At 36.9% G+C, this 122,218-nt stretch overlaps 7 protein-coding genes across 10 annotated transcripts; 5 read left to right on the top strand and 2 right to left on the bottom strand.

The window, feature by feature from the left end:
- The first annotated feature begins 4,281 nt into the window (after nt 1–4,281).
- Nucleotides 4,282–12,890, top strand: utp15 (UTP15 small subunit processome component). The gene is made up of 13 exons (XM_039654491.2): nt 4,282–4,443; nt 4,848–4,975; nt 5,108–5,200; nt 5,820–6,004; nt 6,139–6,317; nt 8,119–8,244; nt 8,432–8,567; nt 8,649–8,730; nt 8,838–8,993; nt 9,194–9,295; nt 9,391–9,524; nt 12,276–12,334; nt 12,450–12,890. Exons 2-13 carry the CDS (start codon nt 4,886–4,888, stop codon nt 12,662–12,664), a joined length of 1,557 nt encoding a protein of 518 aa, XP_039510425.2. The 5' UTR covers nt 4,282–4,443; nt 4,848–4,885; the 3' UTR covers nt 12,665–12,890.
- Nucleotides 12,891–14,559: 1,669 nt separating this feature from the next.
- On the top strand, nt 14,560–20,959 carry calub (calumenin b). 2 transcript variants are annotated; one of them, XM_039654481.2, is made up of 7 exons: nt 14,560–14,706; nt 15,244–15,487; nt 15,574–15,767; nt 16,054–16,220; nt 17,695–17,755; nt 17,845–18,044; nt 19,777–20,959. In XM_039654481.2, exons 2-7 carry the CDS (start codon nt 15,267–15,269, stop codon nt 19,879–19,881), a joined length of 948 nt encoding a protein of 315 aa, XP_039510415.2. In that variant the 5' UTR covers nt 14,560–14,706; nt 15,244–15,266; the 3' UTR covers nt 19,882–20,959. The 2 variants fall into 2 exon arrangements, with proteins under 2 accessions (XP_039510415.2, XP_039510416.2); XM_039654482.2 differs by having other exon boundaries at nt 14,620–14,710.
- A 240-nt stretch (nt 20,960–21,199) lies between these two features.
- On the bottom strand, nt 21,200–33,753 carry LOC120464785 (uncharacterized). The gene is made up of 15 exons (XM_089135474.1): nt 33,534–33,753; nt 28,595–28,694; nt 27,457–27,665; nt 27,315–27,371; nt 27,123–27,215; nt 26,931–27,017; nt 26,679–26,789; nt 26,421–26,591; nt 25,266–25,356; nt 25,037–25,143; nt 24,671–24,871; nt 24,351–24,482; nt 24,176–24,254; nt 23,796–23,989; nt 21,200–22,477 (listed from the first exon to the last, which is right to left on the bottom strand). Exons 2-15 carry the CDS (start codon nt 28,686–28,688, stop codon nt 21,380–21,382), a joined length of 2,724 nt encoding a protein of 907 aa, XP_088991600.1. The 5' UTR covers nt 28,689–28,694; nt 33,534–33,753; the 3' UTR covers nt 21,200–21,379.
- A 1,850-nt stretch (nt 33,754–35,603) lies between these two features.
- Nucleotides 35,604–78,412, top strand: kcp (kielin cysteine rich BMP regulator). The gene is made up of 45 exons (XM_039654370.2): nt 35,604–36,102; nt 39,433–39,974; nt 42,773–42,845; nt 43,219–43,418; nt 43,843–44,017; nt 47,341–47,417; nt 47,521–47,617; nt 47,827–47,909; nt 49,453–49,546; nt 49,654–49,727; nt 49,834–50,013; nt 50,852–50,948; nt 51,053–51,135; nt 51,297–51,390; nt 52,354–52,436; nt 52,634–52,719; nt 52,816–52,906; nt 53,009–53,108; nt 53,229–53,314; nt 53,948–54,044; nt 54,412–54,552; nt 57,200–57,376; nt 57,885–57,967; nt 58,651–58,744; nt 58,943–59,125; nt 59,340–59,516; nt 59,777–59,859; nt 60,259–60,432; nt 60,581–60,760; nt 61,797–62,061; nt 62,978–63,060; nt 63,176–63,269; nt 64,260–64,433; nt 64,520–64,602; nt 64,679–64,799; nt 66,043–66,125; nt 66,200–66,299; nt 66,380–66,465; nt 67,118–67,390; nt 69,672–69,844; nt 70,410–70,521; nt 71,136–71,237; nt 71,374–71,538; nt 71,794–72,091; nt 76,899–78,412. Exons 1-45 carry the CDS (start codon nt 36,006–36,008, stop codon nt 77,114–77,116), a joined length of 6,231 nt encoding a protein of 2,076 aa, XP_039510304.2. The 5' UTR covers nt 35,604–36,005; the 3' UTR covers nt 77,117–78,412.
- A 102-nt stretch (nt 78,413–78,514) lies between these two features.
- On the top strand, nt 78,515–94,817 carry LOC120464827 (uncharacterized). Of its 2 annotated transcripts, none has more exons than XM_089135473.1 (20): nt 78,515–79,001; nt 79,155–79,299; nt 79,423–79,515; nt 82,887–82,985; nt 83,149–83,213; nt 83,296–83,468; nt 83,552–83,690; nt 84,896–85,063; nt 85,983–86,102; nt 86,210–86,324; nt 87,174–87,291; nt 87,509–87,723; nt 87,954–88,094; nt 88,661–88,727; nt 88,860–89,086; nt 89,173–89,406; nt 90,852–91,154; nt 92,204–92,308; nt 92,387–92,478; nt 93,902–94,817. In XM_089135473.1, exons 1-20 carry the CDS (start codon nt 78,937–78,939, stop codon nt 93,972–93,974), a joined length of 2,757 nt encoding a protein of 918 aa, XP_088991599.1. In that variant the 5' UTR covers nt 78,515–78,936; the 3' UTR covers nt 93,975–94,817. The 2 variants fall into 2 exon arrangements, with proteins under 2 accessions (XP_088991599.1, XP_039510305.2); XM_039654371.2 differs by having other exon boundaries at nt 90,843–91,154.
- Nucleotides 94,020–102,714, bottom strand: dnaja2b (DnaJ heat shock protein family (Hsp40) member A2b). The gene is made up of 9 exons (XM_039654373.2): nt 102,558–102,714; nt 100,289–100,348; nt 99,978–100,207; nt 99,619–99,699; nt 97,009–97,142; nt 96,720–96,916; nt 95,831–95,975; nt 95,622–95,749; nt 94,020–95,040 (listed from the first exon to the last, which is right to left on the bottom strand). The coding sequence occupies exons 1-9, from the start codon at nt 102,633–102,635 to the stop codon at nt 94,852–94,854; spliced, it is 1,242 nt and encodes a 413-aa protein (XP_039510307.1). The 5' UTR covers nt 102,636–102,714; the 3' UTR covers nt 94,020–94,851.
- A 1,026-nt stretch (nt 102,715–103,740) lies between these two features.
- Nucleotides 103,741–121,130, top strand: ppp6r2b (protein phosphatase 6, regulatory subunit 2b). 2 transcript variants are annotated; one of them, XM_039654456.2, is made up of 23 exons: nt 103,741–104,004; nt 105,561–105,694; nt 107,702–107,959; nt 109,457–109,643; nt 109,746–109,883; nt 110,492–110,557; nt 111,049–111,161; nt 111,272–111,385; nt 111,672–111,798; nt 111,900–112,052; nt 113,038–113,220; nt 113,802–113,866; nt 113,965–114,080; nt 115,675–115,760; nt 115,848–115,945; nt 116,176–116,227; nt 116,373–116,500; nt 116,585–116,739; nt 116,828–116,990; nt 117,061–117,134; nt 118,320–118,491; nt 118,791–118,877; nt 118,958–121,130. In XM_039654456.2, the coding sequence occupies exons 3-23, from the start codon at nt 107,733–107,735 to the stop codon at nt 118,986–118,988; spliced, it is 2,535 nt and encodes an 844-aa protein (XP_039510390.2). In that variant the 5' UTR covers nt 103,741–104,004; nt 105,561–105,694; nt 107,702–107,732; the 3' UTR covers nt 118,989–121,130. The 2 variants fall into 2 exon arrangements, with proteins under 2 accessions (XP_039510390.2, XP_039510388.2); XM_039654454.2 differs by having other exon boundaries at nt 116,825–116,990.
- Nucleotides 121,131–122,218: the final 1,088 nt, after the last annotated feature.

Here is a 122,218-nt window from a genome sequence, read left to right as displayed (position 1 = left end):
GTATTCAACCTGCTACTGTGATAGCTCTCCCACTGGTCACTTAAGCACCTGCATTAAATGTTCCTCAGTATCCAAGCATTCAGCCTTTAACGGTGCCCTCTCAGACCTCTTATGCACTTGTTTCTCAGTAATATCAACATCAAGCATTTCCTGCAGCCCCTTCAGCCTCAGTCCCAGACATCATCATGAGAGATTCATAGAAGGTCCATCTTTTCCCTACAAGGGAGGATGAAAACCAGTATATGATGTTGAAAATGGACTCATCTAATTTGCTTGATCTGCATGAGACTGGAAAAGTACACTTGTGTTTTGTTGGGCCATTTGAAAGTAGATCAGGCTAAGAGAATCGTAGTGAGATCAGCGTTGCCTTATGTCCACACCCCTGAACCTTACAATCAAGCAATTAGAGCTCTTGTTGAACTTAATGGACAGCCAAGACAGCTTTCCCTTGTTACAGAAACTGTAGGATACAATTGCAAATAACGCTTTTAATGAGTAGTTTGGTCAAGCACACAACACAGGGGAACAACACAGAATGGTACACAGGTCGATGGTCGGACAGACTCCAGCACAGCTTGTGGGTGAGACAGGGATCTCGGTGGACAACCAATGAAGTGCTCCCAGTCCAGTGTAGAATCTCCAGTGAAGGTGTTCAGTGAATCCGTGGAAGTGTGAAGAAACTCGAAGAAACACAATGACAAAAACAGAGGGAAATCACAGGAGGACGCACAGCTCAGGAACAAGAACACACTGGTAAACCACAATGATACGATATGACAACATGAGACATCAGTTACTGAACATATAAAGGGACAAACAAATTGAAACCAGCTGGCACTGCTGATCATCAATGATCAGTGACCACACCCACAGACACACACACACACACACACACACACACACACACACACACACACACACACACACACACGTGAGATGAGAGAGAGAGAGAGAGGCCGTGAATTCTCTCTAGACCCGTTTCCCTTGCATGTTCAAGCACATGTAAGACTACAACCCATGAGCTGTGATGATCTTTCTGAGCTCACTTGTGGCTCTCATGTAGAGAGACTCTTAGAAAAACTACCCAGTGATCAGTTCTGTGAATTCAAGAGGTCCACGAAAGAGCCAACCAAGGTCCGTTCTCTTGCTATCTTCTAGATTTTTTCCAATTGGCTACAAGTTAAATCTAGCTGCCAGCCAAAGGGAATTTGTCTACCTCCAGGCAGGCATCTCATTCAGTAAAAGCTACAACAGTTCTTCATGGCATTAAGGATTCTCAGAAAGGAAAGGAGATTTTCTTAAAGCTTGAGTAAAGTCTTCTGAGTAGCATGAGCCCTTAACTAATTTCAGAGGGCCTTCCTGTTTGTGCATACTGCAGTACCACTGAGCATAACATCAGCAAATGTGGTGATTTCCTAATCTGACCGCAGAGAAAACCATGAAATATGTGAGATGTATGGTTTATATTAACTGCACATGTAAGGTATAAATTTAAATGATTGTGACCGATGTGAAAGGGGAGGAGCGTCATTCGTGCATCAGGTTTAGTTGATAAAACTCTTCCGCAAAAGGATACACCTGCGTATCCCTCGCTCCAATAAAAAGACATAATATATAATGAATTTAACTTAGTTTTACATCTCATGATGGCATGTGATTTCCCAAACCTAATGCATGGTGGGATGAACCAGGCTATGGTGGGATACGCTTTGCCTGAAATATCGCACCGATGCGGTATTCAAGGTAGTGTGCATTCAGGGAACTTTTGGCTTTTTTTTTTTTCATGGGAAAGTCTTGCAGACTTACTTCCTGTCACATGCACGCACTCTTAAGTGGCCAAGACCGCATGTATTAAGGCCCTGTGAGTGAGGGAGTGCCGCACTGAGGGATTGGTGCATTACACTCACACTTACACTCACAAACATAAACATACATACATACACACAGACATTATATAGCGAGAATGGGGACAGTTGCAACAAGGGCCAGTTACATCATGGCTTATTCCTCCAATCAGAAATAAGATACACGGATGATATTTATACTGGAAGAAAGCAGGCACATGTGACCATTCCTTCTGCAAAAAATACTTTGTTAAATCTTTTTTTTTTTTGGATTATTATCAGAGTTTTTGTTTTATTAACTAAACTGTTTGCGTGAAGTATTTGTAAAGTCATATAATTTTATTCAGTGTTTTCTTAGCCCATAACAGGAATAGCTAGCATGTGTCAAAACTAATGGCTGCGTCCGAAATTGCATACTCTCTTCTTGAGTAGGTACTTATTTTGAATAAGTAATTGCGGTCACTAAAATAGCATGAGTGTGTGTAGAGTGAATGTAATACATTCACCAAGTTGTCAGTATCATGTGACCTACCAGTGTCAGTTGTGTAACTTCACTGCCATTCACAAATCATCTCCTGACGTCTCATGGGATAGTGTCAAGTGGGTAATCCATCAGCCGGAATCCGAAGCTTCCCTGGGGACCGCCATTGTAGCAGAACTTCACCTGCTGTTAGCATTCCATTGACTCCCATACATTAACTTTACATCTGAGCCGTCCAAAGACTCAATTTGTCCATTATTTATTTGTATAGAAACCTGACAAAAGGCTCCATTACTTTGTATCTTATGGCCTCGTAGAAGCAGTTTTTGTAAAAATAGGCTAACAATTGTGTCATAACCACACGACTCTGTTGCACAGTTGAGAAATTACCGTATAGACAGGAGGTAAAGCTCACAGGCAATCGGGGGATGTGGAGGCATAAAGTCAAGAAAGAAGCCCATAGAGAGTCATAAAGTTGCTCCTGCTGCTAGCTCATGGACAGCTCTTACTTATGCTCTCCGTCTCTGCAAGATTTGGAAGGGAATGATTCAGATTCCTCTTGGCAGCTACTAGAAGACTTACAACTGTCAGACAGGTTGCTCACGTCACATCTACGTCGTCAAGCTCAGTTTGAGCCTGTGCAATGCGCTCAGGCATCAGGAAGTGAGTGCTTCTAATTGACTTCACTATTCTCTGTTGAAGTCTATGGGTTCGCTCCGTCCATTTTTTATTTTTTTTACTATGGATAGTGTCCATATGGACACTTCAGAATCTAGGCAGAAGAAGTAGATCATCCGGGTACCTTTTGCCTACTCTTTTATGAGAATGAATGAATTCAGACATTCTTCTTTTGTCACATACTTTTTTTCACCTACTATAGGGAAGTATACGATTTCAGATGCAGATATTGGATCAAGCTAGCATAACAAGTCTTAGCATGGCTGTCACTTTATCATACATTGATACTTTTTATGGATTAATAAAGAACACCTTTCTACGGTGGCCGAGAGAGCTCAACGCGCTGCAACTGAAGAAAACAAATTAAAAAGACATATTCATCAGTTTCACAACATGTGTGCTCCAAATATTCACAACACAACCAAATACAGAAGCGCGCTGCAAAAGTTCACAACCAAATACAGAAACGCGCTGCAAATAGCTCAGACCACAAGGTCTTTTAATATGGGGTCAGTTGCAACATTTGACATTGTCTATTCAATTATAAATTTAATTTTATGTATATTGTCATATTTGTGTCATATCATATTACAGTGTGGTGGGTAGATGACAGATGTGGGTTAAATGTATTACAATTTTGGCCTACCAATACTCAAACATCCCTGAGAACCGGCACTACCCCCTATATAATAAGATTTAAGTTTATTGTAGCTCCTGACACTTCCTGCAAATCATGGAGATAATGTAACTTGAAGATAGGTTGAATTAATGATTTTCATTCCCTTCATTAGTGAAATTTGAGATTCTCCAGCACAATTAATTTACCAAAAAGGTTTTAATGAACCATTTAATGCAATTATGGGGGTTGAGACTTTTTAACAGAGAACTATAGCCTATATTTTGATTTACATAAGCTATTGACAATGTAGAGAACAGCAGTCAATTGTACATAGCTAATTAATTGCATACCAAAGCATGTGTAATTTGTTTAAAATCATCACTAGGTGATGTGGAGGTTGAACCATACGGCTTGAACATGTAGTGTAGCCTAGTTTTGAGGGTTTAAAATGTGATCTGAGAAGGAATGGAATTATTTCATATTCCAAGCTCCACATCATAGCCGCTATCCTTCAGGAAATCAAGTTGTGTTTGTAAATGGCATTGATAAGAAATCAAAGAAAACTTATATGATCAATCAATGTATTTGTGTTTTGACAGTCCGTGTCTGGCTGTTGCATGTACATGTTCACGAAGACGACGTGATAGTGGTCGGGTTCAATGTAACTCAATAAAGTTTGTTCAACACCGGAAGTATGAGGTCACGCAATGGCGGTCTCCATGTGGATGTAGAATCAACGTGATTTTGCGCATGTTTTGCGTCTGTAACGTACAGAAAAGCCAGCAAAAATTTGTTTACATTTTTTTGGAGGCCACAATAAGGTAAGAAACACATTATAATATTTAGATTATTTGATGCTGTTTATCGAATAAACTTACAAGAGTTAAGCTCGTGTTATCATAGAAGTGTATGGTTGATGGAAGTAACGTTAAGTTAGTTATTATAGTTGTAGATAGATTTAAAAGGGACTACTTATTTAAACCAATAATGATATATTTATATACAGATGTACTATTCAACATTTACATTTGTATATTTGCAAATTATATTCGAGGGAGTTGTTCTGGTTGCGTTTTTGTTTTCTGTTAATTGCCAAATCAAGTTAACGTTAACATTATATGTAAGGCTGAAACGAAATAAAGCTGCAGTCCAAGCTTGCAATACAAAATACTTGCAACGTGCTGGTATTTATTGTGATGTCCGTATGAATGTTGTGATATTGCAGGTCCCCAGAGTGAAGCTGCTGTCAGCTGCATATCTGAGATGGCTTCGTTTAAACCCACCAGAATTCAGACCTATCCAAAACTTGGAGAGAAAGTGACAGAGGACACGCTCTACTGGAAAAATTACAAAGTATGAGAACTTTTTTTTGTATCATTTATATGTCTAGGGGTGTATCTTAGCAAAATAAATTGGTCAACATTTCGTAGTTTTTCGCCATTTATTCACACTGGTTTTCACGACAGTCTGTGTTTTTTCTTTCAGCCTGCTTTGCAGATTAAAGAGTTTGGTGCTATAACAAATATCGAATTCTCCCCTGTCCCACCTCACAATTATGCCGTCACAGCCTCCACCAGAGTGAGTCCATTTATTGTTATTTTTCTGTCATTACATATTCCTACTACTCTCATATTAAAATATTCATGTATTTATTTGTTCTAATATACAAAGTGAGTTACTGAATTGTTTCTGAATGTCTGTCAGTTCTCAATATTTTGATCTAAAATTCTATATTATTTAATTGTTGAAGAAAACTAAACACACATAACTTTAACAAATATGTTTCTGTGTTTAATTAAATTCAATTATAATTGATTTTCTAAAATTATTCCAAATTATTCAATTCAGTGCACTGGTCTATAAAAAATATATTTTTAGATATTATAGTCCACATAAAAAAAAAAAACAAGAAAAAGAAAAATTCAGCCAGGTTTTGCATTATCTTCTAAATCTAATTATAAAGTAAAGTGGCTTTCCTGTGTGTATATATATATATATATATATATATATATAGATATAGAGACTTAGAGAGTGTTTCATTGTGTGGATCATTTGTTCATAATTGCTGTAAAAATAATGTCGCAATCAAAAAGAACCTTGACCTGTTTTTTTGAGCTTTTCTTGTGTGTTTTATTCCCTAAGAATTGAAACCATCACAGTATTATTGGTAGCATAATTTTATAATGTTCTGCATTAGATTCACGTATATGGACCTCACTCTCAAGAGCCCACACGGAGCTTCACTCGTTTTCGGGACACAGCGTATGGAGGGAGCTTCAGAGGTGATGGGAAGCTGTTAGTGGCAGGAAGTGAAGATGGAATCATCCGATTGTTCGACATCAAAAGCCTAGGGGCTCTCAGACAGTTCAAAGGGCACTCCAAGTATGACCTGGCATGAAATAATGACTTTTGAATAATATAATAACTCATTTCATTTCTTTAAAACCAGTAATGTAGCTGTGTCAGCAGTTCTCTTGTCATAAAACTGTCTTTCCTGCTCTCTCTTTTGTGCACAGGGCGGTACACGCAACCACTTTCCTGTCTGATGGGTTTCGTGTGGTGTCGGGGTCAGATGACCTGTCGTGTCGTGTGTGGGATGTTGCCAGTTCTGTTGAGCTCAGCTCATTCACTGAACATACAGACTATATCAGATCTGCTGCCCCCAGCAAACTCAACCCAGATCTGTTTGTCACAGGTTATTATTTTTAATTCACCCTCAGACTTCATCCCCTTCCATCTAAATCTGGCTTAGCCAGATCCATACATTTGAATATTGACAGAAATAAAATCAATATGCACATAAATATACAGCAATTAGAAAGTTTTTTTTTGTTTCATAATGCCAACAAGTCAGTGAGGTTAAAACTGCATATTTTTTGGACCAATGGTGGAGGGAAGGGGACATAATTTTTTATGGGAAATAAAAATTCAGCAAGGATGCATTAAATTGATCAAAAATGTCAGTAAAAAATGTGGGTATAAAAAAGTTAAAGTTAATACGTTCTTTTGAACGTATTAATTAAAGAATATTAAGCAGCAGACATTTTTCAACAATAAAGTTAATAATAAGAAGTTGATTAACTCCAGCTGATTAAAGTTAATAATAATCAGCTGGAGTAATGATGGTGAATTTTGTTACCACAGGAATAAATTATAATAAATTGTTGTAATATTAAACTATATATGAAGAGTTCAGATGCAAAAGCCTCTAAATGCCATTTGAAATTTTCTTCTAGAATGATCATTTTAATCAAGCTTGTATATTTAAGTTCAGTAATTTCACTTAAATGGCAATTAATAGGTAATCTTCAATGCCATTTAAGTGAAATCACTGAAATTAAATATACAAGCTTGATAAAAATGATCATTTTAGAAGAAATTTTCAAATGGCACTTAGAGGCTTTTGCATCTGAACTCTTCATATATATATATATATATATATATATGTTATCAAATAAATGCTGCCTTGGTGAACATAAGACTTCTTTCAAAAAAATATACAAAAATCGACAGCAGTGTGTGTATATTGTTGTAGTAGCTATGATAGTCCTTTCTTCCATCATGAAGCGGTCAAGTTCTTTAAGTTCATGAATAAAACACAAAATCTCAGATAAAATCCATGTAGGCTCAAACACAGCTGCGTACCATTCACTCCTGTCAGCTACTGTTAAAATGTTCATCTTCCCTTGTGCAAAACTACTGTGCCACCAAAGGGACAAATTTTAATATTAAAGGTGCACCGAATTTCTGGACAGTCACATACAAATAACATTAAAGCACATACAAAATATAAAAATATTTGAGTAAGTTACAAATATTTTAACAATAACTCAACCCATACTTCATTTAATCAACAGCATACATTAACTCCAAAGTGCTCCTTTACAATTATGTATATCATCTTGATTAGTTCATCCAAAAATTCTTTAATTAACTACTATAGATGAAGATCTTTTTAATGAAGCTTTCTTTTCCTCCATTGACAGCTACGCAACTACCAATTTGACACTTCAAAAAGTTCATAAACAGATTGTAAAACTAATACATGATTTGAGTGGCTTAGAATGATCTCTTTATATGTTGAACAGATTGTATTTAGTCTTTTGTTCACATATAAACATTCATCAACTCACATCAGTTGTGGTAAACAGAAGCTTAACCAAACCTGCTTAAACCTCATTGGTTCTCGCATGTCAAGCGAACATGCTTTAAGGATCGTTTTACCACAATTGTTCTTTGAGTTGATGAATGTTTAAATGTGAATAAAAGACTAAATTCAAACTTGCGTAGCTGTCAATAGAGGGTCCATCAAAAAGATCTTCATGTGTGTACAGATGAACGAGTCTTACGGGTTTAGAACGACATAAGGATGAGTAATTAATGACAACATTTTTATTTTTAAGGTGAACTATCCTATCCCTTTAAATATGCTCATAAATGTTACAGTTTGTACAGTAGTTAATGTTTGCCCTGAATAATGGTTGTCTCTGTTGCAGGTTCATACGACCACACCGTAAAAGTGTTTGACGTGCGGACAGGCAGCAGTGTGATGACCATGGAACATGGCCACCCTGTGGAGTGTGTACTGTTGTACCCATCAGATGCCCTGCTGGTGTCCACAGGTACACAACACTCATCAGTCGTTACTAATGCTTAGTACCATTTATTCTCATAGGTCATAATGCATATTAGACTTGGTGCATACAGCAGTTTTAAATGTGGCTCTTCCAGTCAAGATTTCAACTCTATTTGTTTTATAATAAAATATCGGAGTCATGTTGAAAATAATTTTGTGTGTATGCATTACAGGAGGGCGCTATGTGAAAATCTGGGACCTGTTGAAAGGCGGACAGCAGCTTGTTTCTCTTAAGAATCATCACAAAACAGTTACGTGTGCATGTCTGAGTTCTACAGGCAACAAACTGCTCACAGGATCACTGGACAGGTATGTTTGCATGTGTGAGACAGTAAAGAAATGTACTTATTTGAACTGGTATTTATTGCTTCTGGTTGCTTTCCATGTTAGGCATGTCAAAGTGTACAACTCCTCCTATAAGGTTGTGCATAATTTCGACTGTGCGGCATCCATCCTCAGTCTGGCTATTGCGGTACGTTTAGTTCATTGCACAGGAAGAAATCTATAAATATAAATGTATAAAAGGGGTTTTTCACTTGCACTTCATTTAAGGTGTTACTCATTGTGGTTCTCCTTTAGCCTAATGATAACACAGTTGCCGTTGGGATGACCAATGGCGTGTTGAGCGTCAGGCACAGGAAGCAAAAAGAAGAAAAAGAGACGTTAGCTGATCGAAGGCGACGGGGACCAGTGTACCGGGTCAATTTCAAGGGAAAGAACTTTGTACCCAAACAGGTGACATTTTATTTTCTCAATGAATGATTTGTTCACATCTCAGCTAAAATTGGTCTGTAATATTGCTATACAACAGCTGAAATATTCATATCATAATATAATTCAATGAAATAAGGATTTACTTTAAGTGCCGTTTACTCTTGTTTTTCTGCTTTTTTTTGTTTTTGCTTCAGTTGTCTTACTGTCTTCATGTCTTTTAGTTTGATTTCTTGGTCAATAAACCAGCGAAGCAGCATCTACAGAAACATGACAAACAGCTAAAAAACTTTGAGGTGTCCAAAGCCCTAGACTCAGCTCTGGAGGTAAACACACACACACGTGTGGATAGAAGACATTTCATGTTTGAAATGACTGTTCAGATGATGACACTAGTATATGTTTGTGCGTGTTTACACAGGCATGGAAACGCAGCAGCAAACCAGAGGTTGCAGTGGTCGTTATGATGGAGCTAAACCGCAGAGGAACTCTGAAAAACGCTCTCGCAGGAAGAGATGAAGCGAGCTTAGCTAGGATACTCGACTTCCTTCTAAAGTGAGTAACACACAGTATTATGACTTCAGACTCTCTTATAAAACGTGTTATGATGGCTCATGTACAGTTTATGAACAGTTAAAAATGGGAAAAAAAAAAAATATATATATAGAGGGGTGTAACGAGACACGTATTCGTATTGAACCGTTCGGTACGAGGCTTTCGGTTCGGTTTTCGGTAAGCATTTTTGAACCGTACGGTTCGTTCGGTTCATTTTTCCTGCCGACCAACATTTCATTATTTCAAGTGTATGCGCGTTCATAATGTAAGAAACGCTGGCGTGACCACAACATTGCCCAACATCAAATGGCAAATGTAATGTAAGCGGAACGAACCTGAGCTACTCGTTATTGTGTGGTTGTCTGGATCACGGACCGTTTATCAGTTCGGACCAATGCAGCGCGAGCCGATCTTGATCAGCACTGTTACTACACAGCCAAATCCAGTAAAGAAAACATTTGAATTCGTCACTGAAGTAATAATATCGGTGCGAGATCTAGTGAGAAACATTCACATTTCACGTTCGTTCACGAAACATTCACGTTATCAACGGATCAAACAGCACTGACGTGGAAACCAGGAAGAAAAATTGCCATGAATGAACTATCCAGTGTCCACAGATCAGCAACATTCACCATGGATTTACTGTATAACACTACTATCTGTAAGTTTGGCAGTAATAGTAGGCCATAATGCTTTCAAGTAACATCACGTCTGTTTTATTTTAACATTATCAATACAATTGCTGCCCTCAAAGGTTAATCTAAACTAAAATAAACCTTTGTTTATAACTACTACAATATTACATTTAATTTTGTCCAAGGAGCTGTTTTGTTTTATATGCTCCTAAGAAAAGTCAAGTAGAGCTCCATCATTGCTCAAAGTTAAAAATTATCATACTTCATGATGTTAGTTTTAATAAAAATATAATTAAAAAAATTAAATCAAGGAAATTTCTCTGCCATTTCTTTCTTTTTGCTGTATTTGAAACGTACCGAACCATACCGAACTGAACCGTGACACAAATGTATCGTATGGAACCGAACCGCGAATTTTGTGAACCGTTACACCCCTAATATATATATATATATATATATATATATATATATACATACATACTGATGTAGTACAGTCTCATCTGGGGACTTGTTGAAACTTGACTTCTATCTTCTACCGATTTTCATTGATTCACAAATTTCAAAAACAAATGTTATAATGTGTAACAGTTCTTAAACAGTACTACTTAAAGTTATTGAGTTTAATCACAATAAGCCACGAACAAGGGCTCAATGCGGTACTCGTGCAGACGGACACACAGCTGAAATACGTGCGAAGATGCCGCTTCTCGCATGCATGCAATCTCGAATTCCGTTCTCTTTCAGAGCTACGCACACAATTATGTCAAAATGCACAGCGTGTGAACTGTGGAGTATTCAATTTAAACAGTCTGTTATGCGAACAAAAACAAATGGGAGAAAATCTGATGTGTAACTATATTCGTGCATCTGTTCTTAAAGGGACAGCCGCTTCATAAACTGTAGACATCATTAATGTTAATTAAAAAAAAAAAATCAAATAGATCGATAACCGATATTTTGAACCTATATATATATATATTATAGCCTATGCCTGGTGTAAAACTGTATTTTTTTTAAACTGTTTTTACAAATACTTTCTTGAAATGATTTTAAACATATCTTTGAATCTGAGAACTGTTAATAATAATAATAATAATAACTTGTAAAAAGTGCAGGGAGCACCCAGCAGCATTCTGTAAACATTTTGTAAAACTTAAAGACTCTATTTAAATGTTTAAATGAAATTTTAGTAATCAAAAAGCATTTCTAATTAATTAAAATCATCAAACTTATTCAATGTATTTACAGTTTAACAAAAATGAAATTTTTAGGGCTTTGTGAAAAAACGAATGTTTATTTTGACCGGTCTTTGAGTTTCCGTTTGTCTATGATATGACGTTAACTTTTGTCAGTTGAAGCATTAAAAAGCTGATGAAGTGACTAAGCGACTCTGGAGATGATGTTTATGCAATCATGTCCTCATATAATGATGCAGCTGAGGCTAAAAACAGGCAAGCGTCACGCGTGCTCCAGTGTGTGTGACAAATGAAATCACGCGTCTGTGCCATTCATTTAGAGACACGCAGGATTCATATGTAAGTAGTCTTTTTGTGGTTTGATTTTATTTTATCAGCAAATCGGTTTTGAAAATGACCGATACCGATAACCATGAAAATGCTTAATATCGGCGCCGATAATCGGTCGACCCCTAATGCTAAGCTATGCTAAAAGTGGTACCGCCAGAACCGGAGATCGGCTGAATGTATTCAATAACAGTAAAACTCAACGGTTTAACTTCTGGGGGAGTTGTAAAATGAGCCTATTTCCAAAAAAAGTGGAGTATCCCTTTAAGAGTTTCTGCACTGTTAATATTCTGTGAAATGCATGCCAATACATTCTTGTGACAAAACCATTCTTCTTAGAATATTAAATGCACTGGGAAATTCTTTGGCAGGTTCTCAGGGTGTGGTGACTGAGAATTTGGGTCACACAAAAACAAAAGTGACCCAGAACAGAAGGTCAAAAACTGAAGCATAGACAAGCCAAAATAGTCTAGATCCCATTTTCTTGATTTAAGGTTGATTTAATGCCATGATACATGTACTTAATGACTTGAAAGTCATGAAATGATTCATAAATCAGGTTAAAGGATGTTCTTGGCTATTTTTTTCAGGTACATCACTGACCCACGCTTCTCTCGCCCTCTGCTCACGGTCGGGGATATTGTGCTTGGTAAGTTTCACATCATATCACGTGCACGTGAGCAAGTGAGAATGAAGAAGTGTGCTGGTTGCGAAATAGAATTGTTTTTCTATGTTTTTCTTCATAAGAAATTGTGCGTGTGTAGATCTATATCAGCAGGTTATTCCCCAGTCACCTGTAGTCGAGAGGTTGCTGCAACGTCTTTTAGAGCTGTTGGGTCGGGAAGCAGAACTTCAGCAGGAGTTTTTACAGGTCTTGGGAATCCTGGACACGCTTTTCGCATCCTTGAACCTCAGAAAAGATGTTGCCACCTTTGCTGCCCCACCAGTAGCGCAGGGGTCACAGCTACAAGCCGCCTGACACTCATTACAAAACTCAGTGGGATCTTGTGACGTAACCGAAACAGGCTAGACTTTGAAAGGCGTGGTGGAAACGAAAGGGATATTGAAAGGAAACAAACATGAGAGACGTGGGGAAGATGTTGCTTAATGGCAGTGAATAATCACTGTGTCAGCCATTTTCTGCTGATGTTTGCAGAATTTGAAAATGTATTTTGTATATTCCTATCATAAAATATTTGAATCTGTGTTTTGGTTCATTCTTTCCTCCATTCACATTTAGTCATTTAGCAGACGCTTTTATCCAAAGCGACTTGCATATTAGGACTAAATTAAAGCGAGTCATCGTAAAGAGGCAAAATTGAATTGAATTAGTTTTCATTGATAATCAAAAATCGTCATATTATAAAATGGGCCTATACTGTACAATAATGATTGGTGGTTTAATTTAGTGACTGACAGAAGTTTACAGAGTATTCTATAAAATATAACTTAAAATGTATGGTAACATGTAACTCAAGGGCCAAATGTAACCTAATGTTCAGAATCGTGGTGGTTTAATAGTAATGTAAGAACCAGTCATTGGGGAAATCCAGATTTTTTCAAGGACTAATCTGACTATACGACCTTGAGTGTAAGATGTCTGTCTTCAATTTTTGAAGAATGCCTGTAGATGGGCCCCACTGAGTTTCATAGAAGGGGAAAATACAATGAAAGTCATTGGTGCCCGTCAACTGTTTGGTTACTGAGATTCTTCAAAATGTCTTATTTTTTGTTCAGGAGAAGGAAGTATCTGATACAGGTTTGGAACAACTTGAAGGTGAGAAAATGATGACAATTTTAATTTTTTGGGTGAACTAATACTGTAGACAGCTAAAAAAAAAAAAAAAACATTCTCAAAATACATTGTATTATATGTGTTTTTGTATATAACATGTTTTAATATCTTATAACGTGTAATGGTGCTTAGTAAAAGTTCAAATCTAAAATGCACAACTGGGTGCAATGTCACTGATAAAATGACTGACTATTTGAAACATTTAAATACTGTTCAGAAACAGAAAGAAGCCAGCTTGCTTTTTCTACGGGGTTATTGACATAGAGGTTATTGAGCATTTCTGATATTCCATGCGCCATCTACTGCCATGTGACTGTATACACAGTAGTCAACATTTGAGATGGATCAAAACCTGTCATCAAAGTTAAATTAATTTTGAACAATACCCGTTCTTGTTTTACGACAGCTTTGTTTACTTTTTTTATCCGCTTCAAACGTTGACTACTCTATATATTGTAAGTTAATGCATTATTCAATTCCATAATGCATTTAAGTGTGGATTAGGTTTTAATTTACCTTTAGGACCCATTTTATTATCTTTACAATATCGTCAAGAATAAAACAGAATATTATTTGAAATTTATAAGATGTGCGGCCTTAATAAAAAAAATACTAATTCTAAGAAGAATACATAAGAGATTTTTAAAAACAAATTAATAACTTAATAAAATTTAAGGTGGCTAATCAGTGATTTACAGAGTTGTAAGCATGGTTTTAACTTATGCTTTCTTTAAATATTGAAATCAGGTCATTTTTAAACGTCACAAAACTTGGAGTTAAAAAAAACCTACAAAAAAACATGCAGTGGATACCTTTTCTTTTTTTTTTTTTTCCCACCCATTTTTATTAATATGAACGAGACAATTGACTACAGACATATTAGAAAATATTACTTCAAAAGGAGAAACATTAACATACAAGATAGCATTCTGAAAAAGGAGAGGGGTAATAATAAAATAAATAAGTACATAAAATAACGTGCCTTGAGGACGTGGCAGTTCTAAACCAATGGCATAATTACGTTTGGACTGAACTGGACCAATCGCGAAGCGACGCGAAGCGTCCTGAGGGCAATCTACAATCTGATTGGTGCGTTAAGGGAAGTCTGTGCGTTTTGTCCAATCTGATTGGTCAGTTGAATGGGCTATCCAGGGGAAGCGTCTCAACTAGTTTGACATCCGGAGTTACTGAGAACAGCCGGGCGGCGTGAAAGACTACAATAATTGGTAGGTAAAGTTGTATCAAATCATTAAACAGTTTAGCGAATATGACCCTTTATGCTTCGCTGTTTCATTTTTCTCGTTCTAAAGTGATTTGTATTTGCATGAAGCTTAATGTGAGGAATTTAAAATATACTTGCATGTCTAAATATCTGGAACATTAATTGAATGTTACAATAAAATGTTATTAAGAAAAAAATAGATAATTTAGATAATTTTTTGATAACACTTTGGAACAGCATTCATTGCACTGGCAAAAAGTGTATTACCCTGATTGTTTGTTTAAATGTATTATGGGAGTTCCATGTAAATAACAGGCAAGATGAATATGGTGCCATGGTGATACATTAATGCATATGTCCCGAGTATAAATATGTAGTGAACTTACTCAATGCTTCTAGGAGCTTCCTGTCACATAAAATAATTAACTATCAATGTATATGGAGTTAGCATGATTGGAAATTATTATTTGTAACAAACTGCATGTGTTCTGTTTGCATTTATATTCACTTGCTCTCCACTTTGCTTTTTGACCCTGTTAAGAAAAAATAAAATAGGACGTGAAAATGGACCTGTTGCCGCTCTTGCTGTTCGTCGCCCTCTGCGTTCTTCAGTCCTCCAGCAAACCCATGGAAAAGAAGGACCGTGTCCATCATGACGCCCCCCTCAGCAACAAGGAGCACGATGATGAGGAGAACTTCGAGTACGACCACGAGGCTTTTCTCGGACAAGAGGAGGCAAAGACTTTTGAACAGCTCACTCCAGAGGAGAGCAAAGAGAGACTGGGGTAAAAACAGACGCACCACATATAGATATGAGCTCTTCTGAGAAAGTCCTCCTAATCATTCTCTCTCTCTTTCTTTCTCTCTACAGTAAAATCGTAGAAAAGATTGATGAGGATCACGACGGCTTTGTGACCGTTGATGAGATGAAGCGGAGGATCAAACATGCGCAGAAGCGATGGTTCTATGAAGATGTGGACCGGCAGTGGCAGGCTCATGATCTCGACTCAGATGCCTATGTCTCCTGGGAGGAATACAAGAACGCTACTTATGGTTACATCCTTGGTGTGTATAATATGTTAATTGGTGAATTATATTTCTAAGGTTTTGCTCATGCTGCAAATGAATCTGATTTGGTTTTCCAATCTGATCTTATGGAACAAGCAGCTATACCCTCATTTTACAAGTGATGCAATCAAATCCATTTGTTGTGACTGTACAGTCTGAGTTCAAAACAACTAAAGGAATTTGAGTCAGGCCAAAAAATAAATACTGTTTACCATGTAAATTTACCGTTTTAACCAGGAATTGCTTGAAATCCCAACTAATATGATTGTCAATGTGTGCTTAGATGAAGCAGATCCCGAGGATGGTTTTAACTACAGACAAATGATGGCCAGAGATGAGCGCCGTTTCAAGATGGCTGACCATGATGGTGACATGAGGGCAAATAAAGAAGAGTTTACAGCGTTCCTTCACCCAGAGGAGTTTGACTTCATGATGGATATTATAGTGCTGGTACGTCTGGACAGTCTTCCACACCATTGCTGTTATCTTATTTTTAGGGCTGTCAAATAATGCATTCAAATTATAAACACATTTAACGCACCTGTCCCAGACTTACATAGGTCATCATTTCATACAGTTGGTTGGAGAACAATTCAATGGAGCCTTTAGAATGCAGTTAGAATGCCCCTAAAATTGAATAAATTGGGGCAAAAATGCCCCCGTATGTGTTTTTGTCTGATGACTAGACGTTTGCCTACACAGCTGAAGCAGACGTGCCTGTATGCACTCAAACTAATACTCACAGATTTGTTTATTGAGGTGTAAACTTTGTATATAGGCTAGAAATTGCGCACACACAGAAAAATTCAGAAGCATAGTAACAGTTTTTCAACCTCTATGCCATGATTTTTAAAATAAAACAGCTTTGCTACTGTTACACATAGTATAGCGCTCCTCAACAGAATCATTTTGGGAGAGGATTTATGTAAACACAGATATTGGATACCAGTCGTGTCTACTAAACAGGCGGGACAAAAAATCCGTTTTTGATCCAAAAGATCAGATCTGTGCATTAAGCCTGAATGGCTCAATGATTTACTCATTTAGACATTTACTGCCACCTAATGGCAGTTAAAGTTTCTTATTTAGAGTATCAGTTCATTAAAAATACAATTTTTATATTTCTACATTAATTAAAGGCCAATAAGCCCAGGTTCCCACGGGTCCTTGAAATCTTTAAAAGTTTGTGAATCTGAAAAAAAAAAAAAATTCAAGGCCCTAGAAAGTTTTTGAAAATGAACATATGTAGATAAATGGCCTTGAAAGTACTTGAATTTATTTTGTGCAAAATATTTTCAGGAAAAAAATCCATTTTATTCCCTCCGGTCTGCTAATGTGTTATGTCACCAACACTTTGTGGCCTATGCATACTAGCTTTCTTCATTTACATTAGTTACGCACATTAACGCGTTACGTTGTGTTTCCTGCGTGAGGTACTTTGTGTTGTACGTTGCCATGACGTTCACGCATGCACAAAACTACTACGATGGTATCCCAACGTTTGTTATTGGACACAACACATGTGTCCCACATTAAGTTCTTGAATTTGAGAGTATTGGGCCTGGAAAGTCCTTGAAAGGTCTTTGAATTTGAAGCTAACCAAAGTGTGGGAACCCAATAATAATAAGCCAATTAAAGGGATAGATGACTTTCTTTCTTTTGCGGAACATAAAATAAGATATTTAGAAAAATGGTGGTAACCAAATTGTTTCGGTTACTAGTGACTTCCATTGTATAAACCAAAAAATACGGCCGTTGTAGCCTAAAAGTTTGTGTAATAAATTATATGTTGAGTCAGATAAAATATTGCTCTCTCAAGCTACTTTTAATAAAACTACTTTTAGTACAATTTAATACAATAATGACTTTAAATGATGTTTTGGGGGTAATTTGACTTTTTTTTTGTCTATGGTTTGATCTACAGGAGACCATGGAGGACATTGATAAAAATGGAGATGGTTTCATCGACTTTGATGAATATATTAGTAAGTCGTCGTAAGTGTTTTTTTTTTTTTAAAGTGTGTATTTAAGTTTCCTGTTCCATGTATTGATTTGTCGCCCTTGTGTATTTCAGGTGATATGTACAGCCAGAATGGAGACCCAGCTGAACCAGAATGGGTGAAAACCGAAAGACAACAGTTTACAGAGTTCAGGGATAAAAACAAAGATGGCCGTATGGATAAAGATGAGACCCGTGACTGGATCATACCCTCCGATTATGACCATGCAGAGGCTGAGGCCAAACACCTTCTCTATGAGGCTGACGCAGATCAGGTAAAAACATGGCGATTCTCTGAAGGGACCCTTTGCAAAAAAGTCATAGCCATTACTTATTTAGCTATCTGAAAGTTGTAGTTATGATTATGATGTTTATTTCAAACCTGCATTCTAGTTTTCTCACAAATCAACATAACAGGCTACATAACAAACAATTTATACAAGTGTATATATAGGGCGTAGAGTTTGCTCTACGAAACTCGGTCATGGAGGGCCACTGTCCTTGCAGAGTTTAGCTTCAACCCTGATCAAACACACCTGAGCAAGCTAATCAAGGTCTTCATGATCAGTAGAAACAGTAGAATCAGTGATCCAATAAATGCATAAATAGTTTTTGCAAAACGGAACATTCCAGCATCATTTAATCACCCTCTTGTCATTGAAAACCTATGTAATGTAAAGTTTAGCACAACATCTACATGTTCTTTTCCATGCGCTGTAGATGGAAAAAACTGTTTCTGGGTCAACCTGCTAAACATCTCCTTTTGTGATCCATGGAAAACATTTGGCAGATGCTTTTGTTCAAAGCTACTTGCATTGCGTTTAACGGGATAGTTCACTTTGAAATTAATTTTTTATATGTTTTAGCTTACCTCAAGGGCATCCAAGATGTAGGTGTCTTTGTTTCCACAGTATTTTCAATTTTGACATTTTTCGGTCAAACCGTTGTTGTCTGTCAGTCATATAATGCAGGTTTAGGGGTCCACCTCGAAGAGCATGAACAGAGAAGTCAAAATTAAACTTGATTTAATGACTCGTGAATGTAAGTACACACTGATGGCCCAAGACATGAAACGAGCGGTTTGTGTGAGAAAACGAACAGTATTTATATCGTTTTTACCTCTTGTTAAAAGTTATGTCGAACTGATCTGAATCAGATGTCAAACTGAACCGAACTGAAACATCTCCAGACGTTACGCCGGAAGTGATCTCTCGCGCGTTTACGTCACGCATTGTTTACACAGAGATTTCGGAAGTTTTACCTTTCACTAAACATATTTAGATATACGGGAAATCGCAATGGACGACAATTTTGATATATCTAAATATGTTTAGTGTAATCTGTGTAAACAATGCGTGACAGATCACTTCCGGCGTAACGTTGGACACGGTTCAGTTTGGTTCAGTTGGACATCTGATTCAGATCAGTTGGACATGGCTGTGGATACACGAGGTAAAAAACATATAAATACTGTTCGTTTTCTCACACAAACCGCTCGTTTCGTGTCATCAGTGTGTACTTGCATTTACGAGTCATTAAATGATGTTTAATTTTGACTTCTCTGTGCATACTCTTTGAGGTGGACCCCCTATACCTGCATTATATGACTGACAGACAAGAACAGTTTGACCTAAAAATGTCAAAATTGAAAATACTGTGGAAACAAAGACACCTACATCTTGGATACCCTTGGGATAAGCTAAAACATATCAAAAATGAATTTCAAAGTGAACTATCCATTTAAGGCACCACCATGCTCTACTACTGTTTGAGCTCCAGAAATTATGCATTTTTATATGAATTAATTTGATTTCATTAATAAGCCCTAATTCTATTGTTCAGGGTGGATAAAAGCAAATAAAAATAAATTTGGAGATGTGATAACTGCTGAAAATTATAGATGATGATACGATTGTCTAGCCTTTATATATATATAAATTCGTAATAACGTATATCGTAATCGTTTCAGTTATTCTTCAATAACAGCTTTTTTTTCTCCCATGATAGGATGGACATCTCACAAAGCAGGAAATTGTGGATAAGTATGACCTATTTGTCGGGAGCCAAGTTACAGATTTTGGAGATGCTCTGGTTCGACACGATGAATTTTAATTTAGAAAAATTTACACTTGTGATTGTGAAATGCAAAAAGAACAATAATTTATTTTATGATTTCATTACTGTGTTTACAAAACTTTTCTTCTTTTTTTACGCCGACTCGATCAAATCCAATTTTTTGCCTTTTTTCGTGAACATGTCCTTCGTAGCTTAACACTCATCGGCGTTGGATTCTGATGCGATTTAAAATGCTCTGATGAAGTAATATTCAGGTCAGCTTGTGAAGCTTGTCAAAGTGATGTGTTGAGGTTTGCCTAATGGTTTATAATGCACTAAAATTACCCATATAATGCAGCTTAATGGCATTTGTGTAACCCAACACAGCATAGAGCACTTGTTTCAAGTGGATACATTGCACATAATATGAATCTTTTTTTAAATAAAAACAACCAATACCATTATGTAAACCACTTCTCTAAATAAGACCAAATGTCTTACAACCACTGCATGTACATATTCTTCATTTAGCTAGAGAATGTATAATATTAAAAATCAAGCATAGTAATAGATCATAGTTAGACTGTTGTGTTTGGATCAAAACAGACCTAAACTAGAGTTCAGGATTCCTTTATTTCTCGAGCCTGCAGGAACATGGGATGTCGTGGCTCGATGTGCTGATCTATGATCAGTTTTATTGTTCTTTCATACTCAAAGGACAGTGAGTGCAAGGACAGAAACTATCAACTACTCGGGTGCACTTTTATGAATAAAATTCCTGCTCCAAGGACCATTGAACACCATTCGACCCTCTATGACCTGTCAGTAAGACCTTTATTAATGGACTGTACCAACAAACGCTGTTTTTTCCTCAAGTGCCTTTTTTTGTCTCCCTTAGCCTTAAAACTGCTTCGTTATTGTTTTCTTACCTTTTTCCCTCGTGCAATTTATACATGACTGAAAATGACCTCCTCACTTAATGTTAGTATATAGTTTGTGTGTATATATATATATATATATATATATATATATATATATGTCTGTAATTGAATGTGAACAATATGCTGTAATCAGGTATTGTAAATACTGTCTTAAAGCTTAAGAGTGTTTTCTCAATAAAATTGACTAAAACGAATCATTTTTAATTTTGTTTCCATTTGATGAATTGCTAGTTTACTAATAGAGATACTAATCTTATCCACCTGGTCATTTGTACTTAATTGACTTCTTTTGAGCCCATAATGCACAAAAATAATTTTAGGCCTATTCCCATGTCTTTCCATTACTTTGATGTTATGCAATACTACTATAATGAACAAGGTCCACGTCATTTTAATTTTAGCTGATGAACCATCTACCACAGATTTTCTTATTGTTTGTCATGAGTAGATTTTATTTGAATTCGTACATTGCAATTTCAATACAAAAAAAAGCATGTCATTGCAATGTTATACATTCTGTAGGGAGGACACAGGATGTTCCCATTTTACAAAGGCTTATTTGGTGCTCAAGCTCAATATTGTAATTTCAAACAAGTGTTGTAGAGCATTTTTCATCATCTCTCATCATTACTTTCATCCGTGTCGAGTTGCATGTCATGAGGATCATCTAGGCTACTGTCATCTAAATTTGTTGCAATGTCCTCGTTAACATAATACATGTTTGAGCTTGCTGTGCTGTTCGTCTCTGCTGCCAGACATTGTTCTGATCCATTGTATTGACTTAAATCGAATGTTAATGTGCTTAGATGTGTTTGTAAGTCAGTGTTTAAGACTTTTTGTGTAGCAGTGTCCTGGTTACTTACATCCTGAAACTTTTGTAGAGAACTTTCAACAACTGAAACCTGAGGATCTATGTTAAGATCACCAGATTTTCTGATTCCATCTGATTGAAACTTTTCTGAATATTTGACGGAGGGTTTGTTGCCCTCTAAAACCAAGACTTTAGGGTTTGTGATATACGGTTCTCCTTTATAAATGGAGAATTCTGCTTCAGGTGCTGAGTTTTGTGTACAATCTCTTTCTTGACTTTCAGTTGATTTTGTTTGTATTCTGTCCAGGTCAGACTTGAATCTGTGCTTCCCAGAAATCTTTTCATGCCTCAATTCCAGTGGATTTGCATGAACTATTGCTTCGAAGTCAGTTTTTACATCTGTATGGCCAGTATAAGGTATTTCGTAGTCTCGGTTGACTTCTTTGAGGAGCATTTCTGACTCATTTATGTCTTCGCAATATGAAGTGGTTCCTTTTGGTTCTTCTGTGATATAGATGTCATCTAATTCCCAATCCATGTTCATTTCTTCTAAATCAGTACAGACTTCCGCCTCTGTTCTGAACGTAGTCTCCATATATCCTTCACCCACTTCATCACATTCCCGAACCACAACGTAGTCGCGAAATGTCACTGTTTTATTGTTAAACCTATTCACAGGCCTTCCGTTGGGCCGCAGTGCCAGATAATTGCGTCTTTGTTCCCTGTTAAAGGTGATTGATGGCAAGTTCACAGATGATGATGATGGTGGTGGTTCCTCTATTTTGGTGTAGATGCCCTGTTTGCCGTAGAAAGGTGAAGACGAGTAGTCGTACTCGCTGAATGCCTCGTTGTGATGTGAGCACGTTTCCTCCACTAAGGGCATTGGGCGGCTGTGTTTCACCTGTCACAGAAAAACTGAATTTAAAATTGCTTCTCTCAAAACACATTTCTAATGTTTAAAAGCACAAATGCACTAGAGTTACTATGGGAAATTTGAAGGTGCACTGAGTAATATTGTCCTTATTTATATTAAAATAGTTTAAAATGATCTACACTACACTAGTGTACACTAATCTACACTTTGATTTTATAACTCTGACTCATAGAACTGCTTTATCACACCAGTTTAGTAACAAAACAGCTTGTCAATATACTTTTTAAAGGGATACTCCACTTTTTTTTGGAAATAGGCTCATTTTACAACTCCCCCAGAGTTAAACAGTTGAGTTTTACCGTTTTCGAATCCATTCAGCCGATTTTCTGATATTTAGAAGAATATCAGTAACCAGACAGTTTCTGGTCCCATGGTCTTCCATAGTAGGAAAAATTATACTATAATAATAATATATAAGTAAGAAAATCGGTTGAATGGATTTTGAAAACGGTAAAACCCAACTGTTTAACTCTGAGGGAGTTGTAAAATGAGCCTATTTTCCAAAAAATTGGAGTATCCCTTTAAAAAAAAACATTGTATTTTCACTTTCATTTCTTTATGAATGAGGTTCACTAAGGGGGAATAAAGTGACATTAACTCACCATCTTGAACCATCTCAGTCTCTAGACATGAAATATTAGGAAATGCAAAAAGAGTCACTTTGAGATTTGTTTAAAAATGTACAAAAAAAAATCTTGAAATATTCCATTTGTTTATTATCAAGGTGTGCCATTCAAAAGTTTGGGGTAAGCAAGACTTAAATTTTTTTTTAATAGTTTTAAATGACAAAAGTATGCAGTGAACAGTGAAGACATAATGTTACATGTTTATAAAAAAAATAAAAAATAAAATCCAGAAAAAAATAGATCATGTTTTCCACAAAAATATTAAGCAGCGCAACTGTTTTCAACATAATAACTGCATAAAAAACATGTTTCTTTAGCACTAAATCAGCATATTAGAATGATTTCTGAAGGAACATGTGACACTGAAGTAATGATGCCAAAAATTCAGGTTTAAATTAAATTTTGAATTTGCAGACATTTAATGTTTTAATAATATTTTGCAATAATTCTATAGTTTTTCTCTTTCTTTTAAAAGTTCACTGACCCCAGATTTGTGAATGATAATGTAAGAATTTGGAAGTTAAAATTGTTACACTGCTGTTGCTGTTTCTTAAGTTTTGGGTATAATATGTTTGGAACAAATGGACATTTTTAGCACATATGGAAAGTTTTAACATTTGTCCATGTTGTACAAGTTGCAAGAATAGATTTTGTCTTACCACATTAGGGTCACTAATGTCAGCCACATTGGTCCGGATGGCATCATCCCGCTTCTCTCTGCTCATCCGAATGCAGCGTACCAGTGTAAATAAGGTGATGGCCAGCAGGATCAAACACACCCCTGCCACGCCCTCTGCCCTGCCCACTGTCTTACTGCTATACACGTGCCCCGCCCCCAAAGGACCCTGTGGAACTTATATAATGCATTTAATGTTTATTATTTATTATTTTATGTTGTTGCAATATTTGCACAGACAAACCACACCCACTTTTATTTTGCTCACAATGTATGTATGACTAAGGATATTTATTTCATATATATATGTGTATATTCCCGTTAAGATAGGAATCCAGAGTTTTCTAGAAGATTTTCAAGTACCTGGTTGGCCTTTCTGAAGAACTTCCACATGTAATGCAGCTTTAACAGAGTCTCCTGATTCCAGGTCAGTGGCTAGGACCTGCAACACAGTTGGCAATTGTCATTTTCTAGAACAATAGTAGTAGAATACTGTTCAGATTTTGCTTATGAATGTAGTCTACCGTAGATGTCATACCTCTAGGAAGTATTTGTGGCTGGGGTGTAGTCGGTTGGTTTTAGCAATGAGCAGTCCCTCTTGTGTAATGTAAAAAAGCCGAGAACTGTTGTTTTGAGAGATTAGAGAATAGTGCAGTCTGGGATTGAAGCCCTTTAACCCACAAACATAAAGCAAACTCAGTTTCTTAGGCTTAAACAGGAACATGAACACATATTTCATGCAATGAATGTCAAACCAGGGCCTTTGTGATGTTGAAATTGGATGTTGACTTTGGGGTGTTACATCTGTGTGGATTGTATGTGGTCTTGTGAGTGTTGCGATCTTGTTGAGTCACTTACATCGGAGAAGTCTTGATCCGTGGCCTCCAGCATAAGTAATTTGTTGCCGTACGTCATGACAAGCGAGGCGGGACTTGTGCTCTCACTGACAAAGCCACGGTACGCTGAACGGTTGAACTGGGGTGGAAACTTGTTTCCTGCAAGAACCCTCACCAGAACCGTGGCTACTGCGTACTTCAGAGGGTCATCCGTCTGAGCTGCCTGAGCAGAAACATCGCAATGCTTTCAAAATGCAATAAGGAACACAACACTTCTTAAAAAAATAAATATATATATATATTTAAAGATAAATCATATATTATTTTAAAATATACTAAAACAATTTATTTCACTTTTTAAACTTTTATTCTTTACTCTCAGACGCACCATAACACGCAGTCTCAGTGTCGGGATCAGCAGTCTGTTCTCCACGCGTCTGGTTAACTTCACTTCTCCAGAACTACTGTCAATGACAAATCTGCCATTATCTGCCCCTGTATTAAAGCACACACACACACACACAGATGTATATATATATATATATATATATATATATATGAAATAAAAAATATATTTTAGTTTAGTTTAGATAGGCTCAATGGCAGAGGATAATCACCTGACAGGATGAAGTACTTTACTGGCGTTCTGAGACCCTTATCACCATCCAAAGCTTGAATCGGACCAGGATAGAAATCCAAGACAATGTCCTGAGTGACAAATAATCAGATGATAGAAGGAATCACATACATGTACACTTTTTTTTTTTAGGTTTAAACTGATGAAAACAGTGAAAGTAAAGACCTTTACATTAACAAACAAATTGTTTGCAATATAAATGCTGTTCTTTTAAACTTTATACTCATCGAAGAATCCTGAAATAATGTATCAGGTTTTCATAAAAAGATTAGGTAGCACAACTGTTGTCAACATTGATCATAATAAGAAATGTTTCTTGAACATGCAGCAAATCAGCATATTAGAATGATTTCTGAAGAATCATGTGACACAGAAGACAGTGACACAGGATTAATGACTGGAGGGTCGAGAACACAACAGTAACTGTTCTGTCTCCTTCACTGTAAATATGTTCTGTATCATTCTCTATCCAATCATTTGGCCAGATCCCATGATTTCCTCAGATTTAATAACCACAAATGGTGGTTGAGGAGAGATTCTCTGATATGATTGTAAAGCGCTTTGAGTGTAGGCCTAGTAGACATATGAAATCGCCATATAAATGCCTCATTCATTCATCCATTCATTCATAAAGCTGGATTTCTCCATCCAGTCTGAAAAGTGTTTTCCGGGTTGGTTTTCCTATTGGCTAAAGTCTATTCCGGTGCAGTATATTTTATTATGTCCTATAATGCTGGTAGATTGGCACACGTTGAATTTCCTTTTGTTGAAACAAAACACACACAGTGTGAAACACTCGCTATGCACCATTATGAATGCCTGTGTGCAGTGAAACAATGGCAAGCACACCCGAAACTTCTACGGAAGAATATTCTTGTACTCTCGAAATGTTTCTACTTTAATCTTGAAATATTTCGACTTTAATCTTGAAATGCTAGATTTTCTTATTTTTTACAGATTATTTTTTTCTTTATGTTTTGGTTCAGGGCTTCCGTACATAGACTAAAAAAAAAAAACCTCAGACATTTGAATAGTAATAGGTTTCAGTTCAGACTTTGAGATTTTTTAGTATTGCAGCTAAAAGTTAAGTCAAATTAATATGCCTCATGTTTATAGAAAAAATTTTTTTTATTACCTGCTCGTTCTCTGTGATATTGGCGGTGTACAGGGGGTTGGCACATATGCGTTTGCTGTGATTGGCTGAGAGAAGAGTGCAAGGCTGGAATTGTGGGTATTGGTCGTCCCCATCTGTCACATTGATGATTACTGTTGCTGTTGTGTTGTAGTGCTCATTTGTGTTAGTCTCCTAAAGCCACATGAACATATGAGTACATTTTTTTTCCTCATATTTTTTTTATCATTACCAAACAAGTATTTTCTGTGTGTACTTTACCACTGCAGAAATAGTCAGTCGGAGCTGAGTTTTGATCTCGTAATCCAATGACTTGTTGAGAATCACTTTACCACTGTTGGGCAAGTCCACTCGAAAATACTGGGCATCTGGCTGGAAAAAATATAATCAAATGTCCACATATGATTATCAGGTAACCAATTTGAGTCAGATGAGACTTAAGTATAGGAGTCGGACTAGCAGAAGATTTCTACTGTGGGTTTGTAGATCTGAAGAGGTGTTTGGTTCACCTACTGATGTTTCATCAATGATGTATGTGAGCGTGTCTCCATCAGCATCTCTAGCCTGGACTGTAAACGCTACAGAGTTCACCGCTGTCAACTGAACATACACACATCAAACAAGAAGCGCAAAATTTTGAGCGGTAGTGTATGTCAACGCATGAAAGAAAACATTTGTTGTTTTGGTTATTTTTGTGTCTTTTACCTCGCTGAGCTGCAGAGTTTGTATGGAGCTTTGCAGGAATTCAGGTTTGTTGTCGTTCTCGTTCAGAACCTCTACCATGATCCTGTGTTCAGCCTGATAACAACATTTGACTTTTATTTGACGTGTAAATTATATAGCTACATCCAATTTTCGAAGAGGATGCTGCTGTATGTTACATATAATTGAACTTACCTGTAGGATTTTATGTTTGTAACACCTTACAGTTGCTGTTAAAATGGAGCCATGTATCTGTAATATCATCATAGTCAGATGATGTTATTTAAACAAGACAGAAGATAATTGCATGAATTGATTGATCTTTTTTTTATGTTACCTCACGGTCAATAATTCTAGTTGATGTCGAGTTCAGTCTGACAGTTCTTCCCTCCAGATAAAACCAACCAGCATCTTTTCCAGAAACCTTCAAGTGCATGTGATTGGCTGATGGGTGTGCAGTAAATCCAAGATTGGCAATAAATGTTCCCATCAGGCTGTTCTCTTTGACTGTGGCAAACACGTCATGGCCACCGTCGCATTCACTGGCTGACAAAAAAAAAAAAAAACACATAATTCTGCAGTCTGCTCTAATGTAAAATATGTAATGTAATGTAAAATATCTAATGTAATGTTGTTTTTCATGTCTGGGTGATAGTAAATTAGTAAAAAAGTAAATTAGTTTGTCAACTTCTAGTCAGGTTAAGTAGCCTTTGATTATAGCACTTTCTAAAATACAGATTGTTTCAAAGCAGCTTTACAGTGATAAACAGGAAAATAATGATCAATTATGCAAACAGAATTCAATTCCGCTGTAAATTAGCCTAAAAAAGACAACCGTGTCATTATTCAGAAGAAGTCAGTTCAGTGTTGATTAAATTCAGTTTAATAACTCTGTCGAAATTCATAAATTATGAGGTCGAATCAGCTATATCGCAGGTACAGAAAACAGCGATGTAATCATCCAACTCAATTCAGTTCAAGGTTTGTTCTCATCCAATTGTGCCAGAGCAGTCAGCTCAATAATATTACAAAATACAAAGTTAAAACTTCTGACAATTCTTAGAATAGTTTGATGGATTACAACAAGCCTGTTGTTCAGCACTGATGGATTATCCTGACTGGATTGTTGCCAGTAAATTGTTCTTAATTTTTCATGGCACACAAAATCCCATTCTATTTCTCTGCTCAAACAGTCACAGTCCTTGTGTTCGCCTGCTGTAGTCAATATTTAGCATGTTGTTGTATGTGAAGTCGTTTGAGGTTGTATGGATACAGTACATGCATGTCGTGTGTGCGTGCGTGTGTGTGTGAGAGAGAGAGAGAGAGAGAGAGAGAGAGAGAGAGAGAGAGAGAGAGAGAGAGAGAGAGAGAGAGAGAGAGAGAGAGAGAGAGAGAGAGAGAGAGAGAGAGAGAGAGAGAGAGAGAGAGAGAGTGTGTGTTTATTCCATGTGATTTGTCTCTGTTTGTGTTTATACCAATTACAGAATGCCGGCTGACCACAGAATAAAGGTAGCAGAATATTAGAATCTTCCACAGTGTCTGTTGACTGAAGATCAACCTCAAAAACATTTCTCACTGCGGGGATTAAAAAAACAATGATGTTAAAAATGTCTGTTATAACATCACTGAAAGCTCAACAATTCATTGTCATGTAATTGTTTGTATTAGGGGTGTAACGATACACAAAACTGATGGTTCGGCACGGTTTTGACATCTCGGTTCGATTCGTTTCTGTTTAGAAATCTAATTTTTTTTTTAAACAGTGGTTTAATTAAAAATGTTTGTCTTTGTCTTTAAATTAATTCAATTACAATTAAACATTTAGCAAGGATTAAAAAAAAATCTGCCAATGCTGTAAACTATATAAAAGCTGCACATTACTATAATATTAAAGGTTACCATTACATTACATTACATTACCAGAACATTAGTAAACAACAACAGAGCCTAGACTTTTAGCCTAAATTTAGATGCTATTTATTTTTTAGATATAATAAATCAACACCCAACACATTGTATGAAAACATGTAAACTGAACATAAGGCAGTTTTTGCATTAACTTATGTTCTCTTTCATAGGTTCACTCAACGCTGCATACCTTAAGATGCAGTGGGAATGCCCTCTGGTTGTGCCAATTGCCTGAAGCCCTTAAAGACACAGCAATTCATTGGCTGATGGCGCGGGTGCCACCTGACGCTCTTGCGTCATCATTATATTAGCGCGCGCGCCCCATCTACTTCTCAGATTTCTCTGCCTTCACAAAGTGGCCATCTTAAGCCCTTCATTCTCCTTTATTTTCTCGAAATAATTTGAATTTATCATCAGTATTCTTCATCTGCACTTCAGCGACTGCGAATAGTGGAACTCAGTTCTCCTTGCGGTGAAGTGCCATGGAGTTTCCTCATTGCCCGCCGCCATGCCTTCGCTTTTAAAAAAAATGCTGGTTCCTCTTATGAAACGCCCCCATTGGGAGATTCCGGTCAGGGAGGATCTGCTGTCCCAGCTTCATGGCAGGATATGGCATCCTCGTGGCGAAATTTGGAACCTATGCCTATGGCCAATCAGGAACCGCTAGCGTTAAGCTTGGGTCTTCCCGCTGTCATCCAGGAGACCATTGCAAGCGTGAGAGCCTCTTCCACAAGTTTTTTTTTTTGATTCGTGGTGTTTGACACATGCTAGGGACCCAGTCAGCTGCCCAGTCGGTTCAGTGCTGGAATTCCTACGGGAGAAGTTTGCTTCTGAAGCGGCCACTACAACTCTGAGTGTGTATGTTGCTGATATTGCCGCTCATAGAGATTCGGATGAGACCCCCCTAGGTAAATTGAGGTTAGTCTCAGCACTTATGCCTGGGGTTAGGCGCTCCCCTGGAATTCCTTCTTGGGACTTGTCGGTCGTCCTGGAGGGCTTAACGGAGGCTCTCTGTCAGCCATTAGAGTCAGCTCCAGAGCGCATTCTGACTCTCAAGGTTACTCTTTTGTTAGCCTTGGCTTATTTGAAGTGGGAGATTTGCGAGCTCTTTCTGTTAGCAAGACATCTATAGACTTCGCTCCTGGTCTGGTCAGGGTGACTTTGAGATTGAAACCCGGATAAGTATTGTCCACAGCATTCCGGTCCCAGGTTATTAACCTTCACTCCTCCGCCTTCACTCCTCCTTCACTCCTATTAACCTTCACTCCTTATTAACTTTCCATCCTCCTCCTTTTGTCTCTGAGGACGACAAGAAGCTTAATTCGCTCTGCCCTGTCCGAGCATTAAAGAGCCCCTATCATAGCTTTTGAAACGTTCCTATTTTTGTTTTAGGAGTTCCCAAAAACAGTTTAACGTGCATGCAAGGATAAAAAAACACTTTAGTTGTCTTATAATATGCATTTATTTTTAACTGATTTGCTCAACGACTCCCAAATGATTCGTTCGACGATTCATTTTCCCAAACACCTCCTTTGAGTGACGCGAATCTGCGGCGATTGGTCAAATGACCCAGTCAGTTGTTTTTGGTAAACCGTAGGCAGAGACTGTCGGCAACGGAACGCCCATCACCATTAATGGATTATAGCTTGTCAAGTGTTGAAAATTGTATACAGTGTATGAACAACAGTGTACAGTGTATTGTGATTTGGACGAACCTGGACGAACCTGATCCATACACTGGATACTGAGCCCTCCTTCAGGAACAACCGGCTTGCAAATCCACATTTGAATTAATTTAGGTTTTTGAATTTTGAATGATTCGTCATTAAAATGATGAGAACACAAGGTTCGGGATACTGTTGTGGTATCGTTGCAAATATGAACTCTGACCACTGATTCTTCACATGCTCATCCCTGGACAATGGAAACAAGTGGCTGAACTGTCTTTGCAATGTAGAACACAGCGTCTTCTCGACATGATGCGATTCAGCTGAAGTATTTGAATGTGTTCTGGACGTCACTTCAAGTCTGCGCCCGCAGTTGTTGGGAGCGGCCAATGACCTTTCTACGTCACGATGTAACAGCTAATGACTCGTTTCAAAAACAATTCATTTCATAGACTCAGAGTCGACTCTCACTTTTGAAAGACAATAACTTTATATACAGTGCACTTTTAGATAAATCTTTGCAGGATGTTTTCATTCCCTTAGAGCTATGTTCCACACCACATGAACAGACATTTTCAAAAATCCATGATAGGTGCTCTTTAAAGCTAAACGTGGATTGCTCTGGCGATTGGAGAAAATCCAACCAGCTCTTGGTATGTTTTGGTGCTGGCCGCCGCGTGCTTGTCGCATCAAAGTGGAGAATTTCCCACTGGGTTACAGAGGCTATTTCATTGGCATATGAGGTGCGCGGTCTGCCTTTACCTTTTAGCATCAGGGCACATTCCACCAGAGGCCTGGCTTCCTCTCAAGCACTTTATAAGCCCGGAACACACCAAGCCGACGCCCATAGACATATACACTAGACTTCATCTGAGGGTTCTAAGCATGCGTCAAAACCGCCGCCATCTTGGAACAGGGGTCTTGTCATAGGAAGTAGCTATAGGTAACGCTGCTATCTCTGCCTTTACTTCGAATTCATTGATGGTGGCGGACTTTTGTGCAGCGTATGAAGTTCACGGATGAAACCTGAACTAGGAAGAATGTTTTACAAAAATAAATAAATAAATTCTTTCTGGAATCAATGATAAATACACGTCTGACCGTTGGAACAAACCAAAAAAACAAGAAAATCGCATTCATGATGATTTGTGGTGATTTTATTTGCGTTAGACCTGTGTCTACTACATTGACGCTGATGCATTAAAGTGGAGGGGCTCCCCTGTTTCAAGATGGCGGCTCTATTGACGCATTCGTTCCAATGAACTGCCGTATCCAAGGTAAGGTCTAGTGTATATGTCTATGGCCGACGCCAACGAACTAGCGCTGATGAAAGCCGACTGTGTTGTCGCCTCTCGTCCGCTCTCGTCGAGGTAAAAAGCTGCACTTGAACACACCGAGAGAACTGCAGCCGACTGTCAGCTAGAATGTGCGTTCTGTGCCTGCGTTTAATGAGCCAACTGTCTATTTGGTCATTCCAAAAGGAAAACTGACGCTGCCGGCTGCAGATACACATAACGTAAACAAAGCAGCGCGTGCTTACCGTTTTGAATATCAATCCTGCTAAACACTTTCTTTATTCCACTACTCCACTCATGTTAATATTGAAATATTCGCCAAAGAACACTCAGGTAAGAAGACGTAACATAAGAACAGCCTTCTATCTTTACCGTTTTGACTTATTTGCTTGCTGTTTTGCTTTTATTCTCATGCACTGAATCTTTCACTAAGCTGAACAGCCAATCAGAGTTCTCTCTTTCCCCAACGGCCCGAATGTCGAATCGGGCGAAACAAAAGCCGACGAGGACTAGTTGCAGCCAACGGCACGGAACCGTGCGTATCACACCGAGGAAACTTAGTTGGCCGACTGTCGGCTGGGTGTGTTCCGGGCTTTAGAGGTGCCCTTCTGGAGGACATTTGTGTTGCGACAGGCTGGTCCTCTTCGCCCACTTTTGACAGATTCTACAGTTTGGATCTTGACATAACCAGGTTCCCAAGTTTTATAGGCTTGAACCAGTCGTGTGAGCTATCTGGTCTTTGTACAAGTTACAGCAGCACTTAGCTTGGTGAGTTTGGTATTTCGTTTCCACTTTCGTTCTCACTGCGTCTGCATGGGGCCGGGCCGGGGAAGCAGGGGGCGGGCAGTGTTTGGTACGCCATGAGAGTATCGTGGGTTCTGTATCACGGTTTTTCGGTTCGTTTCAAATATCGTTACACCCCTAGTTTGTATTCTACATTACTATGCCACCATAATCCAGCTCATTATAAATTGGCTAATTTAGCTCAAGGGAAACAGATGCTGGTTGAATGTAGCTAAAAAGGCTGGAAATGTATTATTGCATTCACGTTTAGGAAATCCAGGGTGGTGTAACATGACCTGTAAATGTATGGCCTAAGAAAGACTTTCAGCAAACAGCCCTGCTCTTGTTTAAGACTTATAAATCTCCTAAGGAGGTTTTCAGCAGACAGTTAAGCCTTCTTACGTACAAACACACTCTTGTTTACACACGTATTCAAGCTGTGTTAAACAATTATTCTTAGTAATCAAGAACACATTTAATTATGCTGTACATTGGTCAATACAATGTTTCAAACCAGTGCTTACATTTTAAAATGTCGCACAATAGGCCATAATATAATTAAGCAATAATATGAAAGGGTGTTGCATTGGTTTATAAAAACAAAAACACAATAATCTGTAACACAATACTTCTGTAATACAGAAGTTGTAATTCTCTCTCTCTCTCTCTCTTACAGAAGAAAACACAAGCCAAAAATAGACTTCAGGGCTGTTTGAGTATTATAGTATTAGAGAATAAAAAAAGATAGCATGTTAACCTACCTGTCCCATCTAACCGTTCTTTAGGTCAAGATGTCCAGATATTCTCTCCAAAGTTACGTTATTACCATCCTTTATTTGGATTTGATTGTATAAAAGAGAGTTCGAGGATTGTTTGTGTGTGACTTGCAGGTAAAAGACCACCTCATGTCTGTGTTTGGAGCTGTCGGAGAACAGTGGATAAGTCTGAGGTTTAGTGTTCAAACTCACTGGATCAGTGCCATCGCCAAGGTAAGAGGTCAAGTCAAATGCCAGCTAGGTCGTTAGACCATCATCATAGGTCTAACCAATAGCAACGGTTCTCTCCTGGCCAATGAAACAACAGTATTCTAAGATGGAAAATGACCTCTGAGCAAAACCGCATCATAACCAATATAGATAGTGTATAATCATATAAATACAGTGGGCTACAAAAGTCTAAGATCACACTGAAATTTTTGGATAAAAAATCAGAAAATTAACAGAAACCAAGAAGATGGTTCTTATTTTTAATGCCATTTTTTTGCTGCACTATTTTTTTTTTAAATAATCAATCGAAATTTGAAATTCATCTTCATTTTTCAATTAAACTTTTCCTCAATTTCTTATGCTTATAATTTGGAAAACAAAACTCCTCTGACTTTTAATTGTTTATCTATGTAGGTAAGTAGGTAGGTGGATGGGTACACTCTTAGAAAAAGGGGTTCATTGGGGTTCTATATAAGAAACCTTTGCTAAAAAAAGGTTCTTTAATGACAAGAAAGTACCCTTTTGGCACACAGGTTCTTTATAGGCTTTTATTCGTTCATATATTGCATTATTCTGCAATATTTTGTAGTTCATGCTGATTTTTTTGGAGGAGAAAAACTGAATTGACTCTCTTTGAGTGATATTGATTAACTACATATAATGATATAAATATATACATTTTCTAACTCCCATGTCTTGCATTTTGTGATCATTCACATGCATTCATAAATACATTTTAGGGTCTTGATGTTTGTCAATAATATGAAATATTTAATCCGGAGAGGACAAAACAAATGATAATGAATGAACCCAAAAGGTTCCACATATACTGTAGAACCTTTTTCCTGGTTACCTTGTTCTCCTAAAGAACCTTTTAGGGGTTCCAAATATACTTAGCGCTGATAGAACCATTTCTTAGATAGATAGATAGATAGATAGATAGATAGATAGATAGATAGATAGATAGATAGATAGATAGATAGATAGATAGATAGATAGATAGATAGATAGATTGATTGATTGATTGATTGATTGATTGATTGATTGATTGATTTATTTTAGTTTCTGTATGTCACATTCAAAGCAAAAATGTGATGAGATGTTTTCTCCTGATGATCCTGATGGTAAAGTAACAGCATGTGTCTTGTGTGGTAATCTGGGCTATTCTCGTCCTAGTGTCTTTATATGCTTTAACAAACCCTGACAGAGGAGCACACACACATACACACTAATAGTTGATTAGGAAGCACACTGTAATTAAGACAGAGATTAGGAGGCTGAAATAGTGTCCTCGCTTTAACCAATAAGAAACCAGAAACAAAGGTCATCTGAGTGTTCTTTTACATGATGAAACTAAAGATACTCGACTTTTAAAATCTGAGTCGTGCAATGCATCCCAGCCTTAATTCAGATGTACACACACAAACACAAGTCTCTATGTTTTTTTTTTTTAACTGGGGGTTAAATTGAGGATGGGAAAGATAAAAAAGGTGTAAGTAACGGACCAATAAACTCATATACATTCAAGATTTCACTAGGAAAAAAAAATGGGTTAGTTTAGGCTATATAAATTCTTATGTACTATAATAACTACACTATACAGCCAGTGTTAGGGTAGCCCATAGAGTCTTCATAAAACCCCATATATTTATTTATTATTGCCTTTATGATTTATTTACATTATTCATATTTACTAGGCTAATTTTTAAATGCACGCCATTTGTTGGGTATAATGTTTATTATAATGTATTATTGTGCAGTGTTAATGAAACTGTTTTGTGAGGACTTCAAGCGCTCGAGTCCGGAAATCCGGAAATGTTCAAATGAAAGCGTGCAGATTTTGTGTTCATTGGCTGCAGAGGAGGAGGATCAGGGTTGTCCAGCGGCTGTCAATTTACAGCCTTTATTTCAATCGCGGAGGAGGAAAAACAACGAAGTTTTGCATTGTTTTGCTTGGAAGCGACAGGAAGGCAGCTAAACCCCCCCAGCTAAATAGCCGAAAACAAGTCCAGATGTTTCAAATCTGAGGGTCTCTGTCACACGAGACTATACCAGAGGACTATTCAAGCTCTTCATCCGACATCTCGCCTCATATATAGATATAGAGATAGCCTATATATTTTTTTGGGGGAAATGTGTAATATATTTAGATAGTTATGTTTTTTTCCTACTCTTGAGTAAGGAAAACAGTATTTTTTTTTTCTTCCTGTCGACTTTGTGAGAACTAAACTGATCTGACTGGTGAGAATGGGGCTGAAGTCTGTAGTTGGAGATCTTGTATGGACTTTGTTTTTTCTCTGGAATGTTTGTGACTGTGTTAAAACTCATCAGGACGCAAATACCGGTGAGAGCAGCTGTCAAGCAAACACATGATACATTGTTTCATCGATCTGTGCCGCCGCTGTATTGAATCACTGATTCGCTGTAGTTGAGGAACCAGTGATGGATGAGTGAGTTGTGTCTTTCTATTGATATGTCCACGCTTTAATCTAGTGCAGGACATGCCTACAGACAGACAGTATAATAATTATTATATCTGCAGCAGTTTTATGACCTTTGTGAGTTTCATCTAGACTTAAAATAAACTACCTGTCACCACAAGACTGTTTAAGTGAACTGCAGAAAAGTTTAATAAAAGTTATAATAAAAAATTATGATGGTGAAAAACAGGAAACTGAATATGATGCATTAACAGGTGTTGGATCACCAATATAAACATTTTATAAAATGACTGTTAAAGATAGCCTATGCATAAATTCATAACTAAAACATCCATGTTGAATAAGTGAATAAAGATATTATTTTGTTACTTTTTGAAAATGTGGGAATATCTCCAAACTGACTGTTTTTCCCTACTATACTATTGGCTGCTAATGAACATATATATATATATACATATATATATGTAAAAATATTTAGAACAATAACTTTAAAAGTTGCAAAAATTCTTAATTGTTAACTTTATGTTTTTTTACAGACTAACCCTACACAGAATAAAACAATAAGTAAAATTTACTTAATTTTTCTTTGGCAAGTTTTTTTGACAAATATTTTTTAAGTAAAATTCACATGCATATTTTAAAGTTAATGTCACATATGAACTTAAGTAACATTAACTCTTAAGATCTCAATACTTAGAAAATACACAATGATGAAAAACATTTGATGGATCGTTTTTGTGTTTGAATGTGTCATTTTGAGTGGATAATGAACAATGAAATCCAAATGTCAGAAAATGGCAAGTTACAAACCCTAAAAATAAAAGCAGTGGATACAGCAGGAAAACAGTGAAAAATCAACTGTATTAATTATTAAAGGCCCAGTGCATGATGGGAACACCAGTATCAGAAAATTTGAGTAATTTTACTTAATTTAATAACTTGTTTTTTTTAAGTTGTTTTTTACCCTTTCATTTCTACACACTTGCTTTGAGTACTAATATAGAATTTACTTAGTTCTTGTCTGAACTTACTTTTTCATGTAAATTGCATTGTTTTTTCTGTAGTATTTACTTCACCACAAAATCATTTTTTATCAGTGTAGACCTAAATGAAAACATTTTGCAAAAGGATAAAAGGTATTTCAAGAATGTTCCCAAATGGAATTTGATTCGGATTTTAGATTTAGCTATCTTCAGCAGACAAACCATTCTAAAAACAAACTCAAGCACTCCCCACTGTGGTGACTGTTATCTGACGGTTTATGATTTCTGCCCAGGTCTGATGCCTTCTGAGAACTTTTTTTTATTATTTTTTTAATTTTCAAAAGACCCTCACCACTTCACATAATCTCCCTTCGTCCTTGTCTCTGTCTGGCTTTTTAAGTTCATGTCTCTTATCTTTTCAGTCTGATTTCATACAGAAATATTGAGATACAGATTGAGATTGTGCGTGTGTGTGTGTGAATGTGTGTATGTAGAGCTGCTTTGTCCTCAGGGAATTTGGAACAGTAAAGATCTGACGAGGTGAAGGAAGTCATTAAGAGCATTTTCCTCACTTGCCATCATTGCTCCACAGGGTTTTTTCCCCTGCAACTGACTATTTTTTAATGGTTTATTCATCATTTTTATGATGCATTCAGGGTGCAAAGAAAATAAGTTAATAAACAAATAAATAAATAAACAGGTATACACAGGTAACAATAATGATAACACAAAACAACAGCACCACAAAAAATGTAATAAAATAAAAGACATGACAAAAAGTAAAAATGCAAGTAGTAAATACATAAATACATTCCTATCAGCAGCTTAAACCAGTAGAGCACTTAAAACTGAATTCTAATATCAATGTAAAACGAAAAATACTATTGAATGAAAACGGTAATCAGACAAATTAAGAGATTGAAGAGTTTGTATGTTTACTAAAAAGGGCTTCCAAATTTTAGAGAATGATGTACTGGGTCGGTGAAGAGAAAATCAGATTTTTCAAGTTTGATAAAATACAAGGCGTCTTTAATCCACCTGTGATAGGGGATGGGAGTTTTTCCCAGTTAAGCAAAATTTGTCATCTGGCCAGCAACGTGAGAAAAGCAATAAAATCAGCAAAATACATCTCACTATTTATTTACATACTTATAAACTGTTAAAAATCTTTCTTCTGCATGATGCCGATACAGTACGATTTAAAAATGTGGAATAGTTTAGATTTTTCTCTGCTCATCAAGGCCGCATTTGTTTTACTTTTAAAAACAGTAATTATATTTTCTAAACATTATAAAAATCTCAGTAAAATGTTTTCTTTTTTAATAAGTCTTTTATGCTTACCAAGGCTGCATTTGTTTGATTAAAAATAGAGTAAAAACAGTGATATTGTAAAATATTATTTAAATTAAAAAATAATTTAAATTGTTTAAACTGTTTTCCATTTTAATATATTTTAAAATGTAATTCTTTTCCATGATGACACAGATGCATTTTTAGCAGTCTTCAGGGTCACATGATCCTTCTGAAATTATTCTTGTATGCTAATAAATATTATAAAATACAGTAAAATCATTGTTTTTACTGTATTTTTAAAGGTGCTCTAAGCGAGGTCACAGGTTTTTTAGGCCCAAACATTTTTTGTCACATACAGCAAACATCTCCTCACTATCCGCTAGCTGCCTGTCCCCTAAACACACTGTAAAAAAACGCGGTCTATGCAGACAAGCCAGGCTCCACAAACGGCAACAAAAACAAACTGCGGCAACCCGCTCCACGAAACATAACAAATAACTGACAAGAAGGCCCTGGGGGTGGGGTTTGGGGGGTCAGTGCAGATGAGGAGGAGGGAGGGTCTATCTAGTCTCCGTTTTCTTTGAAAATACTTTAAACGTCAACAAGAAGTCACGTCACCCGACATCGCTTAGAGCACCTTTAATCAAACAAATGCAGCTTTGGTAAGCATTAAAAACGAAAACATTAAACAAATTTTAATTATCTTAAACAAATATTCAAAATTTTTGACTGGTAGTAAATTAAACAAATTAGATATTTTAATCTGTCAGGACTGTGCGAACAAGAACACCCTTACGAAAAAGGAACTATGTAGGTAACATGGTGGTACTATCATATACTGTAGTAATACCATGGTACCTTGATATTCTATGATTCTGAATGATTACTAGTCATGGAGCTTTTTAATGTCATCATAATGCTGATGCCATTCTTCATGTCATTATTTTCCTCTATTAGTAATCAACCTCTTGAAGGCTCTAAACGTCACTCACTCTCAACGGGCCAAAGGTCGTGACTCAGAGATGCCAGCCTGGCGTTTTCGTTCCCACACGCCTCATCTCACGTTACCCCAGAACTTTTCCGACTACCTCTTTAGCACTTCCCAGGGCGTCCTGGGTTTCCACCTGGTGGGCCGGCAAAAAAGAGGCTCGGAGGCCACTCTAATCTCCCTCACATCCCCTGCCCAGCAGAAGCATGACGGACGCCCCCTGCTGGAGCTGGTCTCCAACACCCGAGCAGACTGGCTGCAGCTGGAGGTCAGGTCAGTGGACGTCTCACGGAGAGAGGTGATCAAGCTGCCAGGCGGGAGTCCCTTCACAGATGGTTGGGTGAGGATGGCGCTGAGTGTGGAGCCCAGACAGGTGGTGCTGTTTGTGGAATGCAAGGAGGCCGTGGTGCTCAAAAAGAAAGAAGGTGGACCAATCCTGACTCTAGACTTCCCACGCGATCTGAAGGTCACGTTCTCCAGCACTGCAGGAAATAAAGCCAGCAAGTTCAATGTGAGTTTATTGACACAAACACTTACAGTATGTTGCCTACATGGTAGTGTCCCTAAAAATGTGGTTGGTCTGTCAAATGTTTGCAAATATATATACTGACTGTATTGTGTAATACACACACACACACACACACACACATATATATATATAAATGCAGTGCTAAACACATTTATTAGACTAGCTGTCATAATAAAGAGAAAACAAATATTTTAGGAATGCGTCCAAAAACTAAACAATTTATTGTCATTTGTTTGGCAAATAACAAACTGAAACAACTAAATAGTCTTTATTCAGACATACTAAATAAAAACTGTAATATTTTGAATGCTGTTCTTTTGCTGTACTTTTCCATAGTCTCTGTTGTTATTGACTTCCAAATAGTTTCTTGTTGTTCCCAGAGACTTGCTTTTGTACAATCTATCTTTGAATCCACTAAATCACAAATTTGTTAAATAGGATTCAAGTCTTGACTGTGACTTAAGAGCTTACACATACTGGTGGATTAACCATTATAGAAACATCAAAACTAATTTTGGTAATCACCAATAGTTAGTTTAGGGCAGCTGTGTGGCACAAACTTCACATTGAGTGGTGGTCTGATAAATTTGTGTATATATACATATTTACAAACTTTTATGTTAAAAGTGATTAATCACGGTCAACTGATTTGACAGCACTAGTTTGGAGACTTATGTGAAGCTAAAAATATTAATCTTTTGTACTTTTTGGACTTCTAACTGGTCCCAATGTGAATTTTGGTGAACGTATGATGTCAGTTCTCATCAGATTCACACAGGTGTTTTAGCAGAATAACCATTGATGTAGTTCAGGACATGTTACAATGACATTTCACAACCACAATGTGTCCAAATTCTTTTTGTCTAAATTATATCAATATATGTTTTATCATTTCATATTTCACAATCTACTTTTTGTACATTTCTCTTCAGATGTCTGCTATTCGCCACTAATGCCCTACATGTCCAAATATTTTGGGGGCTATCATACATATTTTTCAAAATTGATAATAAGAGGATTTATTAATAATTGAGAGGCAAATCTAGCCTGGGTTTCCCCATGCTGCCTTGCCGCAGTGCGATTTTATTCACACTGCTAGGCAGCCTGGACACCGTGAACCAAATTTTCCCCTGAGATAGGGAACTAATCACAGAACAGAGAGGGAGCGGCAAGATGTTGACGACGTCTATGCGACACCGACTGAAGCAGTTTGTTTATATCTGTGGATTCATCTTAGCAGCGGACTCGAAGTTACCTTTTGATACAGCTTTTGTGTATACATACCATAAAACTTCAAATAATAGCCCGGGTTTTTATTTTCCAAAATCGTTGAACTGCACCGGCTTGTATTTGAGACAGGTGTCTAAATGAAACTAGCCTTTATAATTTAGTATTGCGATTCATATAATCACTAAAAATTTCCTTATGCTTCACGTGAAACTGCGGTTTTCCAACCTTTTACTATCGTGTCAATTGATTTGATTAATATGCACGAGCGAGAGAGAGCAAGGCTTGTGTTGTTTGAAGACGTGAGAATGTGCGCGAGCAAAAAGCGAATGATCTTTTAGAAGATGATAACCCAAAACTAAAAAATAGACCCGGCCTCTATTTGAGACCGGCTTTTATTTACCCAAATCTGCAGTCACACCAGGTGTGTAAAAGAGACAGGCGTCCATTTGGGACTGGGCTATTATTTGAAGTTTTACGTTAAATCTCCCATCATATTTTTCCTCATCTAATTTTCTGTTGCTCTACATACGTCATCTGGTATCACCCGATTGACCCGATTGGCTATGAGCTACGTACAGGCACATTTGATAGACATTCGTAGCACCCAATAATACGACTCCGGGCATTCGTAAACCACGCCTCAAATACAAGAAAATGAACATGTGGTTTCCAGACCACGTTTCATTCTCAATGATATGTGGTCTGGCGTTAGCATATTATTAGCACAAATCAGCATATTAGATGTGTTTCTTTAAGGATTATGTGACCCTGAAGACTTGAATTCAGCTTTGCATCACAGGAATAAATTACATTTTTTTTTTTTAAATTAAGTTGAAATCAGCTATTTTAAATTGAAATAATTTTTCACATTATTTCTGGTTTTGCTGTATTTTTCTGTCAAATAAACACAGTTTTTCTTCAAAAAAATAATTTAAAAAACATTATTCAATTGTTATTATTCCAAATTTTTGCTTTAAAAACATGCTGCTCTAACATGAAACTTTTAGCATTTAACATTTAGTCTGTGTGGGCAGTAATACTTTTCCACAGTAACAAATATTTCAGGTTTTCCTCAATTTTCGGGATCTTTGTCAAGTATCAGCCGACACCAAGTATATCTATATGACCTGGAGAAAGCAATCCATTTGCATTCCCATTCTTCTCAATAAAATTGGTGCAAGACTATTGACATTTAGAAGCCCTCAAAAAAAAGAATAGGCCACTGGCAAAACATCTGCTATAATATAGTTGGCCTATTTATATTTGATCGGATCAAGATATATGGCTACTTTTTAATGTAAAATGCGTTTAACCAGCCGAACACTGACCCTTTGGCTTAAACATTAGAATCTACAGTTTGATAATGGCTAATGCTACAGTAACTGTGCTTTCATAGTATTAATGTTAAATGATTTTCATCGCTGTGATAAAGCATTCTTTAGAGGTCATTGTTCATGTGTTTTACAATGTTACTATCATGACTTTGCAATGGGTTGCTACTGTGTTAATGTTGACAGAACTGACAGAATGTGTTTTTCTTATCGTTTCAGGGTATTTGGCAGACCGCTGAACTCTCCACAAGGGCATATGAGAGGCGTCCGTGGTTCTGTGACAAAGTAACAGGCATGAAATTACTAATAAAACATTTAAACATCTGAACTACATATGCACATTCAAAAAACACTCACAACAGGAAACTTTCATAGCTGCAAATAAAGGTCATACAGGTCCATAACGATAACAAGATTTTATTCAGGTTTAGATTTTATAGGATTATATCAGGGGTCCTTTTTGAGTGTTTCTGTGATTCTGATGAATACTCAGGGTTAATTCATGCTTCTGCATTATAGAACACTGACTCACACATATTCAAATATGTCTAAACTATCTAGGGGAAAAAAACATGGGCTCTTGTTTTATTTATTAAAGCCCAGCACTATATAATCTTCTTTTATAATGTGTGTTTGCGGTTGTTATGTGTGTGTGATTATTACAGACTCCCTTCCTGACACAGTCCAACCCACCAGTCCCACCGTATCAGCAATCTCAGACCTGGATATGATGAATGACCAGGCAAACCGTGGAGATGAAATAGCATTAGATACAAGATACCACAGTGAATCAGACTTGCGTTTAGGCCAACTGGAGAACAAACTGCATAGCATCAAGACCATGCTGGACATGCTAAAGAAACAGGTACATTGAGAAATTGTCTCTGCAATTAGAAGATGTACAGGTACATATTAGAAGATGTGTGTTACAAGTATCATAGTACTATCATTGTTATTTTGTCCCTGTACTATGACCATGACCATACCATGGAAGAAGTAGCTGAAATAAGTACTTAAATTAACTGAAAAAAATAAATGAATAAAAACAATGTTGAGAAACTAAAACCAATAAAAATGATAAAAGCACATGACAAAATGGCTAAAAAGTTTACTAAAATTATGAAAATTGAAAACATAAAAATAAAAGCGAATTAAAAGATTCTTAACAGAACTATAATATATATATATATATATATATATATATATACAAACTCATTTTACCATGACACAACACAACCAAGTGATATTATACACACATTTTCATTTCAATCAATTTTTTGTGCATATAGAACACTGACCTGCAGACGAAGGTTGAATACTTGGAAACGTGTGAATGTACAAAAAAACTCACACGAAAGTGCGTTTATGAAGGACGCCAGGTGGATGAGGGACATCGCTGGTCTCCTGACAGCCGCACTGACTGTTCCTGCTCCAATGGCCAAGTTCAGTGTAATCGTTTAAGTGGTGAGTAATCTAACATCCATTAAATCAAAATTAAAATGGTAAATGGACTGCATTTATATAGCGCTTTCATAGACCTAATGGCCACCAAAGTGCTTTACATATTGCCTCAGATTCACCCATTCACACACACATTCATACACCGACGGCGGTGTCAGCCATGCAAGGCGCCAGCCAGCTCGTCGGGAGCAGCTGGGGTTAGGTGTCTTGCTCATGGACACCTCGACATTTGGTTAGGTGGAACCGAGGATTGAACCACCAACCTTTCGGTTTGTAGACAATCCACATGAACCACTGAGCCACTGCCGCCCCAAAACGCCATTATGAATCAAAACACAAAATAATTCATTATGTCATATGCATTAACCATCTAATCTGCTTTAATCAGCAAGCCAATAATCAAACCGTAGATCAGAGAAATTGACATGCAAACCAGAAATAATGACTTCCTTCTCAGTTTGTTTACACCTCAAGTAGAGTGGTTATCCCTAAAGTCCTGTAATCACTTAGAAAGTGAGGTGTGGGTGTTTATGTGTGTTTGTAGCAGTATTAAAAGTATCTGCAGATCTTTAATCTGTCTGCATCAACAGTATTTGTAATGACCGTGGTTCAACTTTCACTTTTGGACCCTTGTAAAACTAATATACAGTACAAATATCAAATCAACATTATTCTGTTTTGCTTTTATGGTATGTTGTTGGACAGTTTTTGACATTTTCGTTTTTGACACAGACAGGTGTGATAATTTAGTGTATTTGTGTAAGTCAGTTTACTTATCACACATGCTATGTGCAGATTTGTTTCCCCTCTATCTTTATTTCTTTCCTGTTCTCGCTCTGTAAAATGGGATATGAATGTTCAGACGGTTACAAAGTGTGATCAGCCTTAAAGTTAATGGTAATTAAAAAAAAATGTAACACACATATTTATAAATACATTGTAAACTGCTGTGACTAATAGGCCTAATAATAATGGTAATGATAATAATTTACATATATTTGATATACGTATATCATTAATATTGTCAAGATCACCAGTTGGAGTGCCTTGCATATCCACCTAAGGGCTCCCCATACCATTGTACTCATCATGCCTGATTGATTTCAACTGTTGATCATTAACTTGTTAAAGGGTTAGTTCACCCAAAAATGAAAATTCTGACAGTATTTACTCACCCTCATGTTATTCCAACCCCGTAAGACCTTCGTTCATCTTCGGAACACAAATAAAGATATTTTTGATGACATCTTAGAGCTGGATCACACCTGCATAGTAGTCCATAGGCTTCTTGAGGAATTGAAACTTGACGGCCTCGAAAAGTTATTAAAGACATCGTTAAAATAGTCCAAGTGACTACAGTGGCTCAATCTTAACTTTATCAAGCGACGAGAATACTTTTTGTGTGCAAAAACAAAACAAAAAAAACGACTTTATTTCAACTATTCACTTCCTTCTCTATGAGCCTGTAGTCAGTTAACGTAGTGTGATAGTGTAGAGCTACGTCACACGTAGGCTCACTATTGGCCGACGCTGGTCATGTGTGTGATGCGTGTGACGTACAATAACAGATCATACGCTGTTAACCTAGTAACCTGACTCGAGGCAGAGAGAGAAGGAAGTGAATAGTTGAAATAAAGTCGTTATTTTTGTTTGTTTTTGGGCACAAAACGTATTCTCGTCGCTTGATAATGTTAAGATTGAGCCACTGTAGTCACTTGGACTATTTTAACGATGTCTTTAATAACTTTCCGAGGTCAGCAAGTTTCAATCTGGGTGATCTTGACAAGTAAGATATTAAAAACATTAATAACATGCAATACAATAAATTGTGATAATGATGATGCATTAATGGTAATGATATTAAAGCATATTTTGCTTTAATCAAAAGAAGAACATCTCACCATCTGTACAAAGGCATTGCATAATCAATGTCACTAATATACTTATTTGATTAAGATGATATAACATTTTTCTTTTCACTTTACATCAATAAAGTCATGTCTGCAAATGAGTCACTAGGAGTGCTACTTGGGTGTTGAGAAATGTGTTCCTTTGGTACTCTTGAGTTTGGAGATCCAAAATGATTCTCAAATAAACAGGAAGTCTGAGTCTATGGACTGCCAGTTTGAATTTGCCCCGAGGAAGGCCAAAAAGGCCGAAACATGTTTTTTTTAAAGCAGCATTATGTTACTTTTTAAATTTTGCTCTCAGGGTCCCCCTACAGTTGGGAAACAGTATTGTCTTCTACTACTGTCATAAAATCTGTCATGGTTACACCAGGGAATACACACAAGCATTTGTTGACAAGCGATACCCCCGAACTCTGCAGAAGGAAGGAGTTCTCACATCTTTGGCAGACTCCAGAATTGCGTGTGAAATGTCTTCATCCCAGGCACATTGGCATATATTTCAGCATGTCATATGAATATAGTTTCATGGGCTTTATTTTTTTTCAAACTTCAAAAGATCACGTAGCTCACGTTTACAAGCCAGCGTCTTTATAGTAACGATAGCCTGTTGGCTACTGTTTTACATAATGGATATGATAAATTAATTCAATTAATTGAATATCTATGAATATTTAATTGTGTAGTAGATAATAGCCATATTGTCAATATTATAGCCATGACAACATACAGAGGTAAAAAAAAATGCTTGATGGGCTCTCGCGTCGGAATTTGAGGAAGTGAGGGAAGTGACGTATGCCGTAAAGCAGTCAAATTTTGTAGTTCTTTTTATGCTTGGGTTCTTACCCGCACCTCGAAGTTACATAGTGCCAGTAAAAGCGATACAGACACTGCCAGGCTGTATATGGCAGACCTGTAAGTCGATGTACCATCTCAGGGGTTTTGGAAAAATATTATAAAGGTTGAAAAAGTTACATAGTGCTGCTTTAATGGATAGCCAAGTTTAAATAAAGGCTTTTTAAACTTATATTCATTTTCAGTGCCCCAGACTTCCTGTTTATTTGAACGTCATGTCTGTGTTTTTAATTTTTCAGAATCCTTAATTCTGCGTATATACATTTGGAAATTAGAATTTTGAATTAAGGAAGTTTGAGTTTAGTCTCAAACTTTTCAACCCCACTTTATATATCATTGAACTCAACTGAACTGCCGTTAAAACTCTTTTTCAGACATCAGATGTCTGGAGCAGTCTATCATGAATACTTATAGACATCTTTTAGAGTTCATATTGTTGAAAAGATTTGATCTTATGTGGGCAGGAAAAATGTGGTTTATCTCACATGATTATCTCAGAAGGTTTCATAGGGGTTTCCTTCCACCACAATAAACTGTGTGTATGTCTCTGATTGGTTATTGCAGAATGCAGCTTTCATGGAAATATCTATAATGATGGCGATGCATTCAGCACAGACGACTGCAACCGGTGTACTTGTAAGGTATGCATATCTAAAATATTTAGTCTTTGATCTTCTTTTAGCCTTTTCGATATATTCCTTTGCTTCTCTCATACTGGCATCTCTTGTGTGTGTGTGTGTGTAGAATGGAAGAGTAGAATGCGAAATGATTCCATGTCCACCACAGACCTGTGAGGAGCCGTCTGATCCTCAGAGACCATGCTGCCCTGCCTACCAAACAAGTACCTACATTGCATCTCTACATATAATACCCACACTGTACTTTCATATGTATGAATGAGTATGAATCAATTAATTAGTGCTATATTCATATATGTATGAATCATTGAATGATTGCTATATTCATAAAATATGATATTAACATGGTTTTCCAAAAAGTACTTACAACTTGCATTTGCTTCATACATCATTTCTTCGTGTTAATCTTTAGAATGTAGACATGAAGGTGAAATCCATGAGAACGGTGATGTGTTTGTATCGAGATCCAACCCTTGCCACAAATGCATCTGCTCTGTGAGTCTACTGTGTGTGTGTGTGTGTGTGTGTGTCTGTGTGTGTGTGTGTGTGTGTGTGTGTGTGTGTGTGTGTGTGTGTTTGTTCATATAATGTGCAAATACTTTGCATGAGTGTAAATGTTAAAAAAGGTTCAATGGTAAAACTGAAATGGCAAAAGACATGATTAAGTGAGTTTGAGTGAATGTGTTTATTTACTCATTTTTATTGGTGCTAACTGGTTTCTTGACATTTTATTGTATTTACTGTCATTTTTTTTTATTCCTTTGTTTTTCTTGATTGTTAATAGCCCTTCTAGGGACAGGTGTTGCAAATTAGCCTTGGCTATAAACACTATGATACAGGCATCGGATTGTTCTTTATGTAATAATCTATGTTTTTTTTTTGTATCTGTCCCTATTTAAAAAATTAAAAAATTAAAAAATAAATAAAATACGTTTTGGAGATGCTCCTATAAAAATGGTCAATGTATGTTAAGTTTTTCAGTGAAATATTTTGATGCAATGGTAGCAGTTCAACATTTAATAAAATTATTCAAATTAAAGTAAAGAATATCAATGCTTATTTAAAATTATTTACAACATCTGATAAAATATCAAAATTGAGTTCGCTGTAAATGTTCGTCAGCTAAATGAATAAATGTAAATGCAAAAGAAATAAAAACACATTTTTTACCTCAAAGAAAAATAAATGCCAGCTGCCTAGGCAACACTCATTTTTGTTTTGTTTAATTGGAAGTACTAAAATAAAAATGAAATAAACTAAAACTAATACGTAAAAATTAATAAAAACTACAGTGATGTGAATAAGTTTGGACACCCATGCTAAAGTTGCCTAAAAAGAGGAATAAAAAATCATCTTTTGGATATTGCTCTTAATGCCTTAATTAAAAAAATTAGGAAAAATCAAACCTTTGAAGGACACCAATTTTCTTTGTGAATGAATAAATTCTCTTTAAAATTAAAATATCCCCACATCATTCACCATGCCTAGAGATTGGCATGGTTTTACTTCAGTTAGCCTAATAGCTGGTTTGATTTGCATTGAAAGATGATCTTATGGAAAGTACCCCATGCCAATCTCTAGGTGTGGTGGAAGGTGTGTGATGATGTAGGGATATTTTAATTTCAAAGGCCAAGGGAACTTTATCAGGATGCATACTATCCTGGATCCATGAAATAACAACTGGCTTTTAAAAATAAAAATCTGCCTGACTCTATGGGAATTTAACATTGGGGTGTCCTGACTTATGCACCTTGTATTTTAAGGAAAAAAAAACATTTATTTATTTATGATACATTATTCATTCACAAAGAAGATTTGTGTCCTTAAAGGTTGTAGTTTTCCTCATTTTTTAAAATAAGGCTTTAAGATCAATATCCAAAAGATGATTTTTTTATTCCTCTTTTTAGGCAACTTTAGCATGGGTGTCCAAACTTATTCACATCACTGTATATGTCAGTTGTGGGTGTTGTAGAGAATGCAGAACAGAATTAAGACGAAGAATTCATGTGTAATGCATTATGCATGTGTTTATTTGCAGAACAGTGAGGTGTCATGTAATCCCATTGAGTGTCCGCCCACCCCGTGTCCAAACCCCTACATGAGACAGGGGGAGTGTTGCCCTACCTGCTCTGGTACACGCTCACAAGCACTATTGAGCTATTTATTTGACATTTCTTTGTGACTAATGGTTCTGGGACCACTTACACAGAAATTTGCGTGCCTATTATGTCCTTTGCAGCATGTGATGTGGGCGGTCGGCCATACAACGACCCTTTCAGCACCATTGATGGGTGCCAGACCTGTACATGTCAGGTGCTTCTCTCTCACGTGTTACACTAATAAAGTAATACATGTTAGTGGATGAAATGACCGTATTGTTTGCGTCAAACTGTGCTGTGTTTTATATTTTGCTCATCAGGGTGGGAATGAGGCGTGTGTTGATGTGCAACAGTGTCCTCAGACGTGTCTAGATGGTGTGAAGCCACCGTTTGGCTCCTGCTGCAGAGATTGTTCCCGCTGTAACTATGAGGGGCAAGTTGTCCTAGATGGCGTCTCTTTTCAACCCAACCGTGACCCCTGCAAACACTGTGTGTGCAATGTAAGCCTTTTTGGTATTCATCAATCACATAGTTACAATTAGACATTAACATTAGGATATTGTAATTATTATTTAAAAGAAATGATATTTTATATTATTATATTAAGAGCTTGTATTTGTGAACTATTTATTTAGAATTTAGTAGACATAACTTTTGGACTGTCTTTACACTTTTTCTCTCTCACAGACTACTTTAAAAGTAATGTGCTTATCGATTTACATTATATATTCTTATTTATTATGTAAAGTAGTTTTATAGTTGTATCCCACCACTTAATTAGTGTGACTTAAAAGGTTTTCTGTAAAATGTAGGCCTTTATGTAGGTTCGCAAATATAAGTTTAGCATTTTTCGCAAAATTAATGTAAAAATTGAAAACAAACAAATTGAAACAAGCATTATGTCGTAAATCCAAAAAAGTAATGGTACTTTACTCATTAGTTCAGCTAATTTTGTTATTTAATGAAATTTGATTACATTACAAGTGTTTATTATTTCTTCTAGTTTTTTTACTTTGTTTTTCGTGTAATATTTTTATTTTATTTCAATCTTTTCAGCTCAAAATATTTCATATATTTTGTTTTAGTTACCAATAATAGGCTAGCACTGTACATAATACACATTGCTTGCTATGCATTACTCTTAATGTTGGCCAAAAATATTACGTAATTCACTTCTAAACACATCTTGCATTGAGTATATTCTAAAATGAATTCACTACATATGTCCTCTACAATGGTGCTTTTGGCCATTTGCTGTGTATTTGTGAAATCAGCATTAATTAGGTTGTGTGTGTGTTTTGTGTGTGTATGTGTTTTTTTTTTTTCTTTTTCTTGTAGGCAGGGAATATACAATGTGAAACTCAGTCGTGTCCTACTCTACTTCCTTGTCGTTTGGTGGAGACTGTAGGTGGGCAGTGCTGTCCTAGGTGTCGAAGTAAGTGTGATGTGAGTTTTTTGTACATTTTTGTACATTTTAATAACATGCAACTTGCTCAGACATGCTCATACTCAATAAAAAGTATTTTGTTTGATATGAAGGTTGTGTCCAGAACAATGTGTGGCACCTGCACGATTCTCAGTGGACCTATCCTGATGACCCCTGCACAACCTGTAGATGCATGGTGGGGTATATTATATCTCATGGGCTATCAGTGTTTAAGTATTTCAGTATCAGTGTTTTAGTCTTTAAATGTAATCTCCCTTCCTCTCTCTCTCTCTCTCTCTCTCTCTCTCTCTTTCTCTCTTTCTCTCTCTCTCTCTCTCTTTCTCTCTCTCTATGTAGGAGGGTAGGGTTCAGTGTGAGCGTGCACTCTGTCATGTCCCCTGTAGAAACCCAGCCTCTGCTCCCCCCGGATCCTGCTGCCCTGTCTGTGACGGTGTGTCCAAACTTTTAAAAATAACTTGTTACCATACTTTTAAAACACTCTAAATCAGAACATTTGAGAGCATGCAATCAAATTGATACACATATTGCTTGTATTATTGTGACTGATTAATTTGTTGACATTTTTCGTTTGTTAGAATTGAACAATACCATGATAGGTCTATTAACTACAAACATTTATTGACAGGCTATGGCTATATCGCTTCAGATAGAAGTGGCTATTAAAGGAGTAGTTCACTTTAAAAAAAAACTTTTGCTGATAATTTACTCACCCCCATGTCATCCAAGATATCCATGTCTTTCTTTCTTTAGTCGAAAAGAAATTAAGGTTTTTGATGTAAACATTACTGGAATTTTCTCCATATAATGCACTTTACTGGTATCCAAACGGTTCAAGGTCCAAAAGACAGTTTCAGTTTGTGACTCTCCTGTTCGAACGCGTTCATGAAAATGAACAAATCTTTTCCCAAGTCAATTCGTTCATTTCGTTCGTTGAATGAACCAAATGACTCGAAAAAAGATTTGTTCATTTTGATAAACGAGTTTGAACAGGAGATCACGAACGCGCATCACAGAACAGAGCAAAGCAACCATTTGAACTTATAAAACTTAAACTTTGTTATTTGTTTTTGAAATGACCGATCGTTTCACTTGATAAGACCCTTATTCATCGTCTGGAATCGTTTAAAGCCCTTTGAACAGTTTGCAGTTTGCACTGAAACTGTCTTTTGGACTTTGAACCGTTTGGTTCCCATTGAAGTGCATTATATGGAGAAAAATTCTGGAATGTTTTCATCAAAAACCTTAATTTCTTTTAGACTGAAAAAAGAAAGACATGGATATCTTGGATAAAAGTTTTTTTTTAAAGTGAACAACTCCTTTAAGTGGCTACTTATACTTCACATGAGTTTGATATATTTACATATATTTCTATACATACATATTTTTCTCACAGGTTGTAATGTGAATGGAAGGGACATCCCAAATGGGATGGAATTGCCGCCAGGACCCCAGTGTGAGGGCAGATGTACATGTGTGGTAAGTTGCATAAGAACTGAGTTGAATAAGAGATTTTATTTTATTATTTTATTTTATTTTAAAATGTATACCTTAAATGCAGTGCAAATTACTTTTAATAAAAGTGCAAAATGTTGTAAATTGGTTTGGATGAAATGGTTTTCCAAAAAAATAAATAAAATAGCATTCTAGCAGAAGCTATTTTTTTTTTTTTTCAGAATGGAAATATTAATTGCGTTCAGTACCCCTGCCCACCAACTCCCTGTTATAATCCAGTGAAGAGACCAGGAGAATGTTGTGAACGGTATTAATATCGTTTTTTCATAACAATTTTGCCTAAAGTAGTAAACAAGATGAGCATCTTGAAGTAAACACTTCATCTTAATCAATTTGTGTTCAGATGTGAGCAGTGTATATATGAGGATATTGTATACACAGACGGTCAAACCTTCGTATCCAGAGAGGATCCGTGCTTGAAATGTCAATGCTTGGTGAGTTGAGTGTGTGAGTGTGTAACCTTAGATAAAAGTGTTTACTAAATGTGTGAACATTTGAATGTATTTGTATGTGAATGTGTCCATCTTATGATACAGGGTGGGCAAGTGTCATGTGAATCTTCAATATCTTCATGTCCGCCTCCCAGTTGCACTCACCCAACAAATTCACATGGCCAGTGCTGCCCTACTTGTCACAGTAAAGAAGACAAACACAAACATCTCTTTCCTCCTCTCCTTCTCTAACATGCAACATAATATCAAAGTGGTCCTGGCTTCCAAACACATAAGTGAAAAATGTGTTTTTACTGCGTTTCAGTGTGTAAATATGAAGGAAGGATTTATGAAGATGGACAAGAGTTCAGGCCTCCCGGTGGTGGTCCATGCCTTCAGTGTACATGCAAGGTGAAATATACACACACACACACACACACACTTAGAGTGAAAAGTGCTATTGTGAATCCACCCTACACCGATGTTTATCTCTTTAATGAAATTATTGATGAAAAATGTTTGATTTTGACAATGGATTTTTCAAAGTACTGTAATTAAAGACAGCATACTGTTTATAAAATGGTGTTTTTGTTAAATGTTGATACATGCTAAAATTATTATATAAAAAGTATTTGGTTTACTGTAATCTTTTTATATTTGGCTAAATATGATGAGACAGTAGAGTAAATTTAAAGAATATTTGTCAAAAGACAACAACTATGACTTAAACAAAAACCCATGTTAAAACGTAAAAAAGAACACACAAACATACACAAAGTATCATAAATGTACCATAGAAGTTGCCCATGTGACTCATGCACTTTATTTCAAAATCATCTGAAGCCATAAGATAGTTTTATGTGAGGAACAGGGCACAATTTACTAAATTTAGGTTGTTATCTGCTTTGAATATCATTTGCAAATGTGCATATTCAAACAGCACACACATCAAATGTAAAAAAAACATCAGATATCATGCTAGGTTTGAAGGCATTGAAGCCATTGATTCTTGTGTGAGTTTTTTTTTTTTTTTTTTTGTTAAAGGGGGGTAACGTGAGATGTCACCAGGAAAGATGCCCATCTTTGAATTGTGCAGTTCCCACTTCCGTTTCTCCTAACATCTGCTGCCCAGTGTGCAGAGGTACGACACTGACACAGACACGTAGTGCTGCTATTGACTCACTGCTTGAGTTCTAACATTCTAACATACACTACTACTCAAAGGTTTAGGGTCAGAATTATATTATTTTTCAGCAAATCAGCATATTAGAATGATTTTAGAAGGATCATCTGACACTGAAAACTGGAGTAATGATGCTGAAAAATTACGCTTTGCATCACAGGAATAAATTATATTTGAAAATATATTCAAATTGAAAAGTTTTTTAACTGTTTTTTGTCAAATAAATGCTGCCATGAAGAGCATCAGTTACTTCCTTTAAAAGATTAAAAAATCTTACCAACTCCAAACTTTTTAAGGGTTACGTGTGTTCATTCTGTGTTTGTAGGATGTTTGTGGAATGGCGTTCAGTATGAGGAAGGAGACACGTGGACTTACGCTGACCAAAGCTGTTCTTGTGTGGGGGGGCAGGCTACATGTAGTCAAAATTGTGCCCCCGGGCCCTACCTAGAGCCCACCATACTGCCAGGTAAGAGAGAGAAGAAAAGACAAGACAAAGAAAGGAAGAAAAGTGACATATTTAAAAGCCTGCATAGTTGTCTACATAGGCCGCTGCATTTTAAAGCAGCATACAAAGTAAAAGATAGAAAGTAAATGATTTGAAAACAAATCTGACCCAAATATAGTTAAAATAAATTCTGAATATATTTTGTAAACAGGGTGGCTTAAGGAATATATTTTTTCAATCTTCAAATATTAAAATATACTACAACTAAAAAGAGAAAAATATTATAATCTAATATACAGTATATATTTCTAAATATATTTTCATTGTCTTAGTCATCCTTGTGCCCTTTTCATTCATCAAAAATTGGAACATTTGAATTTTTTAAAATATACATATATATTATATTAGCAATTTTTTGGACTAATTTAGTATAATTTGAAATCTATTTAAAAATAAATCTGAAAATATATATGCATATTAAAATATATTTAGCATTAATTCAACATATTAAAATTAGAAATTGAGATATCTCTAGTAAAGACCATGCGAACAGGAGAACTGTTCTCATAGAATTTGCAGTTGCACCAGAGATAAGGCCCGAGAGGATAAAGAGGGGTGCAAGGACATTTTCCTTAGCTCCCTCAGGAACCTGATGATCAGGATGTGCTTTCCATGCTTCTGCATCCCGATGTGCACCAAGACAGCGGCAACATCATGTTGAGGGTGGAGTAACAGCCTACTCCACCCATCTTGCAGGAAAGAGAGCACTGAAATAATCGAAAGCTTTCAGGATCTCCTCACGGAGAGAAGACTCACTCAACGAATAGGTTCCACTTCTAATGTGTAAGCACACTACCTCTTCTCACAGAAGTGATGGTAACTGCCACATGTTCCTGCGATAGCCACCCCAAACCTCCGCATCCAGTGTAGGACCGGCCCGGGATCTCCAGGGGTCAGAACGCGGGTGCCATCATCCCCCGTCCCTGAAAATGTATTCAGGGGAAGTCAGGAAGGCTGTCGAGGGGAGCAAGGTCTGTTTGGGCCAAAAAGGGGCAACTATCAAGATCTGACCTGGCACAGTAGGCACAAGCGAAAGGCGCACAAAACACAGGAGCACTGCTCAACAATACATATGAAGATCACTGAGCTTTAGGAGCATTTTTGCTCAACACCCGAGTGCGATGAACTTCAATGAGTTTCAGGAGCATTTCTGCTCAACATGTGAGTGTGATGAAATCACTGAACTTGAGCAGGCGCCACGCGACAATGAATCACAGACTTTTTAGGAGGCTCACCGGGGAACGCATTTTTATGGAGCCCTGAGGCCAGCTGAGAGCCAGTGTCTGTCCAAGGGTTGTCCGCTCAGGTAGAATAACAACTGCCAGAAGGAGGACCCCGGAGAGGCAAACAGATGTTTCTGTGCGGCCAGAGAAAGTCCCTGCCCAGCTGGACCGCCAGGGGATGGAGTCTCTACTCTCCCTGGCCAAAGCTGTCGTGAGGCTCGTTGGCGACACGATTAAGCAGGCCGGAAGAATAGTGGAATGAAGCGTCCTCACCTCAGAAGCTTCTGACCCCAAAGAGGAGGTGACGGGTGAGTTGTGAGATGCGAGGGAAGTATAGCGCAACGGTCGCAATCAGACCAGTATCAGCTCGCTGAGCAACAATGGCTCAAAGCGAGGAGAACTGCAACAACTCGAGGCATGGATGCCAATGCAGATAAAGCAGGGTTCCTCAAACTCGGTCCTGGAGGGCCAGCTCCAACCCTGATCAAACACACCTGAGCAAGCTAATCAAGGTCTTCAGAATCACTAGAAACTCACAGGTAGGTGTGTTTGATCAGAGTTGGAGCTAAACTCTGCAGGACCGCGTTTGAGGAACCCTGAGATAAAGCATGCCCTTTATACATGGCCCCTCAGACGGTCTAAGTAGACCTCGTGCTGGGAGCAGATTGGCCTGGAGAAACAAAAGGTCTGATCACGGACTGAGGGTTTGGCAGCAGGCCGGGGTGAACTGTTGTCACACAGGGCATGCCGCTCCGCCACAGTCACCTCAGGACTCGATCATGAAGCTAGTGCTGAAGCGGACTTTATGGTGGAAGCCAAGCTGCTGCATCTGCCATATGCCCCAGGAGCCTCTGAAAGTTCTTTCAGTGGGACCCTTTTTCACTTCTAAATAGCACCAACTGAACACACTCTTTCGTGTTGCCGTGTTGGACCGAATCCTTCTCCAAACTGAAAAAGAGATACTCAGCCTGAGGGCGAGATTACTCTCTTACAGGCGACTTGAAGTCCCAACTGGCTTTGGAGCATTCGAAGGGTAGGACCTTGTACTGATGTTTCGCACCTTCGAACGCAAGAACACAGAATGATCTGTGGAGCAGAGGGATCGAGATCTGAAGTACTTTCCTTCAGGTCGAACGCTGCTGGCCATCGAGGGGACAGAGCATTTGGAAATGCATCTGAGTTAGCAACTGAATGGAGGCTTTCGAAAGAGGGCTCATTTGAGTTGAAAAACTGTAGGTCCTAGATGGCCCTAACGGTTACCCACCACTCTAAGGTACTATGAAATAGAAACCGGTTTTCATATCGGCTGGAGGAAAAGGCTTGATCATAGTGTGCACACTGACAGTTATTGTCTCCTCTTGCCATTTGACATTTTCTTCCCTTAGATGTCTGTGAATATGATAACCGCATCATTACTAATGGAGGTACAGTTCCAAATCCTGAGAATCCATGTGAGGATTGTGTTTGCACTGATGGGCGTGTGGACTGTGGGAATCGCGAGTGTCCAAGGCCGAACTGCAACTATCCTCGGCCGGGGACGTGCTGCCAAAACAACTGCAATGGTGAGAGGCGAGCCTTAAATATCAATTGCTTTAGAACAAATTTGGTTCATTTTTAACTTTAACTTTTTTTTACCTTAATGCTTGCGCATTTAGGTAACTTGTGTATTGCCAATCAAATTAATCCACAATAAACTAAAATGTATGTTATAATATGTATAATTTAACCTAGAATTGTATATTAATTAATTAGGGGCAGATTTGTCCCCTATATTTAGATTTTTTGGAGGGCATTTTTTAAAAAAAAATGCCTCTTAATTTCTAACCTTAAATAGACACAAATTAGAGTATACAGCTAAAAGAATGTGGAAAGCTTAGATTGTTTGGTCTTGAAAGAATTTGATGAGACATAAGACATAAATTGAGACATAAATAATGGAATTTTCTGTGTTTGCATAAAATTTTCGAATTTCTTTTCATTCAATGACATTTCTGTTTAGGAGAAACAAAACTCTTTCCTGTAAGTATATGTAAACCAGTCACTCATAAAGCTCCTCACCCTTTCCTTCAGGATGTAGTCATGCAGGTAGAGAGTATCCAAATGGAATGGAATTTCCACATCCAGAAGACAAATGCAGGACGTGCCGTTGCACCGTAAGTGTCTCTGTCTCCAACGCGACCATTCAAATGTTTGGGGTTGTGAGAAAGAAATCTCTTTCAAGGGTGCATTAATTAATTTTATGAAATATTATAACATTATTTAAGGTTGGGTATGTGATTTTTTTTTTTTTTTTTTGACCAAAATCACTTGAAATCCTATTTCTAACCCACTTACAGCCACTGAGTTAGTGAAATGAAAATTAAGCAATTTAATAATCTGTGGAACAGGCAGGAAAATTATCTAGCCAATCATTTCCAAGACCACCTAGAATTATTGGACAGAAAATGCGTCAATCAAACGGTCATACTGTACTATACCCCCCTCCCTTTATATTTTCAAATGGAATTTATTCCTGTGATGCAAAGCTGAATTTTCAGCATCATTACTTCAGTCTTCAGTGTCACATGATCCTGATTTGCTGCTCAATGTATATTTTAAAAAAATGAGTTGTGCTGCTCAAGATTTTTGTGGAAAATATTCAGGGTCTTTCAAGAATAGAATGTTCAAATCTTTTGTGAAATTCTTTTTGTTTTTACAGTGATTTTTGATAATTATAATAAATCCTTGCTTAATAAAAATATTATAAAACTTTTGAATGGTAGTGCCAATACATCCACCACACATATCACAGACTTGCTGTGGATCTGTGAGTGTATCTGTGTGTGTTTGTCTGTAGAATGGTAACATCCAGTGTCTGATGAAGCGATGTCCAGCGGTGCATTGTGCTGATTCGTTTGTTCTGCCAGGAGAGTGCTGCCGCCAGTGTCCAGGTCACACTGCTGCTCTTACACCACAATCACGTCATGTCTGAATCACCTTAATTACAAGATGACAATTTCAAGATTATACTCTACGCTGTTCACATGCTATTTACTATTCAGCAACTCAAAATTACCCTAATTCCAACATTGATGTGACATCATTACACCCCTATGTAGATGTAAATGTGTTTATCTCACTCCTTACAGCACCCCTTGCTGACTGCAATGTTGAAAGACAGCTTTACAGACACGGGCAGCAGTTCCACCATCCCACTGACAGCTGTCAATTATGCATCTGCACCAATGGGACAATTTCATGCCGGCACAGGCCTTGCCCCTCTGCGTCCTGCTCTAACCCCATAACTCAAGAGTGCTGTCGCACATGTGATGGTGAGACGTTTTATAAAAACCCCATGAAGTGCATGTGAGAGCTTTAATGATATTTTTTATATATGTGCATAGTTCCGTACAAAAGTTTGGGGTCAGAAAAATATACAAGGCAAGTGCTTCCAACAATGTGATGGTATGTGTTTGAGAATTTATTTGATATTGTTGTTATCATTATTATTATTATTATGAGTTGTATTTTTTCCTTCTTCTTCAGGCTGCAAGTATGCTGGCGTGGAGTACCTGAACGGTCAGGAGTTTGCAGACCCTTCTGATCACTGCGCTCGTTGCAGGTGCATGAATGGTCACGTGACCTGCAATGGGAGACCCTGTCACAATCCAGGATGTGGTTACCCCACCAAAAGGGCGGACCAGTGTTGTCCTGTGTGTGAAGGTACCGCATCACACAGTGTCTAAAGACAAAGTGCACTTTCAGCAGAATTGAAATTTTACAGTAATTCTCTTCTGATAAAAATGAGAACAAAGTATTGATGACTCATCCTGCGCTACAATGATTTTTGTCCAATCAGATCCTCTTTAGAATGAGAATACCCCTCCCCATCATAACACCTGCAACTGCCTTGCAAGTTACAAAATAGGGTTCGTGGCTGTGGCATAAGCGTGTTTGTGTGTGTGTGTTTGTTTATTGTACAGGCTGTCAGTTTGAGGGAAGAGTTTATGCAGATGGTGAGTCATTCAAATCACCCACAGCATCATGTGAGGAGTGCAGATGTTCTGTAAGTATCTATCTATCTATCTATCTATCTATCTATCTATCTATCTATCTATCTATCTATCTATCTATCTATCTATCTATCTATCTATCTATCTATCTATCTATCTATCTATCTATCTATCTATCTATCTATCTATCTATCTATCTATCTATCTATCTATCTATCTATCTATCTATCTATCTGGCTAGCTTGGAATATATGCAACATTTTGTTTTTACATAATTCAAATAAACAGTGTTTATCTATCATTCGTTCTATCTATCATTCTATCGTTTATCTATCATTCGTTCTATCTATCATTCTTTCTATCGTTATATTTGTATAAAATTTATCAAAGTAATTCGATTTTATGTGAGTGTATGTGAATTAATGGTGGGGCTGGATGTTTTTGTTTATCAGAAAGGTGAGGTTCAGTGTTCTCCTAAAAGCTGTCCCACGATCTCCTGCCCTCACCCTCAGCGGGACCCCTGCGCATGTCAAATGTGTGAGGGCTGTCATTACCGCAGTCGGGATTGTGAAAATGGAGAACGCTTCCCTGATCCCAACGACCACTGCCGGGGCTGTATTTGCCTGGTACACAAATAAACCTCACTTTGTTACCAAAGTTCATCTTCATTTTAAACCATATATCAATATAGATTTTTTGTGTAATGTATTTTTACTGTTGCTGCCACTGTGTTGTGGTTTCACTTAATACATACTGTGTTGTGTATATGTGTAGAATGGAAGTGTATCATGCACACCCGTGTCTTGTCCAGAAGTGTCTTGCAAGCACCCTGTGCGCCCTCCAGGTGAGTGCTGTCCTGTGTGCATAGGGATATGTGAACACCTGGGACAGGTGTACGAGAACAGTGCCACATTCACCCCACCCAACGACCACTGCTCTACCTGCACATGCGTGGTAAGACCACCGGTGTATATGTCTACATTTACCATAGTGAAGAATAATATAGTTATCGCCAAAATACACTAGCGACAACGCATTGACAAAAAATATTGAAATATACCATAGACCTTATTCAGAGCAGCGCCATGACAGGTATGAAAGTGAGGCTGTGAGGGATAGACTTACTGTGTTTCCAATGGCATCCGCTGTAAAAAGCTGAATAAAGCTCCTAGATAACTTACAATTTTCCACAGCTTACAATGTTGGGATTTTTTTGTCAACTGAAATTTCTTGGAAAGATATTTTTTCAGTGTTTCATGAGCAGAACAATCCGAAAACACATTAAATAGTAGTCCAGCCCATAGAAGAGATGCATGTCTATCCCTCACCGCCTCGCTTTCATTCTCATTAAAAATCAAAGATGGCGCTGCCGTGAATAAGGCGTATTGAAATACCAAGTTTTTTCAACAATAAAATAAATGAATGGAATATAAAAGAAAAAATTATTTCAAATTTATGAAATGTAAAATAAAATAATAAAATAAAAGAATTATTTAAATAATTCCTTTGTATTAACATGTTTTTTGGGCATGTAGTGTGTACTATCATTCCCTCTCGCATACCATGCAAATACCATAGTACTGCACATATGGTAATTAAGCAGTAACATTGTCAAGTCGTCACCTTTATTTACAAAGCCTTTATTACAAAGTTTGTTTCTGCTGTACAGCAAATCTAGAAGAAAATAGCATCATAGTCCAGCTTACATAAGTTCAGTGATGTTTCATTTTTGTTGTAAAAAAGTTATTAATTTTTATATACTGTATATTGCCAAAACAGTGATGACATCATATATATTGGTGTCAATGCAGACAGTAATATTCTTAAATATTAAGTGTCCCGAACTAAGCAAGCCAAAAGCCAAAGGCAACAGTGGCAAGGATGCTGTCATTTTGGCAAATGCATCCTGTATATCAATATATCAAGGTATTACCATTTGACACCATCACCATAACATAGAACCAAACATATTTTTGCATTTGTTTTCCAGAGCGGAGTCGTGTCCTGTGAGAAAAAGCCGTGTTCTCAGCAGTGCACACATCCGGTACACATTAGGCACTGCTGTCCGGTGTGTGACGAATGTCTGTTTGAAGGGCGGAGGTATGCAAACACGCAGACGTTCAACGCCCCCTCGGACCCCTGCAGGCGCTGTGGGTGTCAGAGCGGCTCTGTCACGTGCACCAGGGTCGCCTGTCCTGTGGTTTCCTGCCGGAACCCTGTCACCCCACCAGGACAGTGCTGCTCACAGTGCAGAGGTCAGTAGCAAACACTAGGTAGCATCATTACTGTATATTATCTAGGATATCATGTCTGGGGGAAAAGCAACAATACATTAACAAGTGGCACAATAATGCCATGTTTTGTTCACTGTCAACAATAAAATCCATAGTAATATAAAATTATATGTATATATATATATATATATATATATTAGGGCTGTGCAAAAATTAATTGCGATTAATCACATCCAAAATAAAAGTCTGTGTCTACATAAAATATTTGTGTGTGCTGTATATAATTATTTTGTATATATAAATACACACACATGCATGTATATATTTAAGAAAATGTGTTATTCATATATAAAATATTTATATTTATATAATATAGATTATGTATTTATAAATGTATACAGAATTTAAGCGCAAATAATTCTTAAATATATACATGCATGCATAGGTATTTATATATACAAAATAATTATATACAGCACACACAAATATATTATGTAAACACAGACTTTTATTTTGGATGCGATTAATCGCAATTAATTTTTGCACAGCCCTAATATATATATATATATATATATATATATATATATATAACTTGTTTAAATAAAACTTCTACCCTGTTGTCTCAGGTTAATTTGTTATGATTTTACACTAGCAACAATACATGAAAAAAAAAAGTGCCATTGTAATACCATGTTTTTTTTTTTTTGGACATGTACCATGATAGGGTCATGTGTACCTTACAAATGTCATAATACATAAATATGGTATTTAAACAGTATATTGTTATGTAAACTGTACATTAAAAAAAAAAATAACTTTCAAGCTCTATTGAGATCAATTCAACTTACTTGGCTCTGAAAATCATGTTTGTCTGTTTTTGTGATGGTTGTGTCTGTATCTGATCTGAGTTTGACCTGTGATCTCTTTGGCCTCACAGTATGTGTTCAACAAGGTCAGGAGTATGAAGAAGGACAGAGCTTGACCCTCCCCACTGATCCCTGCTTGAACTGCACCTGTGTGGTAAGACACACAACACACAAATTCAGCCGTTAGCATCTCATCCTCAGCATCCTGCCGACTCAAGCATGAGATTTGACTGACAGAAAGGTTCATTCTTTACAAATGTGTGTTTCAGGATGGTGAGATGAGGTGTGTAGGTCCTCCTTGTGCTAAATTGACCTGCATGCATCAGGTCACGGATCCCAGCTCCTGCTGTCCCCGCTGCAGAGGTACTGACAAATAAATTAGGACATTAGGACATAGAATTTTTTCTTCCTGACATGTACTTATAGTGTTAGTCAAATTTCTTTGGATCAGTTTAGTTTTTCATGATATTTTACCAGCCTTTCTGTGGCCCTTAGACTTAAACAAAAACAATTTGCCTTTGCTGCTGTACCTTTAAAACTTCTGTATACAAATGACCTCTGTTAAGATATGCTAAACTCATGGTGGTCATATGTAATGTGCTTATGGTTGTGAATACAATACCTTTGATTAATAAATTACCCTTTTATGTTTTGAATGAGTACTTTATAAATTATTATTATTATTTATTTTGTTTTAAAATTACAATTTAATTAAATAAAATGTATTCATAAAAATATTATTATACTATTTTATTTATACAATTTATTTATTAAATTTAGTTTTGTTATTTATACATATTAAAAAACACACACTATTAAACATCAACTCAAATCGAATATGATATTAAATAAGACTTAAAGCATTGGTTCACACAAAAATGAAAATTTACTCACCCTAGTGTCGTTCCAAACCCATAAGACTTTCGTTCATCTGTGTAATTCAAACGAAAATAGTTTTAATTAAATCTGAGAGATTTCTGTCCCTCCATTGAAAGTCTATTCACCCAAAACTCAAAACATTCATAAATAGATGGTAAAATAAATCCATATGAATCGAGGGGTTTAATCCAAGTCTTCTGAAGAATCAAAATCGCTTTAAACGGATAAACAGAAACAATATAAACAGATAAACAGAAGCTCAGCCACACTTGCTTGAAAAGAACAAACCTCATTTCATAGACTTTTCAATGGAAGGACAGAAATATCTCAGATTTCATTAAAAGTGTCTTCATTTGTGTTCCCGAAGATGGATTTGGATTTACTTTGGAGAGAATTTTCTTTTTTGGATAAACTATCCCTTAAATAAGATCACTCTAAAATAAGCTCTACTAAACCGAGCTGTCTCTCTTTCAGGCTGTTTTTATGACGGTGTCGAGCACATTGAAGGCAGCACCTGGTTTCCATCCAGTGGTCCCTGCATGTCCTGTATGTGTGTGGATGGAGTGACCACCTGCTCGAAGGTCCACTGTCTCTCCACCTGTCTAAACCAGATCAGCGTGCCAGGAGAATGTTGCCCAGTGTGTGCAGGTACAACTACAATCCCTACAAACAGTTTTGTGCATGCATATTGTTGTTTTGGAAGTTTAATGTTTTAAATGTGTTTCTTCTGTCAGACTGCGTGTTTGAAGGCCGTGTGTACGGCCCTGGAGAGAGTTTCCACCCTTCTGGTGACCACTGTGAGATCTGCACCTGTGAGGTATGACTCATCACAACATTTTGTGCGCATACTGTATGTTGGTTTGTTTGCTTTACGGTGTGTGTATGTGTTGTAGGTGATGTCAGATGGGGAACAGCACTTGAGCTGCTATAGGAAGCAGTGCCCGAGTCTGGTGGACTGTCCTAAACACAATATCCTATACAGCGGCTCTGACTCCTGCTGCCCTGTCTGTGCACGTTAGTATGAACACTGCTGTGAACAGTTTTTCTACATTGCTGTGCTAGTTTCGTGTTTCTCGTATAACTCTGTCTCTTTCTTCTCACATATTAAATTAATTGGTAACACTTTACAAAAACAAAGAAAAAAAGAGCAAAAGTATATTTATAAATGTTGTTTGTTCATTATACTTTAACATTTATTGTATTTTATTGTTAGTTAGTGATACAGTACTTAATGTTAACAAATTGAGCCTTATTGTAAAGTTTTGCCCAGATAATTACAAGTCAAATCTCTATCAGTATTGTTATCATGTTAACTAAAACTGTTAGTTTTTAGTAATTTAAATAAATCTGAAATAATTGCCAATTAACTTAAATAAATAACTGTAAGTTACAGTAATAAAATACCTGAAACTAAAACTGAAATAAAAAGCTAAATAGAAATATAAAATTAAATTAAAAAAGGACAAAAGCACATTAAAAAAATACTAAACCTTAGTTAGAGTAACTTAAAGTTAGAACTAAAGAAAAAAAAGATAATTAAAAATATTAATAAATATTATTAGTATACAAATTTGTATTTCATGTCCATATGAAGAGTTCAGATGCAAAAGCCTCTTCTAGAATGATCATTTTTATCAAGCTTGTATATTTAAGTTCAGTGATTTCACTTAAATGGCAATGAAGATTACCTATTAATTGTTATTTAAGTGAAATTACTGAACTTAAATATACAAGTTTGATAAAAAATCATCATTAAAGAAGAAAATTTCAAATGGCATTTAGAGGCTTTTGCATCTGAACTCTTCATATGTCCATTTATTTGTTTGTTTGTGAGTGGGATATTGTACATTCAATATAAGAATCAAGTATTCCTTAAAGCTGTGGGATAATAACCCTGTTTATTTTGCTATAATGTGCTGTAGATTCTTTTGAAAATAGTTTGTATTATATGCCAAATTTCATTTGAGATGAGCAAAAATTAATTTTAAGGGATTTAAGTAATGTAAATTTTCTAATTAAAACCAGTTTCTAATTTTTTAGGTCATAATTTCAGTATTTTTTAGCTAAATTATAAAGACTCAGCTTCAAAAATGCAACATTTTGAACAAACTGTATTTATGACAGACTTTAATGACATCAAAATATGGTGTTTATTCTGACTAAGATCTATAACATTGGTTAACATAACTTATATGAGACTCTTTGAAGAAGTCTTTTCAAATCTTTGATAGTTTAATTCTTGTGATTTGTGTTTCAGAGCCCCTCAGCAACTGCACAGCTACACTGATTGGTAATGAAGTCTTAGCCACTGATGATCCGTGTTTCACCTGTCAGTGCAAGGTATCTAAACGCACTGCTATTTTGTAAAGCCATGTGCATTGATAAGGAATGACGACGTTTATGTGTGTGTTTAGGATTTGACATGGACGTGTATTCATCAAAACTGCCCTCCTCTCAGCTGCCCTCCGGATTATCAGCGCACACACCCTGATTCCTGCTGCCCCGTCTGTGACGGTACAGTCTCGCTATCAGAAATAATGCAACGTCGCTTCTTCCAGTGTATGTGTGCTCACTTGTATATATGTTTGTCTCAGAGTGTGTATTAGAGGGCGAAAACCACGTGCTAAGCGGACAGAGATGGACAGACCAGGAGAATGAGTGTATCACCTGCATCTGCAATGTGAGGGAACTAAAACTATTGCAGGAGAAACACAGACACAATTTTAAGCAAAAAAACAAACAAAACATTTGTTGTTATGATGTCAATTCAAGTTTATTTCTGTAGCACTTTTCACAATAGGCCTACAAATAGTTTCAAAGCACATGCATGTTTGATTTTAGAAAGTTACAATTTAGAAAGTATTCTGCTATCAGTCAGAGATGAGCATGTCTAATGTTCATATGGCTTCACAATTGTCTACGCCAACTAAAATCATTGCAAAGGCTGATTCCAAACTAAAGCGGACGCAATCTATTGTTACCTCAGGATGGGCATCCCAATTTAGAAACAGGGAATTAGCATAGTTAGCATTAGCATCATGTGATGATTGTACTATTTCATCAGATATAATTGTAACAAGTTTATTAGAAGCAATATGTGAATGATTGGCTAAAACATGCTAGGCTAAACAAATCTCACATCAAGCAAACGAACCAAAGTCTGATGTCCAACAGAATCGCATCTTTACCAAAAGTTCTAGAGTGACATTTATTGATTGTTTAATGCAGTAGTAAGCACATTTTAAAGTAACTCATGTGTGTGTGTGTGTGTGTGTGTGTGTGTGTGTGTGTGTGTGTGTGTGTGTGTGTGTGTGTGTGTGTGTGTGTGTTAGCAAGGGCACATCGAGTGTGATCTGCAGGAGTGTCCTCCTCTTGATTGTCCGGATGGATCAGTCAAAGTGAAGAACCCTGGGAAGTGCTGTCTAGAGTGCAAAGGCATCACAACCGTAGTCCACTCCATAGACACTGGTGCACAATGTGTGTACGAGGGACAGATGTACAGCCCCAATGACCACTGGGAGGTGGACGAGTGTACGACCTGCACCTGTGTGTCCGGAGACGTGCACTGCCAAACCCAGAGATGCCCAACGCTCACGTGTGCCTCGGTAAGATGACGATATGCACCTTTGAGGTTATATTAGTGTGGACTTCACATAGTTTGAAACTTGTCGACAGGCTTTTAAATGTTGGTCCCTGTGAGTCCTTAAAAAGTCATACTTTTCGTTTTTTATCAATTTTAAGGTCATGAAAAGTCTTACATATCTTAAATGGGTGAAGAAAGGACTTAATTATCATTTCAACAGGTCTTAAAGGTCCCGTATTATGCCCCTTTTCACAAGATGTAAAATAAGTCTCTGATGTCCCCAGAATGTTTATGTGAAGTTTCAGCTCAAAATACCCAACAGATCATTTTTTACAGCATGTTTAAATTGTCATTTTTTGGGGCTCAGAAAAACGCGCTGTTTTAGTGTGTGCCCTTTTTTAATGTAAATGAGCTGCTGCTGCCGGCCCAGGGGGCGGAGCTTCATGAGCTCGCAGTCTCTCAGGACAATTTCGTCTCATAGAATGATGATAATATCAGAAACTCTCAGTAACGGTGTTCATTTCGAGTCGAACAATAATGCCTAAAAAATCAGAGTGCTGTATAGAGATGGAACAGGTATAGTTTAGTAGTTTAATTACGGTTATTATAATGTATTTGTCATCTGCCTGTATGTATCCATTATTTATTAATAGCCTTCAAGTCTGCTGTTTCGGACCAGGTGCGAATGATGATCAAACATATACTAATGAGTTTAAAAGATGAAGCGTCATTTTTACTTCAGAAAATCACCGTAAGAGCTGAGTAAACACAGTAAGTTATATTGAGGGAGTTGAGGGAGCATTCCTGTGGGCGGACGTTAGCCAAAAAACTGTTCTACTGACATCTTAAAAGAAGGAAGTAGAGGGATGTAGTCCAAACGGGCCGTTCGATGTAGGCTACTTCTGTTAAATAAAATATCTCGCTTGGCATTGAACTTTGAGCTTTATAATTTTACAGATATTATTTATACTCTAACAACAACATTACACACTAACTTAAGTTTGAAATATGGGATCACGAAGAACGGGACTTTTAAAATTTGGGGCTGGAAAAACCTGGAATTGCAATGTGACTTATTGTGATAACTAATGAAAAAACAGATGTGCATTCAAAATGTAGAATAATACGGTTCTAGAATATTATATATAATCATATTTTATGCACCCCTTTTCTTAAAAGTAAGATTTATAAAATTATAAACTTTACATTTTAGACTTTAAAGGGGACCTATTATGCAAAATTCACTTTAAAAAGGTTATTAAACACAGTTGTGTGTCCACAGTGTGTGTAAACAACCAGCCTATAATGGTAAAATTAACCCACTCCTTTTTTCATAATATCCATAAATCACAAATAAGCATTTCCAGAAGCCCCGCCCATGACTGGTGAAGTTTTTCAATGTTAGCATAGACCCTGCCCCTAGAAAGAGCCGGAGAAGTCCTCCATTTCCGTTTCCTCGCTGTAGCAGCTGGATATATACTGTACAATGTCTGCACCAAAAAAATATTACAAATATTCTATCCCAACAATGTTCTGTACCGACAAACATAAGAGTCTCCATAGAATAGAAATCTTCCAAAGAAAGTCTTTAAAGTGTCATATATTTGCGCAAATCATTTTACGTCGGACTGCTTCACACGAGGGTCAGTTCAATGCTGGATTTGCACAAAAGTTGTTTCTGAATGATTTTTAAATTAACATGAAAGAACAAGCTAGTCGGTGAGTTCACTCCATTACAACTATGGTACACAAATGTATTTACTAAGCATTCATAAACGTCCAGTTGCATTCTAAAAGTTGTAACTTCTTCCTAAATTCGAACATGCAAGGCTGAACACTGTTAGTGACAATTTCTGGATTATGGCTGCGTGACAATCTCCAGTTTTGTTGTTGCTGGAGTATCTGAAGCATGAGCTGTAAAGGTTTCGCTTTTAAAGGAACCCACAAATATGGCAAAAAGGTGCAAACTTTTCAACTTCACAAGCTATAATAAATTATTTGTGGGGTATTAAACTTCACAGACACATTCTGGGGAGACCAGAGACTTTAATTACATCTTGTGAAAAGGGTCCCCTTTAAGCCCGTTTTATCAAAATTTGTACGGCAAAGTTGTTTTGATAGTCATTTTATGGTTCTTACAGTCATTTTAGGATGTTTACCATACACATGTGCTGGTCTTAAAAAGCCTTTAATTTAATTTGAAAAATCATGCAGACTCATAAGTCAGTGTACTATATTAAGGACAAGGACATAGTGGGCCCCTCTCAGGTATAATCTGTTTTTTGTGGCATTTGTGTTTGTAGGATGAAAGTCCGGCCCTGGTTCCTGGAGTGTGTTGTCCTCACTGCATTCCCCACCCCGCCACCTGCATTGTGTTTGGAGACCCTCACTATCGAACGTTTGATGGAAAGATGGTGAACTTCCAGGGGACGTGCACATATGTTCTGGCTCAGGACTGTGAGGGCGGTGACTTCAGGTGCTTAGAATATTCTCTCACTCACATCTACACTACTGTTCAAAAATTCAGGGCTAGTAAGATTTTCTTTTTGTAATGTAATATATTCAGAAAGGATGTAGTAAATTGATCAAATGCTTTTGTTTTGGACTTTCTGTCCATCAAAGAATCATTACAAAAGTATCACAGGGTCAACAGAAATATTAAACAGCACAGCTGTTCTTTTTTTTTTTTTTTACATTGGTAATTTTAAAGCAAATCAGAATCTTAGAATGATTTCTGAAGACTGTAATGATGCTGAAAATTCAGCTTTACCATCACAGAAATAAGTTGCATTTGAAAATATATTACAAAACAGAAAGCAGTTGTTTAAATTGTAATAATATTTCACAATATAACTGTTTTTACTGTATTTTTTTTATAAAAAAAAAAATGCACTCTTGGTGACCATAAGAGACCTTATATAAACCGTAAAAAAACACACCTACCCCAACTTTGGAAAAGCAGTGTATACTGTGCATTAGAGGGATAGTTCACACAATAGTAATCTAAACAGACGTGTGTGTACTATATGTGTGTGTGTCAGTGTTCATGTGTCTAATGAGGACCGGGGACGTAGGGGAGTGTCTTGGACTAAAGAAGTGACCGTGTTTATTGGAGATGTTGTGGTGCAGCTGTTTCAGGACTGGATTGTCAAGGTAATATGCGTTTAGGCCTGTTCACACTAAGAATGATAACTATAGCGATAAATATATTAGCATCCACTAACGGGCCTTTATGGTGCGATTTTTCACCACACACCATACAAATGTTATTTTTCCTATATGTTCTTTTTATAGTGTAAAACTATTTTTGTTTTTGTATAGTATTTTTATAGTTTTTTAAATATTTATATTTTTACTTATGATGGAATATTCAATAGTCGATGCCATTGTCGCAGTTCCATCTTCTTTCTTACACATACAGACATGATTTTAGCTGATATAATTAGCTAACTCAGGGATTCTCAAACTTTTATGTCAACCAAACTCGCTTTGAAGTAAAATATTTACTTGAAGTACCCCGAGAGATTTTAATTTAATATTTCAATAATTTAAAAACATGACATGCAGGTTTATTTTTTTTTGTAAGTGTTTTATTTTGATTGTTTTTATTTTTTAATAATTTCGTTAATTATCATGTTTTCATTCTTTGTAAAACCCAAATTTAAGAAAACCATGAGCTAAATTATCAATTTACCTTCAGCTTTTCTTTATACACTTTTATCAGTGTATAATATTAACAGATCCGCTTGTTTTCTTTGATACGTCAGGTTGATTATCAACCCGTCTCCCTGCCGTTTCTTAAAGAGCCGTATGTTTACCTGGAGCGCAAGACCAACACCATCCTCCTAAACACCAATGTTGGGCTGAAGGTACATTAAAATCCCTATTTTTCTTTCCAGGTAGCATTATCCCTATGCATTGCCCACATTTATTTTTATTATTTTGAAATAATTGAAATAATTTGATAGCACTTTTTATTTGTTTATTTGATGATTGTGATTTAAGGTGTTATGGAATGGCCGGTCTCATGTGGAAGTTAGCGTTCCTGGTACCTACAAGAAGCACATGTGCGGTTTATGTGGAAACTTCAATAACTACCCTCACGATGACATGAAACTTCGCAATGGACAAATCGCCAATTCTGAAGCAGCTTTCGGAAACAACTGGAAGGTTAAAACACTAAAACATCTTCTTCATGCTGTATGTATTGAATGATATGTGGGTTTGTAGTTGACCGGCAAAACTAGAAATGTGACAGTAGAGAATGCAGGAAGGGGATTGGGATATGGTCATTTTCAAACCTAGTTTTCCCATTTTAACACCAAGGCTCAACATGTCTGAAGAACGCATTCAAGTCACACAATCTTGTATTGTAATTATTTAATATATTTCAAATATGAATGTGAAATGTTATTTTCCTTGCAGGTGGGCAGTGTAAATTCAAATGTTCAGTGTTCTGATGTGAAAAACATTAATCCGTGTAAGGAGGCTGGATACTCTGCCCATAAGACCGCAAATACTCGGTGCACAGTGCTGAAGTTGCCCGTGTTTGAACGTTGTCATAAAGTGGTGCCACCCGAGATGTTCTTTGCATCATGTGTGTATGATCTGTGCGCCTGCGGGTCCAATATGGATGAGTGTTTGTGTGACGTGTTGGAGGCTTACGCGTCCGAGTGCCGTGAAGCCGGTGTTATCCTGCAGTGGAGGTCGCCGACACTCTGTGGTGAGTGAGATATACTAATGCAGTTAAATGTCACCCCCTTTTTTAGCAAAGACGTGAAATTGCACTATACAAACTTAAAGGGATACTCCACTTTTTTTTGGATATTGGCTCATTTTACAACTCCCCTAGAGTTAAACAGTTGAGTTTTACCATTTTTGAATCCATTAAGCCGATTTTCTGATATTTAGAGGAATATCAGTAACCAGACAGTTTCTGGTCTCATTGACTACCATAGTAGGAAAAAGAAATATACTATGGAAGTCAATGAGACCAAAAACTGTCTGGTTACTGATATTCTTCTAAATATCAGAAAATCCGCTGAATACTTACCGAAAACGGTATTTATAAAACGAGCTTATTTCCGAAAAAAAGTGGAGTATCCCTTTAAATGGTTGTAATTCATTAATGCTTGGGAATGTTATGGCTGGTCTCTTTTTATAGAAGACACTCTGCAGATTATAACTGAAGTGAAAGCACAAAAAAAGTTAAAGAAGTTTAAAGTCATATAGAGTACTTTTATAGAAGTTTGATACTTTTTTTAAGGAGTCCACTAAAAGGTTTGAATGTACTGTTTGCAATGCAATTTGCAATTTGGTAATGCAATGTCCGATTTCAAAACGTTTTTCACAGGATGAATTTTGAGTTTTTAAGCTTTCGAATGATACCTAATTTATGTTGATTACTAAAATGTAATGGGAGCGCCAATCATCCCGCTTCATAATTGATGAACTTTGTAACTTTGACACTGTCGTTGAATTGAATCTAATTAAATCAACACCGAACTGTTCGCTGAGCTAAATAATGATATTGCCTTCTGTATAGCTGCTTTATAGCTAAATATAATTTTTTTCTTATTTGATGAACATTGAAACAATTACTATGTTTACAAGCAACCTCCTAGTGAGATTTAGGCAATTTTGAGATTAAGTCTGAGATTAAGTTTGAGATTGAGTCTGAATACGACGAACAAGTAAACAAATCCAAGTAAGTTGGAAGAACTTGGCCAGTAACACCTCCTGTATGTGAGTTAGGTATATAAAATTAATAAAATATAAAAAACCTTAAACTTATTTTATTTCCATTAAAAATGTAAACTGATTCTGAAAGAATGATTAAAAACTACAATCGTATCTTAATATGAAAATAATACGTTCATAGTGGCAGTAAAATGGTGTCCTAGTTACTGATGTAACCCTCATTCCCTGAATGGAGATGATATGTCAACTGACAAATGGGGTCTCTCTTGGGATCGCCCAATTTAGAAAAAACAGCTAGTGGAATTGTCATGTGGAATTTGCATGCGGAACCACTCCCCCGTACATACTGGTATATAAGATGAAGGTATGCATCCACTCATGTTTATGCTGAGCAGCCGAGATGAGGGCCCAGGCCGTTCAGGGTTGTGGCAGGGGAGACATAACATTCAGAGCTTTCCATATGAAGAGCTTTCATATGGAAAGCTCTGAATCATTTTCTGCCTCACCTGCAGGGACATCATGTTCTCATACACTGCAACAATACCACAGCAGTGGCTTATATCAACCATCAGGCGGCGTGCTCTAGCTTACAAGCTTTTGGTGTGGAGCAGACAGGTGTTCCTGTTGTTACGCACAACTCATGTTCCAGGCATCTTTTATCGATGGGAAACCCAATCTATGGGGATTGGCGTCTGCACCCGCACATAGACAAACTACCATAGTCTATGTTCTTCTTGCTAAAGGACGTGGACGCACCCCTCAGGGAGGATGCACTGGCCCACCCATGGCCCAGAGTGCTGCTGCATGCTTTTCCACCTCTGTGCTTGATAATTCCCACACTGACCAGGGTGAGAGAGCAGGGCCAGTCTCTCATTCTGATAGCACCCAGATGGCCCAAAGCACCGTGGCTGGCGGAGATAATCCCTCTGTTATATGCCGAGCCATGACAGGAAATTTATCACCCACACCCAGACAGGGTGGCTCTCTGAGAGGACGAACCTAAGCGCACTGGGGCTTTTGCACGTGTGATTGCTACTATACAGAATGCCAGGGCCGTTTCTACACGGCCCTTAAATGGCTGTAAGTGGCAAGTGTTCAAAGGGTGGTGCTATGGGCATGGTCTCACATCTTATCAGTGTTCAGTTCCTGATATTTTGTGTTTCCTTCAAGACCTCATGGAAAAAGTGAGGTCTTTTTCCACAATGAAGGTCTACCTGGCTGCGATTTTGGTCTGTCATGTGGGTTTTGAGGTCTCAACAGCAGGAAGCATCCTCTAATCTGCAGATTTATGAAGGGTGTCCCTCGCTCTTTGCCAGTCATCAGGAGAACTGTTCCTGGTGCTGCAGGCTTTGGGCCAATCCCAATTCTACCCCTTACCCCTTCACTTTCCCCTTCCCCTCCGTTTTGCGCGTCCACGTGAAGGGGTAGGGCTGTCCCAATTCTCTTTTGGTTGGAGGGGGAGGGCTAGGGTGAAGGGCCAGATAGCCCTTCAAACGAAGATTTTTCGGGAGCACACTTCAAACGAAGGGGTATGAGAAGTGTCACTGCTAACCCAGCCTGGCTGCCCAAGCGACAAAGGAGACCCATAAATTTAAGTATTTGTGGCTTTAATAAGTATTATAACGACAAATAATGATTTGCTTTATGTTACATTCAATATTGTGTTCATATTTACGGTCAGTTTCTTCCCAGAAACGTTTGTAAAAAAATCGCTAAAATTACTGTAGTTTGCTAACGATAGTCCCGCAACATATTTTCGTCGTCTCCGTTGTTTCCTGCGAACTTCACAAGATGCAAGAAAATAGCTGTAACCCACGCGACAGAGATAACTGCAGCTGTCGACGGCATCTTGGAAGTTGTGATAAACATCGGCGCATATCCTGTGACGTAGGCGCTAGCGACGACTTATAATGACGTTTAACGGAGGCGTAGTGGTGTCCCATTTCTTAGGGGAATATTTTCACCCCTACGCATTGCCACTCTGTTTGAAGGGTCAAGGGGAAGGCGAAGGGGTAGGGCTAGGGGAAAGGAAAGGGGTAATGGGTAGAATTGGGATTGGCCCTTTGTCTCAATATCCTTTTTGAGCCTCTGGGAAGTATTTCCCTTAAGCTGTTGTCCTTTAAGACAGCTTTGCTCTTGGCTTTGGCATCAGCCAAACGTGTCAGTGAGCTACATGCACTCTTGGTTCATTTCTAGTGCACTTAATTTTCTCTTAGTGGAGATAAGGTAATCTGGCCTTCATGCCTAAATGCTTCCCTGCGTTCACTTCGGAGGTGTTGGAGCTGTTTGCTTTTCACCCTCCTCCTTTTTCCTTCCTGGAGGATCAGAGGCTAAATGCTCTTTGTCCCGTTCGTGCTTTACAGACATATATGACCAGGACCAGTGCTTTCAGTAGGATCGACCAGCTTTATTTCATGGGTGCCCCCTCATAGAGGGAATCCCATATCTAAGCAACATCTCTCAAATTGGCTTGTGAATTCTATAGCTTTGGCATATGAATCAAAGGGAGTGCAGCCTCCATGGGACATCAGAGCTCATTCCACGAGGGGCTTAGCCGCCTCTTGGGCTTTGTTTAGGGGAGTGTCAATGCAGGACATGTGCTCTGCTGCCAGTTGGGAGTTGGGCTTCTCCTCGTTACTACCGGCTGGATGTCACCAGTATCTCAGGTAGCACATTCAGTTTTAGGGGTGGGATCTTCTTAGCCCTTCCCTGCAACCCCGTTGGAAGTAACACATAAGGAGTGAATGGGCCGGCTGGCCATGCACATTCCTGTCACCAAGCTCCTCTGGGTGTATATATGCACATTTGTGTTGCTGGGGTTATTATCATGTGTCTGTGTCACTCATATGTTTCATGTCCTGCATGTGCACAGCAGTGCAGTTATGAGTGTGCGTCCGGATTCCAGGTTCATGATTATGGGATGTGTCAGGAACTGCCTTTCAGAACCTCACTGTGAGTGTATTGGGCAATCGGGGAGCTGTCCATGTCTCTCCCATTGGTGAATCTCGAACACGAGATGATGAAAGAGAACAATAGGTTACTATCGTAACCCTGGTTCTCTGAAATATCGAGTGGAGAAATCCACCAGCTTTGTCCTGCTTGACGCACGAGAACCGAATATACTTACTGGAGAATAGCAGCACTTGCGGGTGTTACTATATGCCCTCAGGTAGGGGGCGGGGCCTTAGCTGGCATTGGCTGCCCACTTTTGTCTGTCTAGCCAGACTTGGTGCAATTGGATGCTTCTGTAGAGGTCAGGTACGGATGCCCTTCCCATAGGTGGATCTTTACACTCGATGTTTCAGAGAATCGGGGCTACGATAGTAACCTTTTTTTTTTTCTCTCAGATAAATGAGTATGTGAACTTAGCATATTTCCTAAATATCTGCAAACATATTATGGTATTTTCATGCTTTAGTAGAATAAAAAAATTAGCATCTTTAACTTTACACTGCTCTTTTAGAATGGCCAAATCCACTGAATGCGCCCTCTTGCGTGGATGCGTGCCACCATGTTATATACCTGTGGGTATGAGAGAGTGGTTTGGGATGCAAATTCCACTTGTCAATTCCATTGGTTGTTTTTCTAAAAGCCAGAGGTGATTGGGGCTCCCAAGTGAGACCCCATTTGTAGTGACTGACAGTGACGGATGAGGAACTGCAATTCTCAGAGAATAATCAGACTAAAGAAAATTGCATGTTAACAGGATTAAAAAGATTTGCTTGCGTCATGTAAACAATCTATGTTGTATAAAGTGATATATAAATTCATTTGACTTGATTTGTTGTGTTTTAGTATAATTCCATGCTTTTTCTTTTCCATCCCTACAGCTGTGGGTTGTCCGCTGGACCGTGGTTATGTGTTTGATGAGTGTGGGCCACCGTGTCCTAAGACATGTTTTAATAAAGACGTGCCACTCGGTGTGATCGAGGCTCACTGCTTTAAACCCTGTGTGCCAGGATGCCAGTGTCCCGCTGGACTGGTTGAACACAACGCCCACTGCATAACCCCTGAGAAATGCCCTAAAATCATCCATGGCAAACTTTGAGACCCTTAAACTGTGGAGTCAAATCGGTTTGTCTACAAGGTCTAAATATCACTGAATCTTGTTCTAATCATCCATGTGATCTAATGAACAAAAGAAAGCTCTTGAAGTCAACATGAAATCAAAATTTGCTTTATTTCTTTATAATGCACATTCCTGGTCTTATTCTGTAAAGGCCTATTCACACTGCACCGAAAGACACCCACCAACACCAAACGCTTGTTTTTGACGAATGAACTTGTTCATTTGTGGTTTGTCGCGATGTCAAATGGGAATATCTAAGAAATGACGTATGAGTGTGAATTGGCCTTAAAATTGGTTCACATTATTCCATATAAAAATGTTTATAATCATTATACAAATGTAAAAAACGTACTAGTTTTCAGCTGACAACACAAATCCCTCTTACTTATCAACCCTTGTCCTTCCGACATCTGCCTTCACTTTTTGCAATTCTGTTATTTCCTGATGAATAAAAAGTACCACCCTACATGTTTCATTCAGATATTCATCAGATTACAGGTATAATGAGTTGCGAATGGAGTTTTGTATTGACTTTAAAATGCTTGAGCTTTAAGCAGATTTACATTTTTTACTTTATAGTTCAATCCACATTAACAGTCCTCTACTGTATACTGTATTTGGCTTGTTTGTTTGTTTGTTGGTTGGTTTTTGATTGGTGCTACTGTCTGTAAGTGTTTCTAACAGTGTTGACCTGTGTTTAATGTAGCTAAATTACACATTATCAGTTACACATCCAGTGATGGGATAACATTTTGAGCAAACATGGACAAAGTTTTCCTCTTTCTTTCACCTCAGATGCAAAGAGGTAAAAGCTTTTTTGAATCATCCTAAGGTTTCTTTTTCTTTTTTACCATGGTTGCTTGCCATAACATCAAGATAAAATATTATGGAATTTTTTCTTGAAATGATTTGAACAATATGGAAAGATACATCCGCATAGATTTTGTTTTGATTTGTTGCACTGTTTTTGATGGGACATTTCTGCTGTTGCACTGGTGTTGTGACTATATTTTATCACTCTCTTTAAATACAGAGCTTCATAAGCAATATGTTATTACACTTGATCATTTTATTTACAACACTGACAGTCACAGATATGGCGAAAAATAGAAACACAAAAAGAGCTAATCTGATATAGTGGCTTCACAGAGTTATTTTGAGTTCTGTATGTATGTTATCAGGTGCATTGACATTCATCAGTATTTGTAGATGACGTCATATTTAATGTATTCTCATATTTACTGTGTTGCTTTATTACACCAAATATCACCTTTATCCAGCCTGTGCTCGCTTTAATTGCTCATTTAAAAATTACATTGAAGTGAAAATTACATTTTTTTTTCTTTATATTTATACATAAATAGCTTGCCAATTTTGATTAATACTATTTAATTTAGATTTACTCTAGAATACAAAAGATTAGATCATTTTAATAAAAATTAACAAATGGGATATTTTCTCAACCAATGTATTGTGGTCTTACTATTTTTGGTTGGTTGTCTTAATAATTTTCATCAAAACAAAATTTCTTCAACTTTGATATAAAACATAAATGTTATTTTAACTTAAAGTAAATCCTAAATGTTTCAATGTAACCAAAAATAAAATAAGAGCTATCTAATATGAGATTTACAGTAGGATTTGATTTGGCCAGGTTTTTATGTATTGTAGCTGATTGGGTGTCATGATTTGTCTGAGGAAGAGTGCGGTCAGCGCTACTGTAATCTACAGCCTCTGTAATCTGATCTTAAAGGTTTCCTCAGCAACAGACGTGGCTTTGTTGTAATCATGCATCATTCATGAGGATAAACTCACTCATCGAACAAGTGCGACACTTTCTCTTTTCAAGTTGGAATTATATAAGGTACCTGTTATGTTTGTATTTTATATTTGCATTAAGATGTACAGCAAGAACACATTTCATTATGTTGATTATGCTTCAATTGTGTATATTTATTTAGTTCAAAGACATTTGTGGTGATGAAATTAAGCTTATAAAACGCGTTGTCTTTTTTAGGATGGAAGAGTGCTTGCATTTGGTTTGTGAGACCATTGGTGTAGATGCAGAGGATGAGGTCGGCATGGACGTCATCTGTTCTCTCTATAAGAGCGTCTTTCTCATTACCGCCAGCCTGGAGGAGACAAAGACAGCCATTTCACAGGTGAACATTCGGAACACAGTCATTCGGCTCAGAATCACATGAATGAGAAGAGACAGAAAAGAGAAGTAGAAAGAGAAAGAAATAAGAAATGTTTAATGTGATATCAGAGTTTGATGTGTTCAGGTCAGAGGTCAGAGTGGAGGGTTGTCATGTTCAGCCAGAAGAGTTCTGCACGTTCTCCTTGTGATGGAGAAACAGCGGGAGAACAGAGAAAAGGTATTTTATAAATTTAATTAATTCTAAATTTCTCTAAAATACTCAGCTTTACTTTATTTTCTTATTTCTAAAGTAATATTATACATATTACATACATTATAAGCAAGATTATATATATATAATCTATATATATATATATATATATATATATATATATATACTTGCATATATATATATATATATACTTGCATATATATATATATATATATATATATATATATTAGAGCTGCACGATTAATTAGTATTCAGAAATCTTATTCTTAAATGATAATGATTTGCCTTTGTCTATTAAACCTTTCACAAAACCATTGTGATTCTCAATTTATCCAGAATAATGCACCTCTAATATATATATACTGTATATATATATATATATATATACAGTGAGGAAAATAAGAATTTAAACACCCTATTTTGCAAGTTCTCCCACTTAGAAATCATGGAGGGGTCTGAAATTGTCATAGTAGGACGGTGTATGTCCACTGTGAGAGACAGTGGAAAAATCCAGAAATCACAATGTATGATTTTTTAACTATTTGTATGATACAGCGGTAAATAAGTATTTGAACACCTGAGAAAATCAATGTTAATATTTGGTACAGTAGCCTTTGTTTGCAATTACAGAGGTCAAACGTTTCCTATAGTTTTTCACCAGGTTTGCACACACTGCAGGAGGGATTTTGGCCCACTCCTCCTCACAGAACTTCTCTAGATCAGTCAGGTGCAGAAAAACACCCCCAAAGCATGATGCTACCACCCCCATGCTTAACAGTACGGATAGTGTTCATGGGATGGTACTCATGGTACTCTTCTTGCTCCAAACATGCTTAGTGGAATTATGACCAAAAACTTCTATTTTGGTCTTATCTGACCACATGACTTTCTCCCTTGACTCCTCTGGATCATCTAAATGGTTATTGGCAAACTTAAGACGGGCCTTGATGTGCTGGTTTAAGCAGGGGAACCTTCCATGCCATGAATGATTTCAAATCATGACGTCTTAGTGTTTTACCAACAGTAACCTTGGAAACGGTGGTCCCAGCTCTTTTCAGGTCATTGACCAGCTCCTCCCGTGTAGTTCTGGGCTGATTTCTCACCTTTCTTAGGCCCCGTCCACACTACTGCGTTTTCGTTTTAAAACAGAGACCTTTTGCTATGTTTGCACCTCCCGTCCAGACTAACGGAAAAATCGAAGACCTAAAACGGAGAAGTTTAGAAACGCTGCAGCTCCGTTTTGCGTTTTGAATTTCCAGAGGGCGTTTTAGTGAGGACGGGACAAAACGGAGGAGTTTAGAAACGCTGACGCAGAGGCTCACGCTCGGCTATATGATTGGGTGTCATCAGTCGGTCATGGTCCATGACATGACATTCAGTCGTTTTAATGTGGACGTAGATCAATTCTAATAAGCAGATAAACTCTGGTCTGGATGGAGATAGTATTCGTTTTAATTCTCCGTTTTTAAACGAAAACGCAGTAGTGTGGACGGGGGTTTAGAATCATTGAAACCCCACGAGGTAAGATCTTGCATGGAGCCCCAGTCCGAGGGAGATTGATTCATGTTTAGCTTCCTCCATTTTCTAATGATTCCTCCAATAGTGGACCTTTTTTCACCAATTTCCCGTAGCCCTTTCCAGCCTTGTGGAGGTGTACAATTTTGTCTCTAGTGTCTTTGGACAGCTCTTTGGTCTTGGCCATGTAAGTAGTTGGATTCTTACTGATTGTATGGGATGGACATGTGTTTTTATGCAGCTAACAACCTCAAGCAGGTGGTTTTAGGATAATAAATGGAGTGGAGGTGGACATTTTAAAGGCAGACTTATGGTGCGTTCTATTATTCATCCGTCTCGGAGAGCCGAATCGGACGACAGACATTGCCTAGCAACACGCCCCCTTTCTTCGGATTTCTCCTCTCAGACGTCGGACAACCGTGAGGACAACGAGCAAGAATTCCGTTTTGGAATTCAAGATGGCTGCGCCCTGTGACTTGTAAGAATGAATTGTTTTCATTGTTTTTGAACCGCTTTGGTGTTATAATCACTCGTATTACTGCGTCCCCTGTAGGTATGGGAATCGGTTGTTGTGAGTCCAATTACTAACGTTGCTAGGCTAGCGTTGCTAACAGAAAATTAACATGAAAAACATTAAATAAAGTGAACATTTTCAAGTTCAAATGGCTGCGTTTTGATAAGGTGTAGTCATAATATATTTTTTTAATGTTAGTGCCTGTTACTCGGCCAGTGCTACCATTATAACAGCTTTCCGGGTGGCGTCCATTTTTTTCTCCGACTCGGACACGTAAAACATAATAGAACGCTTGAAGTGTGGACGTGACGTCAAATCCGAGGTCCGAGTCGGTTCGTTGGGTATAATAGAACGCACCATATAACAGGTCTTTGAGGGTCAGAATTCTAGCTGATAGACAGGTGTTCAAATACTTATTTGAAGCTGTATCATACAAATAAATAGTTTAAAAAAAATCATATATTGTGATTTCTGGATTTTTTTATTATTATTATTTTTTTTTAGATTATGTCTCAGGCATGCACCTACGATAACAATTTCAGACCCCTCCAAGATTTCTAAATGGGAGAACTTGCAAAATAGAAGGGTGTTCAAATACTTATTTTCCTATATATATATATATATATATATATATATATATATATATATATATACAGTATATATATACTCAATATTAGAGGTTAAATTTCAGCCGAAAATGAAAATTGTGTCATTAACTCCTGATGTGTAATTCATGCTGATGTCATTCCAAACCCCCAAGGCTTTCATTCACCTTTGGAACACAAACGAAGATCTTTTGATGAAATCTGAGAACTTTCTGTCCCTCCGTTGACAGTCTGTGCAGCTACCACTTTGACGCTTCAGAAAGTTCGTACAGTAAAAAGATCGTAAAACTAATCCATGTTAGTTGACCAGTTTAGTCCAAATTTTCTGAAGAGACTCATTTACCTTATGGATTTAATTTAGGCTTTTATTCCCATATGTAATTAATGGCAGAATTTTTATTTTTGGGTGAACTATCCCTTTAATGCTCTAAGAAAAGCCAGCAAAAATACAGCGGAATGTACCATGTTAACTTTAAGACATTTTCTGTATTGATTCTTCTCAGGTATTTTTACGTATTGTGTTTTAGGGTTGTAGGAAATGTCCATAAAAAATTCTGCCAGGACATTATTCATTTTCTATAGATTTTTTTTTTTATCTTGGATATTTGGCTTTGTTTTGGGGACTTTTGGGTTCCTGAATTTGAAAATCATGTATTCAATTGTGAAGTTATTAAATTGAAGCGTCATATATGTGAATTAATTTTTGTGAATTAAAAGACATATTCTACTTATGATTTCTGTAGCTGTACTGGGAGCTCCAGATGTTGAAGGCTGGTAGAATCGGTCGTACTCTCGAACAAAACACACAGTCCTCAACAATCAACCGCATCTCTAAACAACTGGTAAAAAACTAGTTCATACAAATTCACATTAAAAATGAATGTGACTATTTTAGTGTGCACTATTTTAGCTAGAATCATGATCATTGACTAATTTGAAAATCGTGTCTGATACATATGTGTACATTATACTTTGTTTGTAATATTTTGTATTGTTTTCTTCTAGGAGCAAGATCCAGAGCAGTTTAGTATATTGTGTCTTCAAAATAGGGCCAAGAGACTTTACACCAGGTCACTTTAAACACACACTCTTTAATTAATTTGCTTATACTCTCACAAATTTACCACAAATTCCTCCTGCTTTCTGATCCAGACTTGTTCTTGATGGTGTTTGGAGTGTCCTACCATCTCTTTCTCAAAGGAACGCTGGGAGCATGCGACTGGGCAGGACCTCTCCCAGTAGTACTGACATCCTCGAACTCCTGTCCTACAAATATGACATCATCAAAGAGCACCTGTACAGAGAGATGTTACAGGATGAGTATGGTACGAGATCAAATTCAGTGTACTCAAACTCTCCCTTTCAAAGAATAGTTAAAGAGTATTTGTTTTTTTGCACATAATTAAAGGTGTTGTTTGGTGGGACTCGATGTCAGCATCAGATCAGACAGATTGCGTGTGTGAACTGAGAGCGTTTGTAGAGCAAGCTTTCAGACGCAGAGACCTTCTCCAAATGTGTGGGCTGCCCGGGGCCCTCCGGTGCTACAGGTAATGCTAGCTATTTGTGAGTCTGTAAGTTAATTTCTTCCATTATATATTTGCCATTTAAAGGACAAGTTCGGTATTTTACAACTAAAGCCTTGTTTTAAGATTGTTTCTGATGAAATAGCACTGATATGCTCACACAAAAATCGCTGCAAAAGATGCTTTCCAACAGGTTTTATCGTATAGTTTTGTACAACTCCATTGACTTGACTTGGGATAAAAACTACGATAAAACCTGTTGGAAAGCATCTTTTGCAGCGATTTGTGTGAGCATATCAGTGAACACCCCAGACCACTCTGTGAATGTCATGTCTTTGTAAACTAAAGTTTAATGCGTTTTAGGAAGGATTGTTCCAGTGCACCTATTCTTTATTACATTTGCAATTAAAGGAGTAGTTCACTTTGAAAAAAAACTTTTGCTGATAATTTCCTCACCCCCATGTCATCCAAGATGTCCATGTCTTTCTTTCTTCAGTTGAAAAGAAATTAAGGTTTTTGATGAAAACATTACTGTAATTTTCTCCATATAATGGACTTCAATGGGAACCAAACGGTTCAAGGTCCAATTGAGAGTTTCAGTGCAGCTTCAAAGGGCTTTAAACGACACCAGACGATGAATAAGGGTCTTATCTAGCGAAACGATCGGTCATTTCAAAAATAAATACAAAAGTTTAAGTTTTATAAGCACAAATGGTCGCCTTGCTCTGTTCTGAGATGCGTGTTCGTGACTCTCCTGTTCGAACTCGTTCATCAAAATGAACAAATCTTTTTTCGAGTCATGACTCGAAGGGTCCTGGATAAGACCCTTATTCATCGTCTGGTGTCGTTTAAAGCCCTTTGAAGCTGCACTGAAACTCTCATTTGGACCTTGAACAGTTTGGTTCCCAATGAAGTGCATTATATGAAGAAAATCCTGGAATGTTTTCATCAAAAACCTTAATTTCTTTTCGACTGAAGAAAGAAGGACGTGGACATCTTGGATGACATGGGGGTGAGTAAATTATCAGCAAAAGGTTTTTTAAAAGTCAACTACTCCTTTAATAGATAAGAATTATAATGAATTCTAAGTGTGGTTACAATTAATCATGATATGATGCAGTGCATCATAAGGTGCATAAGGCATAATTAATGCATTACAATACTTTTATAATGCATTAAAGGCTTTAATTGAAGTGTCACAAAATAATTCTATTCAATGAATATGGTAGAAGCTGTGATTCTGTGGTGTTGCGAGGCTGTCCTGAGAGCGGTAAACCTAGAGATGAGGCTTGGTCATCCAAACCGAGGGAACAGGCTTGGTCGGCTGTCATCTTCCTGTTGGAGCTGGAGTCACATTATCAAGATGAGAAGGAAGCAATCAGCGCTCTCATGAACAGGTCATTCAATTGTGTTCATTGGTTGATGAAATCTAATAGATGTATGTGATTGGTTAACTGGTGTAATCCACCAGCCGGAAACGGAAGCTTCCCTTGGGGCCGCCATTGTAGCAGAACTTCACCTGCTGTTAGCATTTCCATTGACTCCCATTCATTTTGGCGTCACTTTGACAGCGAATAACTTTACATCTGAGGCGTCCAAAGACTCCATTTGCCCATCATTTATTTCTAAAGAAACACGACAATGTATAAAAGGCTCCATTATTTTGTATCTTACGTTATGGCCTCGTAGAAGCAGTTTTTGTAAAAATGGGCTAACGATTGTGTCATAACTATGCGACTCTCTGTCGCACAGTGGAGAAATTACCGTATAGACAGGAGGTGAAGCTCACAGGCAATCGGGGGGATGTGGAGGCATAAAGTCAAATTAGAAGCCCATAGAGAGTCATAAAGTTGCTCCTGCTGCTTGGTCATGGACAGCTCTTACTTATGCTCACCGTCAAGATTCAGAAGGGAATGATTCAGATTCCTCTTGCAGCTACTAGAAGACTTACAACTGTCAGACAGGTTGCTCACGTCACATCTACGTCGTCAAGCTCAGTTTGAGCCTGTGCAATGCGCTCAGCCATCAGGAAGTGAGTGCTTCTAATTGACTTCTTTTTTCTCCGTTGAAGTTGTTGAATCTAATACACCATAGAAGAAGGCTTAATGTTTTTGCCCACTATAGTGCCTCTACTGGCTACCCTGAGAATGCAACACAAACACGATGACATAAGAAATTTGAGCATGCACAACTAGAAATGTTGACATTCACATACTGCCATAGTTAAGCATGACTTTTTAATGTCAATATCAATCTAATGGTAATATCTATGCTAATGGTTGCACAATATTGTGATGTGATTTATTGGTCCTGCAGAGTGGGACAGGAAGCTCTGCGTGTAATGTATCTCAGTATGTGTGTCGTTGTGCGGAAAGCTGAGAGAGAAGAACAGTCCTACACAGCACTGCTGGTCGCCAGACAACACTGGGACAGATGGTGAGCGTGTTAAATATGGGGTTTAAACACTGACTGTATGTCGACTCATACACCAATTTTCACTCCAAAGTGTGCAAGCTTGAATAAAAACCACATCTGTGTTCTAGGCCTTATATGAGAGGCTCAGTCAGTCAGGAACTGTCTAGAATCTGGATTCAGGAAAATGTGGATCCCACCGTTAAAAAACAGCCGGGCTGGACAAATGTAAATTGCGCACAGCAGGTACTGTGTGCTGTGTTATTTGCTGCCTTCAAATACAAATTCCTGTTTAGGAATTTGGAAGTTACGTGGTGTTATATGTTTAAATTGGAATAAAATCAACTTGTTGGGCAATTTTTCTTGTTCACTTACTGACAAAGCCAGACTTTTTAAAAATATAAATAAAATGTTTTATCTTCATTTGCATTAAATGTGCAGTTGTTATTTAATCACTGTCAATTTTTGGAGTACAATTTTTAATAAGTACAATTTTTTTAAAAGTCTTGTATGCAAGGCTGCATTTATTTGGTCAAAAATACAGTAAAACAGTACTATTGTGAATATTATTAATACAATTTAAAATGATACAAATAAAGATGAATTTTCAGTCTTCAGCGTTACATGATCTTTCATAAATCATTCTAATATGCTGATTTGCTGCTCAAGAAACATTTCTTACTATTGTGAATATTTATTTGTAGAAACCTTCATATATTTTTCCTTCAGGATTCTTTCAAAAGAACAGCATTTTTTTAATTGAAATCTTTTGTAACATTATAAATGGCTTTACTGCTCTTTCCCAAAAAAAAAAAAAAAAAAAAAAACACTGACCCCAAACTTTTGACCGACATTTTGTCAGTATTGTGCTCCCACAGAAAATGATGGAAATTTTAGGAAAAACATGGGAAAATAATTTGGTCTCCTCATTTGGTATCAGCTTTATCACCAGTATTATTGCTAAATACATACATTCATGTATGATTATCTCAAAAATATATTCATTCCAACATGACTTGAAGACAGCAGTATTTCTCTTATATGCTCGTGTTATGTGCAGTTTTATTGTAAGTTGTTTATTTTCTTACCCATCAGGCTGTGCTGCAGTTTTTGGTTTTGTGTCAGGAGCAGGAAAGAAAACAATTGTTGGAGATCTTGCACAGGGTTTCCCTGAGCGACCTCCTGGGGCTCCGAAACATTCAGGAAAACAACAGTTAATCACCTACATATAAAAACACAAATATCACTATTAAAGGGACAGTTCCCCCCAAAATTATTATTTTGTCTTTATTTACTCACTCTCGTTTTGTTCCAAATCGTTTTGCATTTAATTTTGGGGTGAACTAGCCAAAATGACTTTAGAAGAACATCAGCAGTAAAATATCCCTTCTCTGGTTTTCATTAAAAGTGTGTATTTTTGTGTCTTTAAGATGGAAACGCAGTGGATCTGAGTTGTGTGTTGAGCCTGCAGCAGATTAAAGCTTCTCTACAGGAAGCACATGGTTCAGGAAGCACTGGACCCTTCGCCCCAGGGTGTTCTCGGATAGATGTCTCATGGGTGGAATGTGCCATTCATTTGCTGACTAAGCTGACACAAGCGCATGAAGATGAGGCCTGGACTGTTTTATACTCTCTGCCAGATTTGGTGAATCTCACATGCACTCACTCTCATGCTATGTTCTCAATTGCATACTATCATTATTTCTGCAGTATTACTTAGCACAGTCTGTGAAATATTTGCTAAAATGTGCAAATCCTATGCATCCAGTTCACTCAAATGGACAATTTGCAGTGTGATAAATGAGATTTAAACCACAATTTTTAACGTCTCTAACTTTTTAATAGCTTGTTTGATCCAGTCTCTTTCCTTTCTAGGACCATGAGGCTCTTTGGACTTTGCTTCACAAATATGAGAGTGAACTGCATGGACCCAGTTTCCACAACCTGCATGAAGTTTTTCAGTCACATGTGCCAGCAGACGCCAGCAGAGGCACCAACACAGTGAATGCTGAAATCGTAATGACAAGTGCATTCATTAATGAGTTAATTTTTCATGAGAACATTTTTTTGCTCTGTTTTTCTGAATTAATGAGTTAATTCAGAAAAACAGAGCAAAAAAAAAATTCCATGAAAAATTAACTCGTTAATTCAGAAAAACAGAGCAAAATATTTTTTTTTCTCATAAAAAAAAATCATTAATTCAGAAAAACACAGCAAAAAAAAATTCCATGAAAAATGAACTCGTTAATTCAGAAAAACGGAGCAAAAACTTTTTTTCTCATGAAAAATTAACTCATTAATTCAGAAAAACAGAGCAATTTTTTTCTCATGAAAAATTAACTTGTTAATTCAGAAAAACAGAGTAGATTTTTTTTCTTCAAGTGAATGCAATACGCCTCCGTAGATACCTTTATTTTTAAGAACTTTTTTTAATATCCAGAAAACCAGTACAACTCAAGAACCCTTTACTTTGAGAAGTGGTTCTTGATACTTACAAAGTACTTGAAGAAACCTTGAAGAGATGAACTAGATATTCAATTGAAGGGAATACAAGGTGAGTAACAGTTTCCTATCTCTGTTAGGAGAGAGAGGGGTCTGAACAGGAGCATGAAGAGCTGTCAGATGGCGAAAAACAAGAACTCTGCACTGGTAAATGACAAATTGTTGAATAAAATTATTTCCTTAAAAGAAATTCTTACTGACCCCCTTTTGATGGTAGTATATACATTATTGCTTTAACTTGTTAAGCAAAGCATTTATTCTGTATTTCTGTGTTTGAAGGATGTGGCATGGTTTTAGATCCAGAAGATACTCCATATTTAGAGATTGTGTGTGTCAAAGACCCAAGAAATGAAGTGAGCATGATGGAGACGAGGGACGGAGACGGAAAAAGAGAAGAAGGAGACATTAAGAGCAAAGGAGACCATGAGCAGATTTCAGTGGAGAAACAAAACTCTCTGATCACATTGGCCTGGAGCAAACCAACCCACGGAGACAATCACATTCAGGTACACATGCAAAACACACATGCACTCTTTTGTGTTAAATCACTTCAAACTGTTCATTTATACATAGAAAGGTTTGATTTCTACAGGAAGTGACTCTTCAACAGAAAGAAGAGGCCGTCTCCATTACAGTGCAGGAGGATAGAGATAATAACACACAAGTCCCTGACACAAATCCACATGATGTGAACATCTACACACACCAGGAGAACATAAGCTCTGTCTCACTGCAGCTAAGTGCACAGTATGAAGAAACGCATTCAGATAGTGAGAAAGGAGAGACACAGACACTGATCCAACAAGACCATTCAGGCTTCATCCCAGTAAGAGTCACTTCCAATTACTTTGAACCTTAACTCTATTGCTTTTTATGATATGTAAAATTAGAAACAGATCTGGGTTTTCAGCCTTTTTTATTTGTTTGTTTGTTTGTTAGATGAAAACCTGTGATATAAAATGTCTACTTGTGATTGTAATAATGCACAACATTTTCAAAAGATATGAATATTACAACATTTTCACATTTTTTGCAGGTTACTCAGGTAGTATTTTATTATTAACATTTTAATGAAACATTTTTAAGTATTTATTTTGTCTTTTTTTAGTTAGTTAAGTTAGGTTTAGTTTGTTAGTTTAGTGGTAAAACTTTACAATAAGGCTTAGTTAAATACCTTAGTTAGCATGAACTAAGAGTGAACAATACTTCTACAGCATCTTAGTTAATATTAATTTCAGCATTTACTAATACATTGTTAAAATCAAAGGTTGCATTTGTTAACATACTGTAAGTTAATGCACTGTGAACTAACATGAACAAACAATGAACAGCTGGATTTTTATTAACAAATATTAACAAATATTAATAAATACTGCAACCAATGTTTTGCTAATTGTTAGTTCATGTTAGTTAACTACTGAACCGTATTGTAAAGTGTTCCCAGTTTAGTATTTTTTACATAATCTCAGAAACCCCCTGAAGGTCTCCCCAGGGGTTCTTAAAACTTAAACTTAACATAAAAGTTAACCCCTTAACGCCCACTGTCACAAATATGCTACAAACCCTTTGACTCAGTCAACCAGCTGAGATAACGTCTGCATTCCCCCAATGCCGGTTAGTAGTGCATATTCGCTACGGACCTAAGACCTTCGACAAGCACTTGTTTCTAGTGGGACCGCAAAGTGACGGACTTATTTCCTGTTTACGCACGAGGATTACTCCGGTCAGAAACATTTGCAACATACCAAATTGACCATTATGCCCGCTGTTGCAGATTTGCAACATCCCAAATTGACCATATGCCCGCTGTTGCAGATTTGCAACATCCCAAATTGACCATTATGCCCGTTGTTGCAGATTTGCAACATCCCAAATTGACCATTATGCCCGCTGTTGCAGATTTGCAACATACCAAAATTTCGATTTATTTGTTGTGCAAAAGTGAAATTGATAATCTCAACATTATTTACCATCTAATTAAAGGCAAAAACACACATAAAACATTTTTTTATACACAGCTATATAAATTCAGGCGTTAAGGGGTTAAAGCATGTTGAAAATAATAATACTAACAACAATACTACTTTTCAATTTTAAAGTGTGTTTCTCAAACCCAAGAATTAAAGCTGTAACTGAAACAAAACAAACATAATAAATAGGCTACAGTCAATATCCAGTGTTTTTCTCTGAATATCTTTGTCTTTGAAATCTGAAATCACAAGGAATCTTTATTTCACAATAATTATACATGTTTTTTTCCAGGCTGGGCAGCAACAGGAGGATATAAGAGATGGAGAGTTCACACGGAAATCTCTCGGGGACACCCATCAGCCCGACTCAACACCTACACAGCTGCTGCAAAACATTGAGCCACCAGAAAGTATCCATCTCTCAGACGCTGAACCCACGCAAACATTGGAGACCCATGAGATGGAGCAGAGGAACCAGGAGATCTGTGAGAGAGCGGGTGAGGAGCAGCAATTACAGCGGGACGCCACCATGCGCTGCCTTGTGGACATCCAGAGGAAAGCAGAGCGACGCTGGCAACGGGACAGAGACAGACAACTACTCAGAGTGAGCAAACTCATCTGTGCCATCTGCATAATAATATTGGAATGCTTCACAATATTTATGGAAGCTTATTTCTGATTTACATCTTATTTGTTTACATGAGAAACAGATCACAAATATGAGATGAAAAAAAGTGTATGAGATGAAAAAGATGTAAAAATGATGAGAAAAATAGTCATAATACATAAAAGTGATGAAATTATGACATAACAGAATTATGAGACAGAAAAGCCAGAATTATGAGATAATAAAACACAGAATTATGAGATACTACTAGACAGTTATGAGATAAAGTCAAAGTTATGAAGTCATAATGAGGTTTAAATTTTCTTTTGACAAAAATTATTTTGTCATAATTATGACTTTTTATTAGAATTTTGACTTATTTATCTCATATTTTTGACTGATCATAATGATTATGCCATAATTTTGACTTCTTATCTCATAATTATGATATTTCATAATTTCTCCTAATTTAGACTTTTTCCCGTTTCACAGACAGGGTTTAAACCTAGTCCCTAAAATGCATTTTTGAGTTGTTTTAACTGAAAGTTCTGTCATATCTTAAACTATGTCTCTGCCATTGTTTAGTCTCAAGATGCACACCACTAATGTTTTCTTCTTTTTCTAAGGCACGTTTATAAAAGCTACTTAAATGTCCTAATTGAACTAAGGCCTAATCCTGGATTAATCTAAGCCCTGTCTGTCTGTAAAACAGGGCCTTTATGTCATAATTAGGATTGACCAAAGAATACATTTTTCATTATGTGGCAGAAATTTGGCTTAATTTAATGATTTGCAGAATATTTTGTTAAAAAAGCCCATATCCTATGCTTTTTTAATGACCTTTATTGAATTCATAACCCATTTTACTTTCAAATATGACGTTTTTGGGTGAAACCGGATATTCACTACCAAATCCGCACAGTAAGACTAGGAATGTAAATTTAAATAGGTAAACAGGGTCACTTTTGATTTCATGTTGACATTAAAGAGCGAAAAAGTTTATAGTTGACTATTGCAATGCAGGTAAATTGTTTTGATCTGTTGAGGTTCAAGAGCGACTGGCCATCGTCCAGAGTCGGAAGGCAGATGAAGATCTGTTGGGCCTGACGCAGGAAGACACACTCAGGCATCTGACTGACACACTACGACAGGTACACACAAATAATTCATGTGCATTCTTTCACACACCACTGTGTGGACATGATGTAAATGTTGATTGAATGTTCTAGGAGGATGAGCTACAACAGAAAACTTTAGTAAGAGAAAAACTCCAGCAAATGAGAAGAGAACGCTCCTGCATTCTCCAGACCAGACGAGAGAGGTAACATGTACGCACATATGCTAGGCTAGTTCGTTCTGATAGTGATCACCAGAACAAATTAAATTATTCACTCTTGTTCCTGATCTCCTAAGTCTTATGGACCACATTATGGAAGCCCATTTCCAACAAAAAATAATGCTTTGTATGGTAAATCATAATTATGACATTAAAGGAGTAGTTCACTTTTAAATACACTTTTGCTGATGATTTCCTCACCCCCATGTCATCCAAGATGTCCATGTCTTTCTTTCTTCAGTCGAAAAGAAATTAAGGTTTTTGATGAAAACATTCCAGGATTTTCTCCATATAATGCACTTCATTGGGAACCAAATGGTTCAAGGTCCAAATAAGATTTTCAGTGCAGCTTCAAAGGGCTTTAAACGACACCAGACAATGAATAAGGGTCGTATCTAGCAAAACGATCGGTCATTTAAAAAATAAATTAAAAAGTTTAAGTTTTATAAGCACAAATGCTCGCCTTGCTCTGTTCTGAGATGCGCGTTCGTGACTCTCCTGTTCGAACTCGTTCATCAAAATGAACAAATCTTTTTTCGAGTCATGTCTCGAAGGGTCCTAGATAAGACTCTTATTCATCGTCTGGTGTCGTTTAAAGCCCTTTGAAGCTGCACTGAAAATCTCATTTTTGACCTTGAACCGTTTGGTTCCCAATGAAGTCCATTATATGGAGAAAATCCTGGAATGTTTTGATCAAAAACCTTAATTTCTTTTCGACTGAAGAAAGAAAGACATGGACATCTTGGATGACATGGGGTGAGGAAATTATCAGCAAAAGTTTTTTTTTAAAGTGAACTACTTTAAAATAGTTATATAGTACATATTTGAGTAAGTACAAAGTAATTTTAATTAACTATGTGTACTTAGACGTTTGTTTACTTGTAATTATGCATAATTTACTGTTATTACTATAGTAAGTACATGTAGTAACATGTAACTACTGTGTCACTTTAAAATAAAGTAAAATTATAATATAAAAAGTTCAAATTATGACATACTAAGTAATATTTGTGATATGAAATGTCAAAATGATGATATAGAAAGTGATAATTATGGCACAAGTCCATAATTGTATTAAAAGTTGAAAGTGATACTTTCAATGACTTTTGAAATGATAATAAGCCATAATTATATGGAAGCTTGTTTCTGCCACAGAATAAAAAAATACAAGAGGTAACTGTGGCTATTTTTTGTGCATTTCTGATTTTGTTCTCTTCTCACAATTGTGAGATATAAAATCAGTCAGAATTGCATCAGTATATAAACTTACAATTACCTTTTTACTTTTCTGTGTGGCTTCCACACAAAACAGCCAATGGTGATTCACCAGAAATATGCTAATAAAATCATGAGGTTCTCTCTAGCACAAAAAGAAAGTTGCAGTAATCTATTTGTTTTGGTTTTATAGAAATACAGCTGGATTTAAAGAGCTTCTTGCGCCCACAGCTCAACGTATGACCGAAACCGAAGAAGGACACTAGTTCATACTGAAACCCATTTCCACAAACATACAGAACACACAGTAAAACATTCATCAACTTTATTGATGTAGGAGCACAAAAGTAACTGTTTGAATGATAGCAACTTTTGTTCAAGGTTCAAACACTTTCCTAATTGCCAAGGATAAATGCCACCCCCTATAAGTTTATATTAGTGCTTACAATGCATGCACACACATTGGCTGTTGATCTTTTAAGAAGACTGTTGTGTTTCTTTGGCAAATAATAAATTGCATGACTTTACCATAGACAGTGAGCACATTAAAACACTTTTGGGGTTTGATTTGCTTTGTATTCATCTCACTCAGTGTGACGCCCACATGCATGTTATCATGTCCTGCCATTGAATAGAAACCAGCACTTCCTCTGAATTATTAGTACAAGATGACTGACAATGCCTGAATACCTGGCAAGTATATAATGAAACACGTTTGAACATTTTATTGAACTCCAGAAAACTGCACAATGCCTCAGTCTTTTAAAACAAAAGTGTGCGTGCGTGCGTGTTAATTATAACTTAAACAACACAGTCTGCCTCCCCACAGACGTTGCGTTTTATATATTCAGAGAGCATATATACTGTGAATGTCTACAATGGAAATGAAAGTAGAGAATAAATTATTTTGCTTTGCCTCTAGTTATGCTTGTCTTTTCTTTTAAAACGGCACATGAATGAGTTTACTTGCATGTGAGATTGCAGTAAATAATGCAAGTGTAAGTGTATGTCTATATATACTGCAAGTGTGTGAGTGTGTGTTCGGTTCACTATATGATTAAACGTGGAGGGTGAGGATGGAATCTGTCCGACAAAAGGGAATCTAAACACTTCCCCAAACAAAACTTGCAAAGAATTGTGGGACTACTGGTGGGCGCACTGCACCCCCGGACCATGCGGACCCCCTTCCTCGTCAGAGCTGTCGTTGTAAGCTTCACGGCGGTGACTGCCTGCTGATCCCTGACTGAGGTCAAAATCCTGCAGATCCACTTCCTCCGCATCCGCTGAGATGACAGGAACCTCTGTGCGTGACGGCAGCAGATCTTCCAACTCCTGTATGAACAGACACAGACATGAAAACAGTGAGTAAGCCTTTAAAAGTATTTCAATCTAGTTGAAATAAAATATATTTTTTTTATTATTATTTTTAGCATTATTTTTGTTTGTTTTTGTGCACAAAACGTATTCTCGTCGCTTGATAAAGTTAAGATTGAGCCACTGTAGTCACTTGGACTATTTTAACGATGTCTTTAATAACTTTTCGAGGCCGGCAAGTTTCAATTAATTTGTGTTCCGAAGATGAACGAATGTCTTACAGGGTTGAACAACATGAGGGTGAGGAAATACTGTCAGAATTTTCTTTTTTGGGTGAACTAACCCTTTAAGGTGAAAACCTAACAATTTTACCTAATACGTGTGTACTTTTGAAAACCATTGTTTTTTATATACTATTATAGTATTTAATTGATATTTATTTTTCTTGTATATTTTTAGTGTATTTGTGTTATTTCATTTCATTACGTATAAGTCGAATTTTTATTTATTTATTATTTGTATTTTATTTCAGCTTTATTTCAATAAATGTAAGCGTTTAATAGTTTTAGTCAACGACATCAACACTGCTGGAAACTCACCGTTAGCTTCTCTGTGCTGATCCAGCCGTTCTCAGGAAATTGGACGTCAAACTTGATGAACAGATCTCCTTTCTCAAACGGGTTTCTGTACTGAGGCATTCCTTCCCCCCGGACGACCCTTATAGAACCTGACAAAGGACAATTTCTAGCAAATATTCTATAAAAACAAGAACAAAACCTGTGAACAAAAAAAAAAACCCTGCGCTCACCTGGCTCTATGACTTTGCCTGGGGGATATTTGATGACGAGATGCCGTCCATCAAGGTGCGTGAGCATGAACTGAAATCCGCAGAGCGCCTCCACCAGGCCAATCTTGTGGCATATGTGCAGGTCGTTTCCATCACGACGGAACTCCTGCATACAAAGACGTCATACTGAAGGTTTTGTTCTTTAAAAGTAGTGGAAAATGCAATTACTTGCATTGTAATCTTATATTTCTATAATGCAAATATTGTCATTCAGCAAAACAGCACATCCCAATAGCCAGAAAGTGATCAAATGCTGCTTGCTCCATTTCTTCAGTATACAGTATAATGAAACAATGTGAACTATCATTTATCAAAACAATATTCATGCTTCAACATCATTAATCCTAATAAAAATTTTAAATATGTATGCAGCACAAGTAATGTTGTTTTTATGAGCAGTTATTTTACCAAGGTATAATATAAATGTTATTTATTTAGTAATTCTCAGCCTGTTGTTTGGTAACTTCATTTAAACTGTACTGCAACTTTCAAACTTAATTTGTGACTTTATTGTAACCTATATATTATATATAACCTACAGAATACATTCATAGACTTCAATGTACACATTTATCTAAGGAAGAAAATTGAAAAAGTTGTGTAATTACTGTAACCATTAACTGATAATACATTTTTTTATTATTTTATCATCATTATTTATGCATTATTTATGTTTGTGTATTGGTTTCTCTTGTGTATATCTGTTTATATTTATTTTCAGTTATGACAAATTAAAATTTGTCAGTGTTCATGGGGGTAACTTTGTTCGTAAAAAAAAAAGGTAAAAAAAAAAAGTTGTTATTTAGAGTCCAACTATTATCTCTTTTGTGCTCTTTGTGTGTGTGTTTACCTCATGATCTTTCTCCTGCATCACCAGTATAATATCTCCAGGCTCTGTGTTGGGCGACTGGTCTGCCTCTCCGGTGAATGTGATCTTCTGTCCATGTTTCATTCCTTTATCCACGTGGACCTCCAAGACCTTCACCTCTTTATTCACCTTACGGCCGTCACACTCTTTACAGCGGTCTTTCTCGTGGATCACCTCCCCTACAAACACAACCAAGTATTAAAATGTTGAATTTAGACCATCACAAATCATGTGCACTCCATAAAAACAATGAATAGTACTGAATTCTCACCCTCTCCGTTGCAGTCGGTGCACACAGACTGCATCTGCTGGACCATGCCAGGAGCCAACTGTCTGATCATGATCCGCATGCCACGGCCCCTACACGTGACGCACTTTTGCACAGCCCCTGTTTTACCCCCTTGACTGAGGAAGATGAAGCGTTAAGAAGGTAAAAGGTGTTTTCTGTAGGGATACACGATATATCGGCCACCATTTTGGTATCGGCCGTCCAAAGTGTGTTCATTTTATATGTTAATGTTATCGGCCCGATAAGAAAATGTAATGCCCAAGTCTGTCATATAGGCTACATACAATTATAATGAGAACACCATTATAAGCTTTCTTTAGATTGTTATGTTACGCATCATAAGAAAATCACAATAATGTTATGCATCACAATATTCCTCATTTAATTATCCACCTTATTCTACTCTAAACAATACGAGCTGCCATGACGACGACTTCGGTTGCCAACTTCCGGTTCGAATCTGAATCAATACATGAACATCCGACAGTTTCTATCACCCCCGACTGCATAGTCTATACATTTCTCAGGCCTGTGACGAGAGTAGGCTACATTATACGCCGAGTTTCGGTTCATTTATGAGACCAGAGTCCAGTTTGCGTGCCGGCGTCTCCGTCATGATGATCTATTTTCTACTATATTTACTTCTTATTTATTAAAACCAGGCAATTGGTTAATGAAACATTGATTGAAATTAAGATACAATTAATAAAAAACGAAATTCACTTTAAAGAAAGGCGGTTATGTCCGTAATGGAGAACTGTCACATCCGTAACATTGTTTTCTTTTTTCTTCTCATAAATACGAACACGAAAAAATAAAATAAAAAGAATATTTTATGTTCTGTGGAGGCCGACCCTTCTTCATCCGGTTAGTAGGCTATTACTTTTGTTTTGCGCAGTGTCATTCATAGAAGTACTAAAAACTATTTTGCCACCTAAAAGTTAAAGATTTGTTGTGTAATGTGTATTTCGCTCACATTAAATATAAAACTAAATGTGTAGACTGATATTTTTCTAATGTCTGGACTGTTAGCATTCTATGTAAACAAATACTTCAACCGGAAGTAGAAAACCGTTTAGTCAGTTGAACCCGCTATGAATCATGGGAAATAGAATGGGTGCAGAAAAAGGTGGATATTCCCACCCAAGGCATACGCAAAATAAAGGGGTGAGGCCTGTTGAAACATGGTTATAGGATGTGACATTTAAGAAACACTCTGAAAGTGGCTGACTAATCACAACACACTGATCCAGCCTACCAATCAGAGCACATTGCGCATTTTGAAAGGAGGGGCTTTACAGAAATATTAGCTAAACATTAGGGGTGTAGCAATATATCGCAATACAAAAATGCAACAATATGTATCGTGGACAGTTCACCCAAAATAAAAATGTAGTGTCGGTACTACTTTAAACTACTATATAAAATTGAATATAATGTATAATAATGCAATGGGGTCATTTTGGACCCATTTGTGGGTCCTGATAATACCAAGTGTCTTATGTTACCAGTAAAAAGTGGCCTACATTGTTTTAAATATGTCTAGTCATTGATAGAGTGCGAGCATATTCGTCTAAAATAATCCTGTATTTTCAGCTTCAGAATCATGAATACTATTATTCTGATGTCTATAATTGTCCTGTGCATTGTATTACCAGCACCAAATCCAAGCCTATTTATTTACACTCACAAAGTAATTAAAATTTTTTAAAGTAAATTTAGCTTTTTTTTTTTTAACCAACACTATTTTTTTTGCAAACCTTTTATCATGTATCTTGGAGTATCACAAGAATATCATATCGAGAGTTCAGTATCGTGATATGTATCGAATCACACCCCTACTAAGCATGGCTGTGTTTCCCGTAGAATGACTTAACTCACTGCTTAACTAACATAGTACGATGCGTCGTTGTAGAAATCAACCGGCTAGTCACAACTGTTTCCCGAAACCGCACTGTTGCAAAATTTTCGTTCAACCATATTGGTTAATGATGTCACGCAGGCAGTGGAGTAAAAAAATTATTTTAATGAATCGAATTAATGCTATATTTTCTACTATAAATTACAGACATGGCATCTGAGAATTTTGATATGTTTTCTAGTCTTGCGTACTAAAGCACACGCGCACTCTTCCAAAAACAGCACTTTAAATCTCTTGCCAAACTAAATGAAGTAAATGCCATTTGTGTGTATTCAAAATAAAAAATATGACTGTACTGAATGTCTGCTTGCTTATTTTGCTCAAGATAAGGACTTAAGTCCATGTGTCATACAAACTAGAAACTATGCTGTCATTCCAAACACACATCTTTACAATGGCGTTTGCGAATGTTCATTGGAACAATTATTTTGGGAAACACTGGGTTGTTGAACTATGCTAATGACTGCGGAACTTGCAGTTATAGTTGGCTCCGAAGAGAAGTACAGCTGCAATACTTTAAATGTAAAGTATGTGAAAAATTATTTGTTTTTTAACATTCACGCATGAAAACCTATTCTAGTAGACACCAAAAACTAATACATATAGCCAGGTCCTCATTAATTTTTATAATCCTTAAAGATGTTGCATAAAATCCAGCCTAAAACACTCACCCACTGCAGGCACTGCAGAGTACGTTCTTGCTTAGCTGTAGTTTGGTTGTTTTTCCATTGTACAGATCTTCCAAAGACACTCTATTAGATATTTAAACAAAAAAAAAGTTGAAAAATATATGGAACTTTTTTATGCATTTTAAATTATAACTCACTGCTTTGGAATTTCTTTCACAAATTATGTGAAATTATGAATAATGTGCAGAGATCAATAACAAATAACAAACTCAATTTTGATTTCATGCTGACTTAAAAATAGGTCATGCATAGAATAATTTGCCATCTTTAACTACTTTATTTTTCGACATCTCAGGTTTTCCAGAAAAAAAAGCAGAGGTTTTGTTTTCATATTCACTCACTTCAGTGGATGTATCATGTCCTCTCCTCTCCGTCGGCCACCGTTCCGGTTCCTGGTGCTCTGGCCGCCCATAAAGCCGAACAGACCTCCACCAAAGATGTGAGAGAAGATGTCCTCCATTCCGGCTCCACCACCACCACCCTCGCGCAAACCCTGTTCTCCATACCGGTCATACAAGTCCTTCTTCTCCGGGTTAGTAAGCACCTCATATGCAAAACTGATCTCCTTAAACTAACACAAAAATATTGAATTAACAAAAAGGTCAAATTTTGTATTATTCTTCCAAATTTTGTATTATTCTTCCATTCTCACCTTGTCACCTGCATTGGGGTTTTTATCAGGGTGGTACTCTTTAGCTAGTTTCCTGTATGCCTGAAAATAGAAATCACAAAACCTCACTAATTCGTGTTGATGTACCAAATATTACTATTATTAATTCCCATAATCAATGTTGTTTGAGTCTGATAAATATTAAATTCTCATTGATTTACATTGAAAGGGGGACCAGCACCATAGAAGCTAGAATATCTAAGAAATTTAAAGTTAAATTAAATCAAAAAGTTACAACATAATGAAATAGCAAACACCCTTGCACATTGGAACAAAATGTTTAATCCATTATTATTTATTATTTTCTAATTCTTTTTAAAAGTATGTATGATTAAATAAGTAATTAAATGAAAATGTACAAACACATTTAAACATTTTAAATATTCCTGCAGTTTGACAAATGAATTTTTAGAAATTCAAAAAAGATTCAATGAGGGCCACAAAACATATTAAAAACATAACTCTTTTCTAATCAGTGTTACTAGTATGTACTATCATGTCACAATGCATAATATTTCATCAACATCCTTTACATTTGGCTATAGATCTATTATTATTATTATTTAAGGAATAGTTCACCCAAAAAAGAAAATCTACCATTAGACTATCCCTCTTCCATTGACCGCTATGCAACTACCAATTTGATGCTTCAAAAAGTTCATATAGATCATAACTAATCCTTATGATTTGAGCGGTTTAGTCCAAAATGTTCTGAAGAGACATAATCACTTTATATGATGAACAGATTGAATTTAGGCTTTTATTCACATAAACATTCATCAACCCACAGTTGTGTTAAACAGAAGCTCAAGCATGTTGGCTTGACGTGCGAGAACCAAAGAGGTTCATTCTCGTGTGTTTGAGCTTCCGCAAGAGGTTTGTTCTCGTGCGTCAAGCAGGTTCGGCATGTTCGCTGTCATGTTTGGATGTGTGGATGATGAACCATAGACTGTAAAAAATGTCTTACTTCATGGAATAAGTTCCAAAATCAGCTAAAATTGCAGGTTTTTATTTCACATAGTGAATTCAAGTCTACCTAAATCAAATTTATCAACATGTTCGCGATTGTTTTGAAATGTGATTTTCTGTTATTATTTTTATATTCATGTGCATCCCTTGTTTTGTTTGTTACTTCTATGTGCTGCCTTCTTGGCCAGGGCTCACTTGTGTAATTTTATTCCCTGGTAAAATAAAGGTAAAATATTTTTTTAAATTGAATGAAAGACTAAATTAAATCTGTTCATTAATCTCTTCAGAAAATTTTGACTAACCACTCAATTCATATGGATTGATGGACGTTTTACGATCCCTTTATGAACTTGGTAGTAGCATAGACTTTCAATAGAGGGTCAGAAAGCTCAGATTTCATCAAAAATCTTTTGTGTTCCAAAGATGAACGAAAGGCTTACAACATAAGGGCAATAAATTAATGAGAGAATTTGGTTGAGCCTTTAATGTGTCATTGAAAACCCATTGAAAAATTGAGCATGGAGGTGAAGATCCCAATTTTCTCCACATTTGACAGTTCAAAACAAGCTGATTTCACAACCATGCAAGAACAGGACTATTTTTCACTAAGCACATTCCATGGATTGTGCATTTTCTTAGACCTAGTGACTTTGAATTCACATTAGTGGTTATTTTATGTATCTGCTGTGTCATAAATCAACATATCTGGCCTTATTTTTGGTCTTGCTGTGCTTTCTGAAATACTTTGTGGACACAATCAAACAACAACAAAAAGCCAGCATAACACGCAGGCAACATGGGGATCAAGGCCAGAGCCCGTTCACCTTCTAACAAAGGACTAAAAACAAACATGACGATTCATTTTTTTTTAAATCCCTAAAACAAGGCATTAATGCTGCATTAACCATTTCGAACTCATTAGCTACATATCAGATACCAGCTCAGGTTCGACACAGCAGCTGTAAGCTAAGCATCCCCTTCCACTGTAAAGCTTTTGAACAGCAAGAAGCACCTTCATCTGTCTGCAGCACCTGGCTGATGCTCACACAGCACAAGGACACTTTACAGCAATACACATAGTAAACAAACTACATATTTGAACGTATGTATATTTCAAACCCTTCCCCAAATTATTTCCAGATCCAAAGAAAGGCCACACTGGAGGATCTCAACAACCTGCAAAACACACAGTGGCTGCTCCCCCAACATGCAGCATCCCACGTCACGCGCATCTTTGGTTTTGTTATTGTACGATGCGCGGGGCGGAAAGGTCTGTCTCTACCTTTTTAAGCTCGTTTTCGGTGGCTGACGGAGATACTCCGAGGATGTCGTAGAGTTTAGTGTCTACGACGTTCGCCATGTCTGCAGACCAGAGCAGCAGCTGCGCGAGGAGGAGCGGAGAGAGAGAAAAGCCGGCTACGTGACGTCACGTGCGCGCCACCGCGTCAGTTGCGTGCATAAGCACAGTGCGCGCGCTCGCTTGTTCTCTGCGCCACAGTGATTGATTAACAGCAATCTATGTTTATTCTACTACTACGATCTGTTCTATATTTCATTTATTCGTTATTTGCTTTTACAGTGTCATTTTATGTCTCTCACAAATACAGTTTCGAATATCCTAAATTCAATAGTTAATTACTAATAAAAAAATCATATTTTGTGCTAATATTTTAATATACTGGCCATGTACAAAGTATTCATCTGTTCACCTTTTTTATTTATTTTTTCCTTTTTTTTCTTTTTTTTTTTTTTTTTACAAAAAGTAAAATAAATAATAAATAAAACATTGAAATTGTGTTTTTGGTATCCAATAGTAAAAGATTTTTTTTAACGTTTAAAAAGTTACAATCACTGCGTAATATATTAATATAATATTCGTTATTTGCTTTTACAGTGTCATTGTATGTCTCTCACAAATACAGTTTTGATTAAACACCTATACTGTATGCATCTGTTTTTAAATGTCTATTTTGTCTTTAGAATATCCTAAATTCAATAGTTAATTACTAATAAAAAAAAATCATATTTTGTGCTAATATTTTAATATACTGGCCATGTACAATGTATTCAGCTGTTCACCTTTTTTATTTATTTTTTCCTTTTTCCCTTTTTCTTTTTTTTTTTTTTTTTTTTACAAAAAGTAAAATAAATAATAAATAAAACATTGAAATTGTGTTTTTGGTATCCAGTAGTAAAAGGTTTTTTTTTTAAAACGTTTAAAAAGTTACAATCACTGCGTAACATACTAATATAATATATATTTAAAAAATTACATTTCAAATTCAGTTGAGTATTTCCTTCCTAAAACCTGGTGGGTGAAAAAAAAACATTTTATATTAGATTTTTGACCTACTTTTATATTTATATCATATACAACTTTATAAATTGTCATAAATTAATTTAGCAATATTTTACTCTTCCCATAAAACTAAATCGAACCGATCGCCCAAGCGCGTTCACACACAGCGTGCGCGTCCACGTCTCCTTGTCGGCCATTTTGACTTGAGAAATAATGTCCAAATCTTTTTCTGCTAACAGTTTAAAGCTCTGAAGGGGCCAGCCAGTGCTGAAGCGGGGTTGCTGGAGGAGGTAGGACGTTTGGGGATCTATGGATGCAGGACGATGTATCGTAACAAATATCTCACATCTTCCCTCGCCCTTTGACACCGTACAGAACAGGTCTTATCACAGATTGCTGTTTGTTTGTCTGACATCTTAAAGTGTTTCTGGTAAGTTAAGTTCAGAGCAGATTATTTGTTCACATTAATGCTGTTTTTACTATGTATGTGCGTTCATATGCTGGTCGATCGTCTCTGATGAAGAGTGCAGATGCGTTTATGTCCTGCATATTGACTCACGTGACATGAGCAATTATTAACAATATACCATGATGACTATGTTAAATAGTAATGCCTTTTCACCTTGAAGTGTATGCACCTATCATATATTCTGAGATCAAATACGACAGCTGTACGTAGTAACTGCCTCGACATTCTTGGGCTCTTGATGATGTTTGTTTACAAATAAACAAGTTTAATACGATTTAAAAGCTTTTGACAGTGGAGGCATTTATAATGCTTTGCAATATCCAGTAAACCGGCATGCAAATTCTAAGCTATTTGATTGGTGTTTCGAGTCTCGCTTCTGCGTTTTGATTGGGTTGTGGGCAGTGACATTGAGCGAGGCCGGTGTGTTTGTGTGTCTCTCTGACATTGATCTTGAATGAGGAATTTGATTTTGCCTCGTTAAGATAAATAACGTTACGTATTTTAGTGAAAAATAACGTTATCTTCATACAGTCGTCTGATTTTCATTGAATGCCCGTAGCCCTGTCACACACGTAGTACGCGTGGGCCTGAAGTGTGTGTGTGGACTGTATGATTTGATGATCACACATACATGATCTCTGTAGAATCCTTACGTTCACCATACACACAAGATTTCAATTAAGTTAGTATTTGCTGATTGATGTTCATAATGTTAACCTCGCTTTACACAATAACATTAAATAACAATAACAATACAATTTTAAACAGTAGAGAGATGTATGTTTAGACAGCAACATTTAGCCTATATTTAAATTTTATATTTATTTTTGTATACATTTGAACTACAATTTAACATTTTTGTCTGTCTTGTTCTAACTCTATCTAGTGCTGGATAAGTCATAAAAATTGAGATATATATATATATATATATGCTTTCCTCTAGTTTTAAGTATTTCTCACTGTGAGTGCGCTCTATATAAATGTGTTGTAATATATGAAGAGTTCAGATGCAAAAGCCTCTAAATGCCATTTGAAATTTTCTTCTTTAATGATGATTTTTGTCAAACTTGTATATTTAAGTTCAGTAATTTCACTTAAATAACAATTAATAGGTAATTATCAATGCCATTTAAGTGAAATCACTGAACTTAAATATACAAGCTTGATAAAAATGATCATTCTAGAAGAAAATTTCAAATGGCATTTAGAGGCTTTTGCATCTGAACTCTTCATATGCAGTGCAGTAATGGTCTGTAAGACTGTATGATGTGGTATAGGCTAGTTGACCTGCTGCATACTGCTGATTAATCCCATTAAAAAACTAAAATGGAACATGCTGTTATCTGTAGCTGTGTGAACACCTTCATGTGTGTTTTAAACAAGAGATTTTATTCATCACGAGTCCTAGTCATAATACAGAACGTGATGTGACATGGCATTCTTTCCTCACCACCACTCATTACTGTTTTCCTCACTTGTCTCAGTCATTTCCTGATGACTTGTCTTTGTCCTTACAGGTGCCTGTGTTGTAATGTAAGGCAGCCCTTGTGGATGGGTGGGTTATCTGACCACTGATCACTCAATCTAGGAAACCAATGTGTGTAAACTGGTCTCTGCATCCCAACCAAGGAAACACACTATCTCCCTCAAGGTATTTAGTGCTTAAAGTGTAACTTTGCTGATTTTCAAACCACTTTGAGTTTGAATTGTTACAATGCTGGTAGTATGTAAACGAACAATTTTTTATTCGTTCTCTGTTACCTGGATAGAGAAATTCATGTTTATTTGTCAGCAAAAGTTCACCTGATGACGTGACTTTTGACAGCTCCAGGGCTTTCGTGAAAACTACAGATTATACAGTACTTCCGCATTTTTGTATCCTCGCCCATGGATAGTCGGATCGACTGAGAGTTATTAACAGAACAGTAATTGTAAGGTGTAGGTTTATCATGGTATCGTGATATGTCTACTATATGGTAAAAATGGAATACTATGGCAACAGCTTTTGTTGTATGCGACAGTATTTTGCTCTCTTTCAGTTTTTCCCCTCCTTTTGGCCTGAAACACTGTTTGTGGTCATCCATTTTGAAATGTTGAGTACAAACACTGAGATATTTTTAGATTTTCTATTGCAGCATTCCTTCCATATTCATTGCAGCCTTTAGCAACCTACAACGTGTGTCGAATAGGGATGGCCTGATACCGATACTGGCATCGGGGATCGGGCCGATACTGTCCTCATACTCGTGGTATTTGCCGATACCATGTACATTTTGTTAAACGAAACTGGCCGCCGCGAGTGCTTTGTCGAGGTGGACTGAGGCATAGTTAAAGGGATACTCCACTTATTTTGGAAATACGCTCATTTTACAACCCCCCCAGAGTTAAACTGTTGAGTTTTGCCTTTTTTGAATCCATTCAGCAGATCTCCGGTTCTGGCGTTACCACTTTTAGCATAGCTTAGCATACATCATTGAAGTGCACAAGACCATTAGCATTTCTCCCAAAAAAATTACCAAAGTGTTTCGATATTTTTCCTATTTAAAACTTGACTCTTCTATAGTAACATCGTGCACGAAGACAGACGGAAAATGTAAAGTTGTGATTTTCTAGGCTGATATGACTAGGAACTATACTCTCATTCCTGCGTAATAATCAAGAAACTTTACTGCCGTACCATGAGTGAAGCAGGCGCGATGACTACACAAACTTAGTCCCGGTCACGTCTGAAGCTGGGCACTATTTTCAGGCGCTGCGTCGTATCATTACGCCTGCTGCACTCATGGTACGACAGTGAAGTTTCCTGATTATTATGCAGGAATGAGAGTATAGCCTCATATCAGCCTAGAAAATCGCATTTTCCGACGGAAAATGTAAAGTTAAAAACAGAAAATAAAAACAGTCTTCTAACCTGTGTTCTAAAATAGTCTTCCGTCTTGTTTTCTGGGAGCCTAAAGTTACTTTTACGGGAGAAATATCGGTATCGATACTCGGTATCGGCAAGTACACAAATGTAAATACTCGTACTCGTATTGGTTTGAAAAAAGTGTTATCGGGCCATCCCTAGTGTTGAAATATTACTAAGTCTTTAAACGTGTTATCACATGCCTGAAATCGATGGGACACACCAAAGACAAATACAAAGATGAAAATGCAGCAGAGAAAATGCCGTATTAGGCACAACAAGCTTATTGTTTACGATGCATGAAATATAGGAAGAATTGGTGTTGGGGTTTATATGAATGTATCTCTGAAGGCAACTGACAGTCTTCAGAAAAGTTTAGATGGTAATACCGGTATCGCAATTGGCCAATTTGCTTGTAAAAGATCAGAATGATAAGTGCATCTCTAAACATTTAAGCAATGTAAGATTCAGTGTGGTACAGTTCAACCTGAAGGCAAATGAAATTAGATCAGCTAATAGTCTTTAATTGACTGATGCAATTGATTCTTTAGCTGCTCATCAAGAGTGTAATTACAGCTGACTCGCTAATGTTTAACAGTTGCTGTTGATCCTTCACCTGCTCTGTATTTTATTTTACTATTCACTTTTTTACTGGTGCATTTTCTAATTGGACTTTTTGGTAAACCAAGAGGCTAGCAAAGCCTTTAAAAACATCAGCTTGAGTAACTAACATCCTCTCTCTGTCTGTCTCAGGCGCTCTTTCTTTCTTCTATAGGCTGCAGTCATGTTCTGGAAGTTTGACCTACACAACTCATCTCAAGTTGATAAGCTCTTGGAGAAGGAGGATGTGACCCTACAGGAGTTGCTGGATGAAGATGATGTGCTACAGGAGTGCAAGGCCCAGAATCAGCGCCTCCTCCTCTTCCTCACCCGAGACAGCAGCATGCTGGAGCTTATCAACCTCATCACGCACGAGCCCCCTACTGACCGGGAGGAGAAAGTGCGCTACAAGTGAGTGAAAGGATGCTCTGCACTTTCTGAGCACCTCTTAAATAAAAGTTTTGAAACTGTTTGGACAAAAAAGGTGTTAATCAGTCCAATTAATTGACAGATTTTGAACAGCATAATTTAATCAACCGATATTTGGCCAATTAGATATTATGTAGCAGGCTGGTTTACAGATCAGACAGTTAATGAGATAATTTATTTACAATTTATGGCAATTTGAATAAATTAATCCAAACAATTATTAAATTATTTGTTTGTTAATCAGTCTGTGTAGTATCCCAGTATTATTTATATGCTGTTATAGTATTTATTCATATTTTGAGTATTTTTAATTCTTCAGTTTTCATTTTTTTTTATTTTACTTTAAGTTTTAGTAAAGCTGTGTGCTTTTGTAATTAAGATTTTGTAATTTTTTTATTTAGCTTGAATTTATTTTTATTTTTAGTAATTTTAGTACTTCAATTCCAATTTCAGTTAGTTGGCAAGGAAAACATTTCAAAGATTGTTATATATATATATATATATATATATATATATGAAGAGTTCAGATGCAAAAGCCTCTAAATGCCATTTGAAATTTTCTTCTTTAATGATGATTTTTATCAAACTTGTATATTTAAGTTCAGTAATTTCACTTAAATAACAATTAATAGGTAATTATCATCGCCATTTAAGTGAAATCACTGAACTTAAATATACAAGCTTGATAAAAATGATCATTCTAGAAGAAAATTTCAAATGGCACTTAGAGACTTTTGCATCTGAACTCTTCATATATATATAAAGAGTTATTAGATTTTAAAATACATTAATAATAGGTTTAGTTAACCATAACAAGGCTTGATTAAATAGTAATAATTTGACCATTAAACAACCGATTTTTGGCCATATTGAGATTATCAGATTGGCCGATTATTGCACCGCCTTGTATGATAAGCAACAGTGTTGCGACTTGTCCATTCAAACATTTAACGACAATCTTGCAATGGATAACACACATTTAACTTTTTTGCAGTGAATTTAGTAAACATTTATTCATGTGGTTGTGCTGCCATTAAAGGTAGGGTAGGCAATTTTGGACAGGCTAGCAAAGGGCTATATGCACGCATAAGTTCCGCATTTGACGCAAGGATGCTCGTCCATTTCCGGTTGTGGAGATTTAAGCGGAGGATAAACGGTTAATAGTTTTACAGAACTCACTGATGGTGTGTGATGTGTGTGGAGGTTTGAAAATAGATATGTGTATAGGACATTGTATCATTGCATTCGGACCAAATGCAATGATTGATCGACGAACATTTTTGGTCCTGTGACTTCCACAGATCTGTTATTATTTGTTATCAGACCTATTATTTATTGCTATCAGGATGTGAAGAGAGTTTCAACTAGTATAACAAAGTGTTTATAAAACAATTACAATCTTGAAATTTGCAGTGTATGTTGAATCTATTTAAGATATCTTGGTCATCCACTTGTTGCATATGTTTTTCTCTCATGCAGGTATGCTAATGTAGCATGCGAGTTGTTGACATGCGATGTGTCCCTCATCAACGATAAAGTTGGTGGAGACGAGTCTCTGCTGAAGACACTCTATAACTTCCTAGAGCAGACGCCACCGCTGAACCCTCTACTGGCCTCGTTCTTCAGTAAAACTGTTGGCAACCTCATCACCCGCAAGACAGAGCAGGTGCGCAAACATGCATCTCTGTTCCTTTGAAATTCATTGATTTGTATTTGCATGATTGTTTTTTTTTTATCCTGATCTTTGTTGATTCAATTTTTTCATCAGATGATTGGTTTCCTAAAGAAAAAAGAGGATTTTATAGGGCAGGTGTTGAAACACTTGGACACGTCGGCCATGATGGATCTGGTGTTGCGTCTCATTAGCAGCGTGGAGCCTGCTTGTCTCAGACAGGAAGTGCTTAGTGTGAGTGCATTCAACAAGCTGATTTACAAGACAAAGTGTCTATTATAGAAATATTAATAAATCATTTTAATATGTTGATTTGCTGCTCATTTATTATTATTAAAACAGTTTGGCCGTTTTGGTGGAAACTGATGCATTTTATTTTTCAAGATTCTTTGATGAATTGAAAGTTTTTATAAAAATGGCATTTGCTTGAAATAGAAATCTTTTGTAACACAATAAATGTCTTTACTCACATTGTTGATAAATTTAATATGTCCTTGGGTAAAACTAAAAAATCTTACTGACCCCCAAACTTTGAATGGTAGTGTTTATAAAATTGAAAGGGTTTTTGATGATTTTAGGTCTTGTATATCTCATCATAGTTAATTAATAATTACAATAATTCATATTTTTTAAAAATTTGCATTGAATTTATACTTAAAATGTGGCATAGGGGAAAACATAAATGAAATGAAATGATATTTTCAAAAACAATCAATTTTAATGGGACTTTCTTAAAACAAAAAGTAAAAACTGTAATCTTTAGTTTTAATAAAAATCAAACGAAATAAACGCCTGTATCTGTGTGTATTTTTTTATTTTATTTTCATGTTGTCTGTTTTCAGTGGCTGAATGAAGAGAGGCTGATCCAGAGACTCATTGAGCTGATACACCCTCGCAGTGACGATGAGGTCAGACATCACTAGAGTTTTACTAGCGAATGAATTGCATGACAAAGTCTGATACATACCGTTAAGTACTCATTTAAATCTCTTGCCTTAAAAGGGATAGTTTATTCTATGTTTTTCCAAAACTGTATGATTTTTTCTTCTGCTAAACACAAAAGAAGATATTTTGAAGAATGTCGGAAACCAAACAGTCGATTTAACACATTTTTGAGACTGTCTTTTGTAGAAAAAACTCAGAAACGGTATTAACATGCATTTGGACATGGTTTGTTTTAAAGCATATTAAAAACACCATATAAACAACATTTAAAAGATTGATTTTCAACCCAAGGGGACTTTAATAATTTCATTTTTGGGTAAACTATACCTTTAAGTATGATAGTTATACTGTGTTTTTGTCCCAGTCCTTATACGACATAAATCATTTAATTCCATCTTACAAATCTAAATAAATAGACATGAAAGATGACTCAAATACTTAAATGTGTGTTTAGAGGCAGTCGAACGCATCTCAGACCCTGTGTGACATCATCCGTCTGAGCAGAGATCAGGCCAGTCTGCTACAGGACGCTTCAGAGGCCGACCCTTTGCTCACAACACTAGAGCTGTGAGTGTGTGTGTGTTCGCTTTCACTGTGTTCAGTCAGTTTTCATGTCTTGGAATGGACTTTATGCTTGAACCGATGAACTAAACTAAAGTCTCCGGGTGCTGTTTCAGACAGCAGAATGTGGAGGCCCTATTGAAGAACATGTTTGAAGGAGAAAAGAGTGAAATGTGCATCGTCTATGGAACGCAAGTGTTACTCACATTGTTGGAAACTCAGAGACCTGGGTGAGTAATACAAATGCATTTAATCACACACAGACATACACACACATAATCACTGTTATGATTGGGGTGGTGATGGCGCAGTGGATTAGACGCATGCCTTTGGTGTGAGAGACCCAGGTTCTAATCCACTGTGAGTAATCCACACTTAACCCCTAGTTGCTCCAGAGGTGTGGGACCTCTGACATGTATAGCAATTGTAAGTCGCTTTGGATAAAAGCGTCAGCTAAATGAATCAATGTAAATGTAAAATGTTTCTTATGTATGTATGTATGTGTGTGTGTAACAGTGTTGAGCAGGTGACTGACCCGTGCTCTCAGGGATTGGAAAAGTCTTACACTGTTAACAACAGCATTTTAATGGGCATCCAACCACATCTAAAGCACTTCCACCACCTTCTATTAAACCCACTCAAGGTTGGTCTGCTTCTTTGGTTTTATCAAGTCTTAAAACAAAGTCAAATGACTGAAAGATGTCACATTGAGGAAGTTGATGTTTTTGGACTGTCTGCATTCAGAAATGTGTGATGTTGACCACGATGGGCATTCTTGAGGAACCGTTTGGCAACGCGCGGCTGTCTGCGTCCAGATTGATGGCTGCTCTCCTGTACACCAGAGCTCCCAGAATCCACCAGGAGCTCTGCCAGATGAACATGATCAACCTGCTGCTGGTATGAGTCATCCTTAGTCTTGCTTACAAAGTCAACAAATAAACAAGATGTTTCCTTTCTTAGAGCCAATCATTTGTTAAATACTTTACAGTTTGATCTGGAAATTAGACAATTTGATATTATTAGTTTAATTTTTTTTTCTTGTAAGAAATTATTCATTTTACTTATTTAGTTTTTTTTTTTTTTTTAAGAAATGATTACGTTTATTCAGCAAGGATGCGTTAAATTGATGAAAAGTGACAGTAAAGACATTTATAATGTTACAAAGTATTCTCTTTCAGATAAATGCTGTTCTTTTGAACTTAATATTTATCAAAGAATCCTAAAAAGAAACGCATAAAGGTTTTCACAAAAATAAGAAGCAGCACAAATCTGCATATTAGAATGATTTTAAGCATCATGTGACTGAAGTATTGATGATTGGAGTAATGATGCTGAAAACATCTGAGGAGTAAATGAAATGTATTTAAAATATAGTAAAATTGAATACAATTATTTTAAATAGTTTTAATATTGCTAGGGCTGTCAAACGATTAATCGCGATTAATCGCATACAAAATAAAAGTTTGTGTTTACATAATATATGTGGGTGCACTGTGTATAATTATTTTATATATATATTAATACACACACATGCTTGTATATATTTAAGAAATATTTTCATACTGTATATAGATTTATATATAATTTACAATATATATAAATATTTTATACATCATTTTTTTCCCCTTTACTTAAACATACATGCATGTGTGTGTGTATATATATATATATATATATATAAAATAATTATACACAGTGCACCCACATATATTATGTAAACACAAACTTTTATTTTGGATGCGATTAATCGTTTGACAGCCCTAAATGTTTCTCATTATTACTGTTTTACTTTGTTTTTGATCAAATACATGGAGCCTTGGTGAACAAAGGAGTTCTTTCAGAGACATTTCCATTTTCTTTCTTAATCTGTTTCTCTCTGTAGGACTTGTTTTTTAAATTCTCCTGGAATAACTTCCTACACATCCAAGTGGAGCACTGTGTCTCTGCCATCCTCAACCAGTCAACACAGAATGGAAAAACGCATGACAGTCCAGATCAGATTCAGCTGGAAACACAAAACTCAGACAAATCTGACATGTTCACAAGCTGTGACTTGATAAAGCATGTAAGCATGACCCTCACTTACTGAAGCTTTGTATAGTCTTATATGGTAACATGTAATAAAGTAATATAAAAATAAGTTGTCTGTAGTGAGGCACCATATATTACCATGTTAGCAGAATAATAATCAAGCTTGAGTCACTTGCTAGATCTGACTCACTTGGTAAATGTACACATGCATGTGAATTATTTGGTGTGTGTGTATATATATATATATATATATATATATATAATTGTATTACACACTTAAACTGGCTTTGGTAAATGTGGTTTACAGGACTCTCCATAGGATTAATTGTTTTTATACTGTACAACCTGTCGCATCACACAAAACTTTCTGCATTTAAAAAAAGAAAAAAACACCAATTAGTATGTTTTAAGCTATTAGGTTTGTGAGGACACAGAAAGTTATACATGTCATTGTCATATTTCTTTGTACAAATTTGTGTTCTCATAAACACACACCATATATAATACATTTACTAACTTATGACTTATTAATTGTCAAAAAGTGAAAAGGTTTCCTCTTGTGAAATACAGTATGCACTATATATACGTCATTGAAATATAATTGTTTGTGTGCAGCTACTGAAGGACTGCAGGCTGGTTCAGAGGATTTTGGATGCTTGGGAAGAAAATGACAAAACACAGTAAGGACAAAGTTATAAAATATCTATGAGCTAAAGAGTCGATACGCTTTTGCTGGTTGAGTATCTTCTGATCTTTTATCTCTGTGTGCATGTTATAGGGAAGCTGGAGGCATGAGAAGAGGATATATGGGTCACCTGACCAGGATTGCCAACACGGTTGTGCAGAATGCAGAGAGAGAACAAGAACAGACCCAAATCACACAACTATTAAAGGGTAGCTAACACTCTGTGTGTGTGCTGTATTGTGGCGAGCAGGACGAGGCCGAGGGCCGTGATTACTGATTAGCGATACCTGCGCGATGCACCGGTCTTGTTGCTCTTCACTGTCATTTTTCCTCCATTTATGCTTACTCTCATTAGTAATCATGCCACCGGCCTCACCTCGTCCTGCTCGCCACATGTATTGACTCACCCTCATGTCGTCCCAAGCCCGTAAGACCTCCCTTCATCTTCGGGATACTGTTTAAGATATTTTAGATTTAGTCCGAGAGCTTTCTGTCCCTCCTTTTAAAATGCATGTACGATATATTGTCCTTGTCCAGAAAGGAAATAAAGACATCATCAAAGTAGTCCATGTGACATCAGTGGGTTAGTTAGAATGTTTTGAAGCATTGAAAATACATTTCGGTCCAAAAATAACAAAAACTACGACTTTATTCAGCATTGTATTGTCTTCCGGCGTTCTGACAATTCATGCTACCCATCGAGATTTGCTACTTACTGGTTATGCGCATGTGCAGTTTTTTTTTTGTTTTTTTTTTTTTTTTTACAAAAGGTACATTTTCCTGTTATAATGTATAATTTCCCTTTGAAAAATGCTTACTACCATATGAATATTTGTATGGTCAGCCAGCTGAAAAGGAATAACTGAAAGTTTCAAAGGTGTACTTTGACAAGTCAAAGATGAATATTTTATGATAATTTTTACTTTTCACACCGTTTTAAAAATAAAAACAGTAGTCTACAGTATACAGTAGCTACTCATAACTTAGAATTGTATTATAATTGTATTTCATACGATTTTAATCGGCATTCTGTGATCAATTCGCGCTACGGTAGCATTTTTCGACAAGGCAGCAAAAATCGGCAGAACACTGGTTCTGTTGTGGATCCGCGTTCAGTGACGTGCTGACGTGTATCTGGTGCGTCCGTGTATTCGGGTTCAAATAAATATGGCTGGGCAAAAAAATGCAAGTCTTCCTGTGTGTTGAAATCCTTAGACATGTTTGTGAAGATTGTTTTGTTTACAGCGTGCGCTCCCTCAGACAGTAAACGAAGCTCGGGCGCACCAGATATCACATCAGCAGCGTCTTACGTCAGCAGCGTCACTGAACGCGGACTGACAGCAGAACAGGAAGACAATACAATGCTGAATAAAGTAGTAGTTTTTGTTATTTTTGGACCAAAATGTATTTTGATGCTTCAAAACATTGTAACTAACCCACTGATGTCACATGGACTACTTTGATGATGTCTTTAATTCCTTTCTGGATAAGGACAGTATACCGTACACATTTTCAAAGGAGGGACAGAAATCTCTCGAAATTTCGAGAAATCTCAGAAATCTCACTCGGACTAAATCATAAATTTCTTAAACTGTGTTCCAAAGATGAACGTAGGTCTTACGGGTTTGGGACGACATGAGGGTGAGTCGTTGATGACATAATTTTAATTTTAATGCATTTTTTGCTGAATAACAGAATTAATTGCTTTTAAAAAAATCTTACTGACCCCAAACTTTTGAATGATATAATTTTTTTAACAAACATTCTTTGTTTTAAAATGTTTGGTATGTCTGTGTTTGACAGAGCTACCAGAGGACTATAAAGCTCGCTGGGAGCAGTTTGTGAATGAAACACTAATGGAAACTAACAAGAAGAACACTGCAGACCTGGTGAGAGTTTGCACAAAGACATGTGCTGTGAAATTAAAAAAATGACAATCCACAATTCACCTTTAATACACATCTTTCTCTTAACAGGTGTTCTCAGATTATCAGATTCAGCAGATGACGGCAAACTTTGTTGATCAGTTTGGTTTGAATGGCGATGAGTTCGGAGAGCATGACGGCAACATCAGGTGATTCCTGCGCAAAGGGTTAGATTTAGAGTTAAATGTAGATTCAACTATTATATATAAATATTTGTCTAAATCTTATGTTTAAAAACTGCATGTTCTTTAATCCTTGATAATGTAAATCTACCATAATAAGATGATTTTTTTATTTAATATTAAAATATAAATTAATTTAATTTAAATTCATGATTTTAGCAGATTTAAACTGTAGTTTCTGTCTGTTTTTCCTGCAGTGCCACATTTGATCGAATCTCTGAGATCAGCTTTAACCTGGGGGACAAGGGGGTGAGTCCTGTTTTATTCTTTCTTTATTCTTTATATTATTAATATTAATATTAATTGTTCTATATTCTTCTTATTTTTTTTTTCTTATTCACACTCTTCCTTTCTCACTGTTGTTATTACCCTTCCTGTTTCTCTCCTCTCTCAGAAGAGCTCTGCTATCTTTGAGACTTGCACAAAGGAGCGAATACGACCGTTTGAAGATCCCGAGGAGGAGGAAGATATTTGGGAGGATAAAGAAATCAACTATGCAACACAAGTGAAATCCAGAAGCAGGTTCATAAAACACACAGACACACTTGCACCCACACTCTAAACATTGACTGCTCTGACTGCCGTGTATTGTTTCTTTTTTAATAGGTTTGGACTGGTGACCAATCCTCAGAAGAGTGAGGTGGACGGTGGCTCTCGCAGGCGTCTGGGATCACCTGACATGGAGTGGTTTCCAGAGACCAAACAAACTCCAGACAAGATCCAGAACCAGGACATGGATAAGCAGTCCAGCGATCCGCAGAGTAAGCTCACAGCTCACACGATCTAGATTTAGATCTCCCACCTGATCTCATATAATAACTGAATGGAAAAACGATTATAACCCAGCAGGTCCTGGATGGACAGCGAGTTTTGAAGATGACTTCAGCTGTCAGGATTTTCCTAGTATCGCTGTAGATACGGGCTCTAACGTGTGGGGAAGCTCTACCGCCCAGCTCAGTGAGGTGGAAGATAAGGGATGGGCGACTTTCACTGACTTCCAACCTTTCTGCTGGTGAGGGAGAGACTGTGTTTTAGTTGATATTGTGTATCCAGGTCATGCTAATCGTTCTGGTGTTCTACAGTTCAGATGCTGGACCCAGATGCAGTTCACCGGTGGACTCGGAAAATCCAAACAAACAGAGCCAAAATGAAGAAAGTGAGTGGTTTACTTGCTTATTTATTTAAAAGTGTATTCATGTCATTTTTTTTTTGTGCGTCATTCCTATTTATACTAAATTCTTACATTTGGGTTTTTTGTTGTTGTTGTTGGGGTGCAGCCACAGAAACAAATTCTTGGGCCTGCAGCACGTGTCCAAATTTCAAACAATCTTAAAACAGGGCTTTAAGTGTAAAATACCAAACTTGTCCTTTAAGAAATATTACAATTATACAACTGTAATTTATGTAGTTTTAGTTTGACAAATTAATGTCTAAGTGCTTTTAGTCTTATAAAGAATATTCGTTTTTTTTTTTGGTTTTTTTTTTTTACCAAAATATTATAAAAGTTTGGTATTTATTTTTTATAATAATATATGAATAGTTTAATTATTTAAATTTAGCTGTTAATGGTTCATTATTGTTATATTTTATTATTATACCAATATTATTATTTAATACATTAATTTCTCCTAAATGCTCTAGTCTTATTAAGAATATTTATTTTATGCAAAATGGTTTGGTGTTGTTGGTAATCATTATTAAAAGATACACTATATAACTTTTGACCCTCTAGCTAGTGATGCATGCATTGAATGCTGATGTATATGATTATCACACTGCTCATAAAACATTCACTACTACTAGATGTAAGAGATATAACCAGATTAAATGGAAAGGATCTCAATCTGACTAGGTCTAAAATATAAACCCTTTTAATAGGCTTAGTGAATCAGGGTAAGACCAAGAACATGGTCTTACGATTTGACTCACTATTTAAATGTTAAAAGTTGCATTTCACTTAAACATTTGCGCAAACATATATTATTTTTAATAATAATATAATATTTATTGTTTGCATATTTAAGATACTGTTGTTTGTGTTAAGTTTAAGTCAGTAAAAAAAAATGTGTTAATGTACATTATACCTCTGTGCTGAATATTGTTTACGATTTCACATGACTGTTTACTAAAAGAAAAGGGGGACTCTTATTATGAAGTTCCCGGAAGTATGGTTGTTGTTTGAGCGGTAACCGGGGTGGTGTAAATTGTGATGTGTTCGAATAAACGGAGGATTGATTCTAAAGTGTATTTTTTTTTTTTTTTTTTTTTTTGAGTAACAGTTTGTTCTTAATGTTCTTGAATTGGTCCATGAACATGAGTTGATAGCATGTGTGTGTTGCAGTGAAAGGCTCGTCAGCGTGCGTGTGGAGTGTGTGTGGGGCGAGGAAGGCTCCGCTGGTGGCGTCCGACAGCAGCTCCAGTGGCTCAGACAGTGAGGAAGAAGACCGAGCCAACATCATCACAGAGAGCGTCGCCAAGGAGAGCATTACACTCGCCTTCGATGCAAACAACAGGTAAAACATTTACGCTTTTTAAAAGCATTATTGTGCTTTTAAACATTATATTATTATCATTACATAATACAATTATGTAATGTTTTAATTTAATACATTCATTTCTTAATTCTTGTGCAAAAAGTTTGGGGTTGTTAATAATAAATAAAACACTAATACACATCACACTCAGTCTAAGCATTACTAAATTGTTTGCAGACGGTTGTTGAAAATTTAGCAGCTTGACATTGACTCGAGACTTAATATGACAAAATGTGCACAGTGATATCCTCTTATTGGTTGCTTCCACTGTCTTGCAGTGACACTAATGCCAAAGCAACAGATGTCATAGCAACAGGAACCATGGCGATACCCATCACTGCTACACAGTCGCCCAAGGAGCAGAAGTAAATAGATACATTTGAGTGTTCTTCCATAGGAAATTACTGGACATGTATTTAAAACCTAAAAATGTCTCATTCTGCAGGGGCGACTCCAGTAGTAACGGCCCAATGTAACAGCGTTTGACTCGCCTCCATCCCCATGAAAACCGTTACTCCGCTCAAGAAATGTTAAATGCTGTGGTTTCCCTGTTTTGCCATTTGCTGTTCCCATCGATCTGCAGTGTAGTTCAGTGGCTCTTTTTAGTTTGAGCATGAGCGGTACTCTGAATGATTTCATGTCTTTTTTAATGAAGACATCCTCACTGTTGGAGCACTGACCTTTGAACCCTGTGAGAGCGCCCCCACTACAGTCTGTGTGCGTGTTTGGCGTTGTGGAACTAGAATAAGATGGAGATCCGTTGATGGATTCTCACGTATATGCATAAAAATGCTTGGTACGTTGACAGGCGTGATGTTTCAAAACCAGTGTTTTCTATTTAGAACAAGGCATGATATCAAGTGTGTGTTTGTGTGTGTGTGTTTTTTTTTTTTGTACAAATATCTTTGTGAGGACTGGTTTGAGTTTTAGACCATCCGATTGGACCTTAAAGGCCTGTTTGAGGGTCAAGACTTGAATTTAGGGAAAAATCCGGTTAGAATCCGGTTTAGGGTTAGGCATTTGGATCAATCTGTGTTTTGGTCAATTCGGATCACAAGGACACATTTCTGTTTACACCTGGTATTTTAATCCGTCTCAACACGACCAAAGATGACGGAAAGAAGTTTCTTCTCTGAAGACCACGCCGAATGCGATGAGTGAAATCAGGAGTGGTGAGAGAACATTGTGCTTGGTATGTTTTTTGTCTTCAAACCAAACTTGGGACTCCAGCTGACAATGTTTAAAGCCCCGTTCACACTACATGCGACTTTGTCGCTGCAGGTCGCCAGTGGCTGCGCTGGAAGTTCCCCACTACTGGTTGCCTAGTAATGTTTGTGAGTGACATTTAAGAAGTTACTCTTTGTGAGTGACATTCAAGAAGTTACTCTATGTTAGACAAAAAATACGTTTTATTGCCTCTTCAAACATTTATTTGGGAAGGAAAAGTCTAAATATAAATGGAATCAGTACCTTAAAATGAATAATATTAAAGATGAACAAGAAACAGTGAGTGTTCTTTGCCATCGCGGCTATTTAACTGTAGCAAATGGGGAAATACCAGTCTTTCTGGGTTCCCAAAACCATTCAGTCACAGAGTCACTACGGTGAACACCACTTTATGTACATGGAGATACATCATAAATTATAGGACAGTTTCTGACTGCTAAAATTAGCTTCTCGTTCAACTTGCCTCGGTCAGACTCAGCACTGAAGAGTGACGCGCTCCACTGACTTCACTTCTATTGGTTGTCGCTCGCGAAAATCGCTCGTCATTTGCATAAAGTTAAACATTTCTCAACTTTGTTGCGTCGCTGGACACGCCCCACCGGTCGCCAATGGTCGTGACCGCGCGTGTCGCCGGAAGTCGCCCACTCACCATTGAAAATGAATGTTGTCGTGTGTAGTGTGAATGCAGCTTAACGGTAGAGATCCACTTGTCCGACACGACAGTCACGTGTTGTCACGACGCCTTCCCACATTGTACTTTGATGGGCGTTCCTCAAGTTTACCGCTATGAGCGTGGTTTTGAGCCAGCGGCCAGTCTAGAACAGGGGATCTGTGAGAGAATTGCCCCCGTCTCCATATGCTCTACTTCTATTGGATAGTCGTGGCACGTTCAACGGAATTCATTTGCATAAAGATGGGCATCGGCCAGCTTTTTGACGCGCAGCATTTTTCCCAAATGAAGCGCCGCCTTTCCATGCTTTGCGAGCGCGTTAAAGTCGCATGACGTCACCCATAGGAATAAAGCGGAGCGCCGTGCGACAGAAGTGCCGCACGGACAAGTTAAATCCCATCTGACTAGCACGCTTCCCATAATATTTACGCATTATTATGTCAGTAGGTGGACATTAGGCGCTCTTTTGTGTAAACATTCGACCACATGACTGTTTTCACTACGAAAAGAATCTGGTCAAATGTGTTTTTGATTAACTCTGTTTTTGATAAGCTCAAAACGTTTTAGACCCCATTTACACGTCCACTTGTAATTCGATTGACCAAAACGCATCTTAAAGGAATACTCCACTTTTTTTGGAAATAGGCTTATTTTACCACTCTCCCAGAGTTACACAGTTGAGTTTTACCATTTTCGAATGCAATCACCCGATTTTCTGATATTTAGAAGAATAGAAGTAACCAGACAGTTTCTGGTCTCATTGACTTCCATAGTAGGAAAAAAATATACTATGGAAGTCAATGAGAGCAGAAACTGTCTGGTTACTGATATTCTTCTAAATATCAGAAAATCGTCTGAACGGATTCGAAAACGGTAAAACTCGACTGTTTAACTTTGGGGGAGTGGTAAAATGAGCCTATTTCCAAAAAAAGTGTAGTATCCCTTTAATACCAGGTATAAACAGGGTACGTTTAGGGTAAGAGCTAGATATTGCATTGTGTCAATGAATGTCTTCACAAAGATGAACAAGAATGTGTGTGTTCAGTCTTGATCAGTCTCTGTTTGCTGTAGCCCTTAGGCCCGGTACTGATTTTATTTCAGTGCTGATTTGTTTGCACTTACGTTTCCACAGCATTTATGTTTCCAGTTCTGCCCACCAACACACGTATATGAGCAAAAATAATTGGGAGTAGATCTTAATAGTTCTGTTGTTGTAGGCTGCTTTCATTTTAAAGGAATAGTTCACCTAAAAAAAAACACCATCAGGTTTCAAACATGATGACTTTCATCTGGAGAACACAGATGTTTTTTATAGAATGATAGCGCTGAAGTTGTATGAACCAACGCTTCACGCATGTCATTCAGGTTTAGAACGGCATTATGAGGGTGAGTAAATAATGGCTTGAATTTTTTGAGCGAACTATTCCTTTAAACATGTTTATGTAAGACTCTTTGACTCTGTGTTTGTGGTTGGCATTTGAACGAACTCTCAGGTGAACGTCGTGTTTCAGAGCGAGTCTGTGCAAATGAAGAACCGAGGGCGCGTGTGCCTTGAAATATCCGAGAATGACACATCAGTATGTTTAATGTTTGCGCGCACATATCCTTAATCAATCTTCCTAGATCACTGTCAGGTCTTAGTAATAATGTGTATTCTTTACGCTATGTACTCTTAATATTATATTTTTATGACTAATTACTAGCGCAACACTAGAACGCTGCAGTGTCCATTTCAGTCTAGAGAGATAGCAATAATAGTATGGATAATTTCTAGGAATTTTTTTCTTTTTTTTTAGTAATGTAGCTTTG

This window comes from Pimephales promelas, chromosome 10 (genome assembly GCF_988280905.1).
Source record: "Pimephales promelas chromosome 10, fPimPro1.hap1.1, whole genome shotgun sequence".
Lineage (NCBI taxonomy): Eukaryota > Metazoa > Chordata > Actinopteri > Cypriniformes > Leuciscidae > Pimephales > Pimephales promelas.
Note: the sequence above shows the minus strand (reverse complement) of the source record. Positions and strands in the feature narration are given on the sequence as shown.

Coding starts and splice junctions, on each gene's coding strand:
- utp15 (XM_039654491.2), top strand. CDS start 4,886: ATGGCTTCGTTTAAACCCACCAGAATTCAGACCTATCCAAAACTTGGA. Junction 8,568..8,648: donor CTCACAGGATCACTGGACAG/GTATGTTTGCAT, acceptor TTTCCATGTTAG/GCATGTCAAAGTGTACAACT. Junction 9,525..12,275: donor ATACTCGACTTCCTTCTAAA/GTGAGTAACACA, acceptor TATTTTTTTCAG/GTACATCACTGACCCACGCT.
- kcp (XM_039654370.2), top strand. CDS start 36,006: ATGGGGCTGAAGTCTGTAGTTGGAGATCTTGTATGGACTTTGTTTTTT. Junction 60,761..61,796: donor GCTCTACCTGCACATGCGTG/GTAAGACCACCG, acceptor TTTGTTTTCCAG/AGCGGAGTCGTGTCCTGTGA. Junction 66,300..66,379: donor CTGCTGCCCCGTCTGTGACG/GTACAGTCTCGC, acceptor TGTTTGTCTCAG/AGTGTGTATTAGAGGGCGAA.
- LOC120464827 (XM_039654371.2), top strand. CDS start 78,937: ATGAGGATAAACTCACTCATCGAACAAGTGCGACACTTTCTCTTTTCA. Junction 83,691..84,895: donor GGGGCCCTCCGGTGCTACAG/GTAATGCTAGCT, acceptor TGAATATGGTAG/AAGCTGTGATTCTGTGGTGT. Junction 92,479..93,901: donor CTCCAGACCAGACGAGAGAG/GTAACATGTACG, acceptor TTGGTTTTATAG/AAATACAGCTGGATTTAAAG.
- calub (XM_039654481.2), top strand. CDS start 15,267: ATGGACCTGTTGCCGCTCTTGCTGTTCGTCGCCCTCTGCGTTCTTCAG. Junction 15,488..15,573: donor GAGAGCAAAGAGAGACTGGG/GTAAAAACAGAC, acceptor TTCTCTCTACAG/TAAAATCGTAGAAAAGATTG. Junction 15,768..16,053: donor TACTTATGGTTACATCCTTG/GTGTGTATAATA, acceptor ATGTGTGCTTAG/ATGAAGCAGATCCCGAGGAT.
- LOC120464785 (XM_089135474.1), bottom strand. CDS start 28,688: ATGTTTTTGAGGTTGATCTTCAGTCAACAGACACTGTGGAAGATTCTA. Junction 24,255..24,350: donor GCCACAAATACTTCCTAGAG/GTATGACATCTA, acceptor ACTGTGTTGCAG/GTCCTAGCCACTGACCTGGA. Junction 23,990..24,175: donor TCTTCAGAAAGGCCAACCAG/GTACTTGAAAAT, acceptor GCATTATATAAG/TTCCACAGGGTCCTTTGGGG.
- ppp6r2b (XM_039654454.2), top strand. CDS start 107,733: ATGTTCTGGAAGTTTGACCTACACAACTCATCTCAAGTTGATAAGCTC. Junction 109,644..109,745: donor TCACCCGCAAGACAGAGCAG/GTGCGCAAACAT, acceptor TTTTTTCATCAG/ATGATTGGTTTCCTAAAGAA. Junction 114,081..115,674: donor AATCACACAACTATTAAAGG/GTAGCTAACACT, acceptor TGTGTTTGACAG/AGCTACCAGAGGACTATAAA.
- dnaja2b (XM_039654373.2), bottom strand. CDS start 102,635: ATGGCGAACGTCGTAGACACTAAACTCTACGACATCCTCGGAGTATCT. Junction 99,700..99,977: donor GACATGATACATCCACTGAA/GTGAGTGAATAT, acceptor AATATCTAATAG/AGTGTCTTTGGAAGATCTGT. Junction 95,976..96,719: donor TGCAGGAGAAAGATCATGAG/GTAAACACACAC, acceptor CTTTGTATGCAG/GAGTTCCGTCGTGATGGAAA.